At 38.6% G+C, this 117,858-nt stretch overlaps 9 protein-coding genes across 10 annotated transcripts; 5 read left to right on the top strand and 4 right to left on the bottom strand.

Annotated features, from left to right (window-relative positions):
* The first annotated feature begins 2,864 nt into the window (after positions 1 to 2,864).
* LOC134674746 (alpha-tocopherol transfer protein-like) lies at positions 2,865 to 26,019 on the top strand. The gene is made up of 5 exons (XM_063532873.1): positions 2,865 to 3,130; positions 18,817 to 18,976; positions 21,397 to 21,577; positions 22,940 to 23,131; positions 25,051 to 26,019. Exons 1-5 carry the CDS (start codon positions 2,983 to 2,985, stop codon positions 25,288 to 25,290), a joined length of 921 nt encoding a protein of 306 aa, XP_063388943.1. The 5' UTR covers positions 2,865 to 2,982; the 3' UTR covers positions 25,291 to 26,019.
* Positions 26,020 to 26,277: 258 nt separating this feature from the next.
* LOC134674866 (uncharacterized) lies at positions 26,278 to 28,759 on the top strand. The gene is made up of 4 exons (XM_063533020.1): positions 26,278 to 26,299; positions 27,039 to 27,238; positions 27,323 to 28,300; positions 28,613 to 28,759. The coding sequence occupies exons 1-4, from the start codon at positions 26,278 to 26,280 to the stop codon at positions 28,757 to 28,759; spliced, it is 1,347 nt and encodes a 448-aa protein (XP_063389090.1).
* Positions 28,760 to 31,586: 2,827 nt separating this feature from the next.
* On the top strand, positions 31,587 to 35,502 carry LOC134674722 (transmembrane emp24 domain-containing protein 2). Its single transcript, XM_063532849.1, has 4 exons — positions 31,587 to 31,836; positions 32,081 to 32,262; positions 32,849 to 32,998; positions 33,983 to 35,502. Exons 1-4 carry the CDS (start codon positions 31,695 to 31,697, stop codon positions 34,130 to 34,132), a joined length of 624 nt encoding a protein of 207 aa, XP_063388919.1. The 5' UTR covers positions 31,587 to 31,694; the 3' UTR covers positions 34,133 to 35,502.
* A 150-nt stretch (positions 35,503 to 35,652) lies between these two features.
* Positions 35,653 to 58,306, bottom strand: LOC134674727 (gephyrin). The gene is made up of 11 exons (XM_063532853.1): positions 58,129 to 58,306; positions 57,239 to 58,002; positions 56,895 to 57,049; positions 56,006 to 56,147; positions 50,053 to 50,132; positions 49,353 to 49,459; positions 44,554 to 44,713; positions 41,997 to 42,108; positions 39,962 to 40,017; positions 38,458 to 38,607; positions 35,653 to 37,299 (listed from the first exon to the last, which is right to left on the bottom strand). Exons 2-11 carry the CDS (start codon positions 57,993 to 57,995, stop codon positions 37,165 to 37,167), a joined length of 1,854 nt encoding a protein of 617 aa, XP_063388923.1. The 5' UTR covers positions 57,996 to 58,002; positions 58,129 to 58,306; the 3' UTR covers positions 35,653 to 37,164.
* Positions 58,307 to 59,264: 958 nt separating this feature from the next.
* LOC134674718 (DNA replication ATP-dependent helicase/nuclease DNA2) lies at positions 59,265 to 89,957 on the bottom strand. Its single transcript, XM_063532843.1, has 23 exons — positions 89,843 to 89,957; positions 89,058 to 89,706; positions 88,618 to 88,763; positions 87,842 to 87,978; positions 86,115 to 86,325; positions 85,085 to 85,312; positions 84,510 to 84,639; positions 83,159 to 83,318; positions 81,143 to 81,258; positions 79,927 to 80,047; positions 78,524 to 78,712; positions 77,974 to 78,077; positions 77,393 to 77,525; positions 70,669 to 70,803; positions 68,882 to 69,048; positions 67,901 to 68,006; positions 66,574 to 66,713; positions 65,874 to 65,959; positions 65,101 to 65,204; positions 64,319 to 64,502; positions 62,177 to 62,353; positions 61,300 to 61,781; positions 59,265 to 60,178 (listed from the first exon to the last, which is right to left on the bottom strand). The coding sequence occupies exons 1-22, from the start codon at positions 89,870 to 89,872 to the stop codon at positions 61,545 to 61,547; spliced, it is 3,690 nt and encodes a 1,229-aa protein (XP_063388913.1). The 5' UTR covers positions 89,873 to 89,957; the 3' UTR covers positions 59,265 to 60,178; positions 61,300 to 61,544.
* A 341-nt stretch (positions 89,958 to 90,298) lies between these two features.
* LOC134674912 (probable 18S rRNA (guanine-N(7))-methyltransferase) lies at positions 90,299 to 92,531 on the top strand. The gene is made up of 6 exons (XM_063533069.1): positions 90,299 to 90,433; positions 90,501 to 90,538; positions 90,699 to 90,877; positions 91,208 to 91,401; positions 91,806 to 91,995; positions 92,278 to 92,531. Exons 1-6 carry the CDS (start codon positions 90,395 to 90,397, stop codon positions 92,463 to 92,465), a joined length of 828 nt encoding a protein of 275 aa, XP_063389139.1. The 5' UTR covers positions 90,299 to 90,394; the 3' UTR covers positions 92,466 to 92,531.
* LOC134674913 (ATP synthase subunit C lysine N-methyltransferase) lies at positions 92,458 to 93,180 on the bottom strand. Its single transcript, XM_063533070.1, has one exon. It carries the CDS (start codon positions 93,121 to 93,123, stop codon positions 92,533 to 92,535), a length of 591 nt encoding a protein of 196 aa, XP_063389140.1. The 5' UTR covers positions 93,124 to 93,180; the 3' UTR covers positions 92,458 to 92,532.
* A 176-nt stretch (positions 93,181 to 93,356) lies between these two features.
* Positions 93,357 to 105,672, top strand: LOC134674719 (ATP-dependent RNA helicase Ddx1). The gene is made up of 13 exons (XM_063532844.1): positions 93,357 to 93,873; positions 94,015 to 94,132; positions 94,219 to 94,385; positions 95,398 to 95,529; positions 95,962 to 96,151; positions 97,936 to 98,123; positions 99,133 to 99,257; positions 99,704 to 99,841; positions 101,168 to 101,382; positions 102,270 to 102,385; positions 103,818 to 103,925; positions 104,605 to 104,739; positions 105,513 to 105,672. The coding sequence occupies exons 1-13, from the start codon at positions 93,424 to 93,426 to the stop codon at positions 105,615 to 105,617; spliced, it is 2,187 nt and encodes a 728-aa protein (XP_063388914.1). The 5' UTR covers positions 93,357 to 93,423; the 3' UTR covers positions 105,618 to 105,672.
* Positions 105,673 to 106,123: 451 nt separating this feature from the next.
* LOC134674720 (histone-lysine N-methyltransferase Set8) lies at positions 106,124 to 116,666 on the bottom strand. 2 transcript variants are annotated; one of them, XM_063532846.1, is made up of 7 exons: positions 116,299 to 116,666; positions 115,833 to 115,932; positions 115,255 to 115,678; positions 114,508 to 114,698; positions 113,710 to 113,927; positions 110,461 to 112,915; positions 106,124 to 110,108 (listed from the first exon to the last, which is right to left on the bottom strand). In XM_063532846.1, exons 1-5 carry the CDS (start codon positions 116,306 to 116,308, stop codon positions 113,720 to 113,722), a joined length of 933 nt encoding a protein of 310 aa, XP_063388916.1. In that variant the 5' UTR covers positions 116,309 to 116,666; the 3' UTR covers positions 106,124 to 110,108; positions 110,461 to 112,915; positions 113,710 to 113,719. The 2 variants fall into 2 exon arrangements, with proteins under 2 accessions (XP_063388916.1, XP_063388917.1); XM_063532847.1 differs by having other exon boundaries at positions 106,124 to 110,114; positions 110,479 to 112,915.
* Positions 116,667 to 117,858: the final 1,192 nt, after the last annotated feature.

Raw genomic sequence — 117,858 nt, 5'->3', positions numbered from 1 at the left:
GGGATGGTTTTCATAATAAAAACTATTCTTTTATGTCCTTTCTCGGAACTCAAACTATCTCAATAGCAGATACACAGAGTTACTTTCGCATTTAATTAAGTATGTATGATATTAGCAGGTAGGTAGCTATAATTAGGCAGCTCATTTTTTGTGCCTTTAGAACTTGGTTTGGTACCTAAATCTGGTTCTCACAGGAAAATCGATCGATTATATTTTTTTAGCGTCTAGCCCAGTTTTTGTTTTTAAATATTTCGAGCGAAGCAAAACCTTCCTATGTCCGTGTTAACCCCATCCACTGCTTGAGGGCCTACCGCCAACATCGAAACTCGATAAATACCTCTCTATCGCTCTTGCAAAATCGAGCGATCATATCATAGGCGCATCTATTGCAGACGATTTATGGTGTTGGTAACATACATTACACCGCCTGGGACGGAATTAAGGAAACGCAGAGATGCCCAGCACCTACATTACCCTCTCGGCTTCACTGTCTTATCCCACAGGCAAGGCGAGCCAATACGTGCGGAGGCAGGTCTGCTGCAGGAATCTGCCGCTTATTTCAGGTTGGACCCTACTCGCGCCTTACGGTAACTCCATTCCGGGCGATTTCGGAAGGATAACTATGTTCGATTTGTCGATGTTGGCGGTAGGCCCGCTGTACCTAAATCCTGCCCTATCAAAGTACGATAAGGGGGCCGATTTTTGAATTTCGACCACTCGATTTCGTGTATTTCATTAAATAATATCTCCACTACCAGGCATTTAAATTCTACTTAATAGAATTGAAATCGAGTGGTCAATACCACTAGATTCCAAATTTCGATCGCTCGTATTTCAAAAATTAGCATTTCGCCGTTTTCCAGCGATTTTCGAGTGACAAAATCGAGCGATCGAAATTCAAAAATCGGTCCCTCGTGTTTTTTAAACGTATGCATTCGTAACATTGATAAATATATTGAGCCTTAATGTTTTAGTTTATTTATATTGTACCTACATTTATAAACAAATTACCTAAGAGCGCTTTTTCCGCAAAGAATATTTAAATCCACTTAGATTTTTAGCAGACATGATTCAGATTGACCTATTCAATATTCATAAAACGTAAAGCAAAAATCAAATTAGGTGGTAAAGCCATGCAGAGCTGTTAGCATCCATTTTCCTGGCTTGGGGCTGCATTAAGGGATTATAGATCTACCCTTCCGACGAACGCTTTCTGCCTATCTTGCTTATTAGGCCTACTATAGAGGGACAGGGAAACGACATACCTATACTTTTCCCTATTCCCCTCAGCAGAAAATGTCCCCTTATTTTCCTATTAAGTACCTAATACTTATTTATATACCCCCTTTGATAACCCTTTTAACGCCTAAGAGAAAACTAACGCCTAATCTTACAAAAAACGGCAACCAAATAACACAAGACCCTAACGACCGGTTGGAAGGTCAGATGGCAGTCGATTTCGTAAAAACTAAAGTACCTATGCCAATTCTTGGGATTAGTTGTCAAGCAGACCCCATCAGGCTCCCATGAGCTGTGGCAAAAATGCCGGGACAACGCGAGGAAGAAGAAGATATTATTAAGTTGGACTTTGTACTCTAATTTAATCAATATTCTTAACTTTCGGTATAGGAAACACAGATTTTATTTTTATACGTTTCTATGACTAACGGCGCACTTCAGACCCGACGTACAAACACTATTTTGCCTGTTCCACATATAAATATAAAATAAAATAATAAATAAATCATTTATTCAGATGAAATAAACCCTATTTTACAGATTTTTTCTTCTGCCAAACTGCGGGACAGTTTGTTGGCATATTTAGGGGCGTTTCACACTTTTCCAAGTTCAGTTATCTCTGGTTTATTCTTTATATAGCAAGTAGGAAGCTCGCTGTTTATTTTGAAATGCAAATGAACTCACACACGTCTGCGGTGTCATCGTGGAAAATGGCCGTAATCGCTTATTTTCTGACTTGATCGGCATTGCAGTGACGCGGCCGACGTCAACGCAGATGTAAGGGCTCGTTTACGACGGAGAACGTAGCTCCCGCGGGCAATGAATGTGACTATGTTAATTATAATATAAATATCAGACAATTTTGCACAGATCGACCTAGTCTCACAGTAAGGCTTGCAAGTGTTCAGGTAATAGACGACGATATATATAATATATGGTTCTATATAAATACATCATCATCATCATCATCATCATCTCAGCCATAAGACGTCCACTGCTGAACATAGGCCTCCCCTTGGACCTCCATACGTGCCGGTTGGAAGCGACCCGCATCCAGCGTCTTCCGGCGACCTTAAGAAGGTATATAAATACATATATACATAGAAAACATCAATAACTCAGGAACAATTTATTTACCGACGTTTCAACACAGGTTTCACAAGTCGTGGTCGCGGCTAACTGATGTCCCAGCAAAATGTCAAAACAGATATTTGTGCAAATACTTACCCGACGAAAACTGCATGAAAAAGTTTGGGGTAAGTAGGTACATAATGTTAATGATTGACATGATTGTCCATGCACATGCAACACACAGTATTCACGCACACATTCGAAGATAGATCCCTTGGCTTTAACTTCTGTAATTTCTGTATCACTGGTTCCCAAGTTGGCGATAAGTTAAATCCATTCTATTAAACATTCTGTGGTGTTTCTGATGTATGTATGATTTTATTTAAAAAAAAAACTATTTCGTGGCTTATTATATGACTTATGTTAATTTGTGTTAAGTATTGTTTTCTTCTTTACTTTGCCTCGAATAAACGCTCTCTATTCTACTATAGTGTGTCTCCGCCCTAACCGTCCTTACATTTTCTAATCGACGCTTGTTTATATAAGGCACTGGCCGCGCGCAAGACACTCGCAGTTTTGTCCTTACTCAGCCAGAGCTTGCAATTTACTCGTTCAATTCAAATTGAGAACAATTTTTTTTTTTATCGTGAACTTTGAATGTAGTGTAGTGCCATGGCTTTGCTGCAAGGACCTTCGCTGAAACAGCTGGAGATGATTAAGCAGGAGTTGGGGGAGGGCGAAGGGGACCTCGAGAGAGGGGTGCGGGACCTCCGGAGCATGTGTGCTGCTTCGCCACATCTGCCACGGCCTGAGAGCATAGGTATTTATATACAATATATTTGGAATGTAGGTAATACTGAACGAGGAAAATACAGAATCTCTAGGCCCTCTTTACTTCTGACCTAGATATAAAGTCCTTCATTCATTCATTATTTTCATATTTACTAACAACGTAAAATAAAAATAGAAGAAAATTCTTATGAAATATTGTTTTTAGGCAATTGCGATACATATATTTATATTTAAATCCAGAACGTAATATTTATTATTTAAAATGATGAACGTGTACGTGTTCACAACTTCACATTGCTCTAAATAATTGATATTCGTATACTTTTGCGAGTTTACAAATATGTAAATATATAAAAGGTCACCTGCTTCATTCTTAATAGTAGAGATAGGGAGAGGATTTGCAAATCCTAGGAATCTATTTTTTCATATTTAATATTATAAATGTTTGAGTTAAGATTGTATACCATATCTGACCAATTATCGGTTCTTGAAAATCCTAGTTTCAAAGGTCAGGTACCTACTCGTAAAGGGACACTGATGGAATGTTGGTTTCTATATTATCTACTATATAGGGTAATTGCGTCAGTTTTCCGTCCGGTGTCAGTTTCCGTCCACTTGACGGATTGGTAAATAACACATTTGATTTATAATTTGCTACTTGCGAAATATATTTTTTATGTGGATAGATAAATTGTTTAGATATTAAGGATGCAATAAGTCCAAATTTGTGCAGCAATGAAGGTTTATACTCAAATTTCGTCAAGTGGACGGAAACTGACACCGGACGAAAACTAGCACAATGACCCTACCTACTGGCTGACTAAAACATGTACGGATAATATGACCCTCGTTTTATCCTTTAGCATGTAGATAATTGTGGTTTAATACCGCTCCTAGCTGTAACTATGACGGTTAGACTCAATTTACTTCGTTTTAAATACACTTAATAAATACTTATTTAGATTATTTCGATTTTAATATAGGTTGAGTTTAGTAGTAATAGTTTGCTAACCTACTCAATTACTTTTTATTATATATCACATATATTCTTTGGTTTAAATGTAAGGTAGGTAATCTATATTTTATTGATTGCCACACCTACTGGCATGGGTAGGTACTTAATCTTATTACCTAAGTAATTTCTGATACTTAAATATTTTTGTCTTATGAGGGGAGCGCGCATACACTTGCATCGAAATGTTTGCATCATATAAATTCGCATACGTATATATAACAACAAAAATAAGCAATAAAAAAAATTAGAAAAAAAATAGGCTCTCCAAAGGGCCTATACGTGTTGGATCTAACGCTACGTCTTACGTAGGCGAACAACGCGCGAACGCGGCGCGGCGCGGCGCGGCGAAATCAATCCTTTGATGCCCATAGAAGTGTCCTACGTAAGCGATCTCGTTGCGAACGCGGTGCGGCGCGATTTGCACGCGAATGTCAGGCGGCGCGGCGCGGCGCGGCGCGGCGGCGGCCGCTTTCGCCGCGCCGCGCCGCGCCGCGTTCGCGCGTTGTTCGCCTACGTAAGACGTAGCGTAAGTATAACCCCACGCAAGCCTATCAAAAGACCGGGATTTATAGGCCCGTGAAACCCAAAATGGAGGTACAAATAATAATATTAGGCACCTAATTATTAAAACTTTTACTAAGTAAATAAAGATCGATTAGGAAAATATACACGAGAAGTGTACTTTTATATTTAAAACATTTTTAGAATAGGACCGGTTATTGTGAAGCGCTATGTAAATGTAACAATATGTAAACAAATCCACATTTTACGCTTAATGATACTTAGTAATGATTGTTTATATTACATTTATGCTAATATTATATTATAATAAATTGTAGTCGCGGCATTGAAGGTTGACGGACAAAACTCGTACAATACAATGTTACACATATACAAACATGCGGAATCAGCGACTTCCGCGGCACAATAACCTCATTTTCGTATGCATGTACCTAATTATTTAGTTTAATTAGGTACGTTTTATTTAGATCGGAGATAGGTATATAAATAGAATTACAGAAAAGCTTTTATTTATGATGGCTCTTTATCGGTGATTACTTAAAAACGGCGTCTGTAACCAATTTTATACAAAACTATCAACTATAAATTAAAAAATTATAGCGATCCGCCCCTGCTTCGCAAGGGTTACACAAAACTTTAAAAATTATATTAAGTATAGTTCGTTTTTTTAGCATTAGAAAGAACTTGCAAGAAGGTAAGCGATCTTGACATGTCTTTTAATTTAAAAACGCTTTTTAAAAACCAAAAACTATTAAGTACTTATGAAAGCAGAAGAATACAAATGATCGTATTAGATTCATAATTGTTACATACCTATTTGCCGTAACTTATTTTTAATTAAAAGACACATCAAGATTGTTTACCTTTTTTCTAATGCTAAAAAATCGAGGTATAGGTACCTATAAACCTTCATCAATCAAATAATCACTATTAATACGTGAAAACCGCATGAAAATCGTTCAGTAGTTTTTCAGTTTATCGCGAACATACACACACACAAAGAGACAGACGCGGCGGGGGACTTTGTTTTATATAATGTGTAGTGATAATTTTTGCTCTAGAAAGAGCCTGGGAAATGGGGATTCAAGTAGTAATTATTTTGTTAATTATAAAGCTATCAAATTATGTTAGCTCAAAATTAGACATAATTTCTAGTCATTAGATCATCTGCGAGATATTAAATACAGATAAATGAGACACGTACGTGCGGCTATTTATACAACTAATGCGAAAATATCTATACCTACTTAATGCACTTTTACACAATTTCCTACCAACCAACTACCAATATGTACAGGGGCCTCGGCTCCAAAAGGCACTATGTACTATAAAATCTAGCACAAAATACACGTGCGAAAAGGTAATTCGCAACTCGTTTCGATTCTTTACGCTCCCTTCGGTCGTGTTTTAATTTTTCGCCACTCGTTGCGAATTTCCTACTTTTCGCACTTGTATCATAAATGTACTATAATATTTTAGTACATTCTAATTCTACCAATTATAGTTTGTACCCTAGATTGTTGATTTCATTTCTTTAGGTTCTTCTACCTATTGTAGTAGGTAATCATAATTAAGCCCTTTCCAGAATCGAATATTACGTTTTAATTGTATTAAATTAAATTATTTTACAATTATCCGACTTACATTACATCGTCATGCAAACATTATCATAGTATCGTAAATCAATGTAACGTAGTTCATATAAGTGGGAGACATAATATTTTATTCATGCAATATGTACTTGGCTGTCTATTTATAAATATACCTAGTCTAGCCATAAATTCTGTCAACTCCGTTAACTGTACAGAACAACTATCAATTAATAGTTATTGACTTATAATATAATAACTCGGCATTAAGTCCGGCATTTGTACCTTCATGTATTGTGCAATAAGGATTAAATAAATAAATAAATATATATAATTATATTATAATATTAATTAGAGAATCTAATTACAAACAAAAACTTCCTTAATGATAACTCGATATCTCGCTAAATTGGCGTTTGCGTCCACACCACCTGATTTAATCGGACAATTTAATCAGATTGGCGAAAATTGTTCCCGTTTTGGACAGGCCTTAAAAAACTAATGTAGACCCGACATCTTCTAAGACATACCTATGTTTTTTTTTAGAGAATTTTGACTTGCCTAGAGCCCATAAGTTGCCTCAAGCCTCAATTTTAAACTTGGTAAATTAATCCATAGAATTAGTTCGGAAAGAGAAGCGTTGTGGAATGTATTTGGGCCCCATACATTCCACGCTCTTCTCTTTCCCTCCTTTCCATTTCTCAAGTTCTGGTCTCGGTATGAGCTTTTGAAATGTACAATATTTTATCCTGGAAGGAGGAACATATTCAGACAGTCTTGCGCAAAGGTTAAACTAAGAAATAAAGTGTCTTACATGGTAATATCTTGTTACACTCTGGCAGGTGTTTTAACTAAAATGGAGCACTTTTTTTTAAATGTTAAACTTAACTTTAAGATTATAATATCTAGGCTAGGGAATAGGGATAAATCACTCTATACTTCGTTTTTTTAGCATTAGAAATTAGGTGTGTCTTTTAATTGAAAAACACATTTTAAAAATAAGTTACGGCAAATATATAACAATTATGAATCTAATACGATCATTTATATTCTTCTGCTTTCATAAGTAATAGTTTTATATTTTTATAAAGCGTTTTTCAATAAAAAGACTTGTCAAGATCGCTTACCTTCTTGCAAGTTCTTTCTAATGCTAAAAAAACGAACTATAGTGACAGAATTTATGGCAAGACTATAGACGCAAGTACTCAAGAGCAATTTGAATGACACTTACTCTTTGCACCTGCAACTATTATGAATAGGTTTATACATATATGGTTATACTTAAACTTTAGACTTTCATATCTGCCTACCTGGTTACGTGTAAAAGAGTATTTCATTTTGAAACCCCTTACTGCTTCGTATGCGGTAAAGGGTTAAGATAAAAATCAATTCTCAGCCGCGAAGAGCCACAAAAAATCTAAACCTTAAAATTTCCACTATACAATGATCCACCTTTAGTGCAAAAAATATTAATCTTGTTTAGTTTCCCGCTCTTTGACGTCAGACAGATTTTATATTCTAATTATAGCCACATGTAGGTTCTACCAAAAAAGACAACAACATCAGTGGCGGGTTTAATTATATGTAATATCAGAATAAAACATAACCGCCGTGTAATCCGTGTATTCCCAATGCTTGCGCAGGCTTAGTCCAGTTGAACTCTCGGGCGAACCGGTGTAACGTGACCTCACGACACGTAACTATTAATATGTATAATTGGAAAGCCCGTTCTTGGTTCACTTGAGCTCTTGGACTCACTCGTTCTCAGTATGTGATTGGAATGATACCTAATGGCCGTATTTTTTCATAATCTCGATGAATGAGCGTGTTTAGTTGTTTACAAGCGAGCGCAATAACAGCATACGCGGAAAATTTTCGCTCGCAATTTATATCTGCAAGTATAATTATAATTAATTAACGTTTTTTGTTTTTGTTGTGTTAAAATGTTCATGATTTATATGAAAGATGGATGAATGGTTAAGGATTAGGGATGTCCGTATGCAATTGAAATATTATATGTACAATTTAACCGGTCCTTCACATACATGTATACGTACGTTACATAAATTAGGTACTTACCTCAATAGTAGTATCTACCTTGCATACGTTACTAAAATATTGTGAAACATTCAACACTTGGTCCCATGTTCATCACATAGACCGAAGAATATATTTACCTCTACGTACCTAGGTTGCGCTCACTGGAATTTATTGATTATACTTAATGATTATGTTAGAAATGTTCCACAATATTGAGGTGTAGTCTAAATTAATATAAAAATCGCGTATCTCACAGAAAACATTAAATAACGTTATCCAAACAACAAACATGCTCTTTTTGATAAACAATAACAAGCGCACAATAATAATTATAACGTGAGAGCAAAACCGGAGTTGAAGGTCGAAAAAGCACGTAGATAAACAAAGCACCAAAAACCAAAACTTAGAAGATTCCAAATCCTTTGTTCTGGTGTATTAGCAGTCGGAAATGGTCTTTATGAATATAGATGACATCTCGCCGATAGGAAACGCATAAGGCGTGCAATAACTACTTCCGCATGGCCAACAGCTACCGTTTCGAGCCACCAACGTAGGTCACTGCGAACTTGTATGCTCATAGGACTTATTAGCATCACGGTAGAAACTCAACAAACTGGACGAAATTTAGCTTAAAACTTAAAGGGATTAAACATTATTAGTGTATACGGCCGTTGCGCTCTTTTAGTGTTTAATATATCGACTTCCGTGCAGCCTTCTCTTTACTTAATGACGCTATGCAATTCGAACAGCTTTTGGAAATTGGCAAGGTTCCGCCCACGTGGGTCATCTGTTCTGTATTTGGGGTTTTGTTGTAATAGGTAAAGTTAATTATGTACATTTAGTTTTATATTCATTATTCATTACTGGAAGGCCATCATGGTTTCATGGATGGAATTATGTATGACCAATGCCGTTAACACCACTCCGCTGCACCAAAAATGTTATAAAATGTACGATGTCTGGTGATAAGGCTCTACGAAGCAGAAATTAGCCGAGTCTCTTTCCAAAGGCTAATTCCGATATGCAATAGGTATTTATCGCCGGGTAGTGTACCTAAGTGTGTCGATCAGTGGAGGGGTGGGTTAGGTTTAAAATCCAGATCTGACTAATAGAGATTTGCCCGTATCTAAAAATTACCGCACAATTTTGATTCAGATTAGGTAAATATTATTGTGGAAGCACAACATACATACATTTATTGTAGAAGCGCGTGCACTAAATGTTTTGTTTTTATTGCTTTTTACCTTAGAGAATGTGAAGGTAAACTTGTGGCCCAGATCAACCGAGCCCTACTTATATTCACATAATGATAACTTAGTATAATTTGACACTAAAACCTTTTTCAACCATGAGTAATGGAAGATCCCGCTTGATAACGTGTTCTTGTGGCGATGCGCTTCGTTGAAGATGTAAATAACCCGAATGACGCAAATCAGTTTTATTTTTTCATTTTAAACCCTGTTTGTGTTGTGGAACTTTCCTTTATGGATTCCTAAAGATAACTTGGCCTAAAAAGAAGGATATTGATATTTTCGGAGTGCGTTGAACTCTTTAATACCGCTCGCCTATACGGGCACCGACACTCGTGCAACCGGTCCCGAAGTAGCTCAATGCTGCAACTGTATTCGTTCATGGCTGCAAAGCTGCTATTACGATACTAAGCAGAAAACTAAGAAGAAAGTTCTCTACATTTGACCGATTAAATATGCCCCATATAATAGGTATTTGAAATGACTGATGAAATGAAAGTAAAGGAAATCTGGAATAAAAATTCGCTGACATCTAAGATTCAGATGACCAAGAGCTGATAGCAGCCTAGGAGCAAGGATTAGCCTGGTCCTGTTCAGTGATTGTATGACGAAGAATATCTATATTCTGTGTCTATAGACAAGACGAGGAGCATGTTACCACATTTACATATTTGTTAGAAACCGTCATGACCCTAGGCTCCCCCTCGCGCTAAATAAATACAACAACACATTGCAGAAACAAAAAATTGTCACCATGTTGTTTAGAAGCAAGTACTATCTATATGTAGGCATAGTGTGCTTATTAAATTAACCACATAATTGTAGTAATTTGTAGTAGATCGCAAAAACCGATAATTATTTTTATATTTCTTAGTTTTTATCTTACTTACGTTCTGATTTGTGAAGGTCAAGAAATATTTAAGGTTCCGCTTAATTAATCACATATCCGTCGTCTGACCGCGATTAGCATAATATAGAGTTCCTGATGATGTCAAGAAAGAGGTGCGGAACTATATACATATTTATGTTCTTACACGATATGGGACGGTCGGTAAAGGTTACTTAAGTATCTAAAATCTTAAAAAAAACAACGGGTTGCACTCCGGGAGTACCGACAGAAGTGAACACTCAATGACTAGTCCAAAATGTTTGTAGCACTATGTATAATTGACCCATCCTCCTTTCTATTGAAAAACTTTAGTTCCGAAATTGCTGGCCAGTGAGCTTAAATTTGTAGCGTTAATTGTTTAAAATTCGAATAGAAATTGTAAAGTTACCTTGCAGACCTCACATCTAAATATATTTGGTCATGACATTTTGAGTTTTATTCACCAGTTACTAGAGTCCACTTTTATTAGCGATTTCATCAATATGTAGCTTTATTGAATTATATTTGAGTGATATAAAGTTTGAATGTAACTGTGAGATCCTCGTGTTTCAGCCCGTAGATTAGAACATTGAGCTTTATTGCTTAATATGTATAAAAGTCCAGTTTTAAATAATTGACCTGATTATGATACGTTATTATGACTAAAGTTCTTTGGTGAATAACATTGTCCGTGACACATGACGTCAGCGTTACGTTACGCGTTACGCTGTATCGAGTTTATCATTTGTTCCCCACCTCAAAAAGTGCTCAGCGCCGCTAAAGAAGTTTTCACTTCAAAATTTGGCTATTTAAAAACTTAATTCCTAAAATATATGGATATGTATTTTGGCTTGTTATGCAGCTAACCAACTGTTAAATATTTACATTGGTACATTTGCACTTCTTAAAAAGAAACTATCATTACCTATATACCTATACATCCAAATAACGACTTGCGGCGCGATTCGGGAAATGAAATAGAGATGCACTAGATAAGATATAGTAAAGATATGTGACGTTCCACGGCAGAAGGTACCATTGCCCCGACTGATTATTGGAGCGGCGTTAATAAATAAGCGTAAGTGCCAGCCGCCATAAGGTACCTTTTTTCGTGGAACGTCACATATCTTTACTATTTCATATCTAGTGAATGTCTAACGGCGCGATATCTTAAAGTTCGAATCGCGCCGTTGGTAATAGTTACTTATAGGTAGGTATATACCTACATATGTATCAATAATTAAAAATCCAGGGCTCCCAACTCTCCCAAGGATGAATCCTTGTACCTAAGCATGTTGGGTCGGTCGGCAAATTTGACGAGAATTCAGAATTGCAGACAAGAGGACAGTTTTTTTGGGTAGATTAAATTTAAAGGTCGGAGGTATTTTTTCAATAATTATAATCCCCGAACAGGGGAACTCCCCGACTCTCCAGTTCACTAAATATTTGAAGCTAGATGTCGTGATATGTTAGTCACTTGTCACCTTGTAGATTTAACTCTGTAAATACTTAGAGCGCCGGGCCTACCGGCATCGATAATATCAGCAGTCTTATTAAAATTATTAAATGCGATTACTTATAGCGACTATCTATTGAGTTCGCTAGAACCGCGACAGTCTTATTCGAAGGGATCGCTCGCGCGCAGTATGTTCCTCGTCTATATTAAGTACCTATATTTTATGAATCAAGCTATACATTAAGGAAAAGTTTAACGGTCTTAACCGACCAAAGCTTCTCGATCACTATCAGATAAAAAAAAACCGGGCAAGTGCGAGTCGGACTCGCGCACGAAGGGTTCCGTACCATAATGCAAAAAAAAACATAAAAAAAGCAAAAATAAAAACGGTCACCCATCCAAGTACTGACCACTCCCGACGTTGCTTAACTTTGGTCAAAAATCACGTTTGTTGTATGGGAGCCCCACTTAAGTCTTTATTTTATTCTGTTTTTAGTATTTGTTGTTATAGCGGCAACAGAAATACATCATCTGTGAAAATTTCAACTGTCTAGCTATCACGGTTCGTGAGATACAGCCTGATGACAGACAGACGGACGGACGGACGGACGGACGGACAGCGAAGTCTTAGTAATAGGGTCCCGTTTTACCCTTTGGGTAAGGAACCCTAAAAATTACCCGGAAATAATCATGTGCGTCGGTGATTACGGAGTATTTGGGATCATTGCTCTATTTAAAATTAATAGGCATAAAAACCTCTATCTATCTTGTAACGAGTTTACGAACGTCAAGTCTCATTTTTAATGCGTCAATAAATAGATAGTCAAAAATAGACTCATTTGCATAATATTCATAGATAATTGTATTTATAGCCATGGAGGTTGTTTACTGAATTAGATATGGCTATAATGAAATCAGTGACGTCAGTTGCTGTGACTCAGTGGCATTTTGAACATTAAGATCATAGAATATTAAATTTATTTGTCTGTTTTAGGTTTGTTTACCTTTGTAGATAAAGAATTGGAAGTAACAGTTACTAAAGTTTATTTATTTATTTATTTTATGTATTGAGAAACAAACGGTAAAGTTTATTAAGTACTTAATAAGACCATGATTAGACAAGATATTTCTACTCTCATCTATTATTTGATTGAGATCAAAACTTATTGATGTTGGATAATACATATACATACATAATTATAACTTGTATGTATACCTGCATTGATAAATTGCACATGCCACTATCTGCCTATTCTATACTTATTATGTCCATCACGAATAGAAGATTGTAAAAGTATGGTTTTTCGCAGAAGTGTGAATTATCAATCTTATTCTAAGTTTACTGAAAGTAGGTAGGTATGTCGAGAAATTTGCCGAGATCATAATAAAATATTCTTAAGTAATTATTAAAGAGCATCATAATTTAATAATCATGGATCCAGGCATTCCTAACTTCTCCCCTCGTAAGAAGCGACATCTCGTGACCTTCTAAATTTGCACAAAGAAGAATTATATATTCTACACAAAGAGTGTTTCATGAATCATCGTAATTCCGAGCACTCCTCGCAACATCACACCGATGTCACATTCTGTAAGTTTACGCGCGCCCGCGGTAATCTCGTTCACGTAATCTTGCATAACGGCGCTGCGTACTAATGATGACACCACATTGTGCGTTCAAGGAATACTAAGTCAAGTGCCTGACTACATAGAAATTAGACGCATCGCCTAATTAGCGCTGTTAAACTCGAATAATTTTAGGTAAGCTTAGGTAGGTAGGCGTTATGAAATAATATTATTACCGTAATAGCATGGTATGCCGATAAGTTGCGAAAAGTTTACATGAAAAGAAAAGTTTTAGTTTTAAGTTTGTTTATGTTATTGTCCATTTATTGTAAACTACGTGCATGTGAGGTGTGCAATAAAGAGTATTGTATTGTTTAAAATATTTATGGAGTATCAGAAAGCATCCCATTCCTCTTGACATGCTTCGCAGTAACTAAATAAAATAAGCAAGCACTTCAAGGCATATAAATAGGTAAAAGTAAGGTCAATTGCCTTCGGGTTTAGCTTTACAGCGGAAGGAACAACAAACAGCGTACATCTATTTTCTTTGATTTGTAAAAAAAACAAGTAACACGTGTACTCGTAAAACATGAAATAAATACTTAACTAAGTACAAAGGACATGAAGTATGAAGGATGACTCTAGCATCAAGCGCAGTTCATAGAGACACTTACCCAACAGGCTTTAGGTACATTGCATCGCTCTACCGGTTCTCAGTAATGCCGACGATAGCCATTCCATTTTCCAGACTATTCTACAGGTTGCTTTTAGCTTTATTGCGGGAAAACAGCACCGATTATCGAGATAAGCATTTTTATGACGTCTTTATAAATAGCTCAGCATTACATAGTTACTGTTGTACCTACTTACTTAATTTAATCATTGTTTTCAAGCTGCATTCTTGCGGGGAACTTCTTTGTTCTCGTGGAACTCAACATGTAATTCGAGAACAATCTAATTAACGACCTTCTGGGTTTCACTACGATTGTCCTCGGGATTGTAATGCGCATTCCTCAAGGTATGTTGGCCCAGGGGTTGTTTTTGGTTGACCTAGTTAGAAAAGCAAAAAAATAAAAGGATAACTCCCTACATCCCATCCCATAGATTGGTGGCTTTATGTATCTAATGGTTATTCAAATCTTTATGGGACTTATACACCGGTAGATAAACAATCTTTAAAAATAATAACCTATTACGCTAAATATTTATATCACACCTATCGTATATTTGAACAAGGCAAATGGCAAGGGAATATCTTAAGAATCTAGTGGCGGACAAAACTTACCTAGATATAGTAGGTATATAAATATACTGTTTGTTTACCTTACGATTAAAACCGGATTGCAGTCGCCTTTATTGGTGGCTGGGGTCATCAGCGGACTCATAATTAAGTAGGTACTCCTCATCATAAACATAAGATGTTTGGTAATAAAAAATAATAATACATATGACTACCGTCTTGTAAGATGCAGAAGGCGCTTTTATAATTATATAATATTTGTTTGAGGTCAAACAAAACAAAACTATAACAAATTATGAACTGTATAATACTAAACTAAATATGTACAACTAAAAAAAATACGGTCTTCGTGGCATATATGCTTCCTACGGTTCCTAGCGCAGTACCTACCTACCTATACCTACATACTGTCATTGTGATTTGAACATCTATTTGTCCTGAGGTTTGAAAATGCTTCTAAATCACAACAGCGCTCATCTTTTTTCCGTGTTCTAAATGTAGATCAAAAACTATTAAACAAAAATTACATGATACGCTATACATTATTAGTTAAGGTAATTCTAATTTTGTGAACTAACTAGGTAACTCCCCTCATTGTTTATCTATTCATTGCCTGACTTAACACGTGGATTTATTAATAGGTAAATAAGTATGTATAATAAAATAACCTTGTCGTAAAATCTGGTAAGTATAATGTTGTTCAATAAGCGTATTAAACGATTTGACTCCAAGTACGTGTTCACAACTATTACGACTATTAATAATCATCTAATATAATAATCTAATCTAGACTAGGAAGGTCTTTAAATTACAATGTTATCTTATCTCTTTTGAGTCCCATGGTTTTAGTAAAAATAAATATAAGTATTACCAGGCGTGGCTAGGGTTACCAGATGACAGGAATTTTCCTGACATGTCAGGAATTTTGGCCTTTTGTCAGGAATGGGGACGGAACACGAAAATGTCAGGAATTTTTTGAATTGATAGATTTTTTTATAAAGTACCTTTTTATTTACTTAAATTAGTACAAATAATAAATTTAAACAAATTTAAATTAATAAAACGAGGCTATCGGCTTAATCGGGTGGCCATCGCTAACGGTTAGACTAGCCCTCCCCACCGTCGTCGTCAAAAATATGAGTATGTCAGGAAAAATATTCGGAAATCAGGAATTTTGTCAGGAAATTCTAAATGTGTATCTGGTAACCCTAGGCGTGGCTCACTCCGCGATTTCGTCGCTTTGCTACAGGTAGCTAAAAGTACATCCGTTCGACCCCAATTTTGGGGTTTGCCACAAGCCGCGCGTGGCGCTGTCGCCACCTATACTGCAAAACGTAATTCAAGACCAAAAAAAGTGAGACAATGTTGCCATTGCAATAATTTGTTTCTAAAATTGTAAATTCCTTTTGATAAATAATCACGCTAAGATAATTTATTCATTAGTAATTTTACTCCTACTATTTAAAAAAGTCCTTTTATTTATTTATTTGTACATATACTTGGTCAAGCAGATCTTGTCAGTAGAAAAAGGCGACAAATTCGAAAAATGTAGGCGCAAAGGGACAGCGTCCCATAGAAAATTTGAATTTCGCGCCTTTTTCTACTGACAAGATTTGCTTGACCGTCTATAAATACAAGACGCGCTAGTAAAAAAGTGGCAACATTTCTTACTTTTTTTGGTCTTGAATTACGTTTTGCAGTTATAGTGGCCATATCTGTGCTGATCGTGATAGACGCGTTTTGTTAGAGAGTGAGTCTTCTGTACCTAATACTATTATTTATTCTGTGTTATGACGCCGGTCGTCCTTTTCATTGTACTGTAAATATAAATAAACCAAATAAACAAATACCCCCATGGCTCTAGAACAAATTAGGTTAAGTATGAGGTTCTATAAGTATACAATTTACATAACAGCACTATAGGATTTACATATAGTCATTTAATTGTCCAATTCGTTATCGTTGACACTGATACACTAATTAACAAGCGTGAGGAATTAATTGTCCCAACTCAAAAAACCTCATAGTTAAGTAAATAGAGGTACACGCGGATAGCACAAATTACCTACCCCTCCCTCTCATTACTGAAAATTTTAGAATACGCTTAAATATGTATAAATTAATCTTTACAATAATTGTACGGGCTACCCTAATCCTGAACTTCAGGACAACCTTGCTTAGACCTAAAGTAAGGTTTGGTGATTACTGTAATTAGTAAACATTATTTACCATCAGCTTTGGCACCATTTTGCTCAGAATATTAAATGGCTTCATCTAATTTGTAATTCACTCGCAATGAGAACTGACCGGACTGATGTCCTCCATCAACATCATTGTTCAGTTGAGCCTTGCACAACATGAGGGGGTAATCCTACGGTATGACAGGTATATAATTAATGGTACCTTAGATAAGGACAAGTACCTACTACTTATAGATACTAGTTAATATGTAACTTGCTCATTCTATGTGTTATTCGGAGTGAGTGTTAAAAAACAAATTGTTAAGTTGTGGTTTGTTGACATAAGAGACTGCGCGGAAAGAAAAGAGTCATGGAATGTATGGGGCCTAATACACGAACGAATCCACGACTCGAATCTTCTCTTTCCGAATAGAGTACCATAATTTATTTGTGCTTACTTCGGTCTTATTTTTGCCTATAGGTAGACTTTCTTAGTACCTCTACCTCCACCACTTTACCAACACTTCAAAACTTAGTACTCAAGTAAATATTTAAAGTGAAAGTACCGACTTATTTAGTAATAATTTCCTTTGTTTAAAATTTGTAATTACTTGGTTGCCAATTGTAAATAGTTGTGGTATCTAATCTAACTTCGAAATCGCTGCAAGCGAGAAGTGGCTTGCGACATTAGGTACAGAAATAATTGGCCCTTATTGTGTGCCCGGGACACTTTTGCCAATTTGATTTTAAATGACCTTTTCTAGTACGCGTACTATTGTCAAGGTTGTTGTTTGGAAAACTAAGTATTTATAGGTTGCTCAATTGGTTATTTTCAATATAAATACATTTATAAAAGAGTGCAAGTACACGACAGTCAGGGACAATTCAAATTTTAAAATTAAGTAATACAATCACGTGCTCACATTATATACAAATAAACTTTGTACCTCTAATAAAACCGTGTTATTAGCTGTGATATAATTAAGTTAAACAGGCATAATATAACCTACATACTCCCATTCATCGCCAAAGCAAATTATTCTAATTAATATAATGGCAACATTCTTCTGTTAGCTTGGTTAGCACGCGACCGCGTTTAATTTACTACCTACATCAACCATGTCATTTAAATACAATCGAAGACTAGACTGCTCTATATTTAAATCCTCCCTTACGCAATAGAATAGGTGTGTTTTTATCAACTTGAAGATCATTGTCACGCAGAAGCCGTGTCATTTTTGCTTTGAAATAGCCGTTTGAGGAAAAATCTGTTAAATGGGACTCGTTATAACTTTTTATAGAGATAAAACAAAGAAACCAGTGGTTATATTTATATCAGATGAGGCAATTTGCGTAAGTAAAAAATAAATGTTTTGCATGTTTTTTGCAAACAACAATATCAAATATCAGGCTACACTGCTTTAAATAAAAACTGTAAACCGTCACTATACAGATATACAATACCTACTTTAGATAAAATTGACCAAATAAATGTAAATTATAGTTTCGCACCGTCAGTCGTTTTCATGACGTTTATTTCTCTTCAGATTGACTCATACTCGGCCAAATTTTATTGTTTTGTTAACATAATATACCAACGTTACTGATATAAAAAAATACTTCTACTTTTTCCTAATCAGAACACGATACCGAGTATGTTCTTCTTCCACTAAGTTCGTCTTTTGTACAAGTTGTACAACTGATGAAAGATGAAACCTACACGCTAAATTACTCTTAGCAAAGACCATTAACCAATAGGTTAGTCCATGCCAAGTCCATGCCCTTAGGTACAACTTGGCAAAAAAGAGTAGAAATTAAAAAGTGGCAACACTGTAGTGTCGTCCAGTTTTCATATATGTATTGTTTAGAAAGCGACGACACTACAGTGTTGCCACTTTTTAATTTCTACTCTTTTTTGCCAAGCCGTAACTGAAGACATCCGGTCTTTTATGATTAGACACATGTAAAATGGTAAATGTATCTTCCAGACACAAGTTTCCTGGAGCTGTTCGTGCGCGGCTGCCGCATGGATATGGAGCGCGCGCGCACCAAGTTCGAGGCGTTCTGCGCCGCCAGGGGGCGCCACAGAGACCTGTACCAGCAGCGCTCACTCAACGACCCGCCGCTTAACGACATCTGCAACTTTATGTAAGTATTTACTACAGTGAAACCTGGTTAATTGGCACCTGGATAAATGGAAAACCTCAATAATTGCAACCAAAAGTCCGGTCCCGGTCCCTTGAGACCAAAAGGCCTCTATAATTGAAAATTTGGAACCTCTATACGTAGGCAACTCTGAAAGTTCTTAGAAAAGGCTACTTAGAGATCATATAACAAAAAGAGGCATATTATTTATGAAAATATAACTCTTTATACTTTTTTTGAGGTATATGCAATTTGGTCGTTATCTGTGTTTCAGGATTGATGGCAATTTGGAAATTGTACGTCGAGCGTTATTCCAATTTCGACCTAAGAATTTTTTCGTATTACTATTTATAACGATTTTCATTGTGGGCTCAGCCAACAACAGAGTTACAGAGGCTTCAGTTATAGTTTCATAATGAAGCCTAGTTCTTGTACGTCTGTTTATTTTTTAAATTACACATTTAATCGCTTTTGTAGTTATTCAACGGATGATCATAGAGAAGCATGTCATTCAAGAGTGACGTCAAAAGTTTACATCGCAAAGCTGTGCGGTTAATAAAAAATACTGGCAAAAAATTGTATATCAGTAGTTTTTGATATCCCTCAGTATTCATATGACACTGTTAAAAAAATCTTGCTTAAATTATTTTATGTCAAAAAAGCTTGAATCCCGATGGGTACCTCATGAATTTCATACAAAACCTCCTCGCACCTAAAATCGCCGTACAAAAAAGGCATTGGAAGAATGAGCTGTGTGCGCTTCAGGGTAATCCTATCCTAATGAAAATTTGTACGCGTGGTCAGAAAGAGATAAAGCACGCATTAAAATAAAGAGTAACGTCCTAATTACTTCAGCTTTTTCTATTCTAAACACTTTCAGTTTGCCCCTCGTAATTGCAATTTAGATTTTAGCGCTTTTCGTAATTTTGCCTCTGTAATTGACCACATCGCAACTAAGACCTCTTTAATTGACACTGTGCTAAAAAAATCCGTTATTTTTGCTCTTATTTTTACCTCCATTATTGAAACGAGTCTTACTTATTACCTCTGTAATTGAAATAATGTATGTAGTTGTAGACAGCAGAAACAATATTTTAATCGCAATGATCATTTTATTTATATCTTCATCCCGAATTCAATTTATTTATTGGGTATCTATCACAGCCTGTAGTAGGTGAAATACTTTTGATTAAATCAAAAACAAAGTATGCTTTTTACATTCTAATAAAACTTTCTTTTACAATTCAAGGGATTTTTTTTAACCCAAATGATTAATAAGAAAATAAAGTAGTAATTAATGTAGTGTAAAATTACCCACAAGTATAGACATAAGCAATATATAGACCAAAAACCCAGAACGTAAGCGTGTAAATCTACTTTCACAGGTTATTTGCACCTCCATAAAATAAATTTGTCAGAACGCAACCTCTATTAATGAGAACCTCTATAATTGACACGATTTTTTGAACCTCGTTAATTGACACGACCTGCTTAAATGAAAAACCTGGATAATTGACAAAAAACCGGGCAAGTGCGAGTCGGACTCGCGCACGAAGGGTTCCGTTCCATAATGCAAAAAAAAACAAAATAAAAAGGAAAAAAAACGGTCACCCATCCAAGTACTGACCACTCCCGACGTTGCTTAACTTTGGTCAAAAATCACGTTTGTTATATGGGAGCCCCATTTAAATCTTTATTTTATTCTGTTTTTAGTATTTGTTGTTATAGCGGCAACAGAAATACATCATCTGTGAAAATTTCAACTGTCTAGCTATCACGGTTCGTGAAATACAGCCTGGTGACAGACGGACGGACGGACGGACGGACAGCGAAGTCTTAGTAATAGGGTCCCGTTTTACCCTTTGGGTACGGAACCCTAAAAATGGCCGGTCCCTTGAGATTGCAACTATCCAGGTTCCACTGTATATAATTTACCTTTACCTTACAGTTAAGTAGAGTATGAAGACTAGTCAAAACAGCCACGACCACTCTGACAGGAGTGCACGACTGAGAATAATGACAAATCCTTTTAACCATACCGTCCATACCTACTATTATTGTAAGCCATCTTGCACACTGGGATTTTATAATTGAAAATACGTCAAGTCAATGGACTGATCTTTTTACAAGGGTTTTCGTGGCTTCTGCCGTTGATGCAAAAGATTGACCAGTAATATTATGATCATTGTCAAGAGGGCGCTGTTATTCTCATGTATAAAATGACAGTTCAGTAGGTATAGTATGGAAAAAATTGTTCCATTGAAATTCCGCAACATGGCGCGTGATCATACTCGTATATACCTGGTCAGGCTTTACGAGTATATTCTGTAGCATCTCATTGAATATAGTTATTGTTTTTTTTCTCAAAAACATGATATAAATAGGTATACTGCTTATCTATTCTAACCCTCATATTCTTTCAGGGACATAGTGCCGATGCCAAAGCTGACAGACGACGGGCTCCGAGTGACCATATTCCGCATCAGGCCGCAGTACCCGGAGAGCAGCGCAGACATAGCGGCGACTGTTCGTGCTGTCCTGCTCGTGGCCGACGCGCGCATGCGCGATGAGAAGGCCATCACCGGCGACGCATTCGTGTGGGATGTAAGTATAAAAGTCAAAGGGCTCCCCAGGCGCCACATCCTCAAAAAGATGACTGACCGCCCCACAGCGGTCGGGCGCGAAACCACGCAGCTGTCACAGCCGCAAAGGGGCAGCCTCTCATACCCTACCTACTTCAAAAAGGAGGGTCACACGATCCTTCTAGGACAGGAGTTTCCAATTTTTTTTACCTGAGGGCCATATTGCGCCTCAGAATTTATCGCGCGGGCCACCGTCGGGGTTTATCTAGTTGCTGCTCTGTTAGGGCTGAACCCCCGGAGACTGGCTCCCGCGGGCCGGACACTTTGGGTGTCGGCGGGCCGGATTAGAAAGCGTCGCGGGCTGGGGTTTCGAGACCCCTGCTCTAGGACAGTGATACTTCAACCTGAGCCGCGCATGCGGCTTTTTAAGTTGGCCCGCCAGGTGATCCTGGTATAGATTACATACCTTACCATCCGAGCGTCAACTTTAAGCAAATTCATCTTGCGGCCCGGGGCTACAAGGCAAAACCGTTTTTGTGGCCCTCATAATAAAGATTGCTCTAGGAGCAGGCGATTGAAGTTCCGCTTTATGTTATTTCCTATTTCCATTAGCTTCGTGATCTAGTTTTAACAAGGTCGCTGTTCCAATTAGCCTTACTAAACCCAATATGGGGCAAAATCTAATATAAACCGTTGGTGTGCATGCCCATAGTTGCCGGGCCGGAAACTTTATTATATCAGCAATCAGCAACTTATTTGCTCAGTAGACCTAGCGCATGATTGGCGCGACAGTATCTCGCGGCGACATAAATTACCAGTCTTTTTTAGGGTTCCGTACCCAAAGGGTAAAACGGGACCCTATTACTAAGACTTCGCTGTCCGTCCGTCCGTCTGTCTGTCACCAGGCTGTATCTCACGAACCGTGATAGCTAGACAGTTGAAATTTTCTCAGATGATGTGTTTCTGTTGCCGCTATAACAACAAATACTAAAAACAGAATAAAATAAAGATTTAAGTGGGGCTCCCATACAGCAAACGTGATTTTTGACCAAAGTTAAGCAACGTCGGGCGTGGTCAGTACTTGGATGGGTGACCGTTTTCTTTTTGCATTTTTTTCCGTTTTTTTTTTTTGCTTTATGGTACGGAACCCTTCGTGCGCGAGTCCGACTCGCACTTGGCCGGTTTTTTTATGTTTACAAAAGAGGAACGAGTAGTCTTTCTCGCCGCGAGATACTGTCGCGCCAATCATGTGCTAGCCCGGCTGTATGTCACTTTTTGATATACGCATTAGGTCACTCTTTTGTAAAAAAAAATTACTTATACTTTGTTCAATATTGTTGACACTCTTGACAGGTCTCTTATTTTACTACGAACACCCTTGCAGTTGTCATCGGTTCGCGCGTCTCTGGTGGCGCGCGTGGCGGCGGCGGCGGGCACGGTGCGGCGCGGCATCCACCTCGCGCACGCCGCGTACCCGCAGCGCCTCAAACGCATCCACGTGGTCGGCGCGCCCACCTTCATCGCCTCCTCCTTGCAGCTCATGCGGTCCTGTATGAACGAGAAAGTCAAACGGCGGGTTAGTATCTATCGGTTGTATTCAATTGAAGGGATGTTTATAAAAACAACATAACTGACTACACTGGTTGACACCTGAAACGATTAACAATGTTCTTAAAAAAAGTGTCAACCGCTCTAAGCAGTTATGTTGTTTTTGTAAACATCCCTTCAATTATTTGTCCTGTGCCCTCAACGCACTCGCAGGGTATTCGCTGCGTTCAAAACGCGTATAAGTTTTCGACGTTCGGCATTCATTTAAAGCATACCCTCCTGAAAGAAGGTAAAAGAGAAAGTTGAAAAATGCAGAGCAGTAGGCATGCCGAAAGATTTCAGAATCTCCTGAGCCACTGGGTACCTGTTGCATGGGCCTTGCTCCTTAGTCCTTTGATAGCCTATTTTGAAAGGCCAAGCGTTAGATATTGGTTGTCGGTATTCTACAGGTTGCACTTCGGGGAGTGTGCCCAAGAGCTACACGAGCTTATTCCACCGTCCCCATTCTACCATCGGACTTTTAGACGCACGGCCGGTTTCCATCCTTACTTGGTAGATATTCCACCAATTCGCACAAAGCGCTTTGCTTCTACTTTCCTTATGCGCACTGCCAAGGAATGGAATTCCTTGCCGGCTTCTATATTTCCGTGGTCTTATAACCCGGCAACCTTCAAATCAAGAGTGAACAGGCACCTTCTGGGCGAGCTCGCTCCATCGTAGGCCACGTCTACGCCTCGGCTAGTCTGTGGCCATGAGTAAGCCCATTCATAATAAAAAAAAAAATAAAAAAAATGGTCAGGTTTTCTTGCTTTTTTTCTTGCTTGCTTTGTCCTTAATGCAGTTGGTAAACGAATAACACCAACATTCCTTTGGTATTTAAATTATACCCCCGGCGGAAATAGTAGAGCTGTAATAACTTTGTAAATACCTGTCACCCTAACTACTTAGAGTTGGCAATCATCATTCTAGCCTTCTAGCAATAGCGACATTTAACTTTAAGAGTGCCAATTACGTGCCTACATATACATATGTAGGTACTTGTAAACTAAAATTCCTCATATGTCGTAAAAATATGTAGGTTTTAAAACATGTAGGTGCAAGTACATGTGGTAAAGGATGCCATTGTATTCCATAATAACAATATAATCATTCACATCCGATTTTAATCGCAATATGAGACATTGCGGCCTGTTTTCACATTGCCAGTTCATATATTTGCCACTAATAAGCAAGTAGGTAGTAAATGTATGGGCATACATTATTTTTTTTATTATAAAGACGGACATTTGAGCATGAGAAGTTAAAACCATATTATTTCTTTATACAAGTATACCTAAATAAAAATTTAAAAATACCCTTAATGTCTATATCCTCTTCACGTCACACCGTCAGTATTTATATTAGTAGGTAATATTATGTTTCAGTGGAGTAACATCAAGTCATAAGAAAACCGTTTATATATTACAGTCAACTGCGCAAGTTCCTGAGTCATTGTCACTCAGCGAGCCTCTCATTGTCTTCAGTAAGATTAAGAGGAAATGAGTTGCACTGACCTTTATCGCGTTGTTAGCGGCTGTTGACGATTGTATTGTTAAAACAATTAAGACTATCAATTACGTGTTCATGCCTTGTATTTGCGTCAAAAATAACTGCTATATTAGAGGGACGTCGTGAGACATGAGTTCAAATCATATGCCTGAATTGCCTTTGGATCCAAGAAAAAACTTTGCAAACCATGGCGTTAAATATTTTACATAGGTAGGTATACAAAATCCAACTAACCACGCTATAAGTTTTCATACCAATCTAGTACTACGGTCAAGTATGTCGTTCAATCGTATTGGGATATCTTAACCACTGTTACTACCCAGTGGATACAAACTTGGGCGGGATGTACCTATATATTATACTGTAACGAAATTCAAAGAATTAAAATTTCTGTTACAGTTCTATTTGCACTCCAAAGTGGACGAGTTGCTCGAGCAAATCCCCGCGCGAGTGTTGCCAGCCGAGTGGGGCGGCGAAGAGGGCTCCATAGACACGCTCGCCCGGAAGTGGCGGCACCGCATCGACGAGAGCCGCGACTACCTGCGCACCCTCAACGAATTCTCCTCCTCCAACGTCAAGTCGGCAGACAGCGACATCTATGGCGCGGTTGGAGCATTCAGAAAACTTGACATCGATTAGTCTATGGTTGATAGAACTTTATAAAATGCCGCGAAAAACTTTTGTGTGAGTGGTTGCAGAAAGCTTGCGATGTAGCTCGTGATGGGGATACGGGGGGGTTATGTTTTACGTTTAATTTAAATATTGTCACTGTAACTAACACACCAAAGAATGAAGATGAATGTCATTCCAAGTGACTTGTATTCAACAGTTTCGTGTTAAAGGTGTTTTGGATCAATTGTCATTTACTACTTTATTGTGTTACATACATGTATAGCGTAGAGCCAGAATCTCGACAGATTGCGGGTATTCTTCGCGTTATTTAGAGATTATAATTTTGTATAAATACGTTGTAAACAAAATGTGTCGGGTATCTTGGGCGCTTGGTGTACGCAAAAGTAGGACAAACGAATGGAAAGATAAAACTTTCAAGTTTTATGTTCAAATTACCGTTTGTTTAGTAATTATAATGTTAAGAAAGAAATTAGGTAAGGTATTACTTTATGTTTCCCTATAATTTAAGAACCCAAAATGCAAAACGTAATTCAAGACCAAAAAAGTAAGACAATGTTGCCACTGCAATAATTTGATTGTAAAATAGTAAATTCCTTCTGATAAATAATCACGCTAAGATAATTTATAGTAATTTTACTTTCTTTGGTCTTGAATTACGTTTTGCATTATAGTAGAAGTCTAAGCAGAATTATTATAGTATTATAAAAATAATAAAAAATATTCACTACGGTGTTATTTGTTTTTTTTTTGAAGCAGCTAGCGTTTGTTTACTACTTTAAAATTGTGAGTAATGGCAGTAGGGAGACACTCCTCCTTCTCACTTCTTCTTCTTCTTCTTTTTTTCTTCGGTATGATAATGACTTGAATTTTGACAAACCCTGACCCTAATAATGGAGCGGAATGTAAGCTTGAAGGACCTGCGGTAGTGCAGCCCGAAGATAGCAGGGACTATGGCTATGAGTGTTAGTTTAGGATTTGTCAAAATGTGCAACCATGTACCGCCGTCTCCGCCGCCGTAAATCCATCGCGCGAAAAAGGTGTTAAGTCGTCTCAACCGCGTAGTGCCGCACCAAAACTACAAAGTTATGTCGCTTGCGCGAGCACTACTAAATGTTTGTGTGACAATATTGTCCATGAACATTTATTTAAATGTCCGTCCCTTAACAACTTAACGCCTTCCGAACGCTTCAAACGCGCTAAAGAGCTTAAGGCATGTGTTAACTGCCTTAGTATCAAACACCGCACCCGCGAGTGCAATTCCGAGGTGAAATGTCGAGTTTGCCATCAAAAGCATCATACTCTGTTGCATTTTGACAACGACAAGGATGAAAAAGCTACGACATCTGATGTGACAAATACATCTGCGAGCGCCGCGGCTAAGTCGTTTTCACCGCCGGAGAGCACATCTTGCAACACGTCTATCGTGACTCAAGCACTAGCGGCCTCTAACAATAAGATGTCAAATCAAAACTCAACATCTTCGTGTGATACGGTTTTGCTGTCCACCGCAAAGGTTATCGTCCGCGATAATAAGGGTGGAACACAAGTCATCAAATGTTTACTTGACACCGCGTCACAAAGTAACTTCATTACTGAGGAGTGTTGTAAGCGATTAGGTCTGAATTTTAATAAAAGACCAAGCGCTGTATTTGGCATTGGAAAAACTAAAAAAATTGTTAAGGGTAACGCAGATATTCAAATATTTTCGCGGTTTGACGAAAACGTCAACTTTGACGTTTCGAGTCTTGTGGTAGATCGCATCACCGACGACTTGCCGTCAGTGCCCGTGGACATGTCGACCCTCACGCATGTTCATGGACTTCCTCTGGCTGACGACACGTTGGATACGCCCGTCGCAATTGATGTCCTGGTGGGTGCAACTATATTCCCGCATTTGTTGTTACCGCACATTGTCAAAAGCGACGTGGACCATATGCCACCGGCTATTCAGACGGTATTGGGGTATATTTTAATGGGTTCGGTCCCTGCTTTACAGGCACCGCGTAAATATACTTCGGCATGTTGTACTTCCGTTCAGGACTCCATGGACTACCTCCTCAAAAGGTTCTGGGAGATCGAGGAAGTATCCGCTCCGCCCGCTCAAAGTCAAGATGAACTTGAATGCGAGGATTACTTTCGCGCTACCACCACGCGCGACGCTAGTGGCAGATATACTGTCGCATTGCCTTTCCGAGATGACGTGTTCAAGCTTGGAGAGTCGCATTCTGCTGCTAAGAGGCGCTTTCTTTGCCTTGAAAGGAAGCTAGAGTTATCGAGTATGTTACGTGCCGCCTATGACGATATCATTCGGGAATACGTCAGTAAGGGTTACATATCGGAGGTAACTAACGCCATGAACGCCTCACCAGCTATCGCGTACACAATTCCTCATATGGCTGTCGTGCGCGAGGACAAGGCAACGACCAAAGTGCGCATGGTCCTGGACTCGAGTAGCAAGACAAGCACAGGCCTGTCGCTGAATGATGTATTGCACTCAGGGCCCAACCTTCAAGGGGATTTGTTTTCAATCCTTCTGAACTTTCGCTTATTCAGAATAGCGCTTTCGGCCGATTGCCGTCAAATGTTTTTGCAGATTGGTGTTCGCGAAGCGGACCGCCAGTTTCAGCGAATCTTGTATAGATTCCGCCCGGCAGATCCCATTACCACGTACGAGTTCAATCGTGTGTGTTTTGGCATGAAGTCGAGTCCCTATCACGCGCTCCGCGTCGTCCGTCAGCTGATTGCAGACGACGGACATAAGTATCCCAAGGCCGCAGCGATTGCATCCTCCTGTACTTACATGGATGACGTATGTTTTAGCATTATGTCAGATGACTCGCAACAGCAGGATGAGTCTGTTGCTATTACCGCGGCTAAGGAACTGATTGATCTATTCAAATGCGGTCAATTTGATCTTGTGAAATGGACCTGCAATTCAGACGCCGTGCTACGCGAAATACCCGCTTCGCACCGGGCTTCCGTAGACATTGAAATCGACCCAGCCGGCCTAGCCAAGGTTACAATCGCTATCGCTTCGACAACGAAAAGCATTACGTCTCTCTATCACTCTTCCATATTAGTGTGACAGTGACAGTTGCGTTTCGATCGCTACGGAGCGTAAGCGATTGGCATCTTGGCTACGCGGCCAGGGGTCTCCCAAAAGGTTCTTGGCTTATGTTGGAATAAGTCTGGTGATTATTTCCATTTCAAAGTGACAGAGCCAGACTCAACGTGCACTAAAAGGACGATCTTGTCCGCAGTGGCACGTCTATGGGATAACGTGGGCTTAGTAGCTCCAGTTGTCTTATATGCAAAACTCCTCATCCAGGAGCTTTGGTTGATCAAATGCGACTGGGATGAGACTCCCCCGCCCCATATTGGTAGCTCGAGACTGCAACTGATGCAGATACTCTGCACGCCATCGTTGCCAGAAAGACTGCACTATCTTATCCAGGAGGGCATGTCGGTCACGTAAATTGGCTGACTCCACCAATGGAACAGGTAAAGACAACAGCGGAGCAGTGTTGAGAAAATGAGCCGGAGTGAGAGCCGACGGCTCAGCGGGATCACTGCTCAGGGCTGTCAGTGGTCGTGAATTTACCAGAGCCTCTATCTGCGCAAGCGTAGTCAGAAGTAGCCGATAGGGATAGTGTCATACATTAAAAAGGGATAGCATGATTCATCCCTGAATCGCTGTCAAACTTCGGTTTTGGAAGTGTCCTTTCTGTACGGCAGTGCTATTACATATTTATTCTGTAGTTAATGGTAGGTACTTGCCTTATCATGACATTATATCTCAGTGAAACAGAGCGGAGAGCGACAAGTTAAAATTTATGTAGGCAGTGTTCTTTGAACTTAAGCGTAGGTATTTACTAGGTACAACGCTACAAAAAACAATGAAGTTAAATTTCCTTGTCGGAAGCAATAGTGGGAGGACGTTGACCTCGTTGCGACATGAGCAGGTTCGCAAAAAGGAAATTTGAGCACCTCAACGTGTTGTCCTTCAATCATGTGTATCAAATCACCGTAATAACTCGCTGTTCTGTATATACTTTATACTAACTATTTGTATATTGTAAACTTAATAGCTTTCTAGTTACGTGCCGATCGAACTAATGCCTTAAGGTGGTATTCCAATTTCCACCTAATCTTTATGAAAGGTATTCCACCTGGGCCAATTTCTTTGTCCGATGTCAGTGCGTCTCACTCTCTCATTAAAGCAAAATGTGAGACGCAATACACATTGGACAAAGAAATTCGATAGGTGGAATACCACCCTTACATAAGTGTGAGTAAAGATAGTCTGCCATCATTACGGGTAGTAAATAACTGGCATTTTCCGTACCCAAAGGGTAAAACGGGACCCTATTACTAAGACTTCGCTGTTCGTCCGTCCGTCCGTCCGTCCGTCCGTCTGTCCGTCTGTCTGTCACCAGGCTGTATCTCACGAACCGTGATAGCTAGACAGTTGAAATTTTCACAGATGATGTATTTCTGTTGCCACTATAACAACAAATACTAAAAACAGAATTAAATAAAGATTTAAATGGGGCTCCCATACAACAAACGTGATTTTTGACCAAAGTTAAGCAACGTCGGGAGTGGTCAGTACTTGGATGGGTGACCGTTTTTTTTTTGCTTTTTTTTGTTGTTTTCTTTTGCATTATGGTACGGAACCCTTCGTGCGCGAGTCCAACTCGCACTTGCCCGGTTTTTTTATTGGTTATAGCTGAAGAATTATAGTGCTCAGAGGTACCCACATAGAGTACATATTAAGTTTTTTAAACCTATCAGCTATCGGTATAAAAGTTGTACTTGGTTGTACCTATTAGTCACTCTCTAAAGTCTCTAATCTCTCATAATCATAAGTATTCTTAGAGCAATATATTTACTAGTCTCTGGTGCAAGCATGAGGAGAATGTTACGCGTTCCTTGGACAGCCCGCCGTACGAATGTGTCTATCCTACGCGAAGTGGGAATCACCCTGAGACTATCGACGATCTGTCTACGCAGAATCTTTGACTTCTTCGGTCACATAGCCAGAAGACACGACACTCTGGAGAAAATGCTGGTGACAGGAAAAAAAGAGGGATATCGAAGAGGAAGAAGTCCTATGCGATGGACTGATCAAATCAGTGATAACTCCGGCAAGAAAGTTCACGAGGCTATTCATACTGCCGAAGACCGACACACGTGGAAAGCAATCGTTCGAAAAGTAATTTATAGAGGTCACGACCCTCAGCTATGAGGAATACGATTCAAGGAGGAGGTGCAAGCATCAAAAATATCCGTTATAAAGTCTAATAAAAAATGGTGCGCTGGATTTAACAGACGAACTAGATGACGCTATAATATGTATAGCTACGAGTATGATTTGTACCAGAACTTCGCACAACGTAACGAGATTTATTTCAGCCAAAAGATGAATAAGGAAAAAACGTGCATCAAGAAAAAGTCATTCTCGGATAGATGGCGCATACACCTTTGGCCTATGCTCGGCTAGATGGCGTTGACTACACCGTTTCATATTTAACAATTTTAACACATAGGTATCAGTGAAAGAATATGGGTCGAAATGATATAAAAATAATAAAATCATTTCTCCATACACATACATTTTTTTGATAGTTGTATACATTTTCATTTTGAGTTTTAATCGTGTGTCGATAGATGGCAGTAAATTTACTGAGACTACAAAATTTACTATAACAGGACCCCTCTATACTATCTATTCTCTTTGCTTCAGCTGTGAAATTCGAGGTATGAAATTTTCTTGCACAATTAATTTTTTCTACAGTGAATAACTCTTTGGTGTGGTACTGGTATCAACCTGAAATAGTATTGAGCTGCCATCTTGCAGAGAGTAGGAGAACTTTCTAAAGTTCGTCTAATAGCGCCCTCTGTTGATGAATAGAATCACTTCTATTTACTTTACTATGTTGGCTAAACTGGGTGAATCTAAAATAAATAATTTTGAACGCACCTTTTGGATGTCACACACGTGAGCTATTTTTACGTTGACTAGAGGGGCGACACAACCCGTTTCTTTATACGCCTACGTACCTATTTCATTCAAAATATCATACAATCGACAAATATAAATTAATATATTCGTTATAAAATAGTATTAGAACTTATAAAAATATTACTAATTAATCACAATAATTTTATATCATATGCGTTGACCGAGTAATATTCCCTTTTATGGTTTAAAATAATGATATTTAACATCACACTAATCTTGTAAAACGAAACACCTTCGATGAGCGTATGAATAGCTTCTTACGAGTTGTCAATTTTGTCATTTGTCATTACGTGGCTCTACTAGTTTAGGAAAAGAAAACAAGCTTATGGTCGGCTAATTGCAGAAATATCTGTTTCTTATCAAGAATTAATATATTATTAGCAATATGGACAGTAAATGGACTAATCTAGGGCTCATAGTAGCAGTTTTTGTCACCTTACTTAGCTCTGTAACTAGCTATACTATCACAGTCGATGCCCATGCCGAAGAGTGTTTTTTCGAACATGTTGAAGCCGATACGAAAATGGGTAAGCTTAATTTATGACCTACAGTCCCTCTATTTGCATTGCGAGTACTTTTTATTCCTGTTATCAATAATCAATTATTGATCACTGTCCATTACTAATAGTATCTATCTCCATATAGCTTAGTTCTAATAAGATCCACTATTCTGTAGTTTTTTAATGGTTTATGAAAAGTACATTTACTTAAAAAAGCTTTGAAAGGAGTAATTTCCTAATCTAAAACATGAATGACTAAAATTATTTGCAGGTCTAACCTTTGAAATAGCAGAGGGTGGATTCCTCGATATAGATGTGACAATCACTGGCCCTGACGGGACAGTGATTTACCATGGCGAGCGAGAATCCTCGGGCATGTACACATTCTCTGCTCATGTGTCCGGCCGCTACACATACTGCTTCAGCAATAAGATGTCTACTATGACACCAAAGGTACAACATAGAGATATTTTTAGGACACGGGATTAACACTTTCAGTGCCAAGTGCCCCATTCTACTACACATATGGAGTGTTCTTGGCAGTGAATGTGTTAATAGATTAAATTATTTAAACAAAGTATAAATAAGCAAATTATTCCGGTTTATAAAACTGTAAGAGTAATTAATAACAATTAAATACATAATATTACTTCAAATCAGTTGTTATTACAAAATATTGTAAAGTTAACAGTTATTTTTAGTCAATCATTTTTAATTAATTTGAATTGTCATATAATACATAATAATAAATAACCGGACAAATACGAGATGGACTGAGGTAAACCAGTTTCTTTTTTTATTTTGAGGTATAGAACCCTAAAATAGTCCAATTTTATTCTCAATGGTCAATTAAATTATATTCCATAAATAAACAAGACCGAAGTGATCCCATAAGTGTTCCGTGAACAAAGTTTTGTACGGAACACTAAAAACAGTCAGAATTAAATATTATCTTCCTTTGCAGAGTAATGTGATATGTAACAAATTAAACAAACAAACATTAGTTTGTATGAAACAAATTAAATTGTCTTCATTGTAGGTTGTAATGTTCAACCTGGAAATCGGAGATGCGCCCCACAAGGCGGAGGGAGACAAGGACGAGGCTCCGGACCACAACAAGCTGGAGGATATGATCAAGGAGCTGGCCACCACTCTCAAGACGGTCAAGCATGAGCAGGAGTACATGCAGGTCATTATTATTTCCGTACACCGCGGGAAGAAGTTGATATCTCTCGGGAAAAAATTGAAGAAATTTGAACCTTATGCAAGTTAATTTTAAGTTCAAATTTCTTCAGTAGAATATCTCGAGTTATCAAGTTCTTCCCGCCGTGTACGTATTTGTAAACAAGCTTTTGCCTGCGACTTTAGGCTGCAAATTAGTGACAGTCAGTAGCGGCAATCATTCAATTTGTGCATTGCTTACTTCAATTATTAGGCCATTCATTAACTCTTTCAATTCACCCCCCTTTGCACTCTCTTCAGGAATGATTTCCGACATAAAAACTATCCTATGTCCTTCTCAGGGACTCAAACTATCTCTAAACCAAATTTCAACTACATTGGTTCAGCGGTTTAGCTTGAAGACGTAACAGACAGACAGATACACTTTCGCCTTTATAATATTAGTATGGATTTTTTCACCATCTTTGTACCATCACCCACACTGTTAACTGTACATTGGTGGACCTTATGCATTTGTAATAAGGTAGATATACAGTAAGGAGTGTTGCTGTTTGTACACTACACCTGTGATAATTTGATAAATAATACACCATCTGGCTGCCACATCACAGGCGTAGCCTAGTGTGGGGCCACAGGATATATATATATTGTCAACAAGGTTATTTGAAATAAATATTATTCTTATTCTTATCTAAAACCTTATTGCAATTCATGAAGGATTATATTACTGTAACCATGTAAAAAAAAATTGTTATCAGGCATTTTTTATGAGTATAGAATAATGATTATGGAGTTTAATTTTAACGTGTTTTATCGCCTGTCTTCATATTTTGTTCAAATTTGTATTTGTCTAAATGTGTATTACGATCCCTAAAGTAAAGCCTCTTTAGGGTTACAACAACTCAAAAAAAAAGGAAAAAAATACCCTTGATTTATGAACAGTCGTAAGTCATAAACCCTGGTGTAAATAATATTTCCCTTAAATTTGCAGGTTCGTGACCGCATCCACCGCTCCATCAACGAGAGCACGAACTCCCGCGTGGTGCTGTGGTCTGTGTTCGAGGCCTCCGTGCTCCTCGTCATGACCGTGGGGCAGGTGTACTACCTCAAGCGCTTCTTCGAAGTGCAGCGCGTCGTTTAACGCACCATAGACTGCCGGGTTTGGAGTAATTCGATCAAGGCTTGCAATACAGGGTTCGCAATATAGTCAATGGGCCAGGCTTATTACTGTCGCGCTTATAAATCATTCGTCATTATTTCACGGACGAGAGGGGCGTATTTTGAAATTCGGCGCCCCGGGCCAATAAGTTTTGTCGCCCCAGAAGTCAAGCAAGAAAAACAAAATGTAATCCATCAGGGCCGGCATACTGCGCCCTTAGCGGATTGGCGCCTCGGGCCATGGCCCGGATGGCCCTAGGGTAAATACGCCCCTGCAGACGACAAACATAGGGTGGGGCATCGCATCCATACAGCTAAAAAAGGGCTTGGCACAAGTTACTAGTAATTAGAGAATAAAATAGGTGTGTGCTAAAAAATCCTTGTATTGCATCTACAATCTATGTTACTCTAAATCAGGTGGGTATTGTATTTAAAATCAATTCGTCATTAGGCGAAATGTGTTTTTAGTTCAATCAGCAGTGTTAGGCATGTTTTAATCAATGCAATGTTTCTATATAATGATTTAAAATATCTGTTGGAACTAAGAACATATACCGCCTATATGACTTCTACTCGCTCCCAGTATGTGACAATATCATGACTGCTTTCATATAATCAAGTGAGCTAATGAATGACACTACAATGAACCTTATTTATAAGTATTTATGAGCTATTTTTCTACTTACTGCAGTATATGGCTCGCCATTCTTTTGGGTTTGTTTATTTACGAACCATTTGTACAAACAAACGCATTCAGAATATTCAATAGATGCCGTTAAATGAATACATTCAATTATTGTAATACGATGAACCCCAAAGACTTATTTATGCCACGCACGCACATATCTGTAAAATTTTAGTGCTTATTTCGTTTTCCCCTAAAATATTACCACGTTCAGTTAATGACCATAGTACAAAAGAACTGGGTGGTCACCGTCAACGCACTTGGCCAATATTTGGCAATCATTCGCCCGTTTTCGCAAACATGGCTCTATTTCTCTTTTATTTTTATACTAAGGAAAGAGATGCTGTACGAATATTTGTCATATTTCTATAGGTACTTTAGGGTGGTATTCCACCTGTCCAATTTCTTTGTCCAATGTGCATTGCGTCTCACTTTCTCATTAAGCAAAATGTGGAATTCAAATACACATTGGACAGATGGCATACCACTCTTGGGAGGATAATCGAAATACGCTGTAATAGAGTTCTCGCGCAAATGTTATGTTTGTAATAGTGATCAATAGTAATCATCACAAGGGAGCGAGGCGTGGACGCGTTCTGATCTGAGGTGTGACTGCGGGAGTTATTGAGTTATGAGTTTTGATGAAATAAATTAATAATGTTTGTACATTTGTGCGTTTCATTACCTTTTGGGCTTCTCTGCAAACTTTATCTAAGGATTAGGGTTTCCTTTAAGTCTAAAATTAACAAAATTGTTAATTAAACAAAATATTTTAATATATTAATATACATATTGGACAAAGAAATAAGTACATAACAAAGTTTTTAAAATATTTTAACATGTAAATAAAATTTACAGTTTTACTTATCTAATGCTCCGTAAGTACATAAACAACACAATATAGTATATATTTATAATTATATATGTTTACCGCCTCTAAGGCAATATTTTCACAACCTTTCATAACAACCAGTCCAGATCTAAAATAAAGTGGAGATACTTTAAGTATACCAGTTCTAACGAGGTATGTCATAACATCTCTTTCGCAACATTAATTAGTTCATTCTTACTACATTCTAAAATAACTATTATGGAATCTCTAGAAGCAACTAGTACGTTGTAACTGTTTTATGATTTTACAATTATTTACCTAAACATACACGTCACGCGTGAGAACAATACCTATCTGGGAAACCGAGCTTTGCTCGGAAAACATATAAAAAGTCAAAAATGCGCGATTTCTCAAAGATAACACCTGGCTAGATCGATTTATCGTCCCCGAAAACCCCCGAAAAAATAGCAAATTTAATCGAAATCGTTAGAGCTGTTTCCGAGATCCCCGAAATATAATATGTCGGGAATTGTGAGCGTATCATAGTATCAGAAGCACATTAGAACCTTCAATCGTAGATGACGAGGGCCTCCAATGAAATACGATATTTAATTCACAGACTTTACTGGACAAGACTCATTAGTCATTACAAATCACAGCACACGTTACGTTTCTTATCTTAAGCAAACCAGTGGATTTGACCCAGGAACCTTCTCCCGTTCGTTCTCCTCATTCCCCTCCTTGAAGATTGATTCACAGCATATCTTCAATTGTTTTAACAGCGCACTCTATGACGTCTTGGCAGAACTGCGTCGAACGCCACTCAGGTGTACGTAACACCTTAGTTTGCTCTATCTGTCAAGGTTTGCATGATAAAACGCCTCTTGAAGGTGATAAATGGCACATTTCAGCTATTCTCCGACATATATATAAATATACAAGAATTGCTCGTTTAAAGGTATTACATTAGATATCATAAATCTTCATCGAAGCGAAGACCATCAATATAGAATGACGACATACGCTTCTAGATCTGCGTTGAAGACACGCTCAATTTTACTTACTCACTTTTTTGAGAAATATATTCAATTCATTACATTTTATGTATGAAATGACGCGCCTTTTAGTGGTGGAAATGGTATAGTCAGATTTTATTCTAGTCTATCAGTTCTGTCTGTTCAGGTCGGTCAGGGGGGTGTCACTACGCAGTTTAGGTACATTTGGCCGGCGGGCCTCCCGGGCAGGGCAGGCGTATGGCAGTGGGCTGCCGCTCGACCGCACGATAGTCGTGTCACGTGGCGGTGGCGGTCGCGCAAAGAAGATTCACCGTTCGTGCGCGGTTATAAGTTATAAGTTTCAATTTTGTTGCAGGCGGCGAGTATAGGTATAATTTTATACCTAAATCTGACTTTTGTGAAGAGATTTTTCTGTACGGTAGTACTATTAGTTATTCTGTGGTTCGGTATAGTATTTATAGAATGGCAGAATAGCTTCGTGTCTAGGGCAGGTCGAGGCGGCCGATGACGAGCGCGGGCACGACGGCGCCGGCGGGCAGCTGCGGGGCGGCGGCCGAGGCGCCGGGAAGCTCCAGCAGCACGCCCGCGCCGCACGCGCTCAGCAGTCTGCTGCTGCACTGTTGGAGACAATATTACGTTTTTGTATAGTATGAATTATCTCATGATTTTTTCGAGTTCTGGTGCTAATCCGTTTGCCTTTGTTTCTTTTAAGAGCGATCTACAGCTCGTGCCAAAGCAACCATGTCGTTTAAAAAGCAACTATCGTGATAGTATTAAGGTTCAAATTCATTTGACAGCTTGTTCAGAGAACAATTAGGGTGGTCCTGTTTTTTGAGATAACAAAAACGTGTTATCTCCGAATGGGCTGATTCAAGAATTTGAACCATATAATTAGAATGGTAAATTTGCTTTTTAAATGGGTTTATTCCCGCTACTTACGTCGGGGCTATTAGCAGTAAGCATTGTAACCACTGCATAAAGGAAACAATATCTTTTGTTTAACAGATTAGGGTCCGAGCCCGAAAAATTCACCTGAGATTATTCATACTATAACAATGCATCTGTGCTACTACGAGTACAGTCAGCAGAAGAAGTTGCCAAGCGGGCGAGGTGTTCAAAATTACGTTGAGACGCTCTTATTCTCTAAACAATAAAGTCGCGTCAGTATCATGCTCAACACCTGGCCCGCTTAATAGCAACTTCTGCTGCTGACTGTACGTAGGGTACAGCAGTAAAGGCGAGCGTCCAGCGAAGCGTTCGGGTGTGCAGCGCGGCTATTAGCTTCCAAGGGTTTTAGCATCGGTCACATACCACAGCACAGGTATGTACAGCGCATCCGCCATTCAATACAATGCGGATGATATGATTTATAAAAAAACAAGTTAACCTCAAAACAGCTCTTTTTCGCCTTGAGAGTTCAGGCGTAGCTTCTGACAAGATAATTTACAAGACAAATTCAAAGGTGTATGTGAAGTCCCCAACCCGCATTGGGCCAGCATGGGAACTATAGCCCAAGCCCTCTTGCGTATGAGAGCTCTTGGGCACTGTGCCCAGCAGTGGGACGTACCTATATAAGCTGAATTATAATTATTATTAACTTACAAGACAAAATCATGTCGCTCGCATTTGTGCCGTAACGGACACCTCATTCTAGGTGCTTATTTCGATGCATTTATGTCCCTTTCCATCATACCAATACGTCGGAAAGGGAGAAACGATTATTATCGGCTTGTCAACTTTAGTAAAAGTTTATGAATAAGGGGCTTACTACATACCTGGCTGCCGAGCAGCGTGGCGGTGGGTAAATCGTTGTCGGTGGGGTAGGCGAGCGTGGCGCGGGCGAACTCGGGCCGCGGGTCGAGCTTGGCGGCGTGCGACAGACGCACGCGCAGTCGCGGCCAATTGGGGTTGCGGCCGCTGCACACCTGTCACGAAATTGAGTCAATGTTTTGAAAGGATGTGTCCCGCCGAGTTTGTTGCCGGTCCCATATTGGGATACCCTCCTCCAATTGAGGGGGGATTTAAATATTCTCGGGGCAGAGGTGTACGGTTGGAGCCGGTTTAGGTTTATTTGACGTTCATAAGCGCATTGTAATATGCCTACTTGAATAAACTATTTTTTATCTTTTGAGATACACGAAAACTGTGACCTCACGTGATCGTGAAATTCATTGTATCGATATCGATGATTTTGAATTTAATGTTTGAGTATAGCTGCCATGTAACCAATCGCTGGAGCACAGAATAAGTAATAGTTAGGTAGGTATAGGTAGTATAGGTAGTAATAGGTATAGGCAGGTAGGTAGTGTAGGCTACCGTACAGAAAGGAAACTTCCTACAAAACCGAAGTTTGACAGCGGTTCAGGGTCGAATCATGCTGTCCCTTTCCAATATATGGCACTCCCTTTCGGCTATTTAGGGTTGTCAAAATTCAAGCAATTATCTTATCTGTGGTCGTGCACGCAAAGAGACGTCAAGTTGTGGCAACCCTAATAATTCCTCGGAGCAATGTTGTGCCGGACGGAGCCGACTCTGAACTATATTATTTATCTTCTTAGTGTGAGAGAAGGTATCTACGCATTATGTACTTAAAAAACCGGACAAGTACGAGTCGGACTCGCCCACCGAGGGCTCCGTACTTTTTAGTATTTGTTGTTAAATATAGCAGCAACAGAAATACATCATCGGTGAAAATTTCAACTGTCTAATAGCTATCACGGTTCGTGAGATACAGCCTGGTGACAGACGGACGGACGGACAGCGGAGTCTTAGTAATAGGGTCCCCTTTTACCCTTTGGGTGCGGAACCTTAAAAATAACTAAAAGTTGAATTGAACTATATAGTGCGAAATTGTAAATTGAAAAATCCTCTATGTACATTGTAGGTCTTCAATTCTTCATTTGGTTATTGTAAGCTTTCTGATGTCGCGGTGCTTGTACTTTTTATCCAACTGCCTGAAAGGTTATGATTTAGTTTAGACCATCGGTTCGGCAACCTGCGGCCCACGGGCCGCATGCGGCTCGTGAACCTGTCACTTGCGGCCCGAGTGCCGCCTTGGTACGTACGCCCAGTATGTAATAATGACACACGACAATGTTTCATACAGTCATAAATATTAACAAAGTACGGCCCGCGTCACCTCCTTTAACTACTATGTGGCCCTTGGCTGCTAAAAGGTTGCCGACCGCTGATTTAGACAAACCGACTTTTTAGGAGGGAGATTGAGAAAAATCGTAGAATCTGTAAAAAAATATTCAAAAGATTTGCTTGATGAATTACCTTGAGGGCTCGAATGACGAACAGCAGGCAGCACACATACGCTGACACCGGGTTACCTGCAAACGCAAAAACATATAGTTCGTTTTTTTTAGCAATAGAAAGAACTGAAAAACGCTTTTTAAAAATCAAAAACTATTACTTATTAAAGCAGAAGAATATAAATGATCGTATTAGATTCATAATTGTTACATATTTGCCGTAACTTATTTTTAAAATGTGTTTGTCAATTAAAAGACACATCAAGATTATTTACCTTATTTCTAATGCTTAAAAAAACGAACTATAAGTAAGGGTGATATTCCACCTGTCCAATTCAAATACAAAGAAATTCGATAGGTGGCATACCACCCTAATATAAGTAGGTAGGTACATTTTTATTGAAAAATGCAAGTAAATGTCATCCCACGTGTTATCTAATCCCACTCACATGACCACGATTAATCCATCTTATCTGTGTCAACTTGTCAAATGTTAAGATTGTGGGACTCCTATTAAAGGATTAAAGAAATAATTAATCACGTAGAATTAAATCTTATTAATATTTATTCTGACATTGTTGGAATATCTTACAATAGACAATTAAAGTGACACCTAGGTATATCATTGACTTAAGATCGGTTTTCCTAGGATAGCGGTGCCGTCATATAGCGGCCGTCTCCATACTAAATAATACGGCTAAATATGGATGTCGTAGTATTTGTATGGAGACGGCCGCTATATGACGGCACCGCTATCCTAGGAAACTAGAGCATTAGCGGTCTGCTTTTGCAGGCGGAGGTAAGCCAACCGAAAAAGGTTCGCCCCAAGATCATCAGTCAAAACAAGTGGGTATTACCCGTTTGAGTGGGAAATGCAACATACATTTGATTTTGAAATTCCAGATAATTTTTTTTTATTAGCCTATAGGAGTGTCCCACTGCTGGGCAAAGGCCTCCCCTCTTTCTGCCCTCCTTATTATATGTGCAGTACTTGCATAAAAATCATCGTTTAAAAAAAGAACTTATTCAAAGAGAACAAGATAAACAATTGCATGACTTTTCAACTGCGATTACTGCATACGTTGTTAGCACAGCAGCTTTCCCGCCATTTGGTCCTATCCGATGCACACTCCCGCCACTCTTTAAAAATATTTAATAATGATGTCCATTTAACTAGATTGTCTTATGTTAGTGCTTGACAACCTATTGGTTACTAAGGCTAGGTAGTATAATTTACGAAGCTACAGCGCTATCTATTTCAGCCGACAAATATTCGGATAACTTTGTGTTACTTGTGTTAGTACTTCTTTATACATGTACAGTATAGTTTGTTGTTGTGTTTGTGAAGCGCTGGTGGCCTAGTGGTAAGAGCGTGCGACTTTCAATCCGGAGGTCGCGGGTTCAAACCCCGGCTCGTACCAATGAGTTCCTCGGAAATATCAGTTGATATTTACCAGTTGCTTTTCGGTGAAGGAAAACATCGTGAGGAAACCGGACTAATTCTAATACCTAAGGCCTAGTTTCCCCTCTGGGTTGGAAGGTCAGATGGCAGTCGCTTTCGTAAAAACTAGTGCCTACGTCAAATCATGGGAGTACACTGATTTAAACTTTCACGATTATTAAACATTATCAAACTGCACAACGGGACTCAATCGCGTATTTAAGTTTTAAGATTTACCTCCGATGTTTCGAGGACGGCGTTGTCCCCGTGTGTGTATCGACAGTCGATAAATCGAATATCGTTAGTGTTGCGTGTCAACAGAGTGACATCCCTAGTGCGCAAAACGTTCAAACTGATAAACAAGACCAAGTGCGGGTAGTTCAAAAAACTCGCGCGGCTAGAAGATGTTGATGTCAACTTGAGCCAGTCTTCTGCGAGACCACGGAGACAAAGCCGTCCTCGAAACGTCGGAGGTAAATCTTAAAACTTAAATACGCGATTAAGTCCCGTTGTGCAGTTTGATAATCATGCGAGTAGTTGTCAAGCGGACCCCAGGCTCCAATGAGCCGTGGCAAAATGCCGGGATAACGCGAGGAAGAAGAGTATAGTTTGTTACCAGGCAGTGCGAAGATGTACTTGGTGCGTCCGTTGAACTGGCAGGTGGCGAAGGTGCTCGGTTTGCCAGGCTTCATGCGCACGCGCCCGAAATGCAGCGTCGCGCCGAAGTCCTGAAACATTCATAGGTTTAAGCTAATTTTATAGTTTAACTCACGTATTTTTAGTCACTAGAGCGACATGTTTCAGAGGGCCTAGGCGGTCTTAAAAAATCGGCCAAGTGTGAGTCGGACTCGCGCACGAAGGGTTCCGTACCATTACGCAAAAACAGCAAAAAAAATCACGTTTGTGGTATGGGAGCACGTTATAGTATCTTAGAATTGAGTAATGTAATGCTGATAATATCGCCATCGCCACGCCATCTTTGGGTTATGCTCCAAGTCCATCCCTCAGCCGTGGTGCCCTGATTAGCTAAAAAGCGGTATCTGAATTGAAAATTTAATGCAAACCAGTACCTTAAATTTAAATCATAAAGTTCCATTTCCAGTTCTTTCGTTTTTGACATACCGCTTTTAGCATAAGGAGGGCTGAGTGTGGCTATACATAATTCTTGTATATAGATGGTAGAAAACAAAATATACCAAACAAATATTTAAGCAGGTAACTTAATCGTATTTAATTAAACCTGGAAAAATATATTTTATTAAAAAATGTTTTGAGATAGTTACTAACCTTACGTTGCAAATGAACTAGGAAACAAATTCATTTTAAAACGATAGTAGTTATTTTAATCGGAGTGCTAACACTGTAAAATGACAGATTGACGTATTTTGACGAATAAAAAAAAACCGATTGACGTTTGGTTTGACGGTAAATTTTGAAATTATTTCAGAGTTAGTTTTTAATAGAAGTATATTATTCCCTATATTTCTTTATAATTATGTGATATAACGCCAACATTGTGATTTGTAATTAAATTGAGCTTTTATCCAGATACATAAACCGACGCGGGCAAGACGAAAGAAAAGCAATGGCTTCGCGCCGATGCTGTGTACTTTCTTGTCACAGAAATTGGTCTGATGTTTCTTGTACATCGGTACGAGGAGAAGAAGAATAATAATCGGTGCAGATAAATGATATTTTAATGAAGAAAACCACATTTTGGGACCAGGAGGACGAGATGAAAAAGACCTCCTATAAATATTATTTGAATTGAAGTCAGGAGATAGTTTAATGAATTATATATTATACTTGAACTAATGTCAGTTTTCATTTATTTATTGAAAAATATACTGATTTATGTAGTGTCCTGTGAAAATGCAACGGATGACAAAGATTGCATAAATCAGTTGCCAATAATAATATTGTTAGAGTCTGTGCGGAAAGAGAAGAGTTGTGGAATGTATTGGGCCCCATACATTCCACGACTCTTCTCTTTCCGCACAGACTCTACCTGTAGGCAACGAGCCCACAGGTATGTGCAAGTGTGCGTGTGTGTGTGTACATGTGTGCGTGTTACTGTATATACAGTCTCATTAGTTGAGAGCAGGTCCGCTAGGGGCAGCACTAGTAGAGACGTGAACGTCAAATGTCCGAGAGTTTCTTATCTATTACAGTTAATAACATATACTAATCTATGATGGGAGCACCACTTAAATATTTAATATATTCTGTTTTTAGTATTTGTTGTTATAGCGGCAACAGATATACATCATCTGTGAAAATTTCAACTGTTTAGCTATGAGTTCATGAGATACAGCCTGGTGATAGTCAGACAGACAGACGGACAGCGGAGTCTTAGTAATAGGGTCCCGTTTTTTACCCTTTGGGTACGGAACCCTAAAAAATGGCTGAATGTTAGCATGACTCACGAGTTTAAAGAACATTAATGGCTAATTCGTAATCTCTCACGAGAAGATCTTAATTCTCGAGTCGGTATGTATCTATTAAATGTTTCGCCTCGCTGTCACTCGTCATTTAAAACTGAAATACTTCACGAATTAATACAGTCACGATAGTGTATTCTTTGATTGATTTTAATTGTGTGTTAACTAGGTATTGTATTATGTGGAAACATTTTATATTAAGACCCAATAAGAGCGTTACAGTTACAAAGGTAACTTATCATGTGGTTTAGTAAGTAGAAGAATCATTTACGTCACTGTATGTTCCCGTAAGAAGGTATAGGCCCGGCCCGTAAGAACGTCGTATAGGGTGCATTTTTAGGGTTCCGTACCTCAAAAGGAAAAAACGGGACCGTTATAGGATCACTCGTGCGTCTGTCTGTCTGTCCGACCATTCACCCCCCTCCCCCACCCCTTCGCGATCTTTCCCAGAAGACCCGGTCTTTCGCGATGCCGCGGTCTATGGTGTCGCAGCCGTGCACGGGTAGTGTAATAGAAGTGACCCTCATACCTTGAGCAGCACCGGCTTGAGCAGGTCCCGCTCGCCCATGGACACGCCGCCCGAGCACACGACCAGGTCCGCGCGCGCCATGGCGCCCGCTAGTGCGGTCGCTAACCGCGCCGGCTCGTCCTTCGCGATGCCGCAGTCTATGGTGTCGCAGCCTTGCTCCCTGTCACCATGAACGGGGAGTGTAATAGAAGTGACCCTCATACCTTGAGCAGCACCGGCTTGAGCAGGTCCCGCTCGCCCATGGACACGCCGCCCGAGCACACGACCAGGTCCGCGCGCGCCATGGCGCCCGCTAGTGCGGTTGCTAACTGCGCCGGCTCGTCCTTCGCGATGCCGCAGTCTATGGTGTCGTAGCCGTGCTCCCTGTCAACATCACACTTATAGAATTTGTTATTATATTAAGTATGTTCTTTCTTATTCCATCTTTCAATATCCATACTTGTCTGTGATACGACAAATACTTTGAGATCCGTTAAGTAATTTCTCTCAACTTCTAGGAAAGAAAATAGGTAAGCATTAAGTATTCCAATTTCAGATAAAGTGGATATAAAAATTCAATACCATGTTATCTGCTGCTTTTTATGTGCAGTTATTTTATCACGTAAAAAGCGATAACGTTGACAGATCACTACCTATACGTTGAGAAGCTTAACTAAGGATATTGATAAGATCTTAGAATTCTTAAGCGCATTTTGTTTCCATCCAAAATTGTAATCCACATTGCAGAAGTCCCACCCCTAATTCATGTGTTATGCCAGGCGTGGCTCACTCCGCTATTTCGTCGCGTCGCTACAAGTACATGTGGCCCACACCAATTTTGGTGTCTAGCAGTAGTAGTTGCCGCGCACCGCTACTGTAGTGTGTATACTACACCTTACCCACACACATACATGCGCATAGTTACTATAGTATTTAAGGCCTTGTAAGTGTTATTTATTTCATTATACGTTTATAGTCGAACCTAGATGTTTGTCTCAACGCCCAACCCTACATGGCGACCCTGCCAGTGCGGCCTCGTGCTGCACTGGCGGCACGCTGCGCCAGCCAGAAGAAAACAATAACTAATTTCAAGGTTTCAATTAGACTTTTTGTGTAAAATTTTCTGACATTTTAAAGCAGTGAAAGTGAATAAATCGGCAGGATGTTAAACAGAGCTAATTCAAAGAACTTATACAGTGAAATAGCGGAACTTTTTTTAAATTAATGTATGCTGCGTCAATCGGTGAAAATGAACACTTCCAATAATAAATATATGTACATAGGATAAAAAGTGTGTACTGATATTCGACAAACAGTGAATAAAATCATAAGTCATAAAAAGCAAGTGTTCAAAGATTCAAACCCAAGTAGCACAGATAGCTCTATAACTAATCACTTTTAGTTCTATCTAACGCTCTGCGCGTATTAAGACACTTATAACAGCACTATCGTGGTCCTACAGCTGTATAATAGATCTAAGTGATATTTATATAGCTTAGGGCTGATTAAAAGCTGCATTACCGCTCTGAAAACTACCATTAATACGCAAAGAGTGATATAAAGGTATATTTGCTACGACCCTATACAGCTTTAAGGGTTATCAAATGCTTTAACCGTTATAAGGTCTGTTTTGTGGATAAAATTACGCCATGTGCTGTATAAGGAGGTAATTGTGGACTTTTATTACGTTGACTTATTAAGGGAGCACAAGTGAACTATTATGAAGCTAATAGACGTATAATGGAACACATGTGGCACATAATACAGCTTGTCGCTGAACATGTTTACCGCTAAGCAGCTTTTATTACGCTGACTTTTAAGGGAGCACGAGTGAACTATTATAAAGCCAATAGACGTATAATGGAACACGTGGGGCGCATAATACAGCTTATCGCTGAACATGTTTACCGCTAAGCAGCTTTTATTACGCTGACTTGTAAGGAAGCACGAGTGAACTAATATGAAGCCAATAGACGTATAAATGGAACACATGTGGCGCATAATACAGCTTATAGCTGAACATGTTTACCGCTAAGCAGCTTTTATTATTCTGACTTTTTAAGGAAGCACAAATGAACTATTATGAAGCCAATAGACGTATAATGGAACATATGGGGCGCATAATACAGCTTACCACTGAACATGTTTACCGCTAAAGCAGCTTTTATTTCGCTGACTTATTATAAGGGAGAACGAGTGAACTATTATGAAACCAATAGACGTATAATCGAACACATGTGGCGCATAATACGGCTTAGCGCTGAACATGTTTACCGTTAAGCAGCCTATTATACTACCATTGAGACTGTCTGCATAGCGGCTGTTTAAACGTTCACAAGATGCCTTACAACTGTTTAGAGGTACACTAGTGTATTGAAATAACGACTTGGACTTTATAGTGGTTCACTTAAGTATCTTTATCAGTCGTATGCTGCATATTAGAATTTTAATGGTTCACGTTGCTTTTTAACATTGACCGCCATTTTATCGTAGATAACCTACAAAATTGGTATTACTTTTTCAACTTTTAAGGGTAACAATATTTTTTTGTGCATGAGTTCTTAACCTAAATCATTAGTTTAGTACTTTCTATAACGTATTATTAACTTTTTTATCTCATAATTCTGTCCAAACCACTGAGATAGTTTTTATACACAGCTTATTTATATGATTAATTTAAATAAATACTGATTATTTTCGTGGCGCACTGAAATTTTCTTAGATAATGTATATATATAATGTCAATAAACTTGCATTCCCAAACATCTTTCTCGCATTAATATATAAAAGATCATGTATAACTAAACACTTTAACAAAATGACTTATGGTGTCGTTGCGCTTGACGTTTTCGCTTCAGTGTAAATATGTTCACCTCTGCGTTCGTCGTCAATGTCACTATACTAAATAATAGCAGAGGTGTAAAAGTATGTTATTCATTATCTTTTATTCAGCCCAACGTCAATCTTTCCCGGTATTAGGGCGCACATGTGACATATTAGCTGAATAAAGGGTAACTGGTGGTCTCTTACCCAGTCAATATACACCTCTTATAACTCCTGTTACCCCTTATAATTCCGTTAAATTGCTGCTACAATGCTCTTAAGTAGCTATGTGAACTTAAGGCTGCTTAATTTGTGCCCATTTAAGAGTTATAAAAGCTGAAAAGGCGCTGATACAGCTCATATGCAGCTTTTATATTCCAGCTTCAAGCGTATTCGTACTTCATTATGCGGCTGCTATACAGCTAATCTGTGCTACTTGGGAAGTGACATCCAACTTATTAAAAATCGTCAACTGCAAATTAATGACCAACTACCTAATAACAATGAAGACACTATAAAGGACTGTTAGGTGTTGTTCGTGCCATGGATTTCATGAGGTTTACGTGTGTTCTGATTTATGATGGGATGTGTTCTGGTTTATATGCAGTTTTGTTTCTTTTTAAAAATAAAGGAATGTCTCCTTTAAGTAAAATGAGCCAGCTTAAGGATTTAAGGTAGTTTCCCTCCAGGGCCCGACTTATCTTTCCACACTGTATACCTACTGACTTTTATCCATAAGTATAGGTATTATAGCGGAAGCAGTTATAAAGTTGACCCAAAAAATTTTTATTAAGCTATGAGCTTCATCACATATGTTCCTTGAGTAATTCTAAGCATTTCAAGCCTGGGAGGCAATAAGAAATGTGTGTCTACTCGGATTTGTAATGGATTCAAACTTTCAACCCCTTTTTAACCCTGTTAGGGGATGAATTTTACAAAACGCTGAAATTACTTTTCCTGTCTTTTAATAATATCCCCAAATACAAAGATTCAAGTCCCGCGTTCGAAAAATTTTTTGGTATCCATACAAACTTTCAACCCGTTTTTCACCACCTTAGGGGATGAATTTTCAAAAACGCTGAAATTAGTTTTCTTTTATTTTAATAATATATCGTTTTACGAAGTTTCAAATTCCTAGCTTAAAATAAAACTTGAACCCCATACAAACTTTCATCCCCTTTTTAACCCGCTTAGGGGTTGAATTTCTCAAAATCGCTTCTTATCTCTTGTACACTTTATAAATGTAATCTAGTGTGCAAATTTCAACTTTCTATCATTTGTAGTTTCGGCTCCGGGTAGCAAAAATCTCCAACCAAATTTTTCACCTTTTTACGTTTTTCTTGTAAAATTACTATGAAAATGAAAAAAAACAAATATCAGCAATGAATTCTACGTCTTTGGTTTATACGAAAATGATACCAAACTTGCCCTAGTATCCACCAAGATCAGAATAGATTTTTTTTAAAGATGACGGGTGGCGGCCGTCTTTGTACCCCACCCTCCCCCCCACCCCAGGCTAGAAATGCTTAGAATTACTCAAATATCAGATGTGATGAAGCTCATAGCTTAATAAAAAATTTTTGGGTCATGTATGGCAGCGTTACATAACTGACTCCAGTATTATAGATTAGGTAGATTTAAATTGTATACAATTTAAGATTATTTTAGTTGTGTTTTAAGACATTTATTATGAATCATAAATTCATAATGTGTATCGAAGTTGACATTTTAATACAGAGTTACGAAGTGGACTGGTAATAATAATGAGTAAAATATATGGGGATGGTACTGTATCGAGATAATATAGGAATTTATGAAAAGATGTAGAAAGATGTATATTTATGTTAGTAAAAGAATGTTTTGGTTTGTTTCAATTATGGATTATATGGGTAGAAGTTTCGTTAAATGGTTGTTATTGTATATGTAGGTACTTAGAAAGGTGTAGTGTAGAGGTAAATACGTAAATGGTTTGGTTTTAGAGTTATAAATGGTATGATGGAATTAGTTAGATTTTTGGATGGCGGTTAAGCATTTGTTGTTGGAAAAACTGATGTAAGTAAGCTTTTCAAAGGACGTTTATACTCGAACCTAGCTGTTTGTCTCAAGCCCAACCCTACACTACGGAACGGACGTGTTCGTAATAGACGCGTCAGTTCATAGTTCGTTACTTGCCTGTGGATATAAGTATTTATAAGTTTACCTGAGTAGAACTCTGAGCATAGTCCTGTTGGAGTCCCTGATGTGCGCTGGTTTCAGCTTCGCCTCCGAGGGTTCCTGTAGCTCATTGCCCGTCGACAGTAGCGCCACCTACATTGGATTACAAACTATGAGGATAGTTATTTCATTCCCTTGCACCATCCAACTAACCCAGGGTTAACCGCATAAACCGTTAACCCAGTGTCAAATTGCACTGGTAACCATGGTAGCTCCAGGTTTAACCGGTTAACCCGGGTTAGTGGAATGGTGCAAGTGGGCCTTAAATATAAATGATTCTATCATTGGAAAATATGTTAAGAGCCCTTCACCGTGACCACTAGCGCCACAGCTAAATAATCGTGATTATTTAAATTTAACGAAATATATTGAAAAAAAGGGGGCCGCTACGTACCGTATTGTGTATGTAAGTACCTTTTAAATACATCAGATTAGTTTTTATGTTGCTGGATTCGTCATTCTATGTTTCCAAAGTTAAAACGGCCGTTTTTGGTTTGAGTTCCTAGATCGACGAAACGAGCAACATAAAAACTAGTTTGATGTATTCAAAAGGAACTTAAATACACAATACAGTACGTAGCGGCCCCCTTTTTTCAATATATTTCGTTAAATTTAAATAATAACGCTTATTTAGCTGTGGCGCTAGTGTGCACGTTGAAGGGCTCTTAAACAGTGGTAAGTTGTACCTTTGGGTGTCCTTTGACAGTAACATTCAGATGGCCGGCTCCCGCCAAGATCCCAACGTGCCCGGCATCCAGAACAGATCCTGATGAAAAAAAAACACGACAGACTATAGGTCGGCGCATACATAGATGAGCTATACGCGTGCCTCCGTGAGGGACAAAACATACGCAAAGCGACAATATTAAAAACACTTTTTAACATTCCTGACAACATACCAAAAACCATCTACGTAATTCGGTCGGGTTATTTGTTGCCCACCATAAACCATACTAGTTAAATTTTTGGTGGGGAACAAACAAAAAGCGAGACTGTGACAAGGACAAGCAATAATACCGCTTTTTCTGCTATTCCTACTGAAATTTCCATAAGTGCATCTCGTTCGATCGTTTGGCCCCTCCCCCGTGTCATCTCTATATTATTGTACCTCTATGCGTGTGCGCGGACGTGCGAATTGGGGTTATGGGAAAGATTTGTAATGGAATTGCAGGCGTGCATAGTGTAAGGATCATTATTTATTAATAGCTTATATTTTGATCATTCGTACTTTTATTTATGATTAGCTTATAAAAGAGTATCAATTGACTCATACCTACTTGTCACTGATTCCCGCCATTTTGATATATTACTAAAGATAATGATGATGATTTGCCCAATTTTGGTATATGTATAATGAAAATATGAAATTAAAAATCTACAGTCGTCAATTAAGCTCTTTTAAATATTACATAAAAGTTAGTGAAAATTTGATCACATGTCATTAATAACGTTTCTATCATATTGAACTCGATTGTATGATGGTGTACCACATCGATTATTTCAAGCTCGGGCTAAGGACTCATTATTTAGTTTTTTTTCGTAGCAAAATAGCATAGTACAGTTGTAGTAGCAGTTGTCTTATACACATTAAGATTTATGATCTGCTGCACCTTTTGAGGTCAGTTTGCGATACTAAAATTGTATAAATATGGCTTTGTAACCGTGAAACCGATAAATAAACTAAAATTGAAAATCTTGCCAATCTACCCCTGTTGCGTTTGTAAATATAAGCAATGCCTTTAGTACAAAGTTCTTAAACGCAATTTGCATCAGTGTATAACTTAATATTGTTACGAATGCATCTAAGAGATTGCTTTTATTAAAATGTTTGGCATTATAATATAACCTTTCGGAACCCAACTTTAAAATCAATCTAATCACTATGTAAGATTATTCATAATACCTATTGCAATTCCATGCGCACAAGACCGATAAGACCATAGATAATAGTTCAAATTGGAAACCACAATGCAGGGTTAAGTTATGTGACTTGTGTCTTGTGTACCTAATAGTGCTATTAGCTATTAACGTATTCTTTTTAACCTAGTGCTTTTATACTGATATCGGTTTTCATTCAGTGACGCTGCCCAACGCAGCATTACTTATAAAAGCCTCGATGAAGCTAAATGACTAGAACTTACTTACTCCTTTGGCGTAGCGACCCAAAGATTGTCTTGGCTAGATGACTAAAACACATGTTTATAACTATTTCCCTTCTTATATGGAAATAAAACGCCTCTATGACATGTCGGATATTAAACGTAATCGTAAACGTGAATCAGAGTTGAGTACTTACAATTGCAATCTGTGATTAAACTAATAAGTAATAAATTAAAAAATAGTAGAAGTGTAGGTACTTCTACTTCTTACTTCTACATTTTTTTTAATCGTTATTGAACTCTATCAAATTAACTCCGGCGTTAAACAAAATCGTTGGCAACAGATAACATTCAAAATAATAACAAAAGTAAAAATTATACGGGACAAATCAAATGATAAAAGTAGCAAAAATAAAACAATTTCATGTTGAACATATATAATAATTATATTACATTTAGTCTGTATTAAATCCATACAATTTTACCCACAAGTGGTAAGTAAACAATAAAATTAGATAAAAAAATATGCGTACAATTATTAAACCTGACATATTCCCAATTCAAGCTTAAAATGATAACGACTTACAATAGAACAAAATAATACAATTTAACAAGTCGACAAGTAGCCATCTCACTTAGGCACTCCTGGGCGGTAAACGAAGACCAAACCCTGGCCCTATCACCTGGGCACTCCTGGGTCCCTCGTTTGAGTACTCCTGGGTTGAAATTGGAGTACCGGTACTCCTTGTCCAAAATTCTTAAACCTGAAGATGAAATCGACACAACTGGTAAAACCGTCATGCATGCTTTGCTGGAAAAACATCCCCACGCAGTCAACGCCGACCGCAACCTGTTTACAACACCAGATCACCTCTCCGAACTGCCCCCACTACTCGACGTAGACATTACATGCGAACACGTGGAATCAATCGCCAGAAAACTACATGGCGGAGGGAGCCCAACCGGCAGCGCAGCCGAAACATGGAAAGGCTACCTATTACGATTCGGTGAGGCAAGCCAGCATTTGAGGACTGCCGTAGCACAACTAACCATGAAACTTAATAACAGCATAGTACCATGGAATCAAATATGAGCTCTAATGGCAAGCCGACTTGTGGCTCTAGACAAATCCCCTGGGGTGAGACCGATCGGCATCGGCGAATACGCGGCCTACGCAGGATCCTTTCAAAATGCATGATCTTGGCCTCCGGCTCTGAAGTCACCGAAGCCTGCGCACAATCGCAACTCTGTAGCGGGCTAAGCTGTGGTATCGAAGGCGCCATACATGCTATGAATACTCTGTTCGAAAAAGAATGTCAACCCGGCTCTAATTGGTGTATGTTGCTCGTTGACGCAAACAACGCCTATAACTCCGTAAACAGACAACTCGCTCTCTGGCAAGCTAGAATTCACTGGCCACACTTCTTATACGCCCGCTTCTTATACAATACATACAATGGACACGCAGAACTTATAATCAGTGACTCTAATGAGTTTGTTCAGCGAAGAAGGAGTAACTCAAGGTGATCGACTTGCCATGCCGTTATACGCCCTAGAAACACTACCCATAATAAATCAACTAAAATCAAAATCTACAATAACCCAATGCCGGTATGCAGATGACTCCTCTGCTCAAGGAAGCTTTAAAAACTTAAGACAATGGTGGGACATAATTAGCCAAATACGCCCCGCATATGCTACTTCCCTCAAGCTAAAAAGTCCTACCTAATCGTTCCAGGAGTACTCAGACGAAGAACTAATGAGTGCCCAGGTTAGAGCCAGGGTTTGGTCTTCGTTTACCGCCCAGGATTGCCTAGGTGAGATGGCCAGGGCGATGACATTCCTGTTCATTGGCAAAACCAAGGTGCTTTTACGCAGAAGTACGATCCTTGCTACACCGCAGAGTCTTCGAATGCTGGCATCATGGCACACAAGGCTGCGGCTAGTAGCGGCGCGACATCCGGTGCCCTGTGGTGGGCAGCATCAGCGTGGTAGCCGGCGTCTTCATCGCGGACAGCAACAGAGCAACAGAGAAGAGCGGCACGCGTTGGCGCAACTATCTTCTGTCGGGGAATTATGTGGTGATACGATACAATTGATAACGGTTTGAATATTTACGTGTAAAAGTGAACAGTGTTGCGTACGTATATATTTCAATATATACACTAAGAAGTAAGAAGTTCACTTCTTGCTCATAAAATTCTTGAAATTTAACAATCTTTAAGAAAATTGAATAATACTAGATTGCGTAATTTAACTGTAAATTGAATAGTTAATACTAGATTGCGTAATTTAACTGTACATAATGATCGAAAATAAAATTCCGCTTATGATTATTCTACTATGGTTTAATATTTTACTATATTTCTGCAGGCCAATCTAATTACTTTTATTCGTTTCTAGGATGACATATACAGTTTCTTTAACCTTAATAACAGAGTTATGAAAATTCTTTGAAACCCATAATTTGAACAATTGATAATATTATGTTTTGATATCGGCCACCTACAATCAATTGACAGTTTATTAATACTTAATAATTAACAATAATACACATTATAATTGTAATCTTATTCTTATGACATATCGTACAATCATGAGTGCATAATTGCATATGAGTATTATGTTTGTAACTATTTCTCTTGTTGCTTATTATAATTTTTTACGCATATTATGTGCCTAAATATCATTCATATAGTAATACTGGATCAATAAATCTTGGTATAACACTGATTTAAACTTTCACGATTATTTAACATTATGAACATTATTAAGTCCCGTTGTATAGTTTCATAAAATCTTGGTATGTTTCATTTTTATAAATTGGTCATTATTTTTATCATTTCAATTATTTCATGGCGAAGGGTCTCGCCCCGAACAGGATGGCCGAGCTGTAAGGATCATTATTTATTAATAGCTTATATTTTGATCATTCTTACTTTTATTTATGATTAGCTTATAAAAGAGTATCAATTGACTCATACTTGTCACTGATTCCCGCCATTTTGAATTGTTATAAAAAGGTCGGTATGGCTATAGTTAAGACGTCTTGATTATTTTATTGTAAATTGGTTGTTATTATGGTAGTAAGAAATGAATAAAGTTGAAATATTGGTACAAGTATTAGTTTTCATCATGAAGCCGGTTATAACTAGAGATGCCCCGAATAATGAATTTGGCCGAATACCGAATATTCGGCATGACATGCGAGCATTATGAGTCACAATTATTATGAAAACTGTTCGCCGGCAAAGCACAACTTTTGCTAAGATTTATATTTTTATGTTGAACAGAATTAATGAATGTAGTTATAGTCAATCAAATCAGACCCATGATAAAAAGACCGAAGTGATCCCATAAGTGTTCCGTGAACAAAGTTTTGTACGGAACAGTAACAATATTTTGTAATCAACAAATGCTCGAAAACATGCTTTCGTATTTAGCTACTTTAATACATACATTTTAAATATTAAATATACCTAGTTCTTGGTTATTTTTTGTGTATTTTTTTTTAGTAGGTGCAACAGATATTCCGTATTCGGCTGAATGTTGCCTGCTATTCGGCCAAATACCGAATATTCGGCATAGTGGCCGAATATCGAATAGTTGCCGAATATTCGTGGCATCTCTAGTTATAACCCAACAATAGGATATCGCAACGGCTTAAAGGCTTGCTACACGGTCGCCGACAAGCCTTCTAACCGTCTGACCTTGGTCTGTCCTTGCTCAGTTTTGGTCAAATTTTGTTGGCAACAACTGTCTACACGGTCCGGGACCGGCCAAGGCCACGCGGTCTGGGGGCTTATAGGATATCGCAACGACTTACAACGGTAAGCCGACGTACCCGACGTAAGATATGTAAAGACATATGCAGGCTACATGCTTGACAACGTGATAAAAAAGCGGTCAAGTGCGAGTCGGACTCGCCCATGAAGGGTTCCGTAGCACCAAGTAACATATTATAATTAAATTTCGGTTTACGATTTATGACGTATTAAAAAAAACTACTTACTAGATCTCGTTCAAACCAATTTTCGGTGGAAGTTTGCATGGTAATGTACATCATATATTTTTTTAGTTTTCCATTCTCTTATTTTAGAAGTTACGGGGGGAGGGACACACATTTTACCACTTTGGAGGTGTCTGTCGCGCAAACTATTCAGTTTAGAAAAAAAATATATTAGAAACCTAAATATCATTTTTGAAGACCTATCCATAGATACCATACCCACACATATGGGTTTGATGAAAAAAAATTTTTGAGTTTCAGTTCTAAGTATGCGGAACTCCTAAAATTTATTGTTTTTTTTTCTATTGTTGTGTGAAAATCTTAATGCGGTTCACAGAATACATCTACTTACCAAGTTTCAACAGTATAGTTCTTATAGTTTCTGCTCTCTGTCTCTGTCTAGGCTGTGACATACACGGACAGACAGACAGACAGACAGACGGACAGACATGACGAATCCATAAGGGATCCGTTTTTTGCCATTTGGCTACGCAACCCTAAAAAGTCCCATTCTTGTTCATGTCTTATTACCTTTTTTAACGAGCTCAGCCCCCATGGGTATGTCGAAGCCGATGGGCCGCACGTCTTGGCCCGCCGGCGGCGCAACCATGATTTCCACTTCCAACTCCGTATTACCGTCTTCTGATGCTGACACTAATTTAGTGTCTTCCACCTGTACGAAGTAAACTAATAATTAATTAATTATGCGGATACCACAAGATGGATGAGAAAATGCAAAGGTTTACAGAGTGTGAGAACTGTTTGCAAAACCACATTCCTCGAATGCCTTATTAACGTACAAATATTAATTTATTAATTTCATTTTTACAACTTACCATTGGTTATGGGTTTGAGTGATTAATTAACTACACACAGAGCCATATTTGCCTAGTCACGCTCTGAGAAGATAGTTTCTTCACATGTTAATTGAATCGACGGACTAGGGGTGCCGTATTACCTAGGGCAATCTAAAAGGGCAAGCCAGTCAAAAAAGACGAAGGTAGAAGCTGGAAGACGTTAGTACATAGGCAAAATTATTACACGATTTACGAATTGTCGCTGTAGCTGTGTGCCGCTGATTGTAGCCAGCTGGCACGGTCCACGCCAGCGGCGTTGTGCCTGTGTTGCATACCCAGGCGGCAAGGGCACCGTGGGTGCCTTATGGTTTAGACTTTTAGAGACACCGCACACTAGCGTCTTTTAAGCGTCAGCGTCTAGTTAGCGCTATGAAAAATTGTATCGCTGTGCAGTTGCGTAAAGTTGACTAGACGCTGACACTAGGGAGGGTATATCTAAGTAACCTAAGTCCGGAAGCCAGCGGCGCCGTAGGCGCATCGCCAGCCGTCAACGCCGTGCGCACCGTGAGTACCCCGTCGCAGCTTGCCTCTATCAACGTAACCTGGGTGTACGCAGTTCCTACCTGTACGACAGCATCCGCTCCGGCGGGCAACGCCGCGCCCGTGTTGACGCGCGCGCACTGTCCGGGGGCTAACGGCGCCGTCGGCGCCTCGCCTGCCGTCAGCGCCGTGCGCACCGTACGAACGCCGGCCCCGTCGCAACTTAGAACTGCGTAACCTGAATAAACACTTGAATGGAGTTCGCGTAGAAAGAAAGGTGGACTATAAATGCATGTTGTTAGAAAGTCTAATAAAAGAATTATTGTATGAAATATTTTTAATAATTAATTTAACTGTTTAATTAGTTACCTCATAAGAATATTTTTAAAGATCTGGTTACTGGAATAAGTGCTTAAATAATAATTACCATCTTTAACTGATGCAGGGAATGGCGGCATAGGTTCCTTAGTACACAAAGACTCGGCCACCACTCTGCCCGGAGCCTTCTCAATAGGAACTATCTCTAAAACATGAACCCACCCCCGCATCACATTGTCCACAGTTTGGAGCGCCTCCTTCATTTCTAACATCGGGAATGGGGATTCGCGGGCTCTGAATGCTACTTTACCCAAATCCACATTACTAGTTTTATGCCCATGAGAACAGGAGTTGAACTGCATGGAATCATGGATAGTTCTTACTTCCTGTAACTCATCATTGATCAAAGCTAAAGCATGGCTTAAAACAGGCTTTACAACTTCAAAACATTCAGTAACAGCCTTTTTGCTGCCGGGGAAATTAATGATTAGAGTTCTGTCTCTTATACCAGCTACTGCTCTAGATAGCATTGCCATTGGAGTCTTCTCTAGACTTGCCTGAGTTATAGCTGCTGTAATAGCCGGTGCATCTCTATGGATCACAGCCTTAGAAGCCTCAGGGGTCACATCTCTAGAGCTGAATCCAGTCCCTCCTGTTGTTAAAACTAGGTTTACATGTGCTTCATCACAGAAGTACTTGAGCTCTTTTTCAATGATCTCCCTTTCATCCGGGATGATGATTTTGTGCAAGTTGGCCTTGGGGAATAACTCTTTTGCAAAAGCGGCTAGTGCGGGCCCCGATGTGTCCTTGGAGTTGTCTTTGAAGCAGGTGTCACTGATGGTCACCACTGCCACAGCTTTCACCATTTTGAAACTAAAAGATACATTAAAAACATGTTAAAAACTTTATACATATTTTAAATTGAAAATTACTTTTTAAATTATATTATTAGAGTTATTTAACATAATATTACGCATAATTTTTAAGAATCAGTATTACCGGGTTGGACCCTTTTAAATTATATCTGAAATTAATTATGAGTTTATTACACAATAAAAAAAAACGTTACAAAAACGTCTGTTATGTACGAAGTCGGTGATATAATAGGGGCATAGTATACAGAAGCCAATGCATTGTTATCAATATCATTAACATGCAATACAAACAAGATATAATGGGATAATGAAAGTCGGTACTTACGTTACACACCGGTGCACACTGTAATGATAACAAAGTACAACCTATACGTAATAGTTAATACGTATTAATACCAATGGGCTTGCGATAGAAAGATTATTACTGTTACATCAGAATGATAAAACAACGTGTAAATATAGATAAGGAAGGATTATTTTGATCAAAATCAAACACTGCCGCGCGTGACCTTGAACGGTCAACAATGTGATGAGTGTCAACTGTCACTAATGTCATCTTTGAAAATGGCAAGCTATTTGAGCTAGCGATAAAATTGCTGGAATTCTGACTTGGCGATGGCGTGCAAGTTTGGCCAAACATCGCTCTGCCGGAATGACATGTGCAAGCGAGACAGCGCTATGCATTTGTAGAGCGACGTCCCGTTCCCACCTGGCATTCCGTACGGAAACCGAATGAAGGACAACCACGGGACCATTACCATTGATCATTAAAAAATTGTCAATTAAGTTTTTTTTAAATGAGTCTGAATAAATAAAATGTAAGCGTCTTTATAATTTGTACAATAGCAACAACAACTGACTTTAAGACATAGGTACGCATAATTTTCCATATAAAAGTATCACAGACCACCCTCGGGGGTCTAGGTAGAACCACTCCCATTACAGAACCAACCTCCAATAAAATAAAACCACGATTACAAATGAAAATAAATGTATTACACGAGTTACAATACTTTGCACATGATAACAATCTGAACTTACTACAGTTCGTTTTTTTTAGCATTAGAAACATATTAGAAAGAACTTGCAAGGTAAGCGATCTTGACATGTCTTTTAATTGAAAAACGCTTTATAAAAATCAAAAATTATTACTTATGAAAGCAGAAGAATATAAATGATCGTATTAGATTCATAATTGTTACATATTTGCCATAACTTATTTTTAAAATGTGTTTTTCAATTAAAAGACACATCATGATTGTTTACCTTATTTCTAATGCCATAAAAACGAACTATAAGGCACATAATTATCCAATCACAAATAACATAATTTAATCACAGTGGCTTATGAAACTATACTTTTATATTTCCCTATAACTTGATTGATTGTTTCTCTGACATTGGACAAAGAAATTGGACAGGTGGAATACCACGATAACCTAATCAAACCAAAACCCATCTATAAGTTCGTTCTTTTTATCATTAGAAAGAACTTGAAAGAAGGTAAGCGATCTTGATATGTATTTTAATTGAAAAACGCTTTTTAAAAATCAGTAACTATTACCTAAGAAAGCAGAAGAATATAAATGATCGTAATAGATTCATAATTATTACATATTTGCCGTAACTTATTTTTAAAATGTGTTTTTCAATTAAGAGCCCTTCAACGTGCACACTAGCGACACAGCTAAATAATCGTAATAATTTAAATTTAACGAAAGGTATTGAAAAAAAGAGGGCCGCTACGTACTGTATTGTGTATTTAAGTACCTTTTGAATTCATCAAACTAGTTTTTATGTTGCTGGATTCGTTAAATTTAAATAATTACGGTTATTTAGCTGTGGCGCTAGTGTGCACGTTGAAGGGCTCTTAAGACACATCAAGATTGTTTACCTTATTTCTAATGCTAAAAAAACGAACTATAAGGCACATAAATATCCAATCACAAATAACATAATTTAATCACAGTGGCTTATGAAACTACACTTTTATATTTCCCTATAACTTGATTGATTGTTTCTCTTTCCATAACCAAAGAGGGGCAAACGTCTATCAACCGCTTTAGGGGCACGTATCGCTGTAGCGCGTTTGAATTGCCCACTATTAGTAGTTTGTGTTTGGCGCGGGTCACTCCGACTGCTAAGCGGCGCTGGTCGTTTAGGACTTCACCTTCCTGCAAAAAAATACATTTACAAACACGTAATTTGTGGTATAAAGTTAGATTTGCCACTTATTTTATAGGACACTACTAGATTTCACTATGACGGACTTGTTCCTCCCCTCTAACTGGTCGACAGTGCTGTGAACAACACTCAGCGTTCGTCATAGAAGCGCCACTTGTTTGCAGAATCCTATAGTGATCTAACCTTCACTTTGTTGTCCCCGACGTCTCCTTTCGTACAAGAGTACACTATGACGGACTAGTCCCTGCCCTGGAACTGGTCGACAGTGCTGACTTCAACACTCAGCGTTCTTCGTAGAAGCGCCACTTGTTTGCAGAATCCTATAGAGTGATCTAACCTTCACTTTGTTGTCCCCGACGTCTCCTTTCGTACAAGAGTACACTATGACGGACTAGTCCCTGCCCTGGAACTGGTCGACAGTGCTGACTTCAACACTCGGTGTTCTTCGTAGAAGCGCCACTTGTTTGCAGAATCCTATAGAGTGATCTATAACCTTCACTTTGTTGTCCCCGACGTCTCCTTTCGTACAAGAGTACACTATGACGGACTAGTCCCTCCCCTGGAACTGGTCGACAGTGCTGACTTCAACACTCGGTGTTCTTCGTAGAAGCGCCACTTGTTTGCAGAATCCTATAGAGTGATCTATAACCTTCACTTTGTTGTCCCCGACGTCTCCTTTCGTACAAGAGTACACTATGACGGACTAGTCCCTCCCCTGGAACTGGTCGACAGTGCTGACTTCAACACTCGGTGTTCTTCGTAGAAGCGCCACTTGTTTGCAGAATCCTATAGAGTGATCTATAACCTTCACTTTGTTGTCCCCGACGTCTCCTTTCGTACAAGAGTACACTATGACGGACTAGTCCCTCCCCTGGAACTGGTCGACAGTGCTGACTTCAACACTCAGCGTTCTTCGTAGAAACCCCACTTGTTTGCAGAATCCTATAGAGTGATCTAACCTTCACTTTGTTGTCCCCGACGCCTCGTTTCGTACAAGAGTACACTATGACGGACTAGTCCCTGCCCTGGAACTGGTCGACAGTGCTGACTTCAACACTCAGCGTTCTTCGTAGAAACCCCACTTGTTTGCAGAATCCTATAGTGATCTAACCTTCACTTTGTTGTCACCGACGTCTCGTTTCGTACAAGAGTACACTATGACGGACTAGTCCCTGCCCTGGAACTGGTCGACAGTGCTGACTTCAACACTCAGCGTTCTTCGTAGAAGCGCCACTTGTTTGCAGAATCCTATAGAGTGATCTAACCTTCACTTTGTTGTCCCCGACGTCTCCTTTCGTACAAGAGTACACTATGACGGACTAGTCCCTGCCCTGGAACTGGTCGACAGTGCTGACTTCAACACTCAGCGTTCTTCGTAGAAACGCCACTTGTTTGCAGAATCCTAGAGAGTGATCTAACCTTCACTTTGTTGTCCCTGACGTCCCGTTTCGTACAAGAGTACACTATGACGGACTTGTCTCTCCCCTGGAACTGGTCGACAGTGCTGACTTCAACACTCAGCGCTCGACGTAGAAGTGCCACTTGCTCGCGGAATGGGGATATTACTCCGATATCCTGTGATTTTACGCCACCCTAAAATTGGAAAGGTTAATAAAAACTAAATTTTCCGACACAATGTCTCTTGAATCACTAGCTTATGAATTCTACACACTAGCTTGTATTAGATTTAAATACACTGCACTGTAAATAAAGAAAAGTGCTAGATAATCAGTGAAATCCTAATGGATCTCACTGACTGATGAGAATGACTGGCACTGGTTAATTTAATACCAGTGCCAGTCATTCTCATTTAAGAGGCATCATTACAGATTGATGATCATTTAGATTGTAGAATTTTGGTGGCAACAGTTCAAATAATCAGTACGTTTAAACTGACTTCGCTGCAAATAAATAGTACATTCGAAATGTAGCTACGACTTTCGTCTATATGCCTTCTAGTAAGTGACAGTTTCAAAATAATTACTTACAACTGTTAAAGTTTCAACTATTGCCAAAACCACACACGCCTCGTCGAGGTTGGCGCATGTCTTACTGCTAGATTCAGCCTTTTCCGCCATCTTCATGTCGAAGAATAACACAGCGTTCTCTGGCTCTGCGCTGCAGGCCTTCAGCAACCACGACTCTGATGTGTGCGCTGACAATTTCTAAAAGCATAAAATCTACTTTATACAGGGACATTTTTGGTCCGTTAGCCATATTGTTGCTAGGTGATTAGCTAGGTCATACTGAACAACTTTTTCTATGGGGCCAACTCCGAAAACACAAAAAAATTTTTGGCCTTTTCATACATTTTAATCGAGTGGATGTCTACGTTTCATATGGGAAGGTCGAATTTTTTTTTGGGATTTCGTGGTTGGTCCCATAGCAAAAGTTGTTCAGTAAGACCTACCTAATCACCTCACACAATATGGCTAACGGTCCAAAAATGACCCTGTATGAGGTGTAATCGTTAAGTGTAATCAGGCGATAATTCCGTAAATATAACAGATATCAGAAAACTTCAAATTGATATCGAAAGTGCGTTACCCAATGAGTAAAATAACATTAATAACTTTTTTTAAATAAAAGCAGAAATATCCCAAACATTAACTTCAAACCCTCCCATATAGGGCGTCCTCTAGCTGGCGTACGGAGCGGGTTAGGGCCCCCCCCACATCTGGCGTCTTTCGAGCGTCGGCGTCTACAATTCTATGGCCGACGTCGACGCAACGTCGACGCAGCGTCGACGCAACTGCGCAGCGACGTCATTTTCCATAGCGCTGGACCGACGCCGACAGACGCCGACGCTCGAAAGACGCCAGATGTGGGGGGGCCCTTAACGAAAAATAGTATGAGTAACGCTAATTAATAGGGAGTATTACTGCAATGTTCTGCCGCCAGAGTGCAGCACTAGTGCACATAGTAAACCATAGAGTAACTTATACATACTAACAGTTAAACAGTTTTTTGACAAGTTTTCACTATGACATTGATGCATCAAGGCGGTTTGTTTACAGGTGGACTACCCCGAAACACGAAAATCGAAAATTCGTTACCTGCCTCTCTATCGATCGAATAGGCCAGAGTGATAGAGAGGCAGGAACCGAACTTTAGATTTTCGTGTTTTGTGTTATGCTCTAGTTTCCTAGGATAGCGGTGCCGTCATATAGCGGCCGTCTCCATACAAATGCTAGGACATCCATATTTGGCCGTATTATTTAGTATGGAGACGGCCGCTATATGACGGTACCGCTATCCTAGGAAAACCGATCTTTAGGCACAGAAGAAATAATAGTACTACCGTACAGAAAGGACACTTCCTACAAACCCGAAGTTTGACAGCGGTTCAGGGTCGAATCATGCTATCCCTTTCTAATATATGGCACTATCCCTTTCGGCTATTAAGGGTCTCCCCTAATATATCGACGCGCATTCGGCAAAAGCCGATAGGAAAAAGCTTTATGTCCACGCAATAAGAGCGAAAAAGCCGTCGACGCGTCGGCAGGCGCCGGCCGATGCGAGCCGAGCCGAACGACGACTTTTTCGCTCTTATTGCGTGGACATAAAGCTTTTTCCTATCGGCTTTTGCCGAATGCGCGTCGATATATCAGGGGAGACCCTTAGGGTTGTCAAAATTCCAGTGATTATCTTATCTGTGGTCGTGCACGCAAAAGGAAGTCAAGTGTTGCCAACACTAATAATTGCTCGGAGCAATGCTGAGCCGAACGGAGCCGAGTTCGACCGAAGTCAGGAGTGTCTCCCCACTGCTTTAGGACCTGTGATTGTGTTAGTGACGCCCGTTACGCAGAGTTTTGCGTAGTATTCTCTAGTCGTAGTAGGATTTTACTAGTCTATCACTGTATGTCACCGCCACTTAGCCAGGGCTATAACCGCAAAAATCGAAGTTCGCAAATTGCTGGCATTTTTATCTGTCACTCTAATTACGCCTTCATTGGAGTAAAAGAGAAAGATGCCCGTAATTTGCGAATTTCGGTTTTCGCGGTAGCCCCTCAGGTCGCCAGTCCCTGGTTCGTTCGATATTACAGCTATTTGACATTGCATTTATTCTTTTATTGACAAAAAACTTGCTCTCACTTTAACAATGTCAGTAAAATAATCAACTTTATTACCTGGGCATTAATGTTCAATTTAGCTTGAGCAACTTTCTCGTCAGCACACTTCAGTCTGTCATTGTAAGCTACTTTATTGGCCAGGTCGGCGAGCGCCTGGTTCATTCGATATTGCAGCTGCAGTGTGGACGTCGCTTCTTCCGTCATCAGTCTGTGGAATAAGCTCTCCTCCATACCTAGTCGTCTGTAAATATGTGAAATTGAACTCTTATAGCAAGCAGTAAGGTTTACATTTAATAAAATAATAAAACAGCTTTTGATAATAAAATTCATTATTAGTAATTTCTTACATGAGAAATATATCTAGCTACTATTAAATTAACAACAATATAATTTAATCACAGAAAATACACGCGTAAAGTAAATTGTAGGCGCTAATTTGATAAGATAACATAAATGGATGGCGCTGAACGATGCACACTTTTTTTGACTTGACAACCTTGTTCCCGCCGTATAATGTACTATAGTTCGTTTTTTTAGCATTAGAAAGAACTTGCAAGAAGGTAAGTGATCTTGACATGTCTTTTGGTTGAAAAACGCTTTTTAAAAACCAAAAACTATTATTAATGAAAGCAGAAGAATATAAATGATCGTATTAGATTCATAATTGTTACATATTTGCCATAACTTATTTTTTAAATCTGTTTTTCAGTTAAAAGACTAGATTGTTTACCTTTTTTCTAATGCTAAAAAAAACGAGGTATAGGGATGGAGAATAGTTTGCGGTTACAATATAGTGCAAACGCACGTTCGAGGATTTTTTTATTTAAATGTATGGTTACCTTGCAGCACGACTTCTAACTACGGGCGGCAGTTGCTCCGGGTCTCCTACCAGGACGAACCGATTTGCAGCGAACAGGGGCCGTAGAACAGTGCATTGTAAAACCTGGAGAAAAATACAGTCACCATCAGATATATCCGATCGGCCAAGGTGTTCACAATATCTGAACACGCAATCTAACGCCTTGACAATATAGGCGTGCTCAGATATTTGTGAGCACCTTGGCCGCTCCGATATATCTGATGGCGACTGTACGCGTAAAACATTGCTGGCAGTTTTTAGGGTTTCGTACTCAAAGGGTAAAAATGGGACCCTATAAGACTCCACTGTCCGTCTGTCTGTCACTAGGCTGTATCTCATGAGCCGTGATATCAACTGTCTACCTATCACGGCTCATACAAGGCAACAGAAATACATCATCTGTGATGTTTTCAGAGATGATGTATTTCTGTTGCCGCTATAATTTCTTATAGTTTGTCAAAGGACTGGTCTCATTTCAAACATAGATAGAGAGAATCATACTATCTTTGTCTTACACTAGTACCTACACCCAAAAGAAAAGGCTGAGTATAGTTTTATTGTTCTTATTTACTGACAAATTTGGTTTGACCAACTATACATAAGTATCTAATAAAAAAAATTGAGGTTACTTTGGTTTCAGAAATCATCCTTAGATGTAATTAATGCCAAGAGAAGCAATATTAGCAAAGTGGTAATTAATTATACATGTGTGTGTCTTCAATTCGAGTAAAATGATGAATTGAAGAGTGTCACCTGAGTGGCTTCGTCTACGATGCAGATATCGAAGGTAGTACGAGCCAACATCGCGTGCGCAGCTCCCAAGCACGTCACTCCAACCACTTCCTGTATAATAAGGTTTAACATTACCGTACTTTCATTTTGATTTTAAATGATTTTGCTACTGTCGAAACAAGGCATTTTTTTAACCATTCTGTTTGTGTGTCCCATTCTGGCGTGTATCTTCTTCCTTGCGTTATCCCGGCATTTTGCCACGGCTCATGGGAGCCTGGGGCCTCTTGACAACTAATCCCATGATTTGACGAAGGCACTAGTTTTTACGAAAGCGCGCGACTGCCATCTGACCTTCCAACCAAGGAGGAAACTAGGCCTTATCGGATTAGTCCGGTTTCCTCACGATGTTTTCCCTCACCGAAAAGCAACTGGTAAATATCAAATGATATTTCGTACATAAGTTCCGAAAAACTCATTGGTACGAGCCAGGGTTTGAACCCGCGTCCTCCGGATTGAGAGTCTCACGCTCTTACCGCTAGGCCACCAGCGCTTCCATTCTGGCGTGTATGTGCTCCTGATATTGCCCAGAACTTAGAAAAGTGAAGACGGAGAGGAAAGTCTTCCCCCAGAAGTGGAAGTTATCATAAAATTTTAATCATCTCCTCTCTCCGATAGACAAGCACGAGCATACTATGTCAAGGAAATAATTTAACAATGTTACTCGCCATAGATTTATACAGTTGTTCTAACTGGTCCGGTGTCTCGCATTTAGAAGCCAGTTGATGTTCGCAGCGAGCCAGCAGGCTCGGGGCCACGCGCGCCGCCGAACCGAGCCGCATCACTTTCAGGGACTCTGGTAACCTGATACATGAATTAAAAGTGTTTGTATTTACATAGACTTCGCAAAGGCATTTGACGAAGTTGCTCACAATATTATCTACTTTTACAAGCCATTTATTTATTATTTATTTATTTAAGCCTTTATTTTTCCTTAAATAGTATTTAATTATGATGTTCTTGTTTATTTTGCTATATTAAGGACCCCTTTCGGGTATAGGCCTCCTCCAAATCTTTCCACCTTTTTCGGTCTTTTGCCGTGATCAGCCAATTTTCTCCGGCTGTGGCTATGATGTCCTTGGACCATCTTGTTATGGGTTTTCCCGCCTTCCTTTTGCCATGGGGTCCTGGCCACTTTGTGACTTTGTTGGTCCATCTGTCATCTGTCAATCTTCCTATGTGGCCGGCCCATCTCCATTTCTGTTTCAGCGAAAACTCGAGTGCATCTATGATGTTTGTTTTGGATCGGATGTATTTGCTGTTGATCTTATCCTTTAGTTTTATGCTGAGAATGCTCCTTTCCATTGCTCTCTGGCATGTTCTTATCTTTAATTTGTTCTTGTTTGTGTGCACCCAAGTTTGAGAACCGTACGTGAGGCATGGTAGGATACATGTGTCCATTACTATTTTCTTATGTTTGAGACTGTAGTTTCCTTTTAGAAGCTCTTTAAAACTCCAATACTTCCTCCAGCTGATATGGATTCTGCGGTCTATCTCCTGGCTGTTGCTGTCTGTGTCAAAGGATATATTTTACAAGCCATACACGCTTGGAATTCACTGATCGAATGATCGCTACTACGATGATTGAAAGGACAAGAAATCGTTTACCCAGTTGCACACGATCGTGGTTATTTTTCTTTTTCAGACTGGTTCTGGTGTTCCACAGGGATCCGATCAGGGTGCCCTTTTGTTTCTTATATTCGACTTAAATACTTAAAAAATAATGCAAATAATATTTTTTCTATCTCTAACGATACTTTCCGCCTAAAACCTTTTGTCCGATAGTCAGTTATCCTTTTGACCGCCAAAGACCGCTGTAACGTCATCGGAAAGTCTTGCCAAGGACGCCAACGACAATGCAATAGGATAGGGACTTACGCGGGACTCCGTAAAGTTATTTTGCTTAAATAATCGCGATCACCTGGCGTCTGGGGCACGGCATATTCCTTCGCCATCTGGCGATCAAAGGGTTAAAAAGATACAATACATACCTGCTCAATACAGTGTCGACAGCTGAGTGAGTGTGCGCTGTGACCAACACGCGTTGTTTCAGCGCCACCAGCATTTGTATCAAGACGCTTATCGTCTGAGTTTTACCTAAACAAAATCAATACTCATTATAGTGTATTATAATATTTATAATGTAGCATTAAACCAGGATTCAGTGTCACTTACAAACGCTATTACCTATTTGGACTACTTCTGTAAATGTTAGGTAAACATACTCGGCTTAGCATATAATTTTTTTCAGGATCAATACACCAAATTCGATTTACTCTCATTCTCAGAAAAATGAAGAATAGTTCTTAAGCTACATTCTGGTAAATTACTGTAATACTTATACATATAATAATTTCTAAGCACACGCAAAAACGCATGAACTGAATTGGGCCTTCGTACATATGTACATCCTGAACAACAAATTCCTATAAATGTACCGAGAAACGTAAGAAGAAAAGTCAGGGTTGGAGCACTTTGAGCTCAGTGTGAAATCCGTATGTGTTAACTCCTAAACTTTAATGCGCTAAGCTAAACACTAACCCCCTTATTCATAAAATAGTACGGGTCTGATTTAGCTAAATTATGTTTTATTCGACCGGTCTGGCCTAGTGAGTATTGACCCTGCCTGTGAAGCCCATGGTCCTGGGTTTGAATCCCGGTAAGGGCATTTATTTGTGTGATGAACACAGATATTTATTTTGTTCCTGAGTCATGGGTGTTTTCTATGTATATAAGTACGTATTTATCTATATAAGTATGTTTATATCGTCGCCTAGTACCCATAGTACAAGCTATGCTTAGTTTGGGGCTAGGTCGATCTGTGTAAGATGTCCCCAATATTTTATTTATTTATATTTTATTATACCTTTCTTAGAAATACTTAAGTCAAAATGACAGATATGGACAAACGATTATTAGCTAATTTAATTTAGGTTTGTAGCGCGTTTACGAATAAGGGGGTAAACACTCACCAGTCCCCGGCAATCCCTGCAACAGTGCATAGTCCTTGGCAGCGAGTGCTTTCAACACGGCTCTCTGTTGCTGTATGTTCAGTGACTTCATCATTTTAGCGCCGAGCATGCCCACTTCGCGAGGGAGCTTCTTTTCGAATACAGGGGATTCTTTGTCGATTATTATTCTGTAATTATATTGTGCATTTCATATTCTAAAATTCGTAAAAATAAGTAGATATAGATGGTCAAACAAATATTGTCAGTCGAAAAAGGCGAAAAATTCTTTTATGAGACGATATCCCTTCGCGCCTAAATTTTTCAAATTTGCCGCCTTTTTCTACTGACTGAAGATCTGCTTGACCAACTTTAATTGAATTACTAATTACGCCACCTACCGTGTCCAAATGTAAATCTAAACCATCCTAATAAAACCAATTCAAATACACGCAAAATAACTCAAAAAAGTCGATGTAGGTAGCTGTTTAAGACGATTTTAGGAACAAGGGACTCATAATTGGGGTGCTTCCTTTCCGCCGATCGCAATGCGTATTCAGGACTATGGTCCTAAAGATGCGTGACATTATTCTTCAGGTATCGATTGGTGTAATTACATTTTGGGTGTATGCGATAGATGAGTAACACTTGGGTGTTACTCTAAAAAATAATGACAAAATCCTGCCAAACGGTTGGCCGTTTGGCAGGATTTTGTCATTATTTTTTAGATTGCTTGCAATCCAATTTGTAGACGTATTTATGTCAAAAACTTCATTAATTTAACATTCTACGATATAATATTACCTTTTCCACTATTATTTTCTAATCTAATATCTTAATTTAGCTATTTTCTTGCAAGCTCGTAGTGTAGATTAGTACCAACATTACTCGCTAGATGTCTCTGAGCGTAGATTAGATGCCGCTATCGTTTGTTTGTCGTAGTTTCGTTGGGGTGGACGCGGATGTTTACACCGGCAACATACATACATACTTACATTATTTTTGAAAGTCGACTCTCCTGCAATGCGGGACTAGTGCGGCTTTGGAATACATTGAAGAAATTATAAGTACAGTTCGTTCAAATGTGGAAGAAATTAATTAAACAAATTAACAATGTTGCTTGTCTGTAACTCGCGCACTATGGGTTCCGTACCACAACACGATTTTTTTTTTCAATTTTACATTATAAAATTTTTGGTTGGGAAGACCGAAATAAGGCATCATGGCAACAACTCTCGTAATTGAATACGAGGTGTAGCCCTATGACAGAAAGGAGGAGCTTCGCTCATTCTGCTCTACCGACCTTCTGTAAAGATCGGTTTTCCTAGAGGATAAATATAGATGTCGTAGTATTTGTATGGAGACGCTATATGACACCGCTATCCTAGGAAACCAGGGCATAAGAGAGACAGAGAGAGAAACTTACCTTAACTGAGTATAATTGCATGAATTCTATAGTAATTTAAATTGTATTTTTTTTAATTACTCGTAAGGCATGTTAATTATAAGATGCAATAATGTTTTGAAAAGATGTGTCCCGCCGAGTTTGTTTCCGGTCCCATATTGGGATACCCTCCACCAATTGAGGGGGGATTTAAATCTTCTCGGGGCAGAGGTGTACGGTTGGAGCCGGTTTAGGTTTATTTGACGTTCATTTAGTTTAGAGATAGTTTGTATTATTATTTTTAAGCTAATTTAATGTTTTATATTTACTTAATTGTGTTGTAATAAATATTTTTCTTTGACGTTCATAAGCGCATTGTAATATGCCTACTTGAATAAACTATTTTTTATCTTTTATCTTATCTTACTTTCTCAGTCTGAGCGCCCGATCGCTGTCCTCCAGCAGCACTCCCAGATTAGTCAGGTTCTGTACTGTGGTCGCGTACGACTCGTATGTGTCGATGTGGAACATCGTGTCTTTGCTCAGCCGGCGGCTCAGGTCCCTGAAAAATAATACGAATACGGATGGTATTATAAATCAATCAATCAATCAATCAATCATTTATTGCGCCATGGTTACAACAAGAGATGTTACAACATTTATACAAGTAAGTACCTCATGGACCCTAAAAGGGTATGACAAACATTTCCTTAAACTAAGATTTATAATATTTACATATGTCATGCAATACAGCACAATAAGTAGCATCCTATTAAATTATTAAATTATATAAATAAAACTAATAAATTACATATTAAAGCTATCTGCAAAGAAATCATTAATAGAATAATATACTTTTCTCGCAAGGAACCATTTCAATCTTTTTGTATATGTTGTCTCTCTTTCCTCTGCCTTTATAAAGTGGATTACGAAGGGTGTTCGAGCGGCAATGGCTAGGCGTGATAAAGCTTTTCGTTGTTACAAGCGGGATAGGTGTGATGCGAACTGGGATTTGTTCAAAGCTGCGAGAAACCGATGCAACCAAATGGTAAGAGCTGCGAAGCGCCGTTATATCCATGAAAATGTTATATCTTCCTCTCTTGCTGACACATGGAAATTCCTAAGGTCACTCGGTATAGGTAAATCTAATGATGATGTGGACTCTACCTCTTTCACTCTAGATCAATTAAATTGTCATTTTGCTAAAACTACTCCCCTTACCTCACTAGTAAAATTTAAAACTGTATGCCTTATTGCCTCTCTCTCTTCTCCTGATATCGACCCATTTACCTTTAGTCCTGTCTCTCTTGAAGAGATCCGCAAAATTATTCTGTCAATTAAATCTAAGGCTGTAGGGCATGACAATGTGAGTCGAGTCATGGTCATCCACATTCTTGATGAAATACTGCCGGTACTTTCACACATCATTAATACATCCTTATGTACTGGGGTTTTTCCTTCTTGTTGGCGTAAGGCCTTTGTTATTCCTCTTCCTAAAGTTAATAACCCCAGTTCTCTCAATCATTTTCGGCCGATCTCTATTCTTCCATTTCTATCCAAAATTCTCGAGGCTGCGGCCCATAAACAAATTTCACAATTCATACACCGAAACAATCTTCTGTCACCACTTCAGTCTGGTTTCCGATCCGGTCACAGCACCACCACTGCTCTTCTTAAAGTTACCGAGGACATTCGGCTTGGGATGGAAGCATCCAAGGTCACGGTGCTGGTGCTTATAGACTTCTCGAACGCCTTCAATGTGGTTGACCATGACCTACTCCTCGCTACTCTGACTCACTTGCGGGTATCTGTAGAGGCGACAAAGTGGTTCTCCTCATATTTATCGGATCGTGTCCAGGCAGTCCGTGCTAGCCGCTCACTATCTGATTGGTGTGCACTGAACACCGGTGTTCCTCAAGGTGGTATTCTTTCGCCCTTTTTGTTTTCCGTATTTATTAATTTGATTACCACCAATATTCGTAGCTCTTACCATTTGTATGCGGACGACCTACAGCTGTATGCTCAAGCTGATGTGAATGATATCAATTCTGCCATTTCTTTGCTAAACGCTGATCTAGGACACATCGCTGAATGGTCTGGCAGTTTTGGTGTTAGTGTTAATCCATCCAAGTGTCAAGCCGTAATTCTGGGGAGCCAGCGCCAAATCTCAAAGCTTAGTACAGTCGCTATCGCACCAATCCTGTTTGATGAGTCTGTCATTCCCGTGTGCACTAAGGCTAAGAATTTAGGATTAATTTTTGATTCTACCCTTTCCTGGAGCAGCCAGGTAGCTGATGTGAGTCGTAAGGTCTCAGGCACACTAAGGACTTTGTATAAATTTAAGAATTTTCTCCCAGTAAATACAAAGAAGATGTTGGTGCAGGCGTTAATTTTGCCAATTATTGATTATGGCGATGTGTGTACAACGAATGCCACTCAAGAGTCCCTTAATAAACTTGAACGTCTCCTCAACAATGGCATACGATTTATCTTTGGCCTGCGTAAATACGATCGTGTTTCCTATTACCGTCGCCAGCTCAATTGGCTCTCCATCCGTCGCCGTAGATCGCTTCGAATACTTTGTACTCTATTTTCAATCTTGTTTGAGCCTTCTGCTCCTGGATACCTAAAGAATAAGTTCCTGTTTGATACTCCTCGTCCCGGCTGTGAGCTGCGTACATCTCGTGTTCTCAAACTCTCAATTCCTGCTCACCGCACTGGGTTTACGACTAACTCCTTTGCTGTCCAGGCGAGTCGTCTCTGGAATTCACTCCCTCTCAATATTAGACAAGCCCCGAGCAAGTTAGCTTTCAAGCGGTTGCTACATAAGTATCTGCTGAAACAAGAGTTCGAGTAGTGTCCATCATTATATATTATATATTATGAGTATGTATGAAATATGTAGTAGTATATTAATTATATATATTCTAGTATATTTATTTGTGTATTCTATATGTAGTTTATCAGAATTATTAGTTGTTCGTTGCTCAGTTGTTTTCCAATGTTCTAATAAATGCCCCTGTTCTCCTTGCACCATTTTTACATGTCTCTGTTTGGCCCGATGGTTGACTGGTAGAGAATGCCATTAGGCATTAAGTTCGCCATTTGTACATTATTTTTATGTTTTGTGCAATAAAGTTTAAATAAATAAATAAATAAATAAAGTCCGGAATATGATTGTAGCATTTAGCTGCTGCATAAAGAGGGCTTTTCCTATATATTTGTAATTTAGGCGCGGGTAGTTCAAGTTTGTATTTTAGCCTTCGATTTGGCAGCTGTTTGAACAAGTGTATGTTTTTTTTGACATAAATACATAATTCTAAAATATAAAGACATGGTAGCGTAAGTATGCCGTGCTCAAAAAAATGTGGCTTGCAGCTATCGGGTTCTTGGATACCCACCAATACACGAACGCATTTTTTCTGCATGACAAATATGTCGTGTGCATCTGTACTGTCGCCCCATATTACAATCCCATAACGTAGCCAAGACTGTGTAAAGGCATAGTAAGCTGACAGTGCTGTACCAAAGTTTGTTGTTTTCCGGAGCGTAAAGAGTCCGTACAGAAACTGGGATATTTTCGTTTTAACGCATGCGATGTGAGTTTTCCAGTTGATATGGTTATCTAGAGTAACACCTAGTAGTTTGAAATGCTCTACTTCTTCAATTTCCGTGTTATCTAGTAATAATTCTAATTGTAGAGGCGTTCTTTGATGTGGATAAAATTGTATTAATTTAGTTTTATTCGTATTTATTGTTAAATTGTGGTCGCGCATCCATTCATTTATATTATTTAAGGTTTGTGTTAGTTTTACATTACAATTTTCCGTATCGAAATCAAAAAGGAGAGAAACGTCATCTGCAAATAAAGTGCATTTGGCATCGATCTCCTTCGGGAGATCATTAATATATAATAAAAAGAGGAGACAACCTAAAACACTTCCCTGTGGGATTGAGCCTTGCGCTTCTATAATATTTGACCGAATTATTTCCATCTCATTAGTAGACGGATTTAGGTATTCGATTTGGACAAGCTGCGTTCGCTTCTCTAGGTAAGATTTGAACCAGTCATGAGCTAACCCTCTAATTCCCGATCCGTATAATTTGTTGAGCAATATTCTATGTGAAACTTTGTCGTATGCTTTCGTGAGGTCCAAGAGTAATCCAACCGCGTGGTGTTTATTATTTAAGGTGTCCATAATCTCTTGTGTGTAGTTGGTAAGCGCGAGAGCAGTTGACCGATATTTTCTAAAGCCATATTGTTTGTCGTCCAGTATCCGATTTTTTTCTAGAAATTGGTAAACTCGGTTGCACATAGCTTTTTCAAATATTTTAGAAAGGGTGGGCAAGAGTGCTACGGGTCGATAGTTATTAGTGTCATGAGTATCACCTTTCTTGTGTATAGGTTTAATTATTGATATTTTAAGCGGCTGCGGGAATACTCCTTCATTAAACGACTGATTTATCAGCATGCATAGTGGTTTTGCCAATTCGGTGGCGCATAACCTAATTAATGATGAAGGGATATCATCAATTCCTGTGCTATATGTATTCTTGAGTCCACGTATAATTTTAAGCACCTCTAGTTCAGATACTGGGTGTAAGTACATCGATTTAGTAACTAGAGTACGAACTGGGCGACCGCGCGCATTAACTACGGGGTTTCCTTGATGTGATTCCTGACCAGCGTAAACAGATGCAAAGAAATCGTTAAACGTGTTTGCTATGACCTTAGGATTTTCGGTTATAGTGTTTTGAGGCAAAATATTTATTTTTAAGTTTTTTTTCACCTTTACTTTATTTTTCAGCTTGTTTATAATTTTCCACATGGTTAAGGTTTTATTTGTTGATTGTTCCATTTCATGTATGTAATTTAATTTCTTTGATTTTAAGACTGCCTTTTTCAAAGTGTTTGCGTATTGCTTATAGTGTTCTTTAAGAACGGAGCTATTTGATTTGCAGGAGAGTATTTTTAATAACCTTTTATGAGTGCAAGATATTTTCAAACCTTGGGTAAGCCAGGTTTTTTTTGGTTTTTTGTTTATAATTATGCATTTGACGGGAATTTTTTCGTTCAGTATATTTTTTAACAGATTAGCTAAAGTATTGTAATTTTCGTTTACGTTTTTACTACAGGTTATTAATTGATTCCAATTTATATTTGTTAGCTCGTTTTTAAACGCCATTTGGTTGTTTTGATTATAGATTCTTTTATAGGCTTTACACTGGTTATTAGATCTTTTCGCTAAAGTGCACGGTGAATTTGCAAATTTACAAATAATACTTTTGTGATCAGACAGCCCGTAGTCCTCAATTAAAATGTCGTACAATTTATTGTTAGTAAATACCAGATCGATACAAGTGGCTGAGTTTAGTGTTATTCGTGTTGGTTCCTTGACTATTTCAGCGAGATTTAGGGTCAACATAAGATCAGACAGACGTTTGCAATATTTAGATTTTTGTAACATATTGATGTTGAAATCACCACCTATCACAATACATTTATTCTGTTCTTTATGTTTAATTTTTTCTAACAAGGTTTCCATGCAATTATAAAATGTTTCAATATTTCTATCTGGTCTATAGACGCATACAAGTAAAGTGCTTATTTTAGGTAGCTCGATACAACAGCATTCAGATATGAACTCTGTAGAAATTTTGTTAATATCGTCTCTTATAGTGTACTCTATAGAATCGCGAATAAAAATACAAGTTCCTCCTCCATGATGTACGCTTCGGCTAAAGTTTGTAGCTAACTCGTATCCGGGAATATTAACAAGTTCAAGTTGTGATGTCGCCATCCAGGTTTCCGTCAAACATAGCGCGTCAAAACAATGGTCTTCTAAAAAGCTCTCTAAAATATCTTGTTTGTTATTGAAACTCTGCATATTCTGAAATAGGACTGAAAAGTAGTTGTTTTTGTCAGTAACGAAAATTATTTGCACTGCTCTCATTTCTAGACTGAGCGCTTTTTGATGGTAATTGAGACAATGCGCTCATTTCTTCGTTGTAGAGCTGCTGAGTCCTTTGTGAGCTCGTCATATGTGAACTTATAACAGGGTCCGAAAGACTCGTGTTTTTCAGTGAGTGAAGGCTGGGGCTACGATCCGGTAAACTCGTACTTTGTCGTTGTTCCGTAGTCGGCGGCAGTACATATTCGCGGCCATTTATAAATACCTTATCGTTCCGTATTACTGGATTTAAACCGCGCTTCCGCGCATCTCTTAATGTGTCCCTAAGCACCTGTCTTTTTTTCAGTGCCATAGTGTTCAAAAACTCTGAGATTGCAAGTCCTGTATTTTTAAATATATGCTTATTGTTTAAAACATATTTTTTCATGCGCTTACTTATAAGTTCTATTTGAATAGGTCTTCGATATCCTCGTCTTCCTATTCGTCTCAAATCCTCGATAAATGCATTTATATCTGTGCCTAATAGTTCGTAGAACACACCAGTTACACGTTGCAAGAGAACATGCCAATTTTCTTCAGGGTATTCGTCCAAACCGTATAACCGTAACCGTATAAGTTGCAAAGGCGAACCAAACAAGAGACGGTGGGAAAACCTAGATGTATTTTGATACTTCGGCCGAACTCGGCTTGAATTTTGACAACCCTAAATCATCATCATCATCATCTCAGCCATAAGACATCCACTGCTGAACATAGGCCTCCCCCTTATGGGGGGTGAATGCCATAATCGCCACGCTTGGCAGGCGGGTTGGCGATCGCAGTCGAGTACACCGAATCTGAGGGACGCTGCTGCCCGTCCACTGGTGGTCTTGGACGTAGTTTAAAGACATAGCCGGGTCCCGGATCCCTAAATAGCCAAAAGGGATACTGCCACATATTAGAAAGGGATAGCATGATTCGACCTTGAATCGCTGTCAAACTTCGGGTTTGTAGGAGGTGTCCTTTCTGTACGGTAGTACTATTATTTCTTCTGTGACCAAACCACGACGATTGGTAGAAGAAAAGGGTAGTCTTTACCCAGCAGTAGGACAAAATAGGCTCCAGGAAAAAATATGCAAAGAAGTTATACGGAGGTTTTTTATTCATAATCTAGACTTCGCTTGGGAATTCTTCGGCGCAAAGTTAAATAGCAAAATTTTCACCATCCTTTAGGGAGGAATTAAGCAAAATGTTTTCTACCTTTCCAATAGAATCAGCATTTCGTTTTCTTTAGAAACAGTGACTACTCCGGCGGCGATCCACGGCCTGTTGTCTATGCTCACTATTGAGAAATCGCCTTCCTGGGGGCCCTTGGTTTTATGTTGTGGCTTATCTAAAACATACGATATAAAATCAAATAGTTACTTAACCCCTTACCGCATCCAATGCCATAATGGCGGATGTGATATGCAACTCTATTGACAGCCATTAAAGTTCAAATTTAAAGCACTTAAGTTTACTTACTGGGCAAAGTCGCATGCGTCGTATGTAAATTACGACAAATGACATTTTATTTGAGACCTGATTTATTTTAAATTTTAATTTTTTTTTTATTATTATTTATATCACTCAATTTATTATTTTCTATTTTATTATAATGTTAATATGTTATTGTTAACTTATGTGTGTCAAATTTAGTCCGAATTTTATAATGTAAATACATATTATGCAAGTGTGATATGAGCGAAAGCTTGAAATAATTTTTTTTTAACAAATATCTTTAAAAACATGCAGTATAAGTGTAAATTGCACATAAATATCAAAAAATATATTTTCCTTACCTCCATTATTTATGCTCTGCCTTTCAAAAGTGTGCGTGTATCTATCGCCAGATTGCACCACTGATTTCAGTCTTAAATTCGCAGCGCACGTTCCTCGCTTTGACCTAAAACACAGTTTTTACCTCATTGGCAATTTTTTCAGGTCATAATGCCTCTTTCACTCTTGGTTAACCTGAACAAGGGTAAAGGAGAGAAAGGAGAGGCATTATGACCGCAGCGCTAGTAGAGTATAGCTTATAGTTCGTTTTTTTAGCATTAGAAAGAACTTGAAAGAAGGTAAGCGAACTTGACATGTCTTTTAATTGAAAAACGCTTTTTAAAAATCAGTAACTATTACTTATGAAAGCAGAAGAAAATAAACGATCGTATTAGATTCATAATTGTTACATATTTGCCGTAACTTATTTTAAAAATGTGTTTTTCAATTAATAGACACATCAAGATTGTTTACCTTATTTCTAATGCTAAAAAAACGAACTATAATTCAGGACTTAATATCAAATTATAAACCTTATAAATAGAAGCATAGTGTTGATAACCCTAAACTAACCTTTTCTCAACGCTATCAGTCCACAACGCATGCAACGGGGACGCCGACATCTGTCCAGTTTCCTCCATCTTGAGAAGCGCCGTCCAGTGTAAGAAGTAGTTGACGTGCGCCGCCGATAGATGGCCGAGGGCGTCCTGCTTTAGTTTCGAGAGGGGGTGCTGTTCTGATACGGTGGGGCCGTTTGTATGCCTGGAGATGTGGAAACAAATATTAGAGCCACCCCACACTAGCGTCTTTTGAGCGTCGGCGTCTAGTCAGCGCTAGTGAGTGAAACCGTTGTCGTATAAACAATCTATGGCTGCTGCTCAACGCCACGTTGGCGCAACTGAACAGCGACGCCATTTTCCGTAGCGCTGACTAGACGCTGACGCTCAAAAGACGCTAGTGTGGGGTGGCCCCTACAATCATGTGGCTTCAAGACGGCATGTGATCTTCAAATCAAGTGAAAATTCGGTGTGTATGAAGATTAATGTGTTTTATTTAACTTGTCCTGTTAGTATGTATGTTAGTTAGTTTGGGTCATATCTTGAAAGCAAAATTAGACCCACTTTCCGATTTCCGATTGAGCTGAAATTCTGCATACATATGTATGCAGAATTTCAGCTCAATGTTATGATAAAATGGAGCTGATCTGATGATGGAGACATGAGGTGGCCGTGGGAACTCTGTGATAAAACAACACAAACTAATTGTGTTTGGGGTTGTTAGAATTGTCTCGATGAGTATTAGTTGCTGTTGAAAATAAAAGTACAGTAAGCGATAAAAGCTTGTACCAAAAATTATTATTTACAAATGATACACTTACTTAAGGCAGAATAGAAAAACAGAGAGGCAGAGTAAGACCGAGCCGTGCATATATTGACCAGGCCAAAGAGAAAATTAACGTAATGACGTATCAGGAGCTCAAAACAGTGGCAGAGAGAATAACGGAATGGCGATTACTCCACCGACAAGAGCCAAGCTCTTAATAATTATGATGAATTTGGGTGAATCAACTTTTAGAACACTGATTTCAAAAACCATGTTTGTTTATTTACTTTTTTGTTTACAGGGGCATTACACGATCCATAAGTATTGTATTAACACATTAAAAGTAACAGCTCGATCAGAAAAAAGTTACATTTTGTACGGTAACGCAGCAGAAAAAGTTTTTCTCCATAGAAAAATCAGGGACACACATTTTTGTATGGGAGATTTTTTTTCCGCTGCGTTACCGTAAAAAAAAATTTTTATCTGATCACATTGTAAATTTTTATGTGTTAATTCAATACTTATGGATCTAATAATTCCCCTGTAAAAAAAAGTAAAAAAATTAACATGGTTTTTGCAAAAAATCGATTTTTCTTTGCTAGGCAGTCTAGGGACACAAAATAAGTGTTCTAATAGTTGATTCACCCACTTACCACAGATGTAAGGAACAGACGGTGAGGTAGGGGCACTTGGCGCACGCGTTGTGGTGGTTAACCGGCTCCGGCAGATTTTGTTGCAAGAGGCTCGATGCCTCCTCTATGTCAGTCATTTGCTCTGCAACACATACATCATTTCATTTACATTTTATAGGGGAAAATGGCCTTAAAGAAAAGGAGTATATATGTAATTCTCATTATTAGAAGAGGTTAGAGTCTGGCTAATGAAAGTTGAACTTGCCAAAACGCGGCAAGTTCAAAAATTTGGAATACAATGTATAAAATTTTTAATTCATTTTCATATTCTAAATGTAAAATCTAAACTACGTAATGTCTTTTCGTCCGACATACCTCAGTGCCTCAAGACGAAAGTCTTTAATCAATGTGTGTTACCTGTGATGACTTACGGCTCCGAAACGTGGTCGTCTTTCACAATCGGCCTCATCTCAAAATTCAAAGTCGCTCAACGAGCTATGGAGAGGGCTATGCTCGGAGTTTATCTGCGTGATCGAATCAGAAATGAGGAGATCCGTAGACGAACTAAAGTCACCGACATAGCCCACCGGATTAGCAAGCTGAAGTGGCAATGGGCAGGCCACATTGCGCGCAGAGAAGATGGCCGATGGGGTCGAAAAGTGCTCGAGTGGAGACCACGGACTAGCAAGCGCAGCGTAGGACGTCCAGCCACAAGATGGACGGACGACCTTGTTAAGGCCGCCGGAAGACGCTGGATGCGGGTCGCTTCCAACCGGTACGAATGGAGGTCCAAGGGGGAGGCCTATGTTCAGCAGTGGACGTCTTATAGCTGAGATGATAATGATGATGATTCTAAAAATCATAAGAAGTACAAAAACTATGCAATCCTTGTTTTTCTTGTGATCAAAGAGCCGCCTGCTACAGAATATTTGAAATTGCCGGGTTTTGCAGGCTTAAGTTTCACTAGCCAGACTCTATAGTCAATTTTTTTTAGCATTAGAAAGAACTTCTCAGAAGTTCGCTCGTGGTTCTAAATCTGGCACTTTTAGCGGTAACAATTTGAAGTAAATTATATGTATTGACCATGCTACATTAGGTAATTCAATAATTATTAACAATTAACGAGCCTGATAAAAACTGCACGCTTGCTTCTGCGGAGTTATTTCTAATGCTAAAAAAAACGAACTATAGCGCTGTTTATATTTTGATACCAATAGGTATTTCATGACTGCTTTACCTGGGTCGGTCGCCGTCGGTCCATCGGCCAGGTACTGCACTAGTTGGTTACGGAGCATTATCAGATCTCTTCGTTCAGGGTATCCACAGCTCACTTCCCTTAGGTCTACACGCTCTCTGTGAAACAGAATACTTGTAGTTACAAGATTTGATCTAACCTGTACAGGGCTCTGAAACCGTTCATTCGCCCGGGAACAAAAAGGATTTCGTTTCCTTTTCCAGTTACCGGTAAAAGAACTGTTCTTTTGAGATAACGGTTTATGCTATATACGTTCTCAAGGAACGAAATTAACCGGTTAAATTGAAAAAATCGAAGCGAGATAGAACGAGTAAGTATTGCTATCTCTTTCACGTATGACAACGAGTTCAACCGAGTCTCCGAAATCCAAGAGTAACCGGTATTATATCGTTCCCTGCGAACCATAAAGGTCCGTTCCCTCTTCTTACCGGTTAGGAAAGAGAACGTTACTTGTTAGTTTGCGTTCTATCAATTAACCGGTTTTTTAATGAACGAAATAATATAACGATTTTGGTACGATATTAACAGATATTTCGATACCGGTTCCGAGCCCTGAGTCTGTATGCGGATACGTAATAGAAGGCTCTTAGAGGTACAGCCAGCATCAAATACATAGTGGCGGTCAGTGAGGCCAAATATATCGTAACACATCTTTGTTACAGATGTAGTGCATATTTGTTTTCCATCGTATTTTCTCGGAAACGTTCGTATTTGTCATGCTACTTTAGTTAACCTAACTTTTTGTACCGAGACTGACTGAAATAGCAAGACACGTTCGTACTTTTCCGTGAAAATACGAAGGAAAATAATTATGCACTACATCTGTACATATAAGGACGTGTCCCGAAAGTAGTATTAAAAATAAGTGTTCCGTGAACAAAGTTTTGTACGGAACACTAATAATGACGTACTTCAATCAAAACTCGCCAATTTGGGAGCAGTAGAGTCAGTCACAGTTAACGCAGTGCATCCTATACTCTGTATCTTTAGGTATATTGTATACCTAAATAAAAGTAAACAAATATTTGTATATTTTCGGGTATATATTTATTTATTATAACATTTATTTACTAACCAACCAAATACAAAACAACCTGGATCGGTCACTGACTGAACGACCTGACTTTGACCTACATTATTTGATCATGTAATGTTCATCTGACAGCGCCTATCAACCACAGTGGAGTCACGCATTCTGACCTTCTTCGGCCATATTTCTCGTCGTGGTAATGACTCCATAGAGCGCCTCGTAGTGCAGGGAAAGGTCGAAGGCACCAGGCCACGTGGTAGATCACCAATGAGATGGACAGACCAGATAAAGGCCGCAACTAAGTGCTCGGTTTACGAATGTACCCGGAAAGCTGCAGTCCGCGACGAATGGCGCCGTATTAGCAAGATCATCAGTCATCGAGATTTACAATGATGACCACGACCACTCTGGCAAGAGTGTACCGACTAAGAAGAATGTTCATCTACCCTCAACTGGCTTAAGAAGCCATTTGGGGGTAGGTTTTGTTTACTCTTTTTTAAATACCTAAAGATACAGACTATAGTACTAGGACTACTGAAGTAGTTTATAGGATTCCGTACCTCAAAAGGAAAAAAACGGAACCCTTATAGGATCCCTCGTGCGTCTGTCTGTCTGTCCGCCTGTCACAGCCTATTTTCTCGGAAACTACTGGACCAATCAAGTTGAAATTTGGGACACATGTAAATTAGTGACCCAAAGATGCACGTTTTTTTTATTTTTTAGGTTCGAAGTTATTTAAGAAAATAGCCAGAAAATTACCCCCCCCCCCCCCCCCCCCCTTTATCTCCGTAACTACTGGGTCTCAAAATTTTGAAAAAAATACACAAAATAGTTCTTTACCTGTAGATGTCAGGAAAACCTATTAGAATTGTGCAGTCAAGCGTGAGTCGGACTTATGTACGGAACCCTAGAAACGCGAGTCCGACTCGCACTTGGCCGGTTTTTCAGTAGTAGTAGTCCAGTCTCACTTGAGGTAGAGCAGCAAGCCACGCTGCTCGCTGGTCGCGGGGTCCTTCGCGCGCTGCAGAGCCAGCATCATGCCGTACAGTACGAGCTGCCCCCGGTGCTCCGCTGACACTGACGCGCGACCGCTTTTCAACTCCAGTGGGACTATTGCTGCCTGGCGACCTACGATAAAAAAAATACAACTTATAACTCGTACAGTTCAAACATGCGCCCTAATAGCTAATATTACGCAAAACTCTGCGTAGAGGGCGTCACTAGCACAATCACAGGGTCTACCACGAAACACGAAAATCTAAAGTTCGGTGTCTAAGCTGCCTCTCTATCACTCTTGGCTATTCGATCGATAGAGAGACAGATAACGAAATTTCGATTTTCGCGTTTCGCGGTAGGGCACCTGTAAACAAACCGCCTTGATGCATAAATGTCATAGAGAAAACTTGTCAAAAAGCCAAGTACGTATAAATTACTCTATGGTTTACTAAACAAATTAGTGCTGCACTTTGGCGGCAGAACATTGCAGTAATACTCCCTATTGTAAAACCATTGTAGAACATATTATTCAAGTCTAGCGTTAAATATTTCGTCTGCGCGTGAGGTACGTAAGTCAAATTGACCGAACGAGCAATACTTCTCGTGAAATTTTGTAAGCAAATTCGAAAATTGAAATAAATAAAAATCGGAGCCATAGGTCTACCGCTCACAGAGGCATGGAGTATAGAGTAAAAAGAGTGAAATCTTTTATAGTAGAACAGTTGTATAAGTGTCCAGCGGTCAGCTGTAAATAATAGTTCAATTTCTCTCCAGAGTAGCGTTAAAGTAGCTAAGAACTTAGGCGTTATTGACGGAGTGTATAGTGCATTGTCAATGATTTGATTTTTTAAATTAAGTTTTCTAAGTATTGTAGCGCCACCTATTTAAGGTTTTTTGACGGACACATTGTTTTACTTATCTCTACCTTCCATACCATCTAGGTTATCAATGTCAAACCTTGTCAACACAAAAGTTCAAATTAGATAGGAACAGGAGACCTTTTTCTGGGTCTCTGGGCCGCTAGAGCCACTAATTGTATTCCTATCTAGGTATTAATTACGGCAATTCGATTAATAAATGATATATTGCCTATCATTATCATCATCTCAGCTATAAGACGTCCACTGCTGAGCATAGACCTCCATTCGTACCGATTGGAAGCGACCCGCATCCAGCGTCTTCCGGCGGCCTTAACAAGGTCGTCCGTCCATCTTGTGGGTGGACGTCCTACGCTGCGCTTGCTAGTCCGTGGTCTCCACTCGAGCACTTATCAACACAAAGATCATATTGCCTATGCGTAAGAATAATACACCCAGACTTTACCTTTTCGTTCATGAATAGTAACTTGTAGCGTGGCGTCGATCTTGCCCTTCAGGCCCAGCTGCGGGCAGCACAAGTTTTCTTCGATGTCCAGCACTTTGTTGATATTTCCGCACCACTTATCTTTCTGTCCCTACAATAAATACGGAGTTTACAGTTATATTAATGCCAGTTTGACTCACTAGATGGCGTTTAAATCAAAAAAGAAAAACACAATGACATTGTCCGTCACACGTGACGTCACGCAAGCGCCCTGCGCCGCCTAAACGAAACAACAGGCTCAGGCATACATTTTCGCCGCGCGGTAGAAAGAGAGGGTTACGCCTTACGTCTTACGCTGTCTCGAGTTTAACATTTTCTCCCCACCTCAAAAAGTGCACAGCGCCGCTAAAGAAGTTTTCACTTCAAAAAAACATTAATTCAAACCGCTTGGCGGTAGCTTTATTTCACGTTCATAAGCGCATTGTAATATGCCTACTTGAATAATAAACTATCTGTCTTTATCTCTTGGCAATATAATACTAAAAATAGGCGCAGTTACCAAACCAAAGGAAACTAGGCCTTCTTGGGACCCTTACCATCGGAGGTGGTTTATCCGACATATACGTCTGCATGAACTCTGCCAGCGGCGCAATGTACTGCTGAATATTTGAACTCGCCTCCTCATCTGATAGACCTGCGTCGTACAGGCTCTGAATCGATTCCTTTATGATATTGTTCGCCTCTTTACGTAGTTGGTCCACGGCCCTAATGTTCTGCGTCAGGGCTTTTTGTACTAGCTCGTGCACTAATATGCCGATTGTCATCTAGAACAAATAGATAAGAATAGTAGTTTGTGTTACAAGGGATCAAAATGATATATTTCCGTCAAGGGCGACATTGAATCCTGAATGAAGCGATGGATTCTACAATATTTCTAAAGTAGAATCCTGAGCGTAATGAGGGATTCAAGTGCTAACGTCCAAGATGAAATAATTTAGATACCGTGTGACACATACTGCTTTTCACATCAACTATGAGGAAATAGTTATGTTCCAAAATATGTTTTATTTGACCAAAAAAAATAGTATGCAAGAAAGAAAAAATCGTGTCCTAGAACAGAAAAGTACAACTTTAATCCCTCCTAGCAGGGAAGAAAAGTGTCACTTTGATCCCTCCTAGCGGGGAAGAAAAAGCCCTTTTTCGAATAGGTGGTGTGAAAATTAATATAACTTATGTATATCATAAGTTGATGTTGAGTACATTACCTGATCTTGGAAATAAGTATTCACTGAAGGGACAGTCAATTAATTAAACTGAGCGGCTACCGCGAAAACCGAAATTCGCAAATTGCGGGGATCTTTCTCTTTTACTCCAACGAAGGCGTAATTAGAGTGACAGAGAAAAATCCTCGCAATTTGCGAACTTCGATTTTCGCGGTTATAGAGTCCAGTTACTGATTGTGAAAGACACATGTCAGGGAAGTGTAAATTGTGTATTAACCTCTAGAGCGCCTCGGGTGCATTAATGGGTCACCTATGGCAGTTAAAATTCAATTCTAAATTTCAAACTCAAGGTCGTTTTTTGGTTGGCAAAAATATGTTTGATCCCTGGGTAGGTTAATCTTACAGCAGTATTCGCAGAGTCAATGCCCTTCCAGCGCTCCTGTAGCACAGCCTTCCGCTGGCAGAACACCCCGGCTACCACACTAGTGGACGACACCAGCCGGTCGGGCCGCAGCACCAGCAGCCCTGAGGAGTTGCTGACTGTGAATCTGCCTGAGGAGTCACGTGTGGCGAGGATGCTGACGGTGTCGCCGGGATTTAGGGGTGTGTGTAGCCTGAAAATGTAGGTAAATTTAATTGTTGAAAGGCGTTAAAGATACCAATTATAATATATATTACGGCGCCGTTCTGTGGAGCAAGAGCTGGGTGTATTGGGAATGGGGTGGAAGAGGGCTACCCAAGCAACCCAGGACCGGAGTCAGTGGAAGAAAAAGATTCGCGCCGAGCCCTACAACCCAGCAGGGGGTAACAGGATGGCACGAAGAAGATATAAACTACAGTGAAATTATTAGTATAAAAATATTATATTGCATTTCAACACCTTCACTGCGGCAATTAGTGTAATCAAGCATACTTTGCATCCATACCGCAGTGAAGGTGTTAAACTTGTTTTATCAAAAACAAACATAGGGAAGGGGAAAATAATATCCTACTAATATTATAAACATGAAAGTAGGTAAGGATGGAAGTATGCTTCTTGTTTAAACAAAAAGCATAGAATTGATTTAGATACCTTTACCTTTTGTAAAGGGAAGGGAGGGAATAGGGAGTGACAAAGTCCGATATACAAATAGTCCTCCTCTTCGTTTTCGATGACGGCGACCCTAAATACCTAAACATTATGGACGTTGTCTAATGAGCCCTTATGTGGCTGGCCAGGCCGAACTTGGTCTTAAATACTCTATTGCACGCGTGACAATAAAGTTGGCCAGCTGCGTTGAGTGCGTACACGTAGGAGGGCTTTAGGTCTCTGTTTCCGTAACTGGCGTAAAGTCCGATACAAATGTATGGAAGTGAGATTAAGGAGTTACAAGTGGATCAGGTTGCAGGCAAATGCTAATGAGTTATAGTTCGTAGCTTCGTAACTGAGCCCGGCGGCTAATCCTATTGTCTATTGTTAAGTAAAACCGCACGTGCTACTTAAAGTACCTGCAAAAAAGGGTCATACTTATTCTATTTAGCACCTGAGCGCAGGCTAGTCCAACGCTCAAAAAACCAGTGTAACTGCGCTCTCCGATAACGCGCCTTTGTTACGCATCTCGATGACACATTTTACACTGGTTCTGTGGCGTTCAACTCGCCGGCACTCAGTAACCGAAGTACGCAGGTTTTTATGCAGGAGGTGGTGGCACGTGGCACGAGCGGTTTTACTTAACAATAGACAATAGGATTAGCTCGGGCTCAGTTACGAAGCTACGAACTATATAAATTACATTTTAGTATGTTATCAGTAAGTTGTCGTGAGAATAAATTGAAACACATTATTGCGGGTTTTAATAATGCACATTATACTGGTAAAAAAGCATGACCTTGAAAGGCAGAGTATTTTGGGCCAAATGGAGGGCAAGTGTGCGCGAGGAAAAGCACCAACTAGATGGTCTGATGTTGTGAAGAGGGTGGTTGGCGGCGACATGCAGTACGTGACCCATAAGGCTTATGATCACACACTGTGGAGACGGATCATACATGGTCGCGATCCTCAGCAATGAGGGACCAAGGAAGAAGAGGATTAAACTGGTGATTGTTTGACAATATAAAATGATGTTGTTCCTTCTTTTTGTGTAATCTTACCAAATGCCTTCAACAAAGCACGTAGCCCTATTATTAGTAGCATTCTTGAGTTTCAGTTCCAGCCTGTTGGGTAACCTGTAGACTACTTCTATTTCACATCTCTGCATCACACTCAAATCCAAGTCTTCTGTATTTTCCTGTTAATAAATGGTATCAATTAGAATAAGTTACAGTCAGCTGCAGAAGTTGCTAAGCGGGCGAGGTGTTAAAAATTACCTTGACACACTCTTATTCTCTTAATAATAAAGTTGCATCAAGATCATTTTGAATTGAACACCTGGCCCACTTAGCAACTTCTGCTGCTAACTGTACAAGTAATGCATCCATACATACATATAAGCAATCATATTAAAGGTTTGTAGGGTAATATCCTATAAACTCTTAAGGTACTCAGCCTAAAGTAGTACAGTCGCCATCAGATATATCGGAGCGGCCAAGGTGTTCACAATATCTGAACACGCACTCTAACTCCTTGACGATAGAGGCGTGCTCAGATATTTGTGAGCACCTTGGCCGCTCCGATATATCTGATGGCGACTGTACAATCAACTTAGAATTTTTACTGTTTAAAAATGACAGAGATTTGTAAAGTTATCATTTGCCCACAAAAGTGATGTAATGCCAGTGAAGACATTAGACATTATTATTTTCGATTTCTTTATTTAAAATAATATCACCAAGGAAAGTATATTGGGGCCAATCAATATTTAAACTAATACAAACTTTACAAACGAATTAATACAAACTTTATAGTAACAAGAATGAAATTTCCATACCTCATTAATATCTTCAGCCCAGTCATCACCAAACACACTGTCAACTTCAGGGTCATCGAACTCAAGAACCTTAGCACACTTGGCAGGAGACTTGTAAATTTTTAAGGGAGAGCTGGACTTTGGTGGACTGCACATTTTTGGAGTACCTTGAAAATAATACAATAAAAATTGAAAAAAAAAAAACAAATAACTAGGTCCTTTTTATGTACCTTAGAGTTGGCCAGAGGGTGCTGAATTCCCTTAAGAGATTGCATATACTTGAGAAGATTGAGCCCCCAGCCATGGCCCGGGTGGTCTAGGCATCTGCTGCAAATGCAGAGGGTGCTGGTTCCATTTTAGCCCTGGGCCAAGGAGGCCCTGTTTACTTTTGACAAGTAGTCCATAAATAAGATTGTTATGTATAGAAAATATAAACAATATAAAAATATAGGAAATATTACCATTACTTTGTTTGACAATAGACTTATTGATTTCTGGACTATCTTCATCATGTATATCATAAAAGTTTGGTGAAAACTTCGCTTGACATAGTATATTGATGGACACATTATTATTACTTCCATTTGATTTACACTCAATTTCATCATCATCCAAGATACTTTGTATCTCATTCTCAATAATATTGTTTTCTTGGCTTAACGTCAGTGGGGACCTCTTCTTCGGAGAACAATTTTTCAGGTTCCCATTGTTTTCTACATGATCATTTCTTAAAAGACTATCAAAATCGTTGTATGTTATTGCTGATTTATAACCATTTTCTTTCCCAGGCGATTTCTTCACTGTTTCACAGTGATAACCATTATTTATTAGAGATGTTCTAGTACCATTTTTCATTGCATTTTTCTCTATACTATTCTGTTTTTCACTTTTCAGTTTTTTGTTTATATCATTTCCATTAGTCGTGCATGCTTGGTTAGTCCCAGTAGCCTCGACATGAAGAGGAGAAGTTGCCTTTCGTTTAACTGAAACCTTCTCTACATCTTTTGCAGGTGAAGCCTTTTTTACGGTTACACTTTGTGAATTTGTAACATTTGTCTTCTTAAAGAACTGCGTTATTGCTTTTTGATTCTTTGGCGGCCCCTGTGGTGCCTGTAAAAATGTAAAATAACAAAATCATTCCCATGTTTACGTTCACACAACATGTGATCAACATAACATAATTATTTACATAAGAAAAAACAATACACTCTTTTTCTTTGGGCAGTCGTGTAATAATGATAAATACCTTTTTCAAGCTTAAAGATTTAGGTGGCATTACTTCACCAAGGTATCTAGCTTTATTAATATTATATATTAGCAAATATTGCAATTGCACAATAATAAAATTGAATTATTCTACTTCAAACTACAAACAAAGATGTCATGGTGTTGTTGACTTTTTCCATGCTTTTTCCCGCGAAATATATGACGTTTCTGAGGGCATGTTCGAAAATATTACGAATTATAGGAACGAAATAGAATAAAAATTGTTGAATGAAATTTTAATTTCCCATTAAACCAGTCTAGAAAGAAGAATAAAATAAATAAATGTAACAAATTGCGTTTTTAGATTACGATCACGTTACAAAAAAGCGTTCCATTACGCGCTATTTGATTGTATGAAAGTGTACTTGAAGTGTACCTTAACCTTTATCTAAATGTCAAGACAGGTGACATATTGATATTGATGTTTTGATTTAGGTTATATGGGTTATGGCTCGTGCTGAAATTTAGCTTTTTGTATTCATAAATAATTACCTTTGTTAAATATCAATTGGAATATCTATACCGATATACAATGTCACGAAGACCAGAGTTTCAGGCGCCACCTGAGATCGTAAGTACTCTTGTTATATTAAAAATCCTCCAAATAACTTCCTGAAATAACTTTCGCTTAATTTCAGTTTTACAATGAAGAAGAAGCAAGGAAATATACTCAAAAGTAAGTTTGACTACAACTACATACATTCATAAATAGTTTTTATTAAACCTAGTTAGTTTAATATACATATATCCATCAGAATCAGAATCAGAATCAGAATGCTTTATTTGTTCCATGTTCAATATCTCATAATATTTTTTATTTATTTATATTATTTTAGCTCCCGAATTATCGACATTCAAGCTCAGATGACTGAGAGATGCTTAGAGCTGCTGTTGTTACCTGAAGATACTCCTTGCTTGCTGTTAGATATTGGGTGCGGATCAGGGCTCTCTGGATCAGTGCTGGAGGAAAATGGTCATATGTGGATTGGAATGGACATTTCAAATTCCATGCTTGGTAAGTTTTTTAGAATATAATACTTAATATATTGATGAAAAAAGAATAGTCATTGTTCAGTGTTTTGATTAATTATCTATGAATGAAATAAAAAATTATTCCAAATCTAAATTTAACATTTCGGAATGTGTTTGTTACCTGGGTAAGAACCTGATTAAAAAAAACAGGTTGTTAGTTGAATTAAGAGACCTAGTTAGCCAGTGGTATTATAAAGGTTAAATGAAAAAGGTACTTTACAACTACAAAATTAAGATAAACAGATTACAAGTTTTCTTTTTATAGCAGGTAGTTTTGTTTAAAGTATTATGAAATATTTATTTATTATTTTAGAAGTGGCACTGGAGCGTGAAACGGAAGGTGATTTAGTTCTTAGTGACATGGGTGAGGGTGTCCCATTCCGAGCAGGTTGCTTCGACGGGGCAGTGTCCGTGTCAGCCATCCAGTGGCTGTTCAATGCAGACAAGAAGTCACACCAACCTGTAAAGAGGCTGTATAAGTTCTTTAGCACATTATATGCTTCACTGGTATGTTCTTTTAATATGTTTTTTTTTTTACAGCCAACCTATTCTTATTGTCACCAAACTATTGGTAAAGTAGAATTTTACTCATTGCAGTGGTACCTTTACTGTCTTAAATTATTATTTGAAGAGTTAAAAAACTAAATCAAATTGTGGAATTCAAGGGAGAAGAAAAGAGGCCTTTGCCTAGCAGTGGGACACTATAACAGGCTATTTAAAAAAAACTAAATCATTATTTTTTTACACTGAGAAAAGTTTAACTCAAATTTTATGGGTTTTAATGATTAATTTCATTTTATGTAAACCCTATAAAAAACTAATCAGCAGTAAAATTAGAAATGTGTGTCACAAATTTATAATGAATAAAAGTTACTGCCAATTGTTCCAACTGTCAACAATTTCTTTTTCAGTCTAGATCAGCTAGAGCAGTATTTCAGTTCTACCCTCAAAATGAAACTCAGCTGGAACTCCTCACATCCCAGGCTATGAAGGCAGGCTTCTATGGAGGTGTGGTCATAGATTACCCAAATTCTACTAAAGCCAAGAAATTCTTCTTGGTGCTTATGACTGGAGGTTCAGCACCACTCCCTAAAGCTTTAGGTATGTTGTTTCTATGTATATAAGTATGTATTCATCTATATAATTATGTATATTGTCACCTAACACCCATAATACAAGCTTTACTTAGTTTGATCTGTGTAAGATGTCCCCTAATATTTATATTACAGTCCATTTTTATAAAACCCATTATCTTAGCATCATCCCAGTTGTTGCTGTCATAAAATTGTAATTTAAGTATGCAGCTGTAATTGATACATTATGCTATAAATAGCTGCAGAATTGTTTTTAACAGTGGCAAACTTTTCTCTTTGTAACAATCAGGTACAGAGGAAGAAAATAGTCTGCAAGTAAAATATGCCAGGAGAGAAGCTGGCAGAAATGCAAGAGGAAAACCTCTAAAGAATACTAAAGCCTGGCTTCTTGAAAAGAAGGAGAGGAGGCGGCAGCAGGGCAAGGAGACCAAACCAGACACCAAGTACACTGGCAGGAAAAGAAGCGGAAGATTCTGATACATATTTATTTATACTTATAATAGATGTACAATATTAACTAAGGAATAAAAAATAAATACTGAATTTATCTTTTAATCTCATATTTCCAAACAGTATCAACTCCATGTCCTATTGTCTCAACTGGTGTCATGTTAGGCAGAGGGAATCTACACGCGACCACGACTGTACCATTTTCAGTTTCAGCTAACAGTTTACTTTCAAATTCTGACATCATTTGCTCAACGCCAAATATAACTATGTTGTTGTATGGTTTTAGACTAAACGTCCATAGGTTCCGTCTATAAAACTTTGTATTCTGACTCTGTGAGGATAAAAGGGCAGCTATTCTAGAGTAATAAACCAGCCAAGGGTTGAGTTCTACTCCATCTGACTTGAAACCTAATTTGGCTGCTGTAAAAACGATTCTTCCATCTCCTGAACCTACGTCAAGTAGCCGGCCGCTTCGCCCGCTCAGGGCTTTAGTGACTCCAGCTAATTGTTCTGTTGTAGCGGGAACATAAGGAAGGCAAACCTTCCTCAAAGCTGGTGACACAAATGGGATGCACACAATGCTGACTCCTACTGCTAATCCCCCGGTTGTATAAATTAGTATCTTCCCTGCAGATGATAATTTTCTAGGAGCGTTTGTTTCAGAACCAAGTAGCTCCAGTTCCATGATGTAATGTTTTTTTATTAAATTTATCCATCCATTTAAGGTTATGATCAGTTTGACATTGACGTGCCAGCTGATTTCCATAAACGATATTTTTTATTAATTTCTTTTTTTTATTTACGTAAACTGTTCACTATCAAGCATGTTAACTCATACATTGCTTGCAAGGACTTCTTAGCATATTTAGTACTGGCAACACTAAAATATACGCCAGCCAGTGTCACTGTCAAAAAAAGGGTAGAAATTGGCTGAACCGGGTATTCTGTATTTATTTTGCTGAAATATCATTGAATTTCCTCCATCATGACTGCCTTCGAGGAGTTCGGCGTCCTCCCCGAACTGGCTAAAGCCATCGATGAAATGGAATGGACGTTGCCGACGGATGTACAGGCTGAAGCGATTCCTCTAATTTTGGGTGGTGGAGACGTACTCATGGCTGCAGAAACTGGTAGTGGAAAGACTGGTGCTTTCTGCTTACCCATTTTACAGATTGTGTGGGAGACATTGAAAGACATACAGGAAGGAAAGACAAGTAAAGTGATAGCGCAAACATCGTCTGAATGGACGATGTCGTTTTTTGATCGAAACGATGCGTTGGCGGTGACTCCAGATGGGCTGCGCTGCCAGTCGAGAGATCAGAAGATGTGGCACGGCTGCAGGGCCACGAAGGGCGTGCACACTAAGGGTGCTTATTACTATGAGGCTACAGTCACTGATGAGGGGCTGTGCCGTGTGGGCTGGTCTACACAAGCTGTAAGTTGGTTAAGGCTTTTACGTTTGATATTCTGTGCTTTAATTTCAATATAAGGTAACATAACTAATCCTTTAAGTCAAAAGACACAGACAATTTTAACTTTATCTTAAGTGTTTTTTTTAAATATTTTCTTCAAACAGGCAAGGTTGGATCTTGGCACAGATCGCGCAGGGTTTGGCTTCGGAGGCACAGGCAAGAAGTCCAATGCCAAGCAGTTTGATGACTACGGTGAAGCATATGGAAAGAATGATGTCATTGGTAAGACAATATTTCATCATTGTTGCACAATTCTTATTATTGCTAGATTTTTTCTTCTAAAATGATATAATTATCATCACTTTCAGGTTGTCTGCTCAACTTTAATGCGGGTGAGATCCGGTACACAAAGAATGGAGAGGATCTGGGAGTAGCATTCAAATTGGATCAGTCTCGTAAATCGGATTGCTACTTTCCAGCTGTAGTGCTTAAGAATGCTGAAATGAGCTTCAACTTTGGAGCAACACCTTTTAAGGTAAATTTTATTTTACAAAGATGTTATAAGTTGAAAAAAGGCTAGTGTGAAATTTATTGGAGTTTATTTTTTCTTTTTCAACTATAAATATTAGTCAAAATTCTTTTCGTTGTCTTGTTTTTGACCACTCAGACATGTTTCTATTTTTGTTTTTTATCAAATAAATAAAAAAAGTTGAGTGCTATTGCATGTCTTTATATCTGTTGATTATGGTTCTCTTGAGAAAAATTAATAACTAAATTTCAATCCACACGAAAAGCTACACTGCATCACATTTTTGGGGACAAAAAACAAGAGAACCTAAAGAATTTTTTACCATATACTCCAGTCAAAAGGCCAATGAATAAAATTATACTGATGTTAGATTTTGTATCCTCAAATCAGTCTTACCTTACCCCTCAACTTCCTTAAATACAATATCAAGTCAGTAAAAAAGTTTCCTCTGCATCCCAATTTTGCAATATCACAATTTTGTACAACATCAATGAAAAATCAAAAACACCTAAGAGTTAGATGTTATTCATTTTATAAAGTGTTGAAGATTGAGGGGCTAAGACTATAACTTAATTGGCTCCAGTATGATTGTAAAAATATTACAAGGTACCTAATAGTTAGCAGAATTAAGTTATTTATTGGTAAATGGTAAGTAAAATCTTTTCATTATTTCATATTTTTCACTGATTTTATTGGCGTGATCTGGTTCTGGCAGAATATCAGTGCCTCTCCCATAATAGGGTGAAGCGTAATACTGAGCCAGAACCATTTTGTTTTGCTGCGACGCACACAACATTCCTTCTGTGTGAATCAATATTTATACGTATATTTCTTTCTTTTTCTATTTTTGTAAAAATCTGTCTTACTCTTATTTGTGCTTGTATTTTCTGTTTTTTCTAAATATTGATTGTTTTTTTTTGTTCTTTTTTTCTGTCATTTTTGTATTTGATTATTCTGTGTGTATTGTGGCAAACAAATAAACAGATTATCTATCTATCTATCATGTTTGAATTTTCAGCATCAACCACCAGCAGGTTATGTAGCAGTGAATCAGGCACCCAAGGAGTGTGTCAAGAACAATGTGGTGCAGGCCGGAGTGGCTACTGAGAGCAAGCCTGCGAACAACGCGCCGCAAGCTATCATTATTGAGGTAATTATTTTTGAGGGTATGATGCTATTAGTAAATATTGAAGAATTCTTCTAGCACCATGTGCTTGATCATTGTCTAAGGTGGCACTGTGTAGGTACTATTTTTGCCATCAAGAGATATAAAATTATGCCTAAAATGCTTTCATTGTCTATGGTCAGACATGTCATGTTGTTTTTTTTTATTTTAAAATGAAAAAATAACAAATTTCATTATCTACAACAATAGTAGACAGGCGGCCGGTGTGGTTGAATGAAAGATAGATCACAGAATAAGTAATAGTATTTTTAGGCATTTATTTACTAGTATCTGAGGGTAGGTAGGCATGCAGTACGCCAAGGTGTGTTTTGTAAGCAACATGTTAGATACTTAAAAAGAGGTACCAACTTCGTACAATGTTAACCATTTTTTATTTTTTTATTTTACATATTCTAGCCATCGCGCGAGTTAGCAGAGCAGACGTGCAACCAGATAACCATGTTCAAGAAGCACATCGACAACCCGAAGGTGCGCGAGCTGCTGGTGGTGGGCGGCGTCAACGTCAAGGACCAGATCAGTCAGCTCAACGCAGGGATTGACATCGTTGTAGGCACGCCGGGGAGGCTGGAGGATCTCATTTCTGGAGGTAAGGCTGCCTTTATAAGACCGCAGGCAGGTTTTTGGTTGTAAACGTACCAGGCGTAAAATTTCCCAAACATTGATCGCATTTTTAAGTACAGTCGACTGTAAAAATCTGGGTGCACCAATCATCTCAAAAATATGTCCTATAGCTCTTATGTTTGCGAATTAAGAACTTTGGGACATATTTTTGAATAAGTTGGCTACACATATTTTTACAGTTGACTGACATTTTAATATACAAACATCTAAAAGGATGTAGAATGACTATCACTAGCGACATCTAGTGTAAGATGTAGGGAAACTACACTTTGTACAACATACAACTTGCCTAGTTTTTAGGATTCGGTGCCCAAATGGCAAAAAATGGAACCCTTACGGATTCGTCATGTCTGTCTGTCCGTCCTTATGTCACAGCCACTTTTTTCGAAACTATAAGAATTATACTCTTGAAACTTGGTAAGTGGATGTATTTTGTGAACCACATTAAGATATTCACACAAAAATAGAAAAAAAAACAATAAATTTTGGGGGTTCCCCTTACTTAGAAGTGAAACTCAATTATTTTTTTCATCAAACCCATACGTGTGGGGTATCCATAGGATAGGTCTTCAAAAATGATATTGCGGTTTCTAATATAATTCTTTTCTAAACTGAATAGTTTGCGCGAGAGACACTTCCAAATCGGTAAAATGTGTCCCCCCCCCCCCCCCTCTGTAACTTCTAAAATAAGAAAATGATAAAACTAAAAAACATATATGATGTACATTATCATGCAAACTTCCGCCGAAAATTGCTTTGAACGAGATCTAGTAAGTAGTTTTTTTTAATACGTCATAAATCGTAAACGTAATGAGAGAATGAGACGCAGTGACATAGGACCAATATATTGGACAGATGGCATATCACCATCAAGTTTATATACTTTAGCTGGACTTCAACACACAGTAAAATATTTTTATGACTCCATGAATTTAAATGTGACACTACTAGCGACATCTAGTATAAGACTAGACTCAACAAAAACCTTGTGTGTTAATTATCACACTCCCTGAAACTGAATTTATACTTACGATCTGTTTGGACTCTGTATTAGAGATGCAACGGATAGTTGTTTGGCCGGATACCGGATACCGGATATCCGGCCTGGACTCTGGCCGAATATCCGGTATCCGGCCGCCGGATATTCGGCCCGGAACTATACCTACATTTCGGTTTTTCAGGTGCGCATTCTGCAGGTTTGACATGTTTCCTAGTAAACGTTCGCGCGGACTCATTTCTAGGTTCGAAATGAGTGCGCGTGCAAGTCAGTGAAATGATTACATTGTTTTAAAATAATAAACAAGTACGATTATGACCGTGTCTGTTTCTTAAATCCAATTTGTTTACTCCGAAATCAAGCAATGTTACCTTCCGGTATCCGGCCGGATAGAAGGACACTATCCGGTATCCGGCCGGATAGTAAAATAATGGCCGGATAGGCCGGATACCGGATAGTAACCGGATATCCGGTGCATCTCTACTCTGTATGTGATATCACGACGGCGAGGGGCACAAGTTTACTCTCTCTTCTTCCTCGCGTATCCTACATATCCCGGCATTTTGCCACGGCTCTTGGGAGCCTGGGGTCCGCTTGACAACTAATCCCAAGAATTAACGTAGGCACTAGTTTTTACGAAAGCGACTGCCATCTGGCCTTCCAACCCAGAGGGGAAACTAGGCTTTATTAGGATTAGTCCCACACTTAGGGGCACAAGTTTACTACCGACAAGATATCCAATTGCATTTCAGGCTACTTAGCGTTGACTCACTGCCGCTTCTTCGTTCTGGACGAGGCCGACGGTCTGCTGAAGGCTGGCTACGGAGACATGATCGAGCGACTGCACCGACAGATGCCGAAAATAACGTCCGACGGACGCAGGTTACAGATGGTCGTGTGTTCAGCGACGCTGCACGCTTTTGAAGTTAAGAAGATGGCGGTAAGTTCGAACATTTCGAACACACATTTAAGGTAGAAACACCGCGAAATGTCACATTGTTCGAATTTCTAAGCATGTCAAGTTTTTATTCCTGGTGGTGATGATGATGATATAACTCGAGTTAGGTCGCCAACTCGCCAGAAACGTTGGTATCATACTTAACTATTAGTCACACCAAATTTTTGTCATAGTCGTATTGTATTAACACTATTAAGTCATTATTACACTATAATAATAGGGTAATTCGCCAGTAACTGGCCACCCCAAACCAAAAATGAATTCTATTCACCTATAAATAGAATTCATTTTAGTATAAGGTGGCCAGTTATTGAAACCTTATACTAAAGTGAATTCTGTTTATAGGTGAATAAAATTCATTTTTAGGGTTCCGTACCCAAAGGGTAAAACGGGACCCTATTACTAAGACTTCGCTGTCCGTCCGTCCGTCCGTCTGTCACCAGGCTGTATCTCACGAACCGTGATAGCTAGACAGTTGAAATTTTCACAGATGATGTATTTCTGTTGCCGCTATAACAACAAATACTAAAAACAGAATAAAAAACAAAGATTTAAGTGGGGCTCTCATACAACAAACGTGATTTTTGACCAAAGTTAAGCAACTTCGGGCGTGGTCAGTACTTGGATGGGTGACCGTTTTCTTTTTGCATTTTTTCCGTTTTTTTTTTTTTTGCTTTATGGTACGGAACCCTTCGTGCGCGAGTCCGACTCGCACTTGCCCGGTTTTTTTAGTTTAGGGCAGCCAGTTACTAAAAGTAACCAGTTACTAGTGAATTACCATATCATACAAAAATTATAGCTGTTGTATATGTCGCTCGCGTTTAACAGTCCAGTTACGACAAAACATGGTGTTGTATAAACTCTAACATGAGGTGACGACTTTTCTTGACTTTAGAACTCTTGACTATAAAAAATAAAATAAAATAGCCTTTTATTTCGACGACGATAGATGACTATAGTCTATACTAAATAAATATAACTGCAATTGCAGGAGAAGCTGATGCACTTCCCAACGTGGATCGATTTGAAGGGCGAGGACGCGGTCCCAGAGACCGTTCACCACGTGGTGGCGCTGATCGACCCCCAGAAGGACCGCTCCTGGGAGACCCTGCGCAAGTAAGCCAATACTGCGTGTTCCTATGTTTTCCTACCGAAGGGACCCTACCCTTACACCGTTTGTCTCACATTTTGCTTAATGAGAGAGTGAGACGCAATGCATATAGGACCAAGAAATTGGAGAGGTGAATACCAACCTTAGTCACTTATCGACTCGTACATCACTTTTTTAATACTCGTATGTTGCAATGTTGACGCGTGTGGCCGATCTTTTATTTTCGACTATGAGGACAAAAATCGGTGTGCTAACGACTCACTTTATTTATGATAATTTGTGTTGTTGCATGATTATCCTAGTTATATAAAAGGATAGTTTTGCAGAACTAAAAAAAAACATACTAAACTGTTGCCATGTTTAAGCATTTTACGTCAAAAATGTGATAGTTGCGTAGGAAGTGGCGCCCTCAATAATTTTGTCGGACTTTTAAAGTACATTGTTTTTACAGACAAATAACAACCGACGCGGTTCACGCGAAAGACAACATCCGCAGCGGGAACACGACGCCCGAGACGCTCTCCGAGGCCGTCAAGATCCTGAAGGGCGAGTACTGCGTGCGCGCCATCCGGGAACATAAGATGGACAGGTGAGGAAAGTTGTTTGTAAGATTTTGCATAAACAGGAACCTAGTACATGTACACGCTTTTAACGTAATGGAAGGGAAATGCGATATACAAATGGAAATAATAAGTATTACTAAAATCCTATCAATGAGAGAAAAAGATGGCAGAGATTTCCATAAATATTTATTTCATGAGTTCCAATCAAAATTGTTGCACTGCACTGTTGCGATTCAAGCATTCCAGTGCAATGATTGTATTTTCAAATTTTTATAAGGTGGCCAAAAACAGCGTCAGATCATCGACCTGCAAGTCTGCGATAGTTGACTTACAGGCGAGCGGGGTGGAATCACGAAATTCATATCCGAATTCATCACTCGCTGTTCAGTCGAGTCAGTTAAGACCCTTCTGATGGCAATTTGACAAAAGTGGAACCAAACCTTGCCTACATTCTGCGGGAAACAAACGATACCGCGATGTACGAATCGAGTTGGATGACAAAGTGACATCTAGCGTGGAATTGGGTAAACTTTGCCCATGCGGTCGATGACCTTGGCTCACACATGTGGTTTATAATAGTGAACTCTTATCATATTAAACGCTAAACTCCCAAAGCAAAGATTTTTCATATATTTTGTATGAAATCGCGAAACGAGATATCGCGATGGTCGAAGGCAGAGGGAACTTTCTTGCCGACTCAATATCGCGACGGTGGGTTAAGTATAATAACATAGTTTACTAATCTACTTCTTTACTAAAATATTATTTTAATTGTTATGAATATAGTTTTTAATTATTCTAGTTTTCTAAAAATTGGCCTTATAATTTATAATAAATTCAATATTTAATTCTTATACGCGATGAATTTTGTGACGTCTCCTCTAACCGCCTAGGTGCATACAGATCACAAGTTTTGACCAAGTTAAATTCAATTCTGACTTATATAATAATGAAATAATAATGTAGCCTATATACGTCCCACTGCTGGGCACAGGCCTCCTCTTAAGGAGCCCTAACACCGCTGCTTAACAGTCCGCCGGACGGAATCGGCCAGTCAGTTAGAACGAAAAGTTGACATTTCCGAACAACTGACGGGCAGATACCATCCGGCGGACTGTTAATCAGTGAGCCCCTTTAGGGTTATTTATATGTCAAAACAAAATACAATGAAATTTGATGCCTTTATATAGGCCTCGGGCGGCTAGAGAATAACAATTTTTAAAACGCCATAAAAATAAAGATTTTAACGGACAATTACCTTAAAATGTCAGGCACTAACCAACTGTGTTGCTCAAAAATATGTTATAATCGTATAAGTTAATTTACATTCTGTTATATTCGTATTTTTACAGAGCCATAATCTTTTGCCGCACGAAACTCGACTGCGACAACATGGAGCGGTTCCTCAAGTCTTTCGGCAGCGAGTTCTCCTGCGTATGTCTCCACGGCGACCGGAAGCCGCAGGAGAGGAAGGCCAACCTGGAGAGCTTCAAGCAGCAGAGGGTCAAGTTCCTCATCTGCACTGATGTCGCTGCGAGAGGCATTGATGTGTCTGGACTGCCGTTTAGTGAGTTTTCCTAGTTTTCACACTGCGGATCCGCACGCCGCTCCAGTGACAGCGAGATAGCGTTTGAAGCAGTTGCTAAATATTTTTTTCTTCGTGGGCGAGTGGTTTCTTAGTGAGCAGTCAATGATCAATATATTCATATACGCTATTCTTCACACTGCAGACTTAAATTAGGGACAATTACCGCTCAACAATAACATTTTGAATGTCATGTCATTTGTGACTGATGGATTTCTGTCGACTACTAGCGCCATCTAGTCAAAGAATTAGGAAAACTCACACGCATAACTGATAAATTGTGAATAAATAAATGTAATCCGGGCTTTACCCCTGGTTTATTAGCGAAATTTATAAGCCTTAAATCAGCTTATTTATATAATAGTAAATTTTTTTCATAATTCATTGTACGTTTCGAGAGGGGTGTAAGGAACATTCTAATTGGGTGTCACTTACGCTTTAATGCTTCTGAAAATGATTTCTTCTGAAATTGAATTTTTCGTCGGATGATGATATGGTATGGTATGGCTCATATTAAAAATCTACAATATCAATCCAAAAATTGACTTCTTAGTAGGTATTCTGAAAAATAAAAGAGTTGTGTTTGTGCGGCACTCTAGTGGAATAATCCTAGTCTAAAGAAAATTTTCCTATGGGTGGTATTCCACCTGTCCAATTTCTTAGTCCAATGTCATTGCGTCTCACTCTCTCATTAAAGCAAAATGTGAGAAACAATACACATCGGACAAAGATATTGAACAGATGGAATACCACCCTAAGCGGCACTCTTATGGAATGCTTCTAAAGTCGAAGAAAAAATGATTGTTGCACTGGTTGGCACCACAGCTACGATACATACCGTTACGACACTAACAATAAAACTGTTTCAGTGATCAACGTGACCCTGCCCGATGAGAAGTCAAACTACGTGCACCGCATCGGTCGTGTGGGGCGCGCGGAACGCATGGGGCTCGCTATCAGTCTAGTCTCCACCGTGCCTGAAAAGGTATGACACTCATATATATAAATTGTGTTTTAACCGCCATAGAAGTCATAGCTAAAACGTAAAAAATTATTACCGTACCACCACCACCAAATTTTTAATGGCCAATCCCAATAAAACAGTCAAACTTCATAGATAAAGAAGAAGCGGGTGTGATAAAAGTTGAGAAGAAAATTCCTGCTGTTACCAATCATCATCATCATCATCATCATCTCAGCCATAAGACGTCCACTGCTGAACATAGGCCTCCCCCTTTATTGGGGGGTGAATGCCATAATCGCCACGCTTGGCAGGCGGGTTGGCGATCGCAGTCGAGTACACCGAATTTGAGGGACGCTGCTGCCCGTCCACCGGTGGTCTTGGACGTGGTTTAAGGACATACCCGGGTCCTGTTACCAATGGCCGCAGAATAAATAATAGTACTATACTTCGTTTTTTTTAGCATTAGAAATAAGGTAAACAATCTTGATGTGTCTTTTAATTGAAAAACACATTTTAAAAGTGACTTACGGCAAATATGTAACAATTATGAATCCAATACGATCATTTTATATTCTTCTGCTTTCATGAGTAATAGTTTAAGATTTTTAAATAGGGTTTTTCAATTAAAAGACATGTCAAGATCGCTTACCTTCTTGCAAGTTCTTTCTAATGCTAAAAAAAAAAAACCGGGCAAGTGCGAGTCGGACTCGCGCACGAAGGGTTCCGTACCATAAAAGTGACATTCCATTTCCAACTGCAGCTGCAATACTGTTCATTTTCTATGGAAATTGACAATGACAGCGACGCGTTTCCATAGTAAAATGTACAGTATTGCAGCTGCAGTTGGAAATGGAATGTCACACTAATGCAAAAAAAAAAACAAAAAAAAAAGCAAATAAAAAAAACGGTCACCCATCCAAGTACTGACCACTCCCGACGTTGCTTAACTTTGGTCAAAAATCACGTTTGTTGTATGGGAGCCCCATTTAAATCTTTATTTTATTCTGTTTTTAGTATTTGTTGTTATAGCGGCAACAGAAATACATCATCTGTAAAATTTTCAACTGTCTAGCTATCACGGTTCGTGAGATACAGCCTGGTGACAGACGGACGGACGGACGGACAGACAGCGAAGTCTTAGTAATAGGGTCCCGTTTTACCCTTTGGGTACGGAACCCTAAAAAACGAACTATAGGTAAGAAGACTCACTCTCTAACAAAACGCGTCTGTTACGATCGGGACAGATATGGCCGCTTGGTGGCGACAGCGCCACGCGCGGCTTATGGCTAGCCACCAAAATTGGTGTGGAACGGATGTGTTTTTAGCTACCTGTAGCAAAGCGCACCTGCAATGGCGTCCAATGCTAGAGAAACTTCGTGATAACAACTGGGAATAACTCGTGTTGCCGGTTTTGCGTAATTCAATATTTAATTGCTTAATGTATTACTTCCAGGTGTGGTACCACGGCGAGTGGTGCTCGTCGCGCGGGCGCAACTGCTGGAACACCAATCTCATCGACGATCGCCCCAAGGGCTGCTGCATGTGGTACAACGAGATGCAGGTGAATATGAATAATTCACTACGTTACACCCTGATTACATATACAGTTCGTTTTTATAGCATTAGAAAAAAGGTAAACAATCTTGATGTGTCTTTTTTATTGAAAAATAAGTCACGGCAAATATTGTAACAATTATGAATCATATACGATTATTGACATTATTTTGCTGTCATAAGTAATAATATTTTTTTTTTTTCAATTAAAAGGCACGTCAAGATCGCGTACACTTTTTCTAATGCTAAAAAGACTATAGTTTGGGGATATACTGGGCTATTGTTTTAATTTTTATTTAAAAAAATAATAAAATCAAACTTAATAAAGTTAAAACCATTCCGTCAACCTCAAATTGATGAGTTATGCATGCATTTTTTTTTAAATCTAAATATATGTAATTTGATTAAACAATTCTTAGAATATTTAATATAATTACCGAGCTATATATTTTTTACTAAAATTTATTTTTTTACGAATGATTTTAAACAAGAATGTGCAAGGTTCGAAAAGTGGAGACACCTAACGCCATCTGTTGACGATTTAGTTCATCATTCTAGTTCTTATTTCTGTTCTAGATGGCGCTAGTAGTAGTCAACTTTACAAACATTTTGACTAGAAATAAAAGTCAAGAGGAACAATTATTTGCACGGATTTAAAGTAACTATTTTTGTTATGCTTGTTTTAGTATTTGGCCGATATTGAGGACCATTTGAACGTGACAATTCAGCAAGTGGAGTCTGATCTGAAGGTGGCGGCCAACGAGTTCGACGGCAAGGTCGTGTACGGGCAGAAGAGGACGCAGATCGGCTCTGGGTACCAGGTAAGTGTCGTTCGGAGGCATAGACTAGGAATCCTCTAGACCGAGTTTAGAGCAATTATTTCATGCAACCGATGATGCCAAAAATGTGGGGGTGCGCGGGACGAGGTGAGCGAAGTCCCGTGCCGTGATTGGTCCGTTCAAAGACACGGACGTCACACAAATACTCTTTCGACTCGAACATGGAGTAAAATTACCGTATGCGTGGCAGAGGGGGTAGCGCGACTATGCTCAGTCTGGAGGATGTCTGTGTTCGGAGGCTATTACTTTATCAAGAAAAATAGTGGTGCCGTTGTGCAGACGGATATACAACTATTTTTGTACACGGTGTAACATGAGGAAATTGAATAATTTTAACAGTGTATTCCTGTTTATATTTAGAGACAAAAATTTCCTCTAAACTGTATTGAAATTCGCCTAGTTTCAGAGTTAATACCAATAAAAAAAAACAAGTTTTTATTGTAACATAGTGCAAAACACCTTTTTGGTGGCGATGTTGCTACTATCCACTCACATGCTTTATGAAACTGTAGTTGCAAGCTGTCACATAATAATAATATTTTCACATAATAATAGAGGTCACTGTAAAATATCAATCATGTGAGTGGCTATGGGACGTAGTCTAAAACCAGCTAAAACTAAATATCCTTCTTGATAGGTGTCAAAAAGTGACAAGTAACACTGCGAAAACTACGTTTTACGAAAAAAAGGAAAAATCCATTTTACGTGCACTTTGCACATTTTTTTTTATATTTACAAAATGTGTATTGTTGCAGGACCACGTGACACAGATGGCGCCAGTAGTCAAGTCCCTGCAGGAGCTGGAGTCGCAGGCGCAGCTCTACTACCTCAAGATGCACCACAATGTCACCATTGCTTAAGCTTTACTTACATTTATTTATAAGATACGTGAATATAACGACTGATCTTGCGTAACTATTTGTTTTACTGTAAGAAACTAAACCCCGACTATACAAATGTTCCAGCCGCATAATTACATCGCCACTTTCTAAATGAATTCATTCATGTGTTCATGCAATTTTGCAGCTCTCTGTATATGCATTCATACATTTATAGTATGCCATGTCTTTTCCACGAGTAAGACTACTTAAGACACTTGCGTGTATGGATTTTATTTTATTGTACTTATATGATCATCAGATGACAACCAAAACTCACTACAATTACAAAACAACAGTGCATTTATTAACACTCTTAGCATAGTGAGCTTTGCTTGTGAGGGTGGTATTCCACCAGTCCAATGTCAGTGCATTTCAAATGTAAGACGCAATACACATTGGACAGATGGAATACCACCCTTACCCGAATTCTCTAATACACAATTTATTAATGATTAGGAAATATTAATGAAATAAAACACATTAAATCAAAGTTCATTATTTTTTATATTTCACTCAATCACTACTGATTATTATTTGGGCAGTGCACGGTGCCCTTATTCCAAAATAAATAAGTCTCATAACACCGCTAAGTAGGAAATTAACCATAACAATACTGTTGCTAAATGTAAAATGTAATATCCAATCGGCAATTGTTTCATCTCATTATTAACAAACAAATACCAGCCTCGTAATAAACTGCCCTTGACAAAAACAATTCATATATTAAATAAAATACATCTATGTTAAAAAGTAAGAAACACTTCAGTAAATTAATATTGTTCAAGAAAACATTATTCTACAAGTATAAAGGCATGATTACAATAGCCTTTTCTATTTAACTGACGTAGGTTTCGACTTATCTTAGTCGTTCGCCACGTAAAGGGGCCCACTGAATAACAGTCCGCCGGACGCTATCGGCCTGTCAGTTGTTCGGAATTGTCAAAATTTTGTTCTAACTTCAAATAATTGACAGCGCACTTCACTCAGTCAATAAGGTCTAAATTCATGTTATGTCTGGGTGCTACCCTAGCGCCACCGGAGAGATTTCGAACTATTATTTCAATTGACTGCTGGACACTTTTACAACCGTCTTACTATAAAAGATAGCTCTCCTTTACTTCTACACTCCATATTTTGACAGGCCGATACCGTCCGGAGGATTGTTAATCAGTGGGGCCCTTAACTCGTGTAATCGGACCCTAACTTCTGTGTTTATTTTTTCTTGGGTGATCTTAGCTTGAGGTGGTCTAAAAAATCTATTCATTATACAAAAATAGTCCATTTTAACATGATTACTAATTAGGTAATTCGGCGACATAACTTCGTAAATTAGGTAATGTGGATATCTTGTTGTATTGTAAATTATACACATAACTAAAAAGGTATAAAATTCGTAAGTTTGCCATCCTCCAACATTTCATGTTTTATTACAGAATAATTATAAATAATGTGTATTATTCTAGTAACTACATATTTGAACGTTTTTTTTATCATATAATCAATATAAGCGAGATTGGCGTGTTTTGAATTGCTGCAGGATAGTAGTGAACGTCAAACTAAATTTTATCTTAGCTTTAACCCCGACCATAAGACTGTTTCAGTAAAAAACTTCAGTCCAAAGTCAAAATCTAACTCTAGACAATCCAGTTTCAGCATCAAGCTTACCTAGATGATTTTACACTTTATTTTTGTTATCAATTTGATTCACATCTTCCACATGTAAAAAAAAGTTAATTGTCTATGTTGTAATTGGATATAAAAGTACTTAAAGCTAGTTAATGTTCTCCCAGATAGGTGTAAGATACAATTACATGAGAAAGCCACGTGAATACGACTAAGTCTAAAGACTATAAAACTTGGCGTCAGTAGTTTAGTCAAGCGGCTTAACTCGTGTATTCGAGACATAATTCTACAAAAGTAGCTCACAACATCTAAAAAATCATACTAACTCAAACCAAACCGCGGTTAACAGTATTCAGTGCTACCCCACTATCACTTACGGGTTATACTTAAAACAAAATGCATTACAATATTTGAATTTGAACGGAATATATTAATCTATTTAAAATATTTAATATAATTAACCTAGAGTTATTAGGATGTAAAATTATGCGGAGACATTTTAAAACACCATTTGGTTGGTAGCAACTTGAAACATATTGAAACAATAATTGTATCAACTAACAAGAAAGCTATGGGCCGATACAGACTGACTGCAACTTGTATGGGAATATGGGAACTGGGGGCCGATTTTTGAATTTCGACCGCTCGATTTCGTGTATTTCGTTCAATAATATCTCCAGTACCCGGCATTTAAATTCTAGTAATAGAATTGAAAACGAGTGGTAAATACTACTCGATTCTCAAATTGTATCGCTCGTATTTAAAAAATAAGCATTTCGCTGTTTTCCACCGATTTTCAAGTGACGAAATCGAATGCTCGAAATTCAAAAATCGGCCCCCTGCACGTCGAAGTTGCCGTCCGTCTGTACAGGTCCTAAGATTTTTTTTCATAATTATTATAGCTTTAGACGTATACCGATGTTTGTTTCAATAGTCCCAAAGTAACCTACCACACAACGGTTCCAATAATTCATGTCCAGTCTCACTAGACCTCCTCTTTATTAGCGATCATAAGGCTTTAGAAGTATGTCAATTAACTAGGGTTAGGATCACACGAGGCGTTAGTATTAAGTATACAGGAGTAGGAACTACGAAAGCAATACTAATAGAGATGTGATGTTGCTGAACTTGGGTGCCGATTTTTGAAATTCGACCACTCGATTTCGTGTATTTCGTTCAATAATATCTCCACTACTAGGCATTTAAATTCTACTAATAGAATTGAAAACGAGTGGTCAATACCACTAGATTCCCAATTTCTATTGCTCGTATTTCAAAAATTAGCATTTCGCAGTTTTCCACCGATTTTCGAGTGACGAAATCGAACGATCGAAATTCAAAAATCGGCCGCCTGGTATAAGAATATCTTTTATTTTTTAGTTAGACGTCACTTGAATTTTTGTCAGTTCTAAAAAATAGATGGCGGCACTGCGAGGTTTCAGTCAAATAGCTATATTTTGCATGGCTCTTTGACCTCCCTCTCAAAATATCTTAAAACCCATGTATGAAAATTTATATGTTATTTTTTTACTAGTCTCTAAGCACAATCAGCAGCAGAAGTAACGATCTAAACGGGCGAGTTGTCCAAAAATAACATTAACAAGCTCTTGTTTTCTAACAATAAATGTGTATTCATTTTAAATTGAAAACCTCGCCCACATAGCCATTTGTTTTCTTCATAATAACAAGAGTTTATATTTAGTCCAAGGTTACTGTCCAGCAACATTAGCCTGGGTCTCTATTGTTTCCCATAAAGTTTTAAGTCATATAATGTATTGTTTGCCCGCATTTTCGTCAGTCATTTGTTTTCTTTTTTCAGAAACTCGTAACTTTTCTGGATTGCCATAAAACATACCTAACCTATCTCTTGAATAACCTTAAGAAAATCCTGAAAAGTTAACGGTTTAAGAATTAGGACTAATGATAATACGACAAACAATACATTATGGCTTAAAACTTTATGTCAAACAAAGGGTCCCCATTATCCTATATCATGAAAATGTTAGAAATCAAGTGCACCATATGTATATGTCGCAGTCAAAAGTGTGAACTGGTCAAAAGAACTTTTAACCGACAAAAACAGGCAAAACTGCTTTTGACTGTGCATGTTGGTCAAAAGTAGTTTTACCTGAAAATCATTGGTTAATAGTAATTGTGACTGTTACTATCAGTCAAAAGTACTCGCAGAGATAGGTAGGTTAGGGTTATTTTTTTTTTGCTACGCCCAAAAAACGAAACTGTTCCCAGAGATAGGTAGGTTAAGGTTATTTTTTTTTTGCTACGCCCTAAAAACGAAACTGCTGCCAGAAATAGGTATGATTTTCAGGTAAAACTACTTTTGACCAACATGCTCAGTCAAAAGCAGTTTTGCCTGTTTTTGTCGGTTAAAAGTTATTTTGACCAGTTCACACTTTTGACTGCAACATATATAGTTCGTAATCCGAAGGTCGACCAGTTGTTCAAGCTCCGTATAGACGCAAAGGTCATTGACACTCCATTGTGGACATATGCATTAAACGCTTACAACTGGCATGCGGAACCATGCTTAGTTACATTTGACCTTGAGTCTAAAACAAATGGTATTTAAACTAAATACAGTACCGGCCAATAATATATCACCTCCATGTTTTTACAGTATAACACTTTTTTTTTTATATTTGTGAGTGACTTCGTACTAATTTAGGTAGTCTAGTAGTACTCGTTTGTATGAGCTATGAGAAAATTTGGTCTTATGTAATGGTTGTTTCATAGAGGTTTTTCGTTTGAATATATGTTCACCTTAACGTTTTTAGTAATGTGCTGAGTCTCCTATTGTAATTCACAGTATTTCATTGCAGTATTCATCATCTTCTTCTTCCTCGCGTTATCCCGGCATTTCGCCACGGCTCATGAGAGCCTGGGGTCCGCTTGACAACTAATCCCATGATTTGACGTAGGCACTAGTTTTTACGAAAGCGACTGCCATCTGACCTTCCAACCCAGAGGGTAAACTAGGCCTTATTGGGATTAGTCCGGTTTCCTCACGATGTTTTCCTTCACCGAAAAGCGACTGGTAAATATCAAATGATATTTCGTACATAAGTTCCGAAAAACTCATTGGTACGAGCCGGGGTTCGAACCGGCGACCTCCATATTGCAAGTCGCACGCTCTCACCGCTAGGCCACCAGCGCTTTTTTGCAGTATTCATCATATAGGTACATATTTGTATAAAATTACTAATAAAATATGCAATCTACAAACTTAACCTATATTGTTTACTCTATACAAGTCCATACATAAACACACAAAGGTGATATATATTATATTATTGGCCGGTACTGTACATTGACAGGTTCTACAAATCTACAGCCAAAGATTCAATATAATGTACGAGTATCTTCTAACTGGAAATCACAAAACCTATGCACACCTGGCGAATGGGATCAATGACCTAGTTTACCTTATGAATTTCCTCACACGAAAGAATGAAATCCATAAGATTCTTACAAATACCAAACCAATCAAGACTTACCTATTTAAAGTCTGGCAGTGATATATTGTGAATGTCATTGCAAAATGAAATATTTCAAAATTAATGTACGAGAAACAAAGCGCTAAGATGATTTACCTTAAATTACTGGTGAACGATAGGCGATACAAGGACGTCATAAATATCTAAACGTTCGGTGATTAGGGCTACCTACCGGTTCTAACTTACAAATAATTACACTAAGTGACATATAAAATTTTTCTTAACATTAAAATTCCTCTAACTGTCGTGTATCAAATTTCGAGAGTCAACGATTTTCGAGTAAAAAAATCGTTTATAAATTACTTTTTAAACGTTAAATTCAGTCTTAGTAAATCGCTGACGCTCGAGGGCATTTCCTTTATATTCTCAAATTTCTCAATTTCTTTCTCTTACTTTCTCTAATCGGGACACAGTCTCTATCACACTTACGCTTATGATCACTACAAGTCTCGCAAATGGACTCTTTGTATGTTTTTATAATAACGAAAATGCAGGGAGTTCTATATCCAGGGCGCGCCAAAAATTATAATGAGATAATGTTTAAATAGCTTAGTGGTCTGGTGGTGCCAGAAAGTCACTCGTGTCTTTAAGGGACTTGATAGACTACTAGGATTACTAGGAACAAGTCAGTATGTGTAAAAAGCCGCAGTGTCACTCTTAATAGTGTTTGCTTCTACCCCTCAACTCTCAAAGACTTACATTTGCCAGCGAAAAATCGATCTTAAAGTTATTAATTTTAGAATTTTATTTTAATTTTCTAAGATAGCGGAATCACCCTGGATTTTAATAATTTAAATAATGAATGAATGTGGTTCCAATCAGTAACTGCGATGAACGTAACGTATGTGTTCGGTGGGCAAATTAACTATTTCTTTTAAATGTATGAAGATAGAGCATTTCCAATATTACATATTGATGATGGGTTCAAAAATGTATGTCATTAATACACTGAGCAAATTTTACAACCATGCGTCTTTCCAATGTTAAAATTAATAATAACTTAAAACTAAAGATAAATACAACACTATTCGAGTTAGTTGCGTGTCCGTAAAGGAATACAAGGTGACAGTCAAAAACGAAATTACAACTTTTCGGTTCCATACCGTACATCGGTGGACCTTATTACAAAAGGCATAAGCTCTACCGATGTGTTAAAAGTGTGGGCGATGGTATAATACCCGGAAACAGAAACTTATTCCACAAATAATCAGGTTACTTAAATGTACGCAGAACAGGAATTAAGTCCCAGATTTAGGCGAATGCACAGACGCGTAGCGTTTTGCGTCAAAAATAATAGTTATCTATCAAACTATCCATTTTCCCATACTACAATTTAATGCAATCAACTAGGACATATTTTAAGGTAATTTCTTGCATCAAAACAAGTGGTATATCTAGGACCATTTTTAGTCGACTTTCGTGTCGACGGCGCTCGCGCGTCTCGGTCAGTAAAGGGCCCAGTCTTCAGGCCTCTCGTGAAGGCACCATAAGACAGTGACGTCTTTCCATGTTTCAAAGTCATCATTATTCCTTTGGACATCGGTCATAAGATTTCACTTAAAACGCAATATTTATTTGTACTTGCATTTTATTCGAACGCAGTAGTTTACTAGAAATATATGTTGCTAAAAATTATTTTCGTTCCTTTTGTTTAAAAAGATTACAAATCATTTAAGGCAAGTGCCAGAAAATATTCGTTACTGAAGTAATTTGTTTATATTTGAGATGTAAATGTTGATTTATGATTAAGACTTAATATGCAATAAGAATTGATACTATTTATGCAACTTATTTTTCTAGTAAACCGAATCCTTGCTTGCTTTTTTAAAACCATGCTTCTTTTTTTCATAGCCCACTGTATGTAAAACTCATTATGAGTTGAGAAACCTACATGCTGGTATGTCTGTTCGTAAAATATCAGTTTATTAGACATTCAAAGCCATCAAAGACCATCATTTAGCAAAGACATCCAGCATAGATACTAAACTCGTCAATTCAGGTAGTTAGGCCACTCGTCTTAATACTTAACAACATTGAATATTATGTCCAACTTCAAACAAAGCGTCATAACAGAAAACTTCACAATTAAGCTAAATTAATAAATAACGTTCAGTAGTCCACCGGAGATTTCTGGAAACATACCTGTAATAGAGTATATTGTGTAAATAAATAATAACTGTATCATCAAGCAGGCCACTGACGAGCCTTCCAAATGGATTCATCCAAATGGACGGCATCCTAATATTAACATTGTACGTTTTTGACATTCACGGACCGATTTTGGATTGCAGCCACGCTATTTGGACTGTTGGAAGGCTCGTCAGTGGCCACCTTTAGTATTTAAATTTTATGACATCTTAAGTACTGATATTAGTTTTTCTTAGATCATTCCCTTTTTTCCTGATGAGTGAGTAGTAGTATCTTATGAAAGTTATGAAGTTAAAGAAGTGTGCAATTTTGAGTATTGTGGGCTAAACCTTCTTGAAATGAAGTTAAGAGATTTGCATTTTAGCCGACGATATGTAGCATCAGGAAGGTCCTTGCACACTGAGCTGCTCAAGTGCATGGCAACTTATTGAATAAATTCCATTCATAATGTGCCCATTAAATTTTGTGCTACAAGACTCACCGCCAAAAACACCGCCAGGCTCAAATGGGACTGGGCCGGCCACGTCTATCGCATGCATTCGGATAGGTGGGCTAACATAGCACCAAGCGGATGCCGGCAATGAAGCGTGTCAGGGTAGGCCCAGGAGGAGATGGCGAGACGACTTTGACACCATTTACTACTGGCCGGAGGAAGCACAAAATCGGGAGTTATGGTGAACCAGGGGAGAGGCCTTTGCCCAGCTCTCTTCTTCCTCGGTCCCTCATTGCTGAGGATCTCTCAGACAGCTCTCAGACACTCCAATCGGCTAAGAAAAAAAAAGTCTCACCAGTGACACGTCAGAGCGCGAGCCAGGGGTGGTGCTGAAGCGACTCCTTGGAGCGGTCGCCATAGTCGTAGGTGAGCTCCTCGCCGGGCGCGATGTCCTGCGCGGCCAGCAGCACCAGCCGCGGCCGGTCCACCCACAGCGCCTTAGTGTGCAGGTTGCCGGTGCGCGAGTGGTTCACTAGGCGACCGAGGCGGCCGGATTCTGCCGTTGCGTCGATACTGGAAAGGTCAAGTTGATTACAATCTGTTTTTCACTTAGTCAAGTCATTATATGGCGTTTCCCTAGCATTTTCATGACTTTTAAAGACTCCCACGCAGTGTTTATATAAGTTTATTCCTATACCAGGTGTATCCTCCGTAATTTAACCTAAACTTTAACAGTAACTTTATCCTTCGGCTCCACATCTAAAGGCGTGTCTATGATCGAGTTGGCTCGCGCAGCAGCCCGGTATCCGTTGCGCACGGTTGCCGCGCGACATCGTGACCTAGTTTCTTTTACAAAATGTACATCCTTTATATTATAAAATATTTATATCCCAACTACAACTACTCCCACCATAAGAAATTTAGATCTCCTTCTGACTATTATGTTGGCGAATCTTTAAGGATCCAAAACGTATAAAAAGGAATTGTCAATTGTATCTTGGTCTCTAGATGGACAGCTGTAGTGAATTCCTGATAACTTTTTTAACAGAATCGATTCAACCGTGAGCATATCCTGAGCTCCTCTTTTGTTCTACCCTCCCAGTGATCATTCGTTTTTGTAGTGTACCAGCCATGGCACCTTAAAATAACTCACCAATACTGTTGATCCTGCAGTCTGAAGTAGTACATATAGCAGCCTGCCTCCGGGTCCTGCGCGTACATGTGCTCGCGCTCGCGAGCCTCCTGCACGCCCACCAGCTCCCCCGAGTACTCCACCACGAAGCTGCCGCGGCAGAAGGGCCGCGTCGCGATTATACCGCGCCCTTTGCCTTCGAAATATGCCACCTGTGACAAAGAATGCAAACTTTAGTATAGAAGACTGACAGACAGATAATACATTTCCAATTTGTCTTATAGTTATTGGTACAGTTATAATGGATTGCATTTTTTTATGGGATGAGATGATAAACATTGAAGTCAGATAATGTAAATTTTTACTACTGTCATTCATTGTAACAATAAAATATTTAGTATCTATTGGTCAAGATAAATTCAGTATAAGTAACTTAAAAAAATAGGTCAGTATTACATTTGCAGTAATTAATTCACTGATAACTCTGATAAGTGCTCAATTGCTCATTTAAAACAACACTTTGTCTTAATATCATTTCCTGTGGTATGTTAACCAAATAAAACAGATACTGACAATTATTCTTTTCAGAAAGAATGGTAAAGGAAATTTTTCAAAGGTGTGTTTTGTAATGCAAATTTAACTTTTGATTTATAAATGATGAATATGGATATATTTTACGTATATCTATATAAATATAAGATATTTAGATATAATCCAAATTTTAAGAGGATATTTAAATACTAAATTGACTATGTAATCGATACTCACCGCCAGCCCATCTTCTCTCTGTTCTCTCACAGCCCGTTCCAAATCTCTCATCTTCTCTGCCATCACACATTTTGAAGTCTTCCTTACACTACGCCTCACAGGGAAATACTCCGTTAGCTTATGATTTGAATTTCCATTTGTGATTTTAGGTTCTACTTTGACAGTCTTTTCTATATCTTTGGGTGTTGGTGGACGTTCCACCTTAGGACTCTTCAGTTCTTCCTTAAAATATTCAGTTAGTTTGTGGCTTTCTGCGGCCCGGGCAGCGGCCCGAGCTGCTCGGGAGCGCACACTGAGTCCGTTGGTCATGTTTGTGAACCCGTTACAATTTTTCAGTGGTTTAGATTTAACATCAATTTTCTTTATTTTTGGTTCAGATTTCACTTCTACATTCTCAGTCTTAGTGGGTGTGGCAGTTATGATCCTGTAATATAGGATGGAAATTAATTATTATAATTTATAAATGTAAGAATCTCCTGCAGTCAATAATAATCTAGCTGGCTAGAATAATTAGCATAGTATAATAGTGTTATAATAAGTTAATATTATTAAATAAATAATAATAAAGCCGCAGTTACCTGCGCTTCCTATAGGTGCGGGTAGGTCTGACAGGCTGGTGCTCACATAACTCAATGCGATGAGGGGTCTTTACACCCTCCTGGGAGGCCAAAGTATTGGCTGGAACACAATTTGTGAGGTTTTTATCCAGAACCACCCAGAAGAAAAAATATATGGTTTCGCAAATAAAAAGTAATTTCCAAGATTTTCTTTAAGGTTATAAATTATAATATTAAAACTAGAAAGTTATATGATTTTCAGAAGAGGGTAAGAGAAAAATATAGAAAAAAAAAATAGTTATAAATATTAATTTTATGTCAAGGAGAAATAGAAAAAAGCAAACAGTCAATATAACCTCAAGGTTCCCATGATGCTGATCATGTTTTATTTCGATAAGTGCCACCAATAGATTTTCAGATGCATACTGTGAACAAAGCTAGACAACAATAACTTGGACCTCTAATAGTTATGTAAAATTATACTAACCTCGAACCATGTCCTTCAAAGATTAACAGACACAACAAAAAGACCAGAAAAGACCGTCAGAGAACTGGTCTTATCAGACGCAATGCTGAGGCAGCGTCGTGTTACGAATGTTTGGTAATAGTCCTTGTCATGATAGGATCGCGGGAAATCTTCATGTGATCAATCATCATCTGGTTCTTGTCACGAGCGGAACATGCAGATATTTTTACCTACAATGTACTTCTTCAAACTCTAGGATGGCTTTATGTCTTCGCCATTTATGAATTATAATTAGATTTCTTTTAAAAACTGACTCAAGATACAGAAGCTACAGGAGAAAGAAAATGGACGCTTGTTTTCGTTTTACTATTACCTATTCCTTCATTGGCTATCGAAATGAAATTTTAACCAATGAAATCAAATGAAATTGTATTCATCATAGACAATATGTAAAAGCTCGTAACGACGAACCAAATAAAGGTAGCTGTTCTTTATCATTCAGTCCTATTTTGGTCAAGCGTATTATAATAAAGCACAGGCAGGCCGTACCTATCCACTAATTTAAATAATTTATAACACTGGTAACATTAGCAGTAATTGTAAAAAAAAATTGCTCCCGCCTTTTCATATGACGTGTTGTGTATGTGTAGTGTTGTGTTTGTAATTTTTATTGAATAATTTAATGACAGCGTTTTACACAAAAATAAAACGCTAATTAAATAACTTACCCTATTCGGAACCTAATAATAATATTGAGAGAGTGGCAACACTGTTGACGGTCGTATTGTCCTTTTCTAGCATATACGTCCCTCTCTCTCCCACACTCCCACCACACAGCAGTTTGCTTTTTGGCGGTTGTCGCAAAAACAAATTTCCAACTCATTGTCTCAAAATTATACATATTTACACCAGGCAGGATTAAAACTTTAGGTTCCGAATAGGGTAAGTTATTTAATTAGCGTTTTATTTTTGTGTAAAACGCTGTCATTAAACAACTGTACCGCTATTCGGAACCTAATAATAATATTGAGACGTGTTTGTTATCGCCTGGTGGTGGGAAGACGCCAAGCCAATGTGATTATACATGTACTTATTATGTATATGTAATATTATTATATTATGAGTGTTTAATTAATTATGCAGTACACCCTTTATTTTAACACCTGTGAGGAGAGAGGTATTTAGTAAAGTATACAATTTGATATTCCATTATATTATGATACTAACTTAACATTTTATATACGTACTTAATGTACTTATAATGTTCAAAAAGAATAAGTGAGTCACCACAAGGGTGCTATACTTAATTACTTAAATGTATGTGAAAACTAGGTAAAAGAAGATGTGATAAGTCAGTCTACTCTTCAAGGAGCATACACATCTGTTATAAGGAGTAATGTAATTCAAGTATGAAAAGATAAAAATAATAAAGTACTAGAGTCGTTTTTATTTATAAGTCGCAATTATTATCAGATTTGATAATAATTATCTATAATAGTAAAGTAAGCAGTTGCAGGAATATAACAAGGACAGGACATTTCTTATTTCCAGAATCCCTCGGGATTAAGTAGACGAATATTT

Source organism: Cydia fagiglandana, chromosome 20, assembly GCF_963556715.1.
Source record: "Cydia fagiglandana chromosome 20, ilCydFagi1.1, whole genome shotgun sequence".
Classification (NCBI taxonomy): domain Eukaryota; kingdom Metazoa; phylum Arthropoda; class Insecta; order Lepidoptera; family Tortricidae; genus Cydia; species Cydia fagiglandana.
This window is presented reverse-complemented; position numbering and strand designations above follow the sequence as displayed.

Coding starts and splice junctions, on each gene's coding strand:
- LOC134674746 (XM_063532873.1), top strand. CDS start 2,983: ATGGCTTTGCTGCAAGGACCTTCGCTGAAACAGCTGGAGATGATTAAG. Junction 3,131..18,816: donor GCCACGGCCTGAGAGCATAG/GTATTTATATAC, acceptor TGTATCTTCCAG/ACACAAGTTTCCTGGAGCTG. Junction 18,977..21,396: donor AACGACATCTGCAACTTTAT/GTAAGTATTTAC, acceptor ATATTCTTTCAG/GGACATAGTGCCGATGCCAA.
- LOC134674866 (XM_063533020.1), top strand. CDS start 26,278: ATGTACCGCCGTCTCCGCCGCC. Junction 27,239..27,322: donor TGCCACCGGCTATTCAGACG/GTATTGGGGTAT, acceptor ACTTCCGTTCAG/GACTCCATGGACTACCTCCT. Junction 28,301..28,612: donor ACCCAGCCGGCCTAGCCAAG/GTTACAATCGCT, acceptor CTCCTCATCCAG/GAGCTTTGGTTGATCAAATG.
- LOC134674722 (XM_063532849.1), top strand. CDS start 31,695: ATGGACAGTAAATGGACTAATCTAGGGCTCATAGTAGCAGTTTTTGTC. Junction 32,263..32,848: donor TGTCTACTATGACACCAAAG/GTACAACATAGA, acceptor TCTTCATTGTAG/GTTGTAATGTTCAACCTGGA. Junction 32,999..33,982: donor ATGAGCAGGAGTACATGCAG/GTCATTATTATT, acceptor TTAAATTTGCAG/GTTCGTGACCGCATCCACCG.
- LOC134674727 (XM_063532853.1), bottom strand. CDS start 57,995: ATGGTGAAAGCTGTGGCAGTGGTGACCATCAGTGACACCTGCTTCAAA. Junction 57,050..57,238: donor CCCTGCATCAGTTAAAGATG/GTAATTATTATT, acceptor GTGTTTATTCAG/GTTACGCAGTTCTAAGTTGC. Junction 49,460..50,052: donor CTGTCAAAGGACACCCAAAG/GTACAACTTACC, acceptor AATCCAATGTAG/GTGGCGCTACTGTCGACGGG.
- LOC134674718 (XM_063532843.1), bottom strand. CDS start 89,872: ATGCCACCTAAATCTTTAAGCTTGAAAAAG. Junction 69,049..70,668: donor CGGGCGCTCAGACTGAGAAA/GTAAGATAAGAT, acceptor ATATAATTACAG/AATAATAATCGACAAAGAAT. Junction 65,960..66,573: donor ACTGTATAAATCTATGGCGA/GTAACATTGTTA, acceptor TTATACAGGAAG/TGGTTGGAGTGACGTGCTTG.
- LOC134674912 (XM_063533069.1), top strand. CDS start 90,395: ATGTCACGAAGACCAGAGTTTCAGGCGCCACCTGAGATC. Junction 90,539..90,698: donor GCAAGGAAATATACTCAAAA/GTAAGTTTGACT, acceptor ATATTATTTTAG/CTCCCGAATTATCGACATTC. Junction 91,402..91,805: donor GCACATTATATGCTTCACTG/GTATGTTCTTTT, acceptor TTTCTTTTTCAG/TCTAGATCAGCTAGAGCAGT.
- LOC134674913 (XM_063533070.1), bottom strand. CDS start 93,123: ATGGAACTGGAGCTACTTGGTTCTGAAACAAACGCTCCTAGAAAATTA.
- LOC134674719 (XM_063532844.1), top strand. CDS start 93,424: ATGACTGCCTTCGAGGAGTTCGGCGTCCTCCCCGAACTGGCTAAAGCC. Junction 98,124..99,132: donor TTGAAGTTAAGAAGATGGCG/GTAAGTTCGAAC, acceptor CTGCAATTGCAG/GAGAAGCTGATGCACTTCCC. Junction 101,383..102,269: donor TGTGTCTGGACTGCCGTTTA/GTGAGTTTTCCT, acceptor AAACTGTTTCAG/TGATCAACGTGACCCTGCCC.
- LOC134674720 (XM_063532846.1), bottom strand. Junction 114,699..115,254: donor AGAGAGAAGATGGGCTGGCG/GTGAGTATCGAT, acceptor TCTTTGTCACAG/GTGGCATATTTCGAAGGCAA. Junction 113,928..114,507: donor CTGCAGGATCAACAGTATTG/GTGAGTTATTTT, acceptor TGACCTTTCCAG/TATCGACGCAACGGCAGAAT.